This window comes from Nyctereutes procyonoides, unplaced genomic scaffold (assembly GCF_905146905.1).
Source record: "Nyctereutes procyonoides isolate TBG_1078 unplaced genomic scaffold, NYPRO_anot_genome, whole genome shotgun sequence".
Taxonomy (NCBI): Eukaryota; Metazoa; Chordata; class Mammalia; order Carnivora; family Canidae; genus Nyctereutes; species Nyctereutes procyonoides.
This window is the reverse complement of record NW_026575024.1, coordinates 28,399,953-28,517,163: the sequence shown is the minus strand read 5'-3', so window position 1 is coordinate 28,517,163 and position 117,211 is coordinate 28,399,953. Positions and strand designations below refer to the sequence as shown.

The 117,211-nt window shown below is 41.5% G+C and overlaps 3 protein-coding genes across 3 annotated transcripts; all 3 read left to right on the top strand.

Moving 5' to 3' along the window:
• Nucleotides 1–13,288: 13,288 nt before the first annotated feature.
• On the top strand, nucleotides 13,289–34,390 carry LOC129522412 (signal-regulatory protein beta-1-like). Its single transcript, XM_055344657.1, has 5 exons — nucleotides 13,289–13,400; nucleotides 23,538–23,891; nucleotides 26,333–26,653; nucleotides 27,246–27,575; nucleotides 34,260–34,390. The coding sequence occupies exons 1-5, from the start codon at nucleotides 13,331–13,333 to the stop codon at nucleotides 34,388–34,390; spliced, it is 1,206 nt and encodes a 401-aa protein (XP_055200632.1). The 5' UTR covers nucleotides 13,289–13,330.
• A 4,671-nt stretch (nucleotides 34,391–39,061) lies between these two features.
• Nucleotides 39,062–89,272, top strand: LOC129522404 (tyrosine-protein phosphatase non-receptor type substrate 1-like). The gene is given in 5 exon segments (XM_055344644.1): nucleotides 39,062–39,134; nucleotides 42,482–42,829; nucleotides 44,679–45,029; nucleotides 88,952–89,009; nucleotides 89,011–89,272. Coding segments are annotated over 5 exon segments (1,092 nt in total).
• Nucleotides 89,273–109,390: 20,118 nt separating this feature from the next.
• On the top strand, nucleotides 109,391–116,299 carry LOC129495595 (signal-regulatory protein beta-1-like). The gene is made up of 4 exons (XM_055303252.1): nucleotides 109,391–109,650; nucleotides 114,254–114,547; nucleotides 115,309–115,420; nucleotides 115,751–116,299. The coding sequence occupies exons 1-4, from the start codon at nucleotides 109,464–109,466 to the stop codon at nucleotides 115,779–115,781; spliced, it is 624 nt and encodes a 207-aa protein (XP_055159227.1). The 5' UTR covers nucleotides 109,391–109,463; the 3' UTR covers nucleotides 115,782–116,299.
• The last annotated feature ends 912 nt before the right edge of the window (nucleotides 116,300–117,211 follow it).

The following is a 117,211-nucleotide window of genomic DNA, read 5'->3' as shown; positions in this document are numbered from 1 at the left end:
CCTGTGGTTGGCCCTGGGCAGATGACCCATCTTCAAGGAACCCTCAGGCTCTCACAGCGAATTTCTTATAGTAACTGATTACTTTCCTGGACTGTGTCAGTTTCCCCTAGAGTGACAGTGTCCCAGTCTCCATTCTCTTCAGACTTGGTGTCTATTATCTGCTACATGCAGAAATTCTAACCACAGAGTGTTCATCTCACCTGGATAGAAAACTGTCATATCTTCAAGGGGAGCTGAGCAACTCACATCCAAGCAGAATAGCAATGGGAACTACACCATTAGAAAAGCTTACATTAAAAAAAAAAGAAAAGAAAAGAAAAGAAGAGAAAAGAAAAGAAAAGCTTACATTTGGTGAATGTGTCGGCACAGGAGTCCAAAAGAGTGCTCACTGTAAGGTGCAACATGAGGTAACACTTTCCCATCCAGGCCAACCTCACAGTCCACACACCCCATGGCACATACAAGCCCATTGGAAACCCAGGTAAGCTCATCTCTACTGCTTTGAGCTACTGTGTCACCCTTATATCCTAGGTGGAGTGAGGTATTAAACTCACAGAGAGCCATTTGCTGCCCCATTCTGCCTATTGGTACTCAGGTCCAGAGATGCCTGTCCTTATGTTCGTGGCTTTCCTTCTGGGCTTCAAGGTGCTTCAACTTTCATGGTCATCTACATCTACAGGTGGCAGACCCTATCACAGGTGAGTTTGAGGCAGGCCTATATAGGAAGAGAGGTCATGGTCACCATCATGGGCTGACCAGAGGAGTCCAAAGTGAGCCCGCTATTTCACACAGCACATACCAGGGGGATCTAGCCTCAAGGTAAGGTTGGAAACATTCTTGTTTTCTTTAAATGTCTGTTGGAAATCTCAGAGGCTTCCAGTTGTCATGCATCCTACAGTGCCCTGGGGTTTGAAGGTTTTGAATGAAGTCCCTTGGAATCCTGGGTGTGGGTCCAAGGTGTGGAGGTAGGATGAAGGTCTAAGCTTTGAGCTCCAATTTCCAAATGGTGCCCCCATATACTGCTATATATGTCAAATTTCATAGAATTTATTTTTGGAATGAATAAGGAAAGTAATGCTAAACTCTACTAATGGAGCCCATCAAGAGACTGGAAGGCTCTAAATAGTGGCAAAGAGGAACATGAGTGTGGAAAAGTTCAAAACTCAGACAGAGGGGTTGGAGTGTAGTGAGTAGGGGACTTTTTTCTGATCAACACCATAAATCCAGGCACATAGAGTGCTTGCCACACAGTAGGTGCTCAATAAGTATTTGGGGAATTAATACAAGAATGAATGAATGAATGAATTTTTTCCCAATTGCTCCTGTATGCTCTACAATATATTGCCTCCCACCCTGTCCAAGAGGCTCACATTGGGGGAAAAGCTGCTGCCCTCACTTCTACTTTGAACATGCTCCCTTCCTCATACCCCGTGATGCTCCTTCTTTCTGAGCTCCAGAGCTGAGTCAAGGAACGGACTTTGGTCTGAGGGACCTGGGAATGTTTGTACCCTGATGCATTGAGTTTCAAACTGGCCCTGCCTCTGCCCAAAAGAGAATCAAGTGGGTCAAGAAAACAAGATTTCCATTCTGCTCCTGATCAAGAACAACCCTTAATTTTCATAGCACATTTTATCTTTATTTTATTTTTAAATGTTAATTCCAGTGTACTTAACATAGAGTTATATTCGTTCAGGTGTACAATATAGAATATAACAATTCTTTTTTTAAATATTTTATTTATTCATTCATGAGAGACATAGGCAGAGGGAGAAGCAGGCTCCATGCAGGGAGCCCAATATGGGACTCAATCCCAGGACCCCAGGATCACGACCTGAGCTGAAGGCAGACGCTCAACCACTGAGCCACCAGGCATCCCGAATATAACGATTCCATACATTACTCAGTGCTCATCCTGACAAATGTACTCTTTTTTTTATAAATTAATTTTTATTGGTGTTCAATTTACCAACATACAGAATAACACCCAGTGCTCATCCCGTCAAGTGTACCCCTCCGTGCCCGTCACCCATTCACCCCCACCCCCCACCCTCCTCCCCCTCCACCACCCCTAGTTCATTTCCCAGAGTTAGAAGTCTTTATGTTCTGTCTCCCTTTCTGATATTTCTCACACATTTCTCCTCCCTTCCCTTATATTCCCTTTCACTATTATTCATATTCCCCAAATGAATGAGAACATACACTGTTTGTCCTTCTCCGGTTACTGTGGCCAAGTTCAAAAAGGGTGTTGCCTGAGTTCTCCTCTGGGATTTTGATGGAATCTTGTCTCACATTTAGATCTTTCATCTATTTTGAGTTTATCTTTGTGTATGGTGCAAGAGAGTGGTCCAGTTTCATTCTTCTGCATGTGGATGTCCAATTTTCCCAGCACCATTTATTGAAGAGACTGTCTTTCTTCCAGTGGATCGTCTTTCCTCCTTTATCGTATATTAGTTGAGCATAAAGTTCAGGGTCCACTTCTGGGTTCTCTGTTCTGTTCCATTGATCTATATGTCTGTTTTTGTGCCAGTACCACACTGTCTTGATGAACACAGCTTTGTAGTACAACCTGAAATCTGGCATTGTGATGCCCCCAGATATGGTTTTCTTTTTTAAAATTCCCCTGGCTGTTTGGGGTCTTTTCTGATTCCACACAAATCTTAAAATAATTTGTTCTAACTCTCTGAAGAAAGTCCATGGTATTTTGATAGGGATTGCATTAAACGTGTAAATTGTCTTGGGTAACATTGACATTTTCACAATATTAATTCTGCCAATCCATGAGCATGGAATATTTTTCCATCTCTTTGTGTCTTCCTCAATTTCTTTCAGAAGTGTTCTGTAGTTTTTAGGGTATATTTTGAGAACTATTTGAATGGTAAATGGTTCTCCAACCTTTTATTTTCAGGTTGTAGGTGTCCTTCTGTCTAAAATGAGTCTCTTGTAGACAGCAAATAGATGTGTCCTGCTTTTTTATCCAGTCTGAAACTCTGCGCTTTTTGATGGGGTCATTAAGCCCATTCACATTCAGAGTTACTTGAACTTCTTCTTAAAGGGGAGTTTTAAGAGTCCCCCTTAAAATTTCTTGCAGAGCTGGTTTGGAGGTCACATATTCTTTCAGTTCCTGCCTGTCTTGGAAGCTCTTTATCTCTCCTTCCATTTTGAATGAGAGCCTTGCTGGATAAAGTATTCTTGGTTGCATGTTCTTCTCATTTAGGACCCTGAATATATCCTGCCAGCCCTTTCTGGCCTGCCAGGTCTCTGTGGAGAGGTCTGCTGTTACCCTAATATTCCTCCCCATGAAAGTCAGGGACTTCTTGTCTCTTGCTGCTTTAAGGATCTTCTCTTTATCTTTGGAATTTGCAAGCTTCACTATTAAATGTCGAGGTGTTGAACGGTTTTTATTGATTTTAGGGGGGGATCTCTCTATTTCCTGGATCTGAATGCCTGTTTCCCTTCCCAGATTGGGAAAGTTTTCAGCTAGGATTTGTTCAAATACATATTCTGGCCCTCTGGCCCTTTCGGCGCCCTCGGGAACCCCAATTAAACGTAGGTTTTTCTTCCTTAGACTGTCATTTATTTGCCTTAATCTGTTTTCATGGTCCCTTAATTGATTGTCTCTTTTTTCCTCAGTTTCCCTCTTTGCCATTAACTTGTCTTCTATGTCACTCACTCGTTCTTCCACCTCGTTAACCCTCGTCGTTAGGACTTCTAGTTTGGATTGCATCTCATTCAATTGATTTTTAATTTCTGCCTGATTGGATCTAAATTCTGCAGTCATGAAGTCTCGTGAGTCCTTAATGCTTTTTTCTAGAGCCACCAGTAGCTGTAGAATAGTGCTTCTGAATTGGCTTTCTGACATTGAAGTGTAATCCAGATTTTGTAACTCTGTGGGAGAGAGGCCTGTTTCTTTCTTTTGAGGTGAGGTTTTCCTTCTAGTCATTTTGCTCAGTGCAGAGTGGCCAAAAACAAGTTGTATTGGAACACGGGGGAGTATCACTGGTCCGTCCAGCTGGTCTTCTGGGGGAGGGGCCTGCTGTGCTGATTTTCAGGTGTTAGCACTTGGGGGAGCTGCTCTGCCCCTGCCTGCTGCAGGGCTCAGCGGGGGTTGTTTACCCCGTGGGGCCCCAGGAGGAACAGCCGCAGTTGCTATGGCAGCTCTGGAAGCCTGGATTCAGCCTCTGCAGGAACTACGGGGCTCGGGGCTCTCGGTTCTCCGTCTGCAGGGCCTGGAGGCTCCGGGGCGGGGCCGCTGATCTGCTCAGCTCGGGGCAGGAGCGTCCTCGCTGTCCTGGGCCCTCCCGGCCTCTGCCTGTCCCGGGGGAGGCCGGATCCTGGGCTGTGTCCCGGCGCCCTGTGCTCCGGGGCCTGCGCTGGTGGATTCGCGCTCTCGCCCCGCAGCTCCCTCCCTGGAGCCGCTCCCGAGCCCCTCCGAGCTGCTCCGATTGGTCCCGCCGTGCGCGCTGCAGCCCTTAGGGAGCTCGGGGCACTCTCCTGCGCTCGCAGGTGTCTGTTAGTGTCCCCGGGAGCCCGAGGGCATCCCCGCCCTCCTGGGTCCTGCTCCAACTCCCTGCGAGCCCCTTTCCGCCCGCCCGGGAAGGTTGGTGCAGCTCCTGCTCCTCCGGGACGGGGCTCTCCTGTCCTGGGGACACTCGCCCCGGCCTCAGCCCGGCTCCTCGCGGGGCCCCTCCCCCTCGGAGGCCTTTTGTTCCTTTATTTCTCTTTCCCCGTCTTCCTACCTTGATAGAAGCGCGGACTCTTCTCACTGTAGCGTTCCAGCTGGTCTCTCTTTACATCTCAGGCCGAATTCGTAGATTTTCAGGATGATTTGAAGGTTATCTAGGTATTTTGGTGGGGACAGGTGATTTGGGGACCCTGCTCTTCCGCCATCTTGCCCCTCCCCTGACAAATGTACTCTTAATTCCTTCACCAATCATCCACCCCTGCACCCACCTCTCCTCTGGTGACCATCAGTTTGTTCTCTATAGTTGAGTCTCTTTTTTTTATTTGACTCTTCCTTTTTCCTTCATTTGTTTTGTTTCTTCAATTCCACATATAAGTGAAACCAGATGCTATTTGTCCTTCTCTGAGTGACTTATTTTGTTGTGTTATACTCTCTAGCTCCATCCATTGTTGTTGCAAATGGCAAGATTTCATTTCTTTTATGACTGAATATATTCATATATATACACACGTCTTCTTTATCCATTCATCTACTGATGAATACTTGGCCTGCTTCCATAATCTGGATGAGCACATTTTACTTTTATACAGAGCTTCCCCCAGTATGATTTTATTTTGACATCTACATATGTTGAAATCTCTACATGAAATAAGCATTTTTTGGTTCTGAAATATTCAAGAAATATATTTTTAAAAATCCTTGGTCCTACCATCCTATCTTGCAAAATACTAACATTTTGCCATTATGGTCTTCTGTTTCTTTTAAAAATACTGTCCTGAGTTCAGAGTTTATCATTCTCAAAGTTGATTTTATAATTTTACAACATATTAGAAATCTCTAACCAATTCATATTTTATATAAATGCTGTTATACTGTATACAACATTCTGGAACTTTTACTTTTATGCTCAACAGAGTGCATGGGATTTGTTCATGCTGATATGCAGAGTTCCATTTTATTAATTTTCCATGACTCTATAGTTCTCTATATAAGCATATGCTACAACTTAGGGATTCTTCTCAGGATGGTATGAAAGCTCTATTTGGTGTTTGGGTAATACAACTTTGCTTTGCAATGAGCATTTTTCTGTCTGTTTCCTTGGGCACATATGGTAGAGTCCCTCTAGTTCCTCTGCTGTTGTCCATGGAGCAGGAGTGTTAGTATTGTTTGGGAGCGTTTGTAATACTAAAAAAAAAAAAAAAAAAAAAAAAAAAGGCACTTTTAATTTTTGATGAAGTTTTGCTCTTTCCATATGTCTTTGACCTAGCTTTTTTTCCCCTAATGTGTGTGTGTGTGTGTGTGTGTGTGTGTGTGTGTTATAATTGGTAGGGATCTTATTTTTTTCTTCCTTTGGGATAAATTATCCAGCACTCACTGATAAGCACAGCAGCCTTTGCCTTTTAGCAAACCACTCCATAAATATATGGTTCTTTTTATGAGATCTTATTGCCATCGAGCTGCTTGTCTGTCTCTGTCAAAACTACCCTATCCTATATAAGTCATGGGGATGAAAGTATAGCACAGGGGAATACAGTCAACAATATTGGAATAATGTTGTATGGTGATAGCTGGTAACTACTCTTACTATGCTGTGACCATTGCATAATGCATAGAATTCTTGAATTACTATGCTGTGGACCTAAAACTATTATAGTACTGCATATCGGCTCTAATAATAAAATTTAAATAAATATTTTAAAAATAAAATTTGCCCTGGCATAAAAAAAAGAGAAATAGATCCATACATAATATGTACTTGGCTAAGAGATTTTTGAAAAAGTTGCCAGAGAAATTCAGTGTGGAAAGGATTGTCTTCTCAACAAATGGTGTTAAACAATTAGATACTCATGTGTAAAGAAGAAGCAGAAGCAAAAGCAGAAGAATAATCTTGACTGTTTCCTTATAACATACACAAAATTTAATATTGTTTTAAAATCAAGCTACCTTATAGCAATATTACTACACATTTTATAGCAAAATACTAAGAACAAATATGAGATGGATCATAGACCTAAATTCAAAACCTAAAGCTATAAAGCTTCTAAAAGAAATCATAGGATTTACCCCAAAGATACAGATACAGTGAAACGCCGGGACACCTACACCCCAATGTTTATAGCAGCAATGTCCACAGTAGCCAAACTGTGGACAGAGCCTCGGTGTCCATCGAAAGATGAATGGATAAAGAAGCTGTGGTCTATGTATACAATGGAATATTACTCAGCCATTAGAAATGACAAATACCCACCATTTGCTTCGACGTGGATGGAACTGGAGGGTATTATGCTGAGTGAAGTAAGACAATTGGAGAAGGACAAACATTATACGGTCTCATTTATATGGGGAATATAAAAAATAGTGAAAGGGAATAAAAGGGAAAGGAGAAAAAATGAGTGGGAAATATCAGAGAGGGAGACAGAACATGAGAGACTCCTAACTCTAGGAAACGAACTAGGGGTGGTGGAAGGGGAGGTGGGCGGGGGGGGTGACTGGGTGACGGGCACTGAGGGGGGCACTTGATGGGATGAGCGCTGGGTGTTATGCTATATGTTGGCAAATTGAACTCCAATTAAAAAAAAAGGAAAAAAAAAACTAAACCTTTATAGTCTTTGGTTCCCAGAGACTTTTTTTTAATTTTTATTATTAATTTTTTGTTAACATATACTGTATTTAGTTTCAGACATAGAATTTAGTGATTCATCAGTTGCATACAACACCCAGTGCTCATTACTTCACGTGCCCTCCTTAATGCTCATCACCCAGTTATCCCATCCCCCCATCCACCTCCCCTCCAGCAACTTTGTTTCCTAGAGTTAAGAGTCTCTTATGCCTTGCCTCCTTCTCTGTTTTCATCTTATTTTATTTTTTCCTTCCCTTCCCCTACGTCCATGTGTTTTGTTTCTTAAATGCCATATATAACAATCACATTTTTTTTATAAATTAATTTTTATTGGTGTTCAATTTACCAACATACAGAATAACACCCAGTGCTCATCCCGTCAAGTGTACCCCTCAGTGCCCGTCACCCATTCACCCCCACCCCCCGCCCTCCTCCCCCTCCACCACCCCTAGTTCATTTCCCAGAGTTAGAAGTCTTTATGTTCTGTCTCCCTTTCTGATATTTCTCACACATTTCTTCTCCCTTCCCTTATATTCCCTTTCACTATTATTCATATTCCCCAAATGAATGAGAACATACACTGTTTGTCCTTCTCCGGTTACTGTGGCCAAGTTCAAAAAGGGTGTTGCCTGAGTTCTCCTCTGGGATTTTGATGGGATCTTGTCTCACATTTAGATCTTTCATCTATTTTGAGTTTATCTTTGTGTATGGTGCAAGAGAGTGGTCCAGTTTCATTCTTCTGCATGTGGATGTCCAATTTTCCCAGCACCATTTATTGAAGAGACTGTCTTTCTTCCAGTGGATCGTCTTTCCTCCTTTATCGTATATTAGTTGACCATAAAGTTCAGGGTCCACTTCTGGGTTCTCTGTTCTGTTCCATTGATCTATATGTTTGTTTTTGTGCCAGTACCACACTGTCTTGATGAACACAGCTTTGTAGTACAACCTGAAATCTGGCATTGTGATGCCCCCAGATATGGTTTTCTTTTTTAAAATTCCCCTGGCTGTTTGGGGTCTTTTCTGATTCCACACAAATCTTAAAATAATTTGTTCTAAGTCTCTGAAGAAAGTCCATGGTATTTTGATAGGGATTGCATTATACGTGTAAATTGCCCTGGGTAACATTGACATTTTCACAATATTAATTCTGCCAATCCATGAGCATGGAATATTTTTCCATCTCTTTGTGTCTTCCTCAATTTCTTTCAGAAGTGTTCTATAGTTTTTAGGGTATATTTTGAGAACCATTTGAATGGTAAATGGTTCTCCAACCTTTTATTTTCAGGTTGTAGGTGTCCTTCTGTCTAAAATGAGTCTCTTGTAGACAGCAAATAGATGGGTCCTGCTTTTTTATCCAGTCTGAAACCCTGCGCCTTTTGATGGGGTCATTAAGGCCATTCACGTTCAGAGTTACTATTGACAGATAAGAGTTTAGTGTCATCATGATATCTATTTAGTCCTTGTTTTTGTGGATTGTTCCACTGAACTTCTTCTTAAAGGGGAGTTTTAAGAGTCCCCCTTAAAATTTCTTGCAGAGCTGGTTTGGAGGTCACATATTCTTTCAGTTCCTGCCTGTCTTGGAAGCTCTTTATCTCTCCTTCCATTTTGAATGAGAGCCTTGCTGGATAAAGTATTCTTGGTTGCATGTTCTTCTCATTTAGGACCCTGAATATATCCTGCCAGCCCTTTCTGGCCTGCCAGGTCTCTGTGGAGAGGTCTGCTGTTACCCTAATATTCCTCCCCATGAAAGTCAGGGACTTCTTGTCTCTTGCTGCTTTAAGGATCTTCTCTTTATCTTTGGAATTTGCAAGCTTCACTATTAAATGTCGAGGTGTTGAACGGTTTTTATTGATTTTAGGGGGGGATCTCTCTATTTCCTGGATCTGAATGCCTGTTTCCCTTCCCAGATTGGGAAAGTTTTCAGCTAGGATTTGTTCAAATACATATTCTGGCCCTCTGGCCCTTTCGGCGCCCTCGGGAACCCCAATTAAACGTAGGTTTTTCTTCCTTAGACTGTCATTTATTTGCCTTAATCTGTTTTCATGGTCCCTTAATTGATTGTCTCTTTTTTCCTCAGTTTCCCTCTTTGCCATTAACTTGTCTTCTATGTCACTCACTCGTTCTTCCACCTCGTTAACCCTCGTCGTTAGGACTTCTAGTTTGGATTGCATCTCATTCAATTGATTTTTAATTTCTGCCTGATTGGATCTAAATTCTGCAGTCATGAAGTCTCGTGAGTCCTTAATGCTTTTTTCTAGAGCCACCAGTAGCTGTAGAATAGTGCTTCTGAATTGGCTTTCTGACATTGAAGTGTAATCCAGATTTTGTAACTCTGTGGGAGAGAGGGCTGTTTCTGATTCTTTCTTTTGAGGTGAGGTTTTCCTTCTAGTCATTTTGCTCAGTGCAGAGTGGCCAAAAACAAGTTGTATTGGAACACGGGGGAGTATCACTGGTCCGTCCAGCTGGTCTTCTGGGGGAGGGGCCTGCTGTGCTGATTTTCAGGTGTTAGCACTTGGGGGAGCTGCTCTGCCCCTGCCTGCTGCCGGGCTCAGCGGGGGTTGTTTACCCCGTGGGGCCCCAGGAGGATCAGCCGCAGTTGCTATGGCAACTCTGGAAGCCTGGATTTAGCCTCCGCAGGAACTACGGGGCTCGGGCTCTCGGTTCTCCGTCTACAGGGCCTGGAGGCTCCGGGGCGGGGCCGCTGATCTGCTCGGCTTGGGGCAGGAGCGTCCTTGCTGTCCTGGGCCCTCCCGGCCTCTGCCTGTCCCAGGGGGAGGCCGGATCCTGGGCTGTGTCCCGGCGCCCTGTGCTCCGGGGCCTGCGCTGTTGGATTCGCGCTCCCGCCCCGCAGCCCCCTCCGCGGAGCCACCGCCCGAGCCCTCCGAGCTGCTCCTGCTCCGGTCCCGCTGTGCGCGCTGCAGCCCTTAGGGAACTCGGAGCACTCCCCTGCGCTCGCAGGTGTCTGTTAGTGTCCCAGGGAGCCCGAGGGCATCCCCGCTCTCCTGGGTCCTGCTCTAACTCCCTGCGAGCCCCTTTCCGCCAGTCCGGGAAGGTTGGTGCAGCTCCTGCTCCTCCGGGACGGGGCTCTCCTGTCCTGGGGACACTCGCCCCGGCCTCAGCCCGGCTCCTCGCGGGGCCCCTCCCCCTCGGAGGCCTTTTGTTCCTTTATTTCTTTTTCCCCGTCTTCCTACCTTGATAGAAGCGCAGACTCTTCTCACTGTAGCGTTCCAGCTGGTCTCTCTTTACATCTCAGGCCGAATTCGTAGATTTTCAGGATGGTTTGAAGGTTATCTAGGTAATTTGGTGGGGACAGGTGATTTGGGGACCCTGCTCTTCCGCCATCTTGCCCCTCCCCCCACAATCACATTTTTTATGCGCATAAAAGATTTGACCAGATGCTCCACCAAAGAACATATATGAGAAGTAATGAGTTTCGCTGATGTAAAATGTATTTTTTTTAACTGCACTGTCTTAATTAGAACAGCTTTATAATAAGTTTCAATACCTCTTTTGGGCAAACTTTCCCACCTCACCCTGTTGCTCAGAACTGCCATGGCATCTCCTCAGCCCAGATGTATCAACTTTCATTAAAAACCGTTTTTGTGGGGTAGCCCTGGTGGCTCAGCGGTTTAGCCCTGCCTTTGGCCCAGGGCCTGATCCTGGAGACCCCAGATCAGGTCCCGCGTCGGGCTCCCTGCGTGGAGCCTGTTTCTCCCTCTGCCTGTGTCTCTGCCTCTCTCTATCTCTCTCTCATGAATAAATAAATAAAATCTTTTAAAAAACCCCACAAAAACAAAAAACAAAAAAACCACTTCTGTGGAGCACCTGGGTAACTCAGCAATTGAGTGTCTGCTTTCCGCTTAGGTCATGATCCCAGGGTCCTGGGATCGAGTTCCGCATCAAGTTCCCCCCAGGGAGCCTGCTTCTTCTTCCTCTGCCTATGTCTCTGCCTCTGTGTGTGTGTGTCTCGTGAATAACTAAATAAAATCTTTAAAATAAATAAATAAATAAATATCACTTTTACAATTATGATTCAATTGCATTGACTTTGTATATTCATGTGAGCAATTTAGGTTTCTCTTTGATGACTTTCAATTCACCAGTTTACAGGGATTTTTAGTCCTGTGATGGTCTTATGTATACTTACTTAGAGCTATCTAAGTTCTAGTTTATGAAAACTTTAAAAATTATTATAATGTTTGCAGTGGGTTTGGGACTGCTGTATATGAATGTAAATGAGTTTTGAGCATAGAACTTATCCAAGCTTATCATACTCATAATAATGCTCATAGTGTGAACATTCTCTTACGTGTAACTCTCATAACATCAGTCGATTCACCTAGATTCGTTTTTACCATCATTAAACTTACATATATGCACAAGGTTTAAGAAGCCAATAGTTCCATACATTCTACACATGAAAACTGGAGTCTCCCTACCTCCCAGTATTTGCCACCTCTCAGGGGCAACAATTTCCCCTCTTTCACTTGATTATTTTTAACTGATTCTTCTAGATGTTACAGCCAGATTTCATATAGCATCTTATATTGTCACTTCTTGATCTCACCCATAGGAAATGTTCAATGACTTCTCACTCTAGATGATGGGTATACAATGCTCTGTTACTATTAACCTCACACCACATGTGCACATCTCTACCCCATCAACATAATCTTTTAATTTTGGATAACATCATAGTCAGTGTCCACATTATAATAACATTGTGTTTTATAGCTTGATCTTGTAACATGCCCAGCTTTTGTTTGTGTCCATCTGCTCATGTGTACTTTGTATAACCACCACCATATTCGGGGTACAGAACAATTCTATGACCGCAGAGGTTACCCTTGTGCTACCTTTTCTTAGGGACAGTCAGCCCCATCACATCAAACTCCCAGCACATGCCAATCTTTTCTGTATAATGTCAAGAATATTGTGTCAGTGGAGTCACACAGTATGTGACATTATGAGACTGATTTTGTTCATGCAACATAATGCCTTTGGAAACTTATAAGCTGTGCACATGTAAATACATTATTACTTTTTATTGCTGAGTAATATTTTCTGGTAGGAATGCGCCACAGTTGATTTAGTCATTGACTTATCATTAGATATTTTGCATGTTTCCAGTATTTTCCATTACAAAGAAAGCTGCTCTAAACATTTATGCAGAGACTGTGTGAAGCCATGGTCTTCATATCTCTCAGATAAATGCCTGGGAGCGTGATTTCTGGGACATAGAAACCACTTCCTCTCCTGAAAGAATGGAGGAAATGATGCTTTTTGTTGGAGGCAACGCATACAACTTCTTTTTTTAAAAAAGATTTTATTTATTTTTAAGTAATCTCTACACCAAACTTGGGGCCCATAACACCCAAGATCAAGAGCCCCTGCTCTACCGATGAGCCAGCCAGGTGCCTCAAGCACATATAATTTCCATGGTCCACACTGTACTGTACATTGGGGTGAAATTTTACCAGTTCCATCAATAAAGGGTTGGAATAGGGAGTCATTTCTGGAGCAGACTTCATTTTATCCGAAGTTCTTTAGGCCCTGTCAAACCTATTTCTTCCTCCAGCTGAGCAGCTCTTGGTGGAGAGTGGTACAGAATGAGGCCACAAGTCAGCCACTCCCAAGTGTCCTGGGCTCAGGAGTTTGGGACACAGCCACCAACCACAGATCCTTCTTGGCCTGGGGCTCCCAATTGGAGGATCACCCTGAAGACCTCAAGATGGAGGGAGGGGCCCAGTGCAAAGGGCAGATGACCCAGGAGGGCAGGAAGCATCATTTCTGCTGGGCCTGTCCACTCTCTCTGAAACATAAGAAGAGGCCCTCCTCACCATGTGAGGTCTTCTCTGCATGACTTTTGTTTCACAATCCAGAAGCAGAATGCTCCCTCACAGCCATGTCGCTGCATCAGATGCTTCCTCTTACATCACAAGAGGGGCGGGCTTTTCCTCTCCATAGAACAGAGGCCTGTTCTCCCCAGCACACACATTTGTATAGAGCAGAGTCCTCAGGCCTCCACAATGTCAGCTCCTGCCTCCGGACTCAGCTCTCCTACTTACCTGCTGCTGGCTCTGCTGTTGGGACTCACAGGTGAGCATTGCCTTAGGGGAAACTCCTCATTCTCTGCTCCCTCAATCTCCCCTACCCTTGGACATTTAGGGCCTCCAGGTGTGCTACCCAGGCCTGCCACAAAAGGCCAAGGATTGGGTGTCATCTGAGAGCATGAAATAAGGGCTAAGAGCATTCCCTCCATGGATCCATCACCTGTAGCTAGTTACCAGAGGCATCCAAGATTCATTCAGCAGCAACAACAATTTTGCATGTATTATATGACCTAATCTTCATGACGTCCCTGCCTGATAGCTCAGACTGTACTCCTAATTGCAGATGAGGAAACTAAGGCAGAAAGAGCAGTGGGCCCAATGTCACCTATGAAGTCAGCAGCGCAGCTAAGATTCATGTCCAGGCCACCCAGCTCCACAGATCATTCTGTTAACCATATCCTGCTGCTTGGCTCCTCAGTGGAGGTTAACTGCAGATACGTTAGAAAACAGAGAGGCAAACAGAAGAAGAGCCATCACTTATCACACTCAGAGGTCTCAGAATTCCACTTGTACTGTGTGTACTCCCAAACTTTCATTAATGATGTGTTAGGTGTTATATATGTGTCAATTTTTTTTACTGAACTTTAACATGTATTACAATTTCATTTAATCCTCAAAGTAGGGCAGCCCCGGTGGCACAGCGGTTTAGTGCCGCCTGCAGCCCAGGGCGTGATCCTGGAGACCCTGGATCGAGTCCCATATCAGGCTCTCTGTATGATGCCTGCTTCTCTCTCTGCCTGTGTCTCTGCCTCTCTCTCTCTCTCTCTCTCTCTCTCTGTTTCTATGAATAAATAAATAAAATCTAAAAAAAAATCCTCAAAGTACTCTATATATTAGCTTGCTTAGCCATACTTTTTAAAAAGAAATTATTTATGGAGACTGGGTCACTCAGTCCTTTAAGTGTCTGCCTTCGGCTCAGGTCATGATCCCAGGGTCCTAGGATGGAACCCCGTGATGGACTCCTTGCTCAGCAAGAGAGTCTGTTTCCACCTCTCCCTCTGTCCCTCCCTACCACTTATTCTCAGAGTCTCTCTCTCTCTCTTGCTCTCTCTCAAATAAATAAATAAAAAGAGAGAGCAAGAGCCAGATAAATCATAGAGCGAGAGGAAAGGGGAGAACTGACTCACCACTGAGCAGAGAGCTCAACGTGGGGGTAGATCCCAAAACCCTGAGATCATGATCTAAGCCAAAGGCAGACACTTAACCAAATGAACCACCCATGCGCCCCTAGGCGTCACTTTATATATGTTTGAGAACACACTTATGTGTATGTATGTATGCATATGAGTGGGCATGAGGAAAAGTACATACCCCAGGTGTGCACACACACAGGATTCTTGAAAACACTATCTGTATTTTTCTCTTCACATCAAGTCCGGTCTACACAAGATGCACATTGAACAGATGCTTGGTTCCCTGTCTCTCAACTATTCACCCTCTTTTTTCCTTCTCCTAATGCACGGCTCTCCCTCCACCAAGCTCTTAAGCAAATTTCTCTCTTGGTAAAATGAATAGAAATTTGGACATTACTATCTTGGAAATCTTCCATGCTGGATTGGGGATGGGAGGAAAAGGGGGATATAAAATGCAGAGACTCCTCATATGATCTGCAACTATAATTATACCCATGTCTACATTCTGATCCCAGTCATCTAGTGCCTGATGATGCCTCCATACCTCAGGAAATCTCATAAGTCATAACTTTCCAATTTCTTGAACACTCACCATGTGCTACCCATACCTGAAAATGCATGTCTGTTATGTCATGTGATCTTTGTATCCAACTTAGACTTTTTCATCACCCCTACCTTATAGATAAGAAAAGGAGACCCAGAAAGGTCCAAGGTCTTTCAGTGGTAAATGATAAGGCTAGGATTTGAGCTCAGGCAGTCTGATTCTAGGTCTCATGGATCTAACCATTGCTCTTCTCAAACTCTGTGGCCCCACTTCCATCCCATGAGATTTCTACAGAACTGCCAATGGTTGTAGGGAAGAGTGGGGTGGGGGAAGAGCATTTGTGGTTTGTTTCTCTCAGCTTTTTTGCTTCCTGGGTATATGCAAGTAGCTTCCCCCAAGGCAACTGTGTGGGAATCTCAGCTTCTGATATAATTTTCAGAGAAATTCTCCATTGAAAATAGACTTTAAGGTCTCAGGAGGGGGTCACACTGGGCAATTCACATATTACAGAAATATCTCCTATATACCTACTTGGTGGCTAGAACTATTACATGAACTTAGGTCACACTGTGGATAAAAGAGACAAAGTAGTTGCCTTCATGCTAGATCCTAGTGAAGGAAAAAACAGGAAACAATAGACATAAATCAATAGATGACAGAATACAGAAAGTAATGAGCATTAAGAAAAAAGCATGATGGTGCAAGTGAATAAGGCAATGAGAGAATCTTCCAGGATGGGTGTATTTAAACAGGTAGCCTGAATGGGTATCAGTGAGAAGGGAGATTTGAGCAAAGATTATAAGAAGGTGGGGGAATGAGCCATGTGATTTCCTTGGAGAAGAGCCTTCCTGAACAGCATGAGAACAACAACAACATGAACAACATGAACATGAACATGAACATGAACAACAACATGTAAGTAGAATTCTCTAACTTTGTTCAAGGATTTGGGCTTTTATTCTGAGTGAAATGGTTGCCATTGCAATGTGTTTTGTTTTTTGTAGTAAGCGTTTTTATTTCTTTTTTTAAAATTAGTTTCAGCATTAGAATTTAGTGATTTACCAGTTGCATATAACACCAAGTGCTCGTTCCATCAAGTGCCCTCCTTAATGCACATCATGCAATTATCCCTTCCCCCCAACCACCTTCCCTCCAGCAACCTTCAATTTGTTTCCTAGAGTTCACCCTCTCTTATGGTTTGTCTCCCTCTCAATTTTCATCTTATTTTTTTTCCTTCCCTTCCCCTATGTTCATCTATTTTGATTCTTAAATTCCACCTATGAGTGAAATCATATGGAATTTGTCTTTCTTGGACTGACTTACTTTGCTTTCACATCGCAAGGTTTTGAAGACAGAAATGACATGATCAACATGAGTTTTAAATTATTTTAGCATTTGACTGATAATAGAGTACCACAGAACATAGATAGAAGCAACTAGAGCATTGGAGCTCATTGCACTCATGCACACAACGAAAAGAGGTTTCATGAAGACAGCAGACGGCAGAGAAAGGGGAAAGAGGTCAGATTATGGGTACATGCAGAGGGGAGCCAACAGGATTTCCTGATGCATGGAATTTGGGGTGGGAAAGAAAGGCTCCAAGGGCTTGGGACCTGAGCATCTGGGAGAATAATGTGTCTCAGTTAAGATGTACAAGGATGTGGGGGACTGAGGAGTTCAGTCTGAGATGTGTTAACTGTGAGAGGTTTTGTTTGTTTGTTTTTGAGAGGTTTACTTCTATCTAAGAAAAATGTTGAGTGGCTGTTTGGACATACAAATTGGAGTTCAGGGGCAAGGCCTGGGCCACAGATGAAACATGAGGATTATTGATACATAGATGGCAGAGTTTTCACCTTTTCCTGGCTCCTCTTAACCTTCTGATTCCTCTTACTTCTTGCCTGCCATATTCCCTCCGTTTCTCCCTCCATGATGCATTACTATTACTTATCATTTTTATCTTAGAAGTTCAGCTTTCTCACCTCAATCTTCTGCAGTTTCAGAAACCAAACCATCTGATGTTCTTGGCATATCCAAGATCTCCTTAGAGGCATTTTTGGTAGCAAATAGTACTAAGTGCATGGTTTTTAAAACTCACACTCTGCAAAGGTGAACCACAAATTTTCTCGCTGAGGAATAGCTAAGAAATAGAAAAGAACACTGGGTGTATGTGTGGTGCCACAACAGCCTGCTCCTCTGATTTATATCCCTGTCTGGTCTTCAGAATACTTGAAGTAAAAAGGAGTGATTTTGTATTTCTCGATGTCTCCAGAGACTGACTAGTCACTGAGGCAGGTAAATCCAACTGCAAAGTCTTGCACTCGCAGTTAAATGATTGCCTGAAGGTGATTCATGTTCCTTCAATGCATAACTTAATTGTCCAGACATAGAACCCCCTACAATTCTTTTCAGAACACGAATTTGAATCTTCTTGTTATTCTTACTTGATGGCTCCCATGGTTCTATCTCTCCCTTCAAGGGCAGGTTTCTCAAATCTACTAGCCTCTTTTTTCTTGAGTCATTTAGTACAATCGATGGACTCTACATGGGGTGATCCCTTTGTTTGAATACATATATCTTATTGAGCTAAAATTTAGATAACATGAAATCTTGTGTTTCAACCATTTTCAGTGGCATTAAGTACATTCACAATATTGTGAAACCAGCACAGCTGTACATTTCAGGAATGGTTTCAATACCTTAAGCAGACACTATGCACCCATTAAACATGAATTCTCCATTCTTTTTCTCCCATAGCCACTGACAACCTCTATTCTACTTTTTTGTGTCTGTGAGCTTGTTTTTTCTAGGTACTTCATATAAGTGGAATCATATATTTGTCCTTTTGTATCTGCCTTATTTCACTTCAAGTACTTTTTAGATTCATCCATATTCTAGAACATACTAGACTGTCATTGTTTATAAAGGCTGAATAAAGGTCCATTGTATATATCTACATACAACATTTTATTTACCTATTCATCTACTCATGAAAATGAATTTTGTCTGCTACCTTTCAGTTATCATCAATAATGCTGCTATAAACATTGATGTACAATTATCTCAGTACCTTCTTGTAATTTGGGGAAGGGGGTATTTACCTAAGAATGGAGTTGTTGGATCATACGGTAAATTATATATACTTAAACTTTATTTTTTTTCTTATTTTTTTAATAAATTTTTTATTGGTGTTCAATTTACCAACATACAGAATAACACCCAGTGCTCATCCTGTCAAGTGTCCCCCTCAGTGCCCGTCACCCACTCATCCCCACCCCCCACCCTCCTCCCCTTCCACCACCCCTAGTTCATTTCCCAGAGTTAGGAGTCTTTATGTTCTGTCTCCATTTCTGATATTTCCCACACATTTCTTCTCCCTTCCCTTATATTCCCTTTCACTATTATTTATATTCCCCAAATGAATGAGAACATACACTGTTTGTCCTTCTCCGATTGACTTACTTCACTCAGCATAATACCCTCCAGTTCCATCCACGTTGAAGCAAATGGTGGGTATTTGTCGTTTCTAATGGGTCAGTAATATTCCATTGTATACATAGACCACACCTTCTTTATCCATTCATCTTTCGATGGGAACTGAGGCTCCTTCCACATTTTGGCTATTGTGGACATTGCTGCTAGAAACATCGGGGTGCAGGTGTCCCGGCGTTTCATTGCATCTGAATCTCTGGGGTAAATCCCTAACAGTGCAATTGCTGGGTCGTAGGGCAGATCTATTTTTAACTCTTTGAGGAACCTCCACACAGTTTTCAGAGTGGCTGCACCAGTTCACATTCCCACCAACAGTGTAAGAGGGTTCCCTTTTCTCCGCATCCTCTCCAACATTTGTTGTTTCCTGCCTTGTTAATTTTCCCCATTCTCACTGGTGTGAGGTGGTATCTCACTGTGGTTTTGATTTCTATTTCCCTGATGGCAAGTGATGCCGAGCATTTTCTCATGTGCGTGTTGGCCATGTCTATGTCTTCCTCTGTGAGGTTTCTCTTCATGTCTTTTGCCCATTTCATGATTGGATTGTTTGTTTCTTTGGTGTTGAGTTTAATAAGTTCTTTATAGATTTTGGAAACTAGCCCTTTATCTGATATGTCATTTGCAAATATCTTCTCCCATTCTGTAGGTTGTCTTTTAGTTTTGTGGACTGTATCCTTTGCTGTGCAAAAGCTTCTTATCTTGATGAAGTCCCAATAGTTCATTTTTGCTTTTGTTTCTTTGCCTTCGTGGATGTATCTTGCAAGAAGTTACTGTGGCCGAGTTCAAAAAGGGTGTTGCCTGTGTTCTCCTCTAGGATTTTGATGGAATCTTGTCTCACATTTAGATCTTTCATCCATTTTGAGTTTATCTTTGTGTATGGTGAAAGAGAGTGGTCTAGTTTCATTCTTCTGCATGTGGATGTCCAATTTTCCCAGCACCATTTATTGAAGAGACTGTCTTTCTTCCAGTGGATCATCTTTCCTCCTTTATCAAATATTAGTTGACCATAAAGTTCAGGGTCCACTTCTGGGTTCTCTATTCTGTTCCATTGATCTATGTGTCTGTTTTTGTGCCAGTACCACACTGTCTTGATGACCACAGCTTTGTAGTACAACCTGAAATCTGGCATTGTGATGCCCCCAGATATGGTTTTCTTTTTTAAAATTCCCCTGGCTATTCGGGGTCTTTTCTGATTCCACACAAATCTTAAAATAATTTGTTCTAACTCTCTGAAGAAAGTCCATGGTATTTTGATAGGGATTGCATTAAACGTGTAAATTGCCCTGGGTAACATTGACATTTTCACAATATTAATTCTGCCAATCCATGAGCATGGAATATTTTTCCATCTCTTTGTGTCTTCCTCAATTTCTTTCAGAAGTGCTCTATAGTTTTCAGGGTATAGATCCTTTACCTCTTTGGTTAGGTTTATTCCTAGGTATCTTATGCTTTTGGGTGCAATTGTAAATGGGATTGACTCCTTAATTTCTCTTTCTTCAGTCTCATTGTTAGTGTATAGAAATGCCACTGATTTCTGGGCATTGATTTTGTATCCTGCCACGCTACCAAATTGCTGTATGAGTTCTAGCAATCTTGGGGTGGAGGCTTTTGGGTTTTCTATGTAGAGTATCATGTCATCGGCGAAGAGGGAGAGTTTGACTACTTCTTTGCCAATTTGAATGCCTTTAATGTCTTTTTGTTGTCTGATTGCTGAGGCTAGGACTTCTAATACTGTGTTGAATAGCAGTGGTGAGAGTGGACATCCCTGTCTCGTTCCTGATCTTAGGGGAAAGGCTCCCAGTGCTTCCCCATTGAGAATGATATTTGCTGTGGGCTTTTCGTAGATGGCTTTTAAGATGTTGAGGAATGTTCCCTACACTGTGAAGAGTTTTGATCAGGAATGGATGCTGTATTTTGTCAAATGCTTTCTCTGCATCTAATGAGAGGATCATATGGTTCTTGGTTTTTCTCTTGCTGATATGATGAATCACATTGATTGCTGTACGAGTGTTGAACCAGCCTTGTGTCCCGGGGATAAATCCTACTTGGTCATGGTGAATAATTTTCTTAATGTGTTATTGGATCCTATTGGCTAGTATCTTGTTGAGAATTTTTGCATCCATGTTCATCAGCGATATTGGCCTGTAATTCTCCTTTTTGGTGGGGTCTTTGTCTGGTTTTGGATTTAAGGTGACGCTGGCCTCATAGAACCAATTTGGAAGTACTCCATCTCTTTCTATCTTTCCAAACAGCTTTAGTAGAATAGGTATGATTTCTTCTTTAAACGTTTGATAGAATTCCCCTGGGAAGCCATCTGGCCCTGGACTCTTGTGTCTTGGGAGGTTTTTGATGACTGCTTCAATTTCCTCCCTGGTTATTGGCCTGTTCAGGTTTTCTATTTCTTCCTGTTCCAGTTTCGGTAGTTTGTGGCTTTCCAGGAATGCGTCCATTTCTTCTAGATTGCCTAATTTATTGGTGTAGAGCTGTTCATATACTTAAACTTTAAAGAAAACATTACTGTTTCCACAGTGGCTGCATCATTTTATATTCCTACCAATGGTGTACAAGAATTTCAAATTCTCTACAACTTATGGAACACTTATTTTCTGATATTTTTGTATTATATTTTGTTTTGCTTTGTTTTGATTTTGATAAAAGCCATTCATTTGAAGGAATGAAGGGTATCTCACTGTGGTTTTGAATTTCATTTTTTCTAATGACTAGTGAAGTTCAACATCTTTTCATGTAAACATTCTCACCATTTGAATATCTTCTTTGGACAAATGTCTTTTCCAGTTCTTCGTCCATTTTTAAATTGGGCTTTTTGTTATTTTGTTGTTGAATTATAGGAGTTCCTTATATATGCCGATTATTAATCCTTTATGAGACATACACTTTGCAAATATTTTCTCCCATTCTGTGAGTTGTCTTTTCACTTTTGATATTGTCCTCTGCTGCAAAAATTCTTAAATTTTGGTGAAGCCCCATTTATGTGTTTTTTTTTTATTTTGTTATGTATGCTTTTGGTGTCATGTCCAAGAAATCATTGCCAAATCCAATATCATGAGTTTTACTTACAGTTTTTTCTCAGAATTTTATAGTTAAGTTTTTACATTTAGATCCCTTCATCCAACTCGAGTTCATTTACTTATACAGATAGGGTGAGGGTTCAACTTCATTCTTTATATATGGATACCCAGTTTTCCCAGAATCTTATGTAGAAAAGATTATTCTTTTTTTGGGGGGGGGGTTAGTCAGTCTAGCTAAAGTTTTGTCAACTATGTTGGTCTTTCTGAAGAACTACTCCAGGGCTTCCTAATTTTCTCTGTTGCTTTCTATTCACATTGTAGTTATCTCTACACTAGTCCTTTTAGTTTCCTTTATTCTGCCAGCTTTTGGGTTTGGGGTTTATTTTTCTCATATTTTTCTGATTTATTAAGATGATAGTTGTTAATAAATTTGTGATCTTTCCTTTCTTTAAGTGTAGACATTACAATTATAAATTTCGGGGATCCCTGGGTGGCGCAGCGGTTTGGCGCCTGCCTTTGGCCCAGGGCGCGATCCTGGAGACCCGGGATCGAATCCCACGTCGGGCTCCCAGTGCATGGAGCCTGCTTCTCCCTCTGCCTATGTCTCTACCTCTCTCTCTCTCCCTGTGACTATCATAAATAAATAAAATAAAAAAAATTAAAAAAAAATTTACAATTATAAATTTCCCTCTAGTGCTGATTTCACTGCAAACTGGCATGTTCTCTTTCCATTTTCATTCATGTAAAGGTATTCTGTAATTTCCCCTGTGATTCCTTCTTGGCCCTTTTGATTTTTTTAAGAGTGTGTTGTTTTATTTCAATATATTTAAGAAATCCAATTTCTTCTTCTCCGTCCAGGAGATGAGTGTGGTCAACACAACAATGGTCCTCAAAAGACATTCATATCCTAATACCCAAAACTTGTGAATAGTTTTAAACAGCAAAAGAAATTTTGCAGGAATGATTAACTTAAGACTCTTGACATGAGGCAATTATCCTAATTCATCAAAGTGGCCCTGGTATATTCACAAGGGTCCTTTTAAGAAGGAGGCAGGAAAGTCAACATTAGAGAAGGACAAGAGACAATAAAGGCAAAATTTAGAGTGATAGGAAAGATGGAAACAATAAGTAAAGAACGTAGGCAGCTTCTAGAATTTGGAAAAGCAAGGAACAGCCCTCCAGAAGAAATGCAACCTGGCTAACCCTTGATGTTAGTCCAGCCACACCAATTTTGGACTCTAGATCTCCAGAATTATAAAATACCACATATATGCAGTTTCCAGGCACTATCTTTTTAATAATTTGTACAGCAGCATTTGGAAACTAATATAACATGATTGCACTATGGGGGGGGGAATCCTAGAGATTTGAAACACTGTTTTGTTTCTCATTTAAATTACCTGTTCCTTGTGTATTGGAAGCTGTACCACCACTGCCACTCAAGTATACGGACTAATGAAGGGACCCCAGCATGTGGATGTGCATGTGGAAGAGGAAGCTGATCCATAGAGGTTCTTGAAGTTAAATGCACAGCCCAGAAGATATATCCATCCCTTCAGCTCACACACAGTGGTCTAAGGAGGTATTATGGTCCCACTGAGTGCAAGGGACCAGAAAGTGCAATACTCCATGTGGCTGGAAATGGACAACCAGAAATATTTGGTGAAACATGATGCTTTCAGTGAGTGATGAGGCACTCAGACGTGCTGTGTGCCACATCACTGAGTCTCTCTGTCCCTTAGTTTCTTCATTTGTGATAGGGTCTCACCTTATAGGCTCATTGTGAGGGTCACATGCCATGTATGTGCAATGCGCTGAGTCAAGGCCTGCTCACGGGGTGCACTCAATCAATGAGCTGCTATGAATAAACCCTTGAGGAAACATGCAGGATCACATAAGGATGGATAAATACTGCTTTGTTTCCCCTCCAGATGTGGCAGGTGAGGTGGAGCTACAGGTGATCCAGCCTGAGAAGTCAGTGTCTGTTGCAGCTGGACAGACTGCCACTCTGTACTGCACCCTGACCTCTATGCTCCCCACTGGGACGGTTAAGTGGTTCAGGGGGACAGGGCCAGGCCGACAATTAATCTTCAGCTTCAAAGGAGGCCACTTTCCCCGAATAACAAATCTTTCAGATGTCACAAAGAGAAACAACATGGACTTTTCCATCCGCATCAATAACATCACTCCAACAGACACGGGAACCTACTATTGTGTAAAGTGCCAGAAAGGAAACCCCGATGTGGAGTTCAAGTCTGGACCAGGCACTCAGGTCACTGTGAGTGGTGAGTATGGCATGACATCCTTCCTCCCCTGGTTGTGACAAGTCAATAAGAATGTCCTCCCTCCATTGTCTGAGTAACAGCTAAGAATCAGGTGTTGTAGTGGGTGCCCCTGATTTCAGCCCCTTCCACAGATCAGAGAAGTTGAGGTCTAGAGATGTTATGCTATTTGCTCAAAGTGCCCCACTGGGAAAACAGTGGGAAACTCTAGAATCCCAGGCTGAGGGCTCCACAGCTCTTACCTTTTCCAATCCTGACCAGCCCTCTGGTTCCAGGGATAAGGGAATGAAAGTCTGAGTGACTTGTCTAGTCACCAGGTCTGACCTCAACCCTGGCTCCAGAGAGAACTCCCCTCAATATATTACTGTTCTCTTTACTCAGCACTTATTGAGCACCTGCTGTGTGCAGGCTCTGCTCTGGGTGCTGGGGAAGCAGCAGGGAACAAAACAGGCAAGAGCTTCTCTCTCATGAAGCTTAAGTTCCCTTCCCTTCTGGTGAGGACATATGCACCCAGGGCAGAGACGTGGGTCAATGTCTTTGTTACAGCTTCAGAAAAATCAGTGAGAAGAGGCACAGGCTCACTGTTTACTCTGACAGCCCAGGTTGGAGAAGATGCCAGATTTTGGGCCTTTGCATGAGTCTGTCCAGAAAATCCTCAGCCGTTTACTGACTGACTATACAACAGCAGCTGAGTCTCCCCACAGCCTCTGAACATAGGCAGGGAACGTGGTTTTATCCTGATGGTGCAGGTATTACAGAAGTTCCCAGTGGTATATCCCTTGCCAGGCACCACAGTTAGTACATGGCTCCACCGCCAGGCAAATTTGTGCTTCTGAGGCACTCCTTCCTCTTCCCCAATCTGCCCAGATGGTGTTGCCCTAGATGGGAATGGATGGAGACAGTGGGGCCATCTCAGCCCCTTTTACAGGTGAGGACACTGAGGCTCAGGAAACCTAACCTGAGCAGGCAGAGGAGACAAGATTTAACCCAAGTAGCCTGACTCACAGCCTTGTTCTTTGCACAATCACTGTGCTGGTCAGAGTGGGAGAAAATTCTAACTTTTCTCCTGAAAATCTTGTATTGTTCTCTTTTTCAGCAGCAGGAATTTTTTTTCCCGCCCCTCAGCATTAGGAATTTTAAAACAATATGAGAGGTAGCTTTGCACCCCCAGATCAGACAGATACACTTACATCTCATGAATTGTTAACCCTGTTGCTTGAGGACATGGTTTATCGCACCCAAGAGCATCAGGAGTCTTTCCCATTGTGTAATGTTGTTCCTTCACTGAGAAGCCTGGGACAGTAGCTTAGACAGAGCAGAGGAGCCACTACAATCCCAGCAATACTGGGCATCCCATTCATGGCTCTGCAGACTGGGATGATTGGGAGACACATCCTGGAGGGTGTCTGGGGCCCCATGAGCAAAAGAGTTCATATTCTAGACTCAGCTATAGGGACCCCACATCTTTCCTCTGTTGCTGGAGGGTCAGCAGGTCTGGACACCAAGAGGGACTCTCATCATAACTGCTTACAGGGGAGAATGTCAGAAGGACAAGGAAGGTAGAGGTCACTGTTGGGCTGGGAAGTTAGGACACTTACTCTGTTGTGGACAAGAAGACTGGAGGTCATAGGAAGTCCCCCCAGGAATGCAGGGGTAGGAGTAATCACTTTGTAGCTGGATCAAAGTAGTTTGGCTCCTTGGTGAGGTATAGACAGACTAGCCCAGGGGAGTTCCCTTAAAAAGTTGCCTTTATTTGTACAGATAAGGAGATCACAGGGAGTGATTTCCAAGGCCATGACCCCAAACGTCAAGCAGGCTCCATTTATTAGGGTTTGAGATCAATATTCAGAGAGGGATTTAACATTATAATGAAGCTGACTTAACTGTCAGCCACATTCTGATTTTTCTGTTCCTTTCATCTGCATCTCCATGTTAAATTCCAAACAACTACATCATTGCCTCACTTGCCCCTCACTGCAACCCCAGGGAAAGAGAAATGCCTGCTGTCCCATTTCACAGATGGGGGAGCTGCGCTGTGCCATGTCCACACCTCTGGTCAGCCAGCCAGCCTGGTTCTATCATCCATGGGGTCCTGCTCCACCCCTGCTTCCCCTGTAAGGAAGGAGGTTTCCAGGGAGGCAGCGAGAAACCCTGGATACCAAGAGTGAGAGCCATCAGAAATGTCCTTCCTGTGCCCAGATTGCTGGGAAGTCACCTGGCAGAGGAGAGAAGGGACTCTGAACTCAGGCCTGGAACTGCACCTGAGCCCCTGGGCCCAACTCACAGTTCAGCTCTGGAAACATGTGTCCTCCTCTGTGTGATGAGGAGATGACACCGCCCTCCTCACACTATCAGGAGGGCTGAGGCTTCTCCACAGTGTCATACGTGTGGTTAGTGCTGTGGACTACCGTCATGCTTACTGTTCATTGATGCTCCTCTTGTAGCCAAACCCTCTCCCCCCGTGGTGTCTGGCCCCACGGCCAGGGCCACGCCTCAGCAGACAGTTTGCTTCACCTGCAAGTCTCACGGCTTCTCCCCCAGAAGCATCACCCTGAGATGGTTCAAAAACGGGAATGAACTGACAGCCTCTCAGACCACTGTGTACCCAGAGGAAGACAACGCTTCCTACAGCATCTCTAGCACAACCAAGCTGGTGCTGGCCTCGGGAGACGTTCGCTCCCAAGTCATCTGCGAGGTGGCCCACGTGACCCTACAGGGGGGCCCTCCTCTTCGTGGGACTGCCAACTTGTCTGAGGTCCTCCAAGGTAGATCCCCTTCATCCCCAGTCCAATCCCAGGTCTGGCCCTCAAGCCTAGGAGCCTGCCGCTCCCCCACTCTGCTCCAGGCCTTCCATTGCCTGGAGTCTGACGCCTGACAGACCCTCCCAGTCACCCTGCACCTAGATGTACACTCACCTCCCCTGTTTCCATGGCAGCAGCCTGGTAAACACCTACCATGTGCCAAGCACTATGCTAGGCAGTCTGATTTGCTTTACCATAGTGCTTCCAATTATTGAGCACCTGCTGTAATCCAAGCCACCGCATGCTTAGTGATTTCATTTGTTTTGCTACAGTTACTCTGTTTTAACTGTATGCCAGGGGCTTGCAGTGTGTCTTGATTTCACTCATTCTTGCCCAATAGGAGCTATCGGTCCTTGAGCTCCTACTGTGTGCCAGGCACTGTACTTAGGGATGTCATTCATACGCAAAGACTGCCCTCAGTCTTTGAGCACCAGCTGCGTGCCTGGCAGTTTTCTGGGTGATTCCCTTGCTGTGTGGTGGGAGCTAAGTACTCAAGCCCCTCCCCTGTGATGTGTCTGTTCCATAAGGTCAGAGCTTCTGCTCTGTGCTGTTTCAGTTCCGCCCACCTTGGTGGTTGCCCAGAAATTCGTGGCAGGGGATCAGGTGAATGTCACTTGTGAAGCCAAGAAGTTCTACCCACAGCATCTGCAGGTGACTTGGTTGGAAAATGGAAACATGTCCCAAACAGAAACAGTCTCGAGCTTCATAGAGAACAAGGATGGGACCTTTAACTGGATGAGCTGGCTCCTGGTAAATTTATCTGTCCACACCGATGAAGTGGTGCTCACTTGTAAGGTGCAGCATGATGGGCAGCGGGCAGTTGCCAAAAGCTGTATACTGGAGACCTCTGCCCACCAAAAGGACCAATGCAGAGATAAAAACGTTGGTGAGACTCAATGCCAGGTGACCTGGTATTTAAATTTTATCTTTTCTTTTTTTATGTGAAACTTAACAATTCATGCTTAGACTATTCCAGAAGTCTATAAATACAAAGTAAAATGTGCACTGTGTTCCCTTCCCCCAAAGCCCACATGCCAAGAATGACCACAGGTAAGAGTTTGGTACATATCTTTATAGATCTTTTGATATAAACACACATTAGAGAAAGAAAGAAGAGGAGGAGGGAGATGATCCTGTTGTTAGTGTCCTACCTCCTGCTCCCTCACCTGACAAGGATTATGTCAGGACACAGGCCAGCCACCCCCTCTTCCTGCTCTTTCTTACCTGGGTCTGGTCTCTATCCCATCTAGACCTTTTCATCTTCAACCCAGCAAACATCTCTTAAAACTAGAAGTATTCAGAAGTTGCATCATTTTGTCCACTACTGGATGCACATCTAGTTGCAAATAGAGTCCATAATTGTGTGCTCATGTGATTGATGACATTAGTTTTTCTACAAAACCAACACCATTACATAATATGAAAAATTAACAATAATTCCCTAATAGCATCTAAAATGGAGTATATATTCAGACTTTCCAAAATGTTTACTGTAACTTCATTTTGTACACCTACCTTGCTTTTAATTCATCTGTTAATGCTTCAAAGAATATTCCTGTGAAGCACCTGGGCCTCCACAATTCTTTTGCTGATTTGAAAAGAATCTGAATACCTAGAGCTACTCGAATTCATTTCATATTGGATGGTCATGGCAGGCTGTGCTCTTGAGGAATTTGGTCCATTTTTCTCTGAGTTATCATATTTCTGCCCATACATTGCTCATAATATTACCTTGTTATCCTTTACACATCTGTAGGGTCTGTAGTGATTTCTTATTTCATTCCTAATATTAGAAATGTGTCATTTCTCATTGTGTTCATTGTCAGAATTGCTAGAAAGTTTTCAATTTTATCAGTCTTTTCAAAGAATGTACTTTTGTTTCAATGATTTTCTATATTGATTCTGTTTTCTATTTTATTGCTTTTCTCCTCTTTCTTACCCCCTTTTGCTTGATTTCTGTTTAATTTGCTCCTTCTCATTTTTTGAAATGAGAACTAAGATTATTGATACTAGACTTTACTTTGTCCAAATGGCACACCTGAGTTTCCTTCTGTGCCCAGGGAGTCAAGAGTGTGGAGACAGGATACTTAGTGTTGTGTTCTTCCTCCAGTCTGCAAGCACCTAGCCTGCCTGCCTTGCTCTTCCACCTTTCAGAACCCTTCTATGCTTGGACCTCATGTGATTTCCAGAGATCAGGCTTGTACTGAACAAGGAAAGAGAAGTTCATCTTCTCTGAGGGGCTTAGGTTTAGTTTTCAGTCTTTGTCTTGCACAGAGCTAAGACCAAGGATGTTATTCTGGTGCTTCCAGTGTCCCTGAACTAGCAAGCTTGCTAGTGTGCTAAGCCTGTAAATAGATTATAGGATTGTCTGGGTTGGCATACTGGAGCCAAGTGCAAGATGCCTATGTGACCCTGCTGTACAAAGATGCTACCTCCCCTGGGCATCCCAAGTCTCTGACCACTGCCATCATGGGTCCAGTGGGTCTGGTGTAAAGATGCACATCTTTGGGGCAGTCCGGGTGGTTCAGTGGTTTAGTGCCTCCTTGAGCCCAGGATGTGATCCTGGAGACCAGAGATCGAGTACCACAACAGGCTCCCTACATGGAGCCTGCTTCTCCCTCTGCCTATGTCTCTGCCTCTCTCTGTGTGTCTCTCATGAATAAATAAATAAAAACATTTTAAAAATATGCACATCTTTTTTGTTCATGTTATGGTATTTTACAATACTTTTACCTGAAAAGAATTCCCTTCTCTCAGCATAGCATGACCGAGTATGTTACTGTAGCTTGAGGCTAGATGGTTTGTTTGGACAGTGGGAGAGAGGTTCTGAGTCCTCTGATCTTTCTTCTTCTTTCAGGACCCCATGTGTGCCTCCCACATTTTCCTTTATCCCTTCACCACTCAATTTTGAAACTGCACCTCTTCCTTCTTTTTTGCCTTTCCCCCAAAAAATATGCATTTTAAATCATGCCTGTCTCTTTTATTCACATCTATCCTTTTTAAATGTCCCTGCCTCCTTGTATTAGGTTCCTATTGCTACTGTAATAATTAGCACACATTTAGTGGCTTAAAACAACACACATTCATTATCTTCCATTTCTAGAGGTTGTAAAGTCTAAAATGGGGTGGGGGGGGAGGCAGGACTCCGTTCCTTCTGGGGGCTCTAGGGAAGAGTCTGTGTCCTTAGTGTTCCAACTCTTAGAAACAGCCTTACTCCTCTGCCAAGGCCCCTGCATGCACTGACCTCTTCTGTGGTCATCACACCACCTGCTCCCACTCTCCTACCTCCCTCCTTCACTTGGTAGAGTCCCTGCAATTAAGTTTTCTTTACCTCCCATAGTCCAAGATAATGACTCACTCAAGACTCTAGCTAATTACCATGTAGTCTCTCTTGCAGTATAAGGTACCATATTCACAGACTCTAGGAGTTCTGAGCCAACCCTCTTGAGTCAGGCATATTTTGAACCCCTTTATATGATCTGTGTCCATATCTGCAGAACATATTTCCAATATTTTCTAATTTAAGCTGGATTTAGCATTGCTGGCGAGATTTCCAAATAACTCTCAGGCTCCTTGACTGTCTACTCTTGTCTGTTTCTCCTGCCCTTTCCTGTGGCTGGTGAAGGTAAGAGGGCAATGACTTAAGGTATTGTGCATTTGAATTTCACAAATTTTTCTCTATTGTCTCCTGGAGATTTTGCAGTTTGCGCATTGCTCCTCAATGACTACTGAAAGCAGTTTTCCATAGAATTTAGTGTTTTTTTCTCTATTGTCTCCTGGAGATTTTGCAGTTTGCGCATTGCTCCTCAATGACTACTGAAAGCAGTTTTCCATAGAATTTAGTGTTTTTTTTCTCTATTGTCTCCTGGAGATTTTGCAGTTTGCGCATTGCTCCTCAATGACTACTGAAAGCAGTTTTCCATAGAATTTACTGTTTTTTTATTGGGTTTTGTGTGTGTGTGTGTGTGTGTGTGTGTGTGGCGGGTGTGGGGGGACGTGGGGGGTGGTTGAGAGGCCATATTTGGACACAAATAGCTATGCTTCTGCCTTGTCCTCAGCAGCTCACAAGTGCCCTGAGGGCTTTGAATGCTTTAGCCCTAATGTTCCTATCCCACATCTCAGTATCTATTCCCATATTTCCACATCATGGCTCTATTCTGGCAGAGCAGGTGCACTGTAACTGAGAGTTCAATCCTCTCTACAGTACTGATGCTTATGAGTATGTCAGACCCAATTATGTACTCAAGCTTTTTCTACCCTCCAGCTCTAAGAGGCAATAGTCTACAGTGTTGCCCAGAAGTCCTCTGATGTTTACACATAACCTTTCATGTGTGATCAGTTGGTCTTCAGGTTGTACTGTCTTTCTGCGAAGGATTGATGCCCAGCAATAGCCATTCCACCTGTAGTTCTTATAATTACCAACGCATTTCCAGAATACCAGGGTACTCCCCTGTTCTGCTTACACTGTCCCAGGACAACACAGTGAGGTTTCAGCAGTGACAATAGCAGGGCTAGCTGGGACTTACCTTTCTACCTTCCACAAGAGCTGGGGGCTTCTTGGCCAGCCAACTGATAGAGACCCAAGTTCAAATCTGCACATTAGAGAGGGCTTTTCAGATCCCTCCCAGACAAACTCCACATGTCAGGTGCCCTGGGAAGCAGACTATAAGATGCTATTAGAAAGGGAAATTCTCTATGGAGTGCTCCCTGATCCACATGCATGAGAAAGAGGAGGCAGAACTGGCAAAGGGAGATGTTGAACACAGTGCAGCACAACAAACATGGCTTTGGACAGATTGCTGGCTAACTGTATGCTCTTTGTGAGTTGTTTTAAATGTAATGAAAGACCTAAACCTCTATACTCCCACTTCTACCAGTCCTCTAATGCGGGCTGCCCTCTAGAAGCAGGTGCAAAGTGGGCAATGCAATTCTTTCACAGAGAAAGCCCAGAGGGCCACCCAGCTGAGGCCTGCCATCCTACAACAACCCAGGGGCAAATATGGTGAGGTCTCTGCTCCTTCCTTTAAGATTATCCCATATATTTCAAAAAAATATTTAAATTTCTTTATGTAAGTAAAAAGCAAAATCTGGTCATCGTAAAACAAATCTTTTTTTTTTGTATATTTTTTTATTGGCGTTCGATTTGCTAACATATAGCATAACACCCAGTGCTCATCCCATCAAGTGCCCCCCTCAGTGCCCATCACCCAGTCCCCCCATCCCCCCACCCACCTCCCTTTCCACTACCCTTTCGTTCATTTCCCAGAGTTAGCAGTCTCTCATGTTCTGTCTCCCTCACTGATATTTCACACTCACTTTCTCTCCTTTCCCCTTTATTCCCTTTCACTACTTTTTATATTCCCCAAATGAATGAGACCATATAATGTTTGTCCTTCTCCAATTGACTTACTTCACTCAGCATAATACCCTCCAGTTCCATCCATGTCGAAGCAAATGGTGGGTATTTGTCGTTTCTAATGGCTAAGTAATATTCCATTGTATACATAAACCACAGCTTCTTTATCCATTCATCTTTTGATGGACACCGAGGCTCCTTCCACAGTTTGGCTATTGTGGACATTGCTGCTATAAACATCGGGGTGCAGGTGTCCTGGCGTTTCACTGCATCTGTATCTTTGGGGTAAATCCCCAGCAGTGCAATTGCTGGGTCGTAGGGCAGATCTATTTTTAACTTTTTGAGGAACCTCCACACAGTTTTCCAGAGTGGCTGTTCACATTCCCACCAACAGTGCAGGAGGATTCCCCTTTCTCCACATCCTCTCCAACATTTGTTGTTTCCTGTCTTGTTAATTTTCCCCATTCTCACTGGTGTGAGGTGGCATCTCGTTGTGGTTTTGATTTGTATTTCCCTGATGGCCAGTGATGCAGAGCATTTTCTCATGTGCTTGTTGGCCGTGTCTGTCTTCTTTGATGAAATTTCTGTTCATGTCTTTTGCCCATTTCATGATTGGATTGTTTGTTTCTTTGCTGCTGAGTTTAATAAGTTCTTTATAGATCTTGGATACTAACCCTTTACCTGATATGCCATTTACAAATATCTTCTCCCATTCTGTGGTTGTCTTTTAGTTTTGTTGACTGTTTTTTTTTTCTTGCTGTGCAGAAGCTTTTTATCTTGATTAAGTCTCAATAATTCATATTTGCTTTTGTTTCCCTTGCTTTCATAGATGTATCTTGCAAGAAGTTGCTGTGGCCAAGTTCAAAAAGGGTGTTGCCTGTGTTCTCTTACAGGATTTTTTTCTTTTTTCTTGTTTTTTTTTTTTTTTTTTAGATTTTATTTATTCAGAGACACACACACACAGATTGAGAGAGAGAGAAGAGAGAGAGGGAGAGACAAGGGCAGAGGGAGAAGTAGGCTCCATGGAAGGAGCCCGACATGGGACTTGATCCCAGGTCTCCAGGATCAGGCCCTGGGCTGAAGGGAGACGCTCAGCCACTGAGCCACCCAGGGATCCCTCTTCTCTAGGATTTTGATGGAATTTTTTTTTTAAGATTTTATTTATTTATTCATGACAGACACAGAGAGAAAGAGAGAGAGATAGAGAGGCAGAGACACAGGCAGAGGGAGAAGCAGGCTCCATGCAGGGAGCCCGATGTGGGACCCGATCCCGGGGCCTCAGGATCACACCCTGGGCTGAAGGCAAGTGCTAAACCACTGGGCCACTGGGGCTGCCCAATTTTGATGGATTTTTGTCTCACATTTAGATCTTTCATCCATTTTGAGTTTATCTTTGTGTATGGTGTAAGAGAATGGTCTAGTTTCATTCTTCTGCACGTGGCTGTCCAATTTTCCCAGCACCAAAGGCAACAAATCTTAAGCTAGGCTTCCAGATCCAACTTTCTGTGCTCAACAGAAAAATGTCAACTGATGTTGGCACTAGCGTCGAGATGGGCAGGATGGGTTTTGAACACCTCCCCCCAAATATTAGACCCCATTTCCTTGCCTCTCCAGGATATTATCCAAGAGCAGGTCTGATGAGGTCAGGCGACCATGAAGCCTCCCTCAGCACTTGAGTGCATGGATTCATCAAGCCCCATGCATGGAGCAAAGCAGGAAGCCTTGCACCTTTCTCACCATGACACCTGTCCTCACTCCACTCAAGGTCAGGCTGACATTTATTTCCATGATCCTAAGAGTTTGGACTTATTTTGGCCCAAAGACAAAGTCTGAGTCATCCTGTAGGACAGCAGTGAGGGACTCCCTGGGTTTGAATCCACTCATCTTATGACCCTCTCTAAATTATGAGCCTGTTCCTTCACCAGAAAGAGGATATAGGATCGGGCCCATAGGTCCTGGGGAACAAGTAAACCATGTGTGCATGTTACTAGGCACTCATTCTCCCTACCTCTTCCCTCAAGAAGGCAGCCTGAGAAAAGATTAACAAAATGGGGAACTTCTTATCCCAAATTCTGCCTGAGTCTGACTGCAGGGAAGATTCATGACCTTTAGAGAATTGATGAAGCCAGTCACCTCAGATGGAGTAAGTGGAGGCTCGAGGGAATGGACTCCTGGGTGCCCCATCTAATGTGTCTCTGGTCCATTCATTTTCAGACCCAAAGCTATCTCCTCTACTTCTGGTGATTGTCTTCCTGGGCCCCAAGCTGCTGCTGCTCATCACTGTCTCTGCCACTTATGCCCACAGGAAGCAAGGGCTTGACTATGAGTTTGTAAATAAAACTTGAACCATGTGTTGGGAGACTAATGTTATTTAACTGATCTGTGGCAACTGACATCAGCACCATGCAAAGTGAAAACTGCCTATGTGTGTTTGTCTCGTCCTCAAATAGGATGTTGACTCTGACAGAGAAAGGACTATCTGTGTCCTCAGTTGCCAGAACAATGACTGCCATGTGTTAGGTCATCACATTATTTAAAATAAATTGTCGACTACTTCTTTGAAAACATGTTTCTATTAAATATCGATTTTAAAATAAAATTTCTTCATTCCATCACGTGGTGCATGTATCTAAAACCATTTTGCTAAATAATACTCTTTTAGGAGCTTAAAAATTCTCATAAACCATATCAGAAAACCATATTATCCAGAGTGTAAGCAAGTGGAATTTAAAAAAAATAAATAAATCACTGATTGGAGTATGTCAAACAAGCACAAGAATAACCTGGAAGAGCCCTCAATGGCCAAACTACAACATTTTGAGCAACAAAGAAGTAAAATAGTGTCTGGCTCTTCCATGCCCTAAATGTTCTTGTCCTCACAAAATTGAGTTTTGGAATTCTCAAGCCCACATCATGGTGTTAGAAGGTGGGGGCCCCTGGAAGGTGAGCAGGTCATGAGTGCTCCACCCTCATGAGTGGGATTAGCCCTTAAAAAAGAAACCCCCTGAGAGCTCCCTAGCCCCCCTTCTACCGTGTGAGGACACAATCAGAAATCCATATAGGACCCTCTCCCAACCAGATAGGCCGCCTGATATTGGACTCCAGCCTCCACAACAGTAAGCAAGAATTTATTTATAAGCAACCCGGGCGGGATATTTTGTTATAGCTGCCTGAGTTGGCTAAGACTGGTTATAGCTTCACACATAAAATAAATATCTTTGAGCCCATATTGATGTAAATAAATAATTGAATAAATAATTGAAAAGAAAAAATGGCCTGTGCAAGAAACTCTGAAATTATTTAAACAGATACTTTACCCTAAGGAAGGGAAACTTAACTGCCCACTCCTGACATCCAGGCTACTTGAGGTGACTCCCTTCCAAAGAGGACAGAATGGGAGGACATATGACAAACATAGCTCAGCCAGGTAATCACAAGTTTGCCAATAGTCATGGATCATGGCCATAGTGTGCACACTGATATAATGTCATGAAAACAGCACTTTTTCTCTTCCTCCCCAAACCCATCACCCCAGTCTGCTTATGAGAAGAGCATCTGACAAATTGAAAAGAGAAACATTCTATGATATACCTGAGTAGCACTCCTCAAAACTGACAGGCCATCAGCCACAAGGAAAGTCAGAGAAGTTGTCACAGCTGAGAGGAGCCTAAAAAGACATGACAAGTAAATATAATGTGGTACGGAATTCTGGAAGACAAAGGGACATGCAGGTAAAAACTAAGGAAATATTTTCTAGACTGAATGTTTGTGTCTCTCCCAAGTTCACATGTTGAAATCTATTCACTAGTGTAATGGGATTTGGAGGTGGGATCATCGATGGATAATGAGGTTGTGAGGGTTGTGAGGGTCCTCATGATAAGAGGCCAGCTCATCCCCACCCCCATTCACCAGGTGAAAATACAAATAGTTGGCAGTCTGCAATCACAAAGAGGATTCTCTTCACAACCCAACTATCCTGGCATGCTGATCTCAGACTTCCAGCCTCCAGGACTGTGAGAAATAAGTTCCTGTTCAAGGCATCCAGTTTGTGATGTTTGTTATAGCAGCCAAAGCTACAACAAAATCTGAATAAACCATGCCCTTTGGTTAATAATAATGTACCAATATGGGTTCATTAATTATCACAGATGCACCAAATTACTGTAAGAGGCTAATAAGAGGAGAAATTGTGTGCAGCTGTATATTGGAACTCTGTACTATTGTCACAATTTTTTTCTAAATGTAAAACTGTTCCAAAAAATTAAGTATATTTTTTAAAATGTCAACATTTTGTCCTCAGCTGGATCTCTGCCTCTTACACCCCCTTCGGGGACAATGCAAAGATGTATGTGGTGACGAGACATTTGTGTTTCTATACTGAGGTTTCAACTCACTTCACAAGTCTGAGGTTCCCTTCTCCTCCTTCCTCTGTCCTCTGACAGAGCTCACTCCAGAGCCAGGCACTCAGAGATCCCAGAAGAAACTGTTTCTCAGTTCCCCATGATATTCATCCTTAATGTTTCCAACTAGTAAAGCGCAAGTTGGTTAGACCAAGTGAGGCGAGAGAACTCTGGGTTCCTGGGTGCAGTGGGGTAGGTTTATTTACTTATTTAAATTTTGTTAGATAAATAAATAAATATAAAAATAAATTTTGTTAGTTAACATACAGTGCAATATTAGTTTCTGGAGTAGAATTCAGTGATACTGGGGGCAGTTAATCCCTGTCATGTGCCCAAGGAACTGAGGTAGAAGGGGCTCTGCAGAGTGGATGCTGTGATGAACCAGGCTTCAGGAGATGGCCCTCAGCTGTCAGCCCTCTTTGGGATGGCCTCCTGAAAAGAGCCTCTATGCCCAAGGTTATGTCTGGGAACTTGCCATATCCAGTGGCTCATCAACATGAAAACGTAAAGGAACAGCCCTCTCACCCCAGCTCAGGACAACTTTAAAGGAACATCCTAGCACCAGAGGTCCATGGAAGATCAGCTGAAGTTTTCTTTGGGACTTCATTGTAACTCAACTTCTTCTAAACAGTTCTGCTCCCCTCTACCATTGGATCCTGAAGTACTCCTTAAAAATAACCTGCTTGTTAATATTTATCTCAGCCCCTATTTCCCAGGGAACCTGATGTGGAAGAGAGGCTGTGGTGGGTACCAGAAAAGATTGGGATCCCTTTGTCTGTGGGGACCAAGCCAGTCATGGAAGGATGAATTGTTTACACTATCATATACCATATACCACATACCATATACAATAAATCACATACTATATGCCATACACCATATATCATCATACAGCAAACAGTCTTAATATAAGGAGCAATGAGAATCCACAGAATTCTTTATACAGAAAAAAGGAATGCACTCAGATCTGTGTTGTAAAAGACCACTCTGGATGAAGTAGAAGGTAGATCTACAGCAGGCAAAAGATTTGAGGATAGCCTATTAAGAAGTATTAGTTATCATTCTAGCAGGAGATGACAATGAACATAGAGACATAGACTTAAGAAGTATTTAGGAGGTAAAATGAACAGGGTCTGGTACAGAGCAGACATGATTTGACAAGAGAGGGTGTAGAACATGGGCCCCTTCTCAGTTTGACCAAGTGGATAGAGGATGTGCCACACACTGAACAGAGTATAAGGGGAGAAGAGAATGTCCGAGTTTTGAATATTTGAGCTATACAAATGAAAATTTCAAGGACAAAGGATATATAGGTCAGCCATCAAGAAGTAGACTCAGGATTGGAACCTAACTTGCATCTGGTTGCAAAGCCAGTGCTCCTGATCAGGGCACTAAAATCCCAGGCTCTGTAGAGTATAGGATCCAATGGAAGGTATGAGGTCTGCTGGAGGTGGAAGGGTAGGATGCTGGAACCTGGAGGAAAGATCCTGTCCAGCCCTCAGCAGGGGCCATGGATGGCCTTCCAGCATGAAATTCATCATTCCAGAACAATGTGATAAGATGGTGACATCACAAGAGGAGAGGAGTCTTGTCATCTCCTACAGGCAGTTTGGGCTTACTATGGACTCTCCTCTTGTTGTAACACCTCTCCTGGCCTTAACATCCTATTGATCTCTGAGAGGAGGCAGGGATCACAAGGAAGCAACAGGAAAATCACCCTAGAGTCAGTGCCTGACAGTAGACTTGTGGACATCAGAGGGTCACCAGCTGAGTGTGGACTGAGAGTCTCACCACAACCTTTGTGCTTGGGTAGAGTCTTTTGCAGAGGTGAGAAAAAAAGAAGCCGAAATTCTGGTTTCTCTCTCTTTCCAAGAGCATTTCTTATGTCCTTCCACTTCCTTCCTCCTGAGCTAGCCCCAACTCAGCATAGACAGCAGAGGCAGCCCTCACCTTTCAAATGTATTTCTAGGTGCATTGCTTTCCATCCTGCAAAGTAGTCCCCCAGCCCCACCTTCCCTGTAGTCCCTTCTATCCTCTAAGACACAAATCATCACCATCTCCTAAGCTCCAATCTCTTTCCCACACCATATCTCTGGGCCTCTAAATTGGCAGAGGTGGTGATCCCTGGGTAGCGCAGGGGTTTGGTGCCTGCCTTTGGCCCAGGGCGCGATCCTGGAGACCCGGGATCGAATCCCACATCGGGCTCCCGGTGCATGGAGCCTGCTTCTCCCTCTGCCTGTGTCTCTGCCTCTCTCTCTCTCTCTCTCTCTCTGACTATCATAAATAAATAAAACTTAAAAAAAATTAAATTGGCAGAGGTGCAAGGGTGAAGAGACCTCAGATGAGAGGAGGCTCAGGAAAGAGCACAAGCCTATAAATGTCATGCTCTTAACTATAGAAAACCAATCATTTCTAGCAGCTACTTATCAGTAGCTTGTGATCACCTTCTCTGTCCATTTGATAATCTCAAAGAAAAAGTGATAAGTCCTGCGGTCTTTCTTCTCATCACAATCCCCTTCCTCTGACCTCATGGAGGCAGGGAGTGTCTTCTCTCCTCAGAGCACAGAGTCCTGGGACCTGCTAGAACAACACTCAGAGAAGGACCAGGCCACCACAATGCCTGTACTTGCCTCCCAAACCTGCCCACTTCTGCCATCCCTGCTGCTGACTCTGCTGCTGAGATTCACAGGTGAGTTGTGTCTCAGATATGTGTGGTAGAGACCCCTATACTTGTTTACTTTTTCTCCTCATCTGTTTCCCTAGAATTTCCTGGGGAGGGGGGAGGTTCTCTATCACAGCCAGAATTTATAGAACTATATTGGAATGGCTTCCAGCTCACAAAATTTCCCAATGGCCAAGTCTGTTCCAGACCCTTTTGTTTGGGAATGGACACCCCTAATGGTCAAAGGGTTGAGAGCTCTCATCTCCTAGCCCCTAGAAACAAAGAACCTACCTTTCAAATGTATTACCACCACACAGGTGCAGTTCTCAACAAAGAAAAACATGTTGGAGAACATGAAATTATGAAGCAAGAAAAGAATCCACAATGTTTCCACCCTAAGATAGTCACTATTAAAAATTTGCAGAAGTTTGTGTGATCATGGAATATTGCTGGGAAGTGGTCACTAGAGGTCTCTCTGGGTCAGTGATGGAAGCTGAACCCTGCAGGCTTGCTGAAACCCTGCTTGCTGAAAAAGCTGAACAAATGTATCTCTTCCCCAAGGCTATTGGTCCATCTTAGCAGAGGCTTTGAGTTCCAATTGCCAGAGTAGATGAAAGAGGAGGGGTTCAAATCAGATGAAAGAGAAAGCCAAGGCTCTTATCTGATATAAGAAAGGAAGAAGAAACCTTGGGTGTTTTAGGAAAGAGTAAAATATATGAAACACCCAGGCCCACTGTAAAATATTAACAAATATTTAAATGGGAATTAATACCAAGTTCATAAATCTCTTCCAGAAAATAGAAGAGGAGGAAACACTTCCCTACTTATTTTATGAGGCCATTATTATTTTGATAGCAAAACCAGATAGACTGTACATAAAAAAGAACTACAGACCAATATCCCTCATGAATCTAAATGCAAGAAATCCTCAACAAAAGGTTGGCAAGTGAAATTTCACAATGTATAAAGTTATATACCATGACGAAGAAGGATTTATTCCAGGCATGCAAAGCTGTTTTAATATTTGAAAATTAATTACTGTAACCCATCACATCAACAAGTTAAAGAAGAAAAATGGCATTATCATATCAGTTGATGCAGAAAAAAAGCATTTGGCAAATCTAACACCCATTCACAATACAAACTCTTAGCAAACTAGAAATAGTGGAGAACTTCCTCAATTTCATGAAGAACATCTACAAAAATTCCTACAGCTATCATTATACTTAATGGTGAAAGACTAAATTTTTTTTTTGTAAGATAAGGACTGAGGCAGGATGCCCCTACTCTAAACTTTTATTCAGCACTGTTCTGGAACTTGTAGGAGAGAGGGACAGGAAGAAAGGAATGGAGGGGAAGGGACAGAAGGGGAAAGGAAAGGAAAGGAAAGGAAAGGAAAGGAAAGGAAAGGAAAGGAAAGGAAAGGAAAGGAAAGGAAAGGAAACTGACTGAAAAGGAGAAATAAAACTTCCTTATTTGCAGATGACATGATTGTCTACATAGAAAATCCCAAAGAATCTACAAAAAAAAAAAAAAGCCTTCTTAGAGTTAATAAGCACATTCAGCAAGGATACAAGATCAACACACAAAAATCAATTGTGTTTCTATATACCAAAAACACACAGGACAATTTACATCATCACCCCCCAAAAAAGAGAAATAGGTATAAATCTCATATTATGTGTAAAAGATCTATATAAAGAAAGCTAGAAAACTGGTTGAAGCAATCAAAAAAGAACTAAATAGAGATACATCCCATATCATGGATGGGAAGACTCAATATTTTCAGGATATCCATTCTTCCCAACTTGATCTAAGGATTAAATACAATCCCAATCAATATGAGCCAATTATTCGATGAATATTGATTAACTGAATCTAAAGTTTATATGGAGAAGTTAAAGATCCAGAATAGCCAACTCAATGTTGGAGAAGAACAAAGTCAGAGGACTCACAACATTTGACTACAAGACTTACTAGAAAGGCACAGTAATCAAAACAGTGGCATTGGTGTGAGAAGAGACAGATCAATGCAACAGAATAGTCCAGAAATAGACCGACATAAATACAGCCAACTGATCATTAGGAATGGAGCAAATATAGTCTTTTCAACAAATGTTGCTGGAGCAATTGGACGTCTGGAAATCTATGTGCAAAAAGAAAAATTGATTCTAGACACAGACCTAACAGCCTTCATAAAAATAACTCACATATAAAACACAAAACTATAAAATGCCTACAAGATATCATAGAAGAAAATCTAGTTGACCTTTGATATGGTCATGATATGACTTTTATATATTGACTTCTTATTTTTTAAAGCAGTTTTAGGTTCACTCCAGAACTGAGCAGAAGGTGCAGAGATTTCCCATAGGACTCCCCACCTCCACACATCACAGCTGCTGCCATTATCAATATCCTCCACCAGTGGTATATTTATTACAAATGATTAACCTACACTGATATGTCATTAACATCCAAAGTCCACAGTTCACATTATGGTTCACTCTTGGTTTTGTATGGGTTTGGACAAAGGTATAGTGATATCCACCTTTATAGCATTATACAGAGTAGTTTTGCTGCCCTAAAAGTCCTCTGCATTCTAAAGTCCTCTGTTTCCACCCTAACCCCTGGCAATCACTTATATATTTACCATCCCATAGTTTTGCATTTTCCAGAATGTCATATAGTTAGCATCATGCAGTATGCAGGCTTTTCCTTTTGATAATTAATAAGCATTTAAGTTCTTTCATACCTTTGCAGGCCTTGAAAGCTCATTTCCTTTAGCAGTGGATAATATTCCACAATCTGCATGTATCACAATTTATTTATCCATTCACCTACTGAAGGTCATCTTGGTTGCTTTCATATTTGGCAATCATAACTAAAGCTGCTATAAACTGTGAGGGGGAATCTGTTCCAGGCCTCTCTCTTAGCTTCTGGTAGCCTCAGACCACAATCTTCAGATTCTAAATGGCCTTCTTCCTGCATCTTCACATCATCTTCCTTCCCTCTGTGCATGACAGCTAAGCTAAACTGTGCCTGAACTCCTGGTCCACAGGAACTATGAAATAATATGTGTTTCCTTAAACTAAGTTTGTGATAATTTGTTATTCAGCACGTTCCCTTGTTTGTATAGCACCTACTATGCTCCAGGCCATTCTCCTATTGTGATGCAGAAGAAAGGTACCTTTCCTCTTTCTGTACGTTGGTCGCCTTTCTCTCATCCCATATGGCAACTCAGTTTGTAATTTTCATATTTTGGCAAGAGTACATGTTGCTAAAAGAGTATGTATGTTGATGTAGAACCAGAACCTCAGAACATCTTGGGCCAAGACAAATAACATGGGAAATGATGCAAAATTTCTTTCCAGGAGCTTCAGATCAAGAGTTCCAGGTGACCCAGCCTGAGAGTTCAATTTCAGTCAGAGCTGGAGAGATCTTAACACTGGGCTGCAACGTGTCTGCTCACTCCCCAGCAGGGCCTGTCTTGTGGTTCAGGGAGAATGGGCAAGAACGACGATTAATCTACAATTTCAATGGAAGCCAATTTCCCCGAGTAACCCAAGTAGAAGACACAGAGTTCAACCAAACAGACTATTCCATCCGCATCCATAATGTGTCACCCAAAGATGTGGGCACCTATTACTGTGTGAAGCTAACAATAGGCCACCCTGACATGTCGTATGTATCAGGTCCAGGCACCTATGTGTCTGTGAATGGTGAGTATAGTCTGACAAACTCCATCCCTTTGGTTTGTAAAAATAAATTTTTAAAAATCTGAAACATGTATAAATCATCATACACACTAGATTCTGTTCCCTTTCAATCACAAACCACCTTTAAGTTAAGATTCTGCAGACGGCCCTACTGATTAACCATTCTTCAGTCCTGTGCCTGATATTGAATCAAGCCATGTTGACAGGCCATGCCCTTCCCTGACAGCCAACTCCACCAAACCAGTGACATATGACAAGGGGAACCCTCACATAAAAAGACACCAAATAGACAAAATGCAACTACAGGTATGCACTTGGTGATCCAAAAAGTGAGAAAAGTGAGACCTAGATGGCTGACTGGCTTTTCTAAGGTCTGGGGGACAATCCTGGCATGAAAGTTATCCATTGAGTCTCTTCTAACTTATGCTCTGAGAACCAATTTTCATTCACTAACCCTTGTAGCCACATCTTATCTCACAGATTTAGGACAAAATCTTAACATGTACTCCCCTAAGTTTGATAATACCTCCTGAGCCAAAACAAAGGGATCCACAGGTTCGCAGAACCTCTACCAGCCTGCACCATTCCACTCACCCATTTCTAACTGGAATGTAATGGGCCCTGGTGGCAGGTCCCTGAGGGCCACCACAATGCAGGCAGGGACCCCATTCCCCACAAAGGAAGCCAGTGAGTGGGTGTGGTCTCCTATTATGGTTTCTGGGGGCCAGAAGACCAGAAAGAGGGATCTCGGATATCACTCATCCCCAGATCTTGTTTGGAAAAGCTGTCCTGGAGGGGTTGAGTCACTCTTCTGGCATTTGATCTTTCCCTGGTCTGCCCTAGTCTACCCCCGCTCTGCTCTCCTCCTCTTCTCTGAGGACAACCAGTGCTTCCTGGTTCTTGCCACTCTCTGAATTCATTTCATCAAATACAGTGAGATCATGTGTCCATCTGTTCTGCTGGGAAAACCAGGAATGTTCTCTTCAAGTCCAGCCACATTCCATGCCACCCAATGGCCATGGGAAATTTACATATTTCCCTCAAGCTGAGATGTGAGAGTGTAGGCAGCTTACTTACCTGCCATTTTCTCCCAGAGTTCCCTTGTTGCTCCAACCCACACCTTAGCCATCATCTGTGGTTTTGACGGTTTGCCAACCTGAAAGGAGAGAGATTACCAGGACCTGACTAATATGGGGGAGTGATGCTGGTGGTAGCAAATGTTGGGGGTCAGTTGTGGGCCCTCCAAAATTAACAAGGTCCCTTGAGGTTCTACTCTTTTTTTGTGGAGAAGAGGAAACTGTCTCTTCCCTCTTGACAGATAAGCAGAGGAAACATACTCTGCCTGCATGAACTTAGTAGTCCCAAATGGCTCCCGATTCTTTAGGCTTGCTGTCTCATGACTTACCCTTTCTCCACACCTCTCAGAATTAATATCTCCATAAGTTCAGTGGCTGCTCACCCTTCAGAAAAGAGATGAATGTCAATCTGAGGTTGGCAGAGGGCACTTGGACCCATCTCCAAGTGCACTGTGTGATTTGGGGCATTTAGATAGGGGAGAGACTAGTGTGTCTCTCCATGAATTCATAATCCCAGCCCTCTCCTTCCCTGTCCTCTTCTTCCCTTGGTTCAGAGCTGAGACATGGACCCGGGAGGAAATACATCTGATCCACTGTACTGACTCCCCTCAGTCAGGTCAGGAGCTTCCACCACCTGCAGAGGCCTCTCTAAATTCAGTGTGTGTATGCTCACACATGTCATTAAATGAAGTCTACCCATGATCTGGATCCAAGTTCTTCAGTCCTGCCTGGGTCAAAGGATGGGAAATGGGAAATGATTTTGTATTTCTTTGCAGGAACCACACATGAGATATTCCAGGTGCAACAATCTGAGATGACACAGACTGTATCAATTGGAGAGACAGTCACCTTGAGTTGCAGTGTACCAGATTCATTCCCAAAAGGACCTGTCTTATGGTTCAAGGGATCTGGGCCAAGCCGGGAATTAATCTACAATTTCAAAGAAGGTCTCTTTCCCAGAGTAAAAGAAATTGGACACATCACCAAAGCTGGCAACACAGACTTTTCCATCCGCATCAGTGATATCTCTCTTGCCGATGCCGGCACTTACTACTGCGTGAAGTTCAAAGAGGGGAAACCTGATAGAGAGTTCCAGTCAGGTCCGGGCACTGAGGTGTTTGTGACTAGTTGAGTTTGTGTCCTCCACCTCCTATCATGAGCTATCATCTCAGTTAACCAATCCTTCATTTGTTGAATTATTAGATAATGCTAAATATTATTGTAGGTGCATTAAACATATGATATGTCATTCTCTCAGCAACCTGTGAGTTAAGTGTTTAACATGAGGAGAAACAGACTCAGAAAGGTCAATTGAGTAATGAGGGATATTTTGGTTGACATCCCAATATTCTCCTAACAGCTAGACTAAACTAAGATAATTTCATGACTCCTTACTAGTGATTAGCTCAAATAAGAGACTGGCTTAAGCCAATTTGTGTCCATAATGAAAAGGACAGACTTGCAGAGAAATCCGGGAAACTAATGCAATTCTCTCTCCTATTGGCTAGGAACAAGCAATCATTTTGCCCCAGGTGATCCAGAGAGCCATCTTATGACCATGAGGGGAACCAAGTTGAGGAAAAATCTACTCTAGTGAAGTGCAAAGATGTAAAGAATGTGGGTTGACAACATTGCACGGCAATATTGTTCCTGGTTCCAACCCCACTTCTGGACCTTCAGTAATGGGAGAGAAAACATCTCCTTGTTAAGCCAGTTTGCTTAAAGTCAGCACTGTCCTAAGGGTTGCCAGGTGATAAAGTTCCCACATCCACAGAGCACTGATGTACTATTTCAAATCATTTTTTTTCTGTTCCAAAAGCCTTACTTTTTTATTTTGTCTATTTTGTTATAATCTCTGAACTCTGAACAATATCCATCTTGAAAACTGATTAAATTGGTGATACAACAATACTACTATTTGTTGGGCATCTACTGTGTACTAAGCATCTACTTTTCCCATATTATTATATTTACCTGCATAGCAACTTGAGTATAAGAATGATTGTCCTTGTATGAATGAGGAAACTTAGACTCAAGGCGATTCAGAGATACAGATAATAGGAGAAAGAGGTAAAGGGTCTGGGCTCTCTCCAGAATGCTCTACATATTAGTGAAGAACCTTTCTTTACAAGGGATAAGAACCCAAAATATTTGTTTAATGTGATCCTGTAGCTGAGAAGGATTCTAGGTTTCTCAAAGCATCCAATGCAGAACTTTAGGACTTAGGACTCAGTGCCACTGAGACTCTTACTCTTTGGAATTCTCTCATCTTTATTCCTCTCTGCCTGGCTTTGTCTATCTTGCTGCACATAGATCTTATTCATATAATGGAAGAGATTAAGTATAGAAAATGTTAATATCCATTACCTCATCTTAGAGTCCCAGGGAATCATTTGAAATTTCCTTTCCTATGCCTTTCATTTACTCTTTATTACAAGGGAGAGGAGGAGCTAGGTAGGGAATCCATCAACCCAATGAAATAGATGTTCAATAGACTAAAAACAACATTACGTCCATCTCAAGGTCCAATCCTTCATGTAACATAGGAGAAAGTTTAGATCCAGAGATTGGGCTTGCCTAAAATTATGCAGACAATGGATACCAGAACTCAAATCTCTTACTCCCATAATCCTGGGGTTTATGGCTTTGTCTTCTTCCTAATAAGAAGACTATAGTTAGAATTGGAGGTGTGGATATGCATGAAGATGATTTCGAGGAAAAATATTGTGAAAGAGTTCAATCTCCCTGTTAAAAGCCGAAGAGTCAGAAATGTATTAGATTTACACCATTTCTACATAATAAATAAAAGGCATATATACATATAGTTTTAAAATATTGAGCTAAGTATATTTGCTATGGTTGCTGTAACAAACTTTGTCACAAACTTTGGTGTTTAAAACAGGAATAGTCCTATGTGGATGGTATGACAGTGTGAGAAGTTCCATGCATCTACTCCCAGATACTGGTGAGAAAATTTTTTTAAGTCATTTAGGGTAGTGACAGCAGTAAAATGACAGACTACAAAGTCTCCAAACCCTCTCCAATGGAGACAACCAAATAACAACAATCTGTGGATTGTTTGAATGCCTTTGTAAGAATGCTAGAAACCAACTAAGAAGCAGCAGCAACCAGGCCAATGGAAAACCAGGAAAGGATTTCAATGAAAGTTATGGGAACTTTTGCAGAGTTTGTATACTTGTACACCACCCCCAACCTGGTGTAGTGGCACCATTAGGAGGAAATTTCCCATATCTGCTCCACCCTCAGAATGAAAATAGAACAGACCATGTGTCAAACAATCTGGATTGTCTGAGGGATGCCTGAGGGTATGGATTCTGTGTCTTCTCATTCAGAACACTAATAGGAACAGCAGAACAGTTTAGAAGTGACAGAGACCATTGAAGTGGCTCAGCTACAGACATTTTGCTGTTCCACAAGAAGACACCGGGGGAATAAGATTGTGATCTCCTGAGAAGAAGAAAGGCAAGCTGCTTAGAGAATTTGAGATAGCTAAAAAAAAAAAAACCCACAAAGACAGTATCTTCAACAAATGGTGTTGGGAAGACTGGACAGTGACATGCAGAAGAATGAAACTGGACCACTTTCTTACACCATACAGAAAAATTTTAAATGGTAGAAGGAACTAAATGTGAGACAGGAAACCATCAAAATCCTAAAGGAGAAAACAGGCAGCAACCTCTTTGTCCTCAGCTGCAGCAACTTCTTTCTAGACACGTCTCTGGAGGCAAGGGAAACAAAGGCAAAAATGAGCTATTGGGACCTTATTAAGATAAAAAGCTTCTGCACCGCAAAGGAAACAATTAACAAAACTAAAAGCAACCAATAGAATGGGAGAAGATATTTGCAAATGACATATCGGATAAAGGACTAGTATCCAGCATCTATAAAGAACTCATGAGAATCAACACTTAAAAAACAAATTATCCTTAAGAAATGGGCAGAGGACATAAACAGACATTTCTCCAAAGAAGACATACAAACAGCCAACAGACAAATTAAAAAATGCTCAACATCATTCATCATCAAGGAAATACAAATCAAAACCACAATGAGATACCACCTCACACCAGTCAGAATGGCTAAAACTAACTCAGGAAACAACATGTTGGCAAGGATGCCAAGACAGTTTGCACTCTTGGTGGGAATCCAAACTGTTACAGCCATTCTGGAAAAGTTAAGAGTTTCCTCAAAAAGTTAGAACTACCCCATGATCTAGCAGTTGCATTACTAGGTATTTATCCAAAGGATTAAAAATGCTTATCCAAAGGGGCACATGTACCCCCAAAGTTTATAGCAGCATTATCAATAATAGCCAAATTATGGAAAGAGCCCAAATGTCCACTGACTGATGAATGGATATAGAAGATGTGATTGATATATATTAGAATATTACCCAGCCATCAAAAAGATATCTTGCCATTTGTAATAACAGGGTGGAACTAGAGGGTTTTCTGCTAAGTGAAATCAGTAAGAGAAAGATAAGTATCATATAGTTTCACTTATATGTGGGATTTAAGAAACAAAGCAGAGAAACATAGGGGAAGGGAGGGGAAAATAAGATAAAAATATAGAGGGAAGCAAACCATAAGAAACTCTTAACTATAGAGCACAAACTGAGGGTGCTGAGTGGAAGTGGGTGGGAGGATGGACTAAATAGGTGGTGGGCATTTAGGAGGGCACTTGTTGAGATGAGCAGTGAGTGTTATATATAAGTCACGAATCATTAAATTTTACTCCTGAAGCTAATACTAAACTATTATTATTAGTTAACTAACTTGAATTTAAAATATTTTGTGTGCAACTGAAATTGAGTTGTTATCAGCTTAAAATGGACTGTTATAACTTTAGGGTTTTGCAATGGTAACCACAAAGAAAATACCTATAGATATAGACAAAGCAACATGAGAAAGGAATCAAAACATGTCACTACAAAAATATCAGTAAAAAACAAAAGAAGGCAGTAAGAGAGGAAAGAAAGAGTAAGAATGGTACAAGACATACAGGAAACAATTAACAAAATATCTACAGTAAATCCTTCCCCATTAGTAAATCTTTAAATGTAAATGGATTAAACTCCCCAACAAAAAGATATAGATTGGCTAAAATAGATTTTAAAAGGGGACACCTGGGTGGCTAAAGTCACTCGACTGAGTTGAACATCTGTCTGACTGTTGATCTCAGCTCGTCTTTTTTTTTATATAAATTAATTTTTATTGGTGTTCAATCTACCAACATACAGAATAACACCCAGTGCTCATCCCGTCAAGTGTACCCCTCAGTGCCCGTCACCCATTCACCCCCACCCCCCGCCCTCCTCCCCCTCCACCACCCCTAGTTCATTTCCCAGAGTTAGAAGTCTTTATGTTCTGTCTCCCTTTCTGATATTTCTCACACATTTCTCCTCCCTTCCCTTATATTCCCTTTCACTATTATTCATATTCCCCAAATGAATGAGAACATACACTGTTTGTCCTTCTCCGGTTACTGTGGCCAAGTTCAAAAAGGGTGTTGCCTGAGTTCTCCTCTGGGATTTTGATGGAATCTTGTCTCACATTTAGATCTTTCATCTATTTTGAGTTTATCTTTGTGTATGGTGCAAGAGAGTGGTCCAGTTTCATTCTTCTGCATGTGGATGTCCAATTTTCCCAGCACCATTTATTGAAGAGAGTGTCTTTCTTCCAGTGGATCGTCTTTCCTCCTTTATCGTATATTAGTTGAGCATAAAGTTCAGGGTCCACTTCTGGGTTCTCTGTTCTGTTCCATTGATCTATATGTCTGTTTTTGTGCCAGTACCACACTGTCTTGATGAACACAGCTTTGTAGTACAACCTGAAATCTGGCATTGTGATGCCCCCAGATATGGTTTTCTTTTTTAAAATTCCCCTGGCTGTTTGGGGTCTTTTCTGATTACACACAAATCTTAAAATAATTTTTTCTAAGTCTCTGAAGAAAGTCCATGGTATTTTGATAGGGATTGCTTTATACGTGTAAATTGCCCTGGGCAACATTGACATTTTCACAATATTAATTCTGCCAATCCATGAGCATGGAATATTTTTCCATCTCTTTGTGTCTTCCTCAATTTCTTTCAGAAGTGTTCTATAGTTTTTAGGGTATATTTTGAGAACTATTTGAATGGTAAATGGTTCTCCAACCTTTTATTTTCAGGTTGTAGGTGTCCTTCTGTCTAAAATGAGTCTCTTGTAGACAGCAAATAGATGGGTCCTGCTTTTTTATCCAGTCTGAAACCCTGCGCCTTTTGATGGGGTCACTAAGCCCATTCACGTTCAGAGTTACTATTGACAGATATGAGTTTAGTGTCATCATGATATCTATTTAGTCCTTGTTTTTGTGGATTGTTCCACTGAACTTCTTCTTAAAGGGGAGTTTTAAGAGTCCCCCTTAAAATTTCTTGCAGAGCTGGTTTGGAGGTCACATATTCTTTCAGTTCCTGCCTGTCTTGGAAGCTCTTTATCTCTCCTTCCATTTTGAATGAGAGCCTTGCTGGATAAAGTATTCTTGGTTGCATGTTCTTCTCATTTAGGACCCTGAATATATCCTGCCAGCCCTTTCTGGCCTGCCAGGTCTCTGTGGAGAGGTCTGCTGTTACCCTAATATTCCTCCCCATGAAAGTCAGGGACTTCTTGTCTCTTGCTGCTTTAAGGATCTTCTCTTTATCTTTGGAATTTGCAAGCTTCACTATTAAATGTCGAGGTGTTGAACGGTTTTTATTGATTTTAGGGGGGAATCTCTCTATTTCCTGGATCTGAATGCCTGTTTCCCTTCCCAGATTGGGAAAGTTTTCAGCTAGGATTTGTTCAAATACATATTCTGGCCCTCTGTCCCTTTCAGCGCCCTCGGGAACCCCAATTAAACGTAGGTTTTTCTTCCTTAGACTGTCGTTTATTTCCCTTAATCTGTCTTCATGGTCCCTTAATTGATTGTCTCTTTTTTCCTCAGTTTCCCTCTTTGCCATTAACCTGTCTTCTATGTCACTCACTCGTTCTTCCACATCGTTAACCCTCGTCGTTAGGACTTCTAGTTTGGATTGCATCTCATTCAATTGATTTTTAATTTCTGCCTGATTGGATCTAAATTCTGCAGTCATGAAGTCTCGTGAATCCTTAATGCTTTTTTCTAGAGCCACCAGTAGCTGTAGAATAGTGCTTCTGAATTGGCTTTCTGACATTGAAGTGTAATCCAGATTTTGTAACTCTGTGGGAGCGAGGGCTGTTTCTGATTCTTTCTTTTGAGGTGAGGTTTCCCTTCTAGTCATTTTGCTCAGTGCAGAGTGGCCAGAAACAAGTTGTATTGGAACACGGGGGAGTATCACTGGTCCGTCCAGCTGGTCTTCTGGGGGAGGGGCCTGCTGTGCTGATTTTCAGGTGTTATCACTTGGGGGAGCTGCTCTGCCCCTGCCTGCTGCAGGGCTCAGCGGGGGTTGTTTACCCCGTGGGGCCCCAGGAGGAACAGCCGCAGTTGCTATGGCAACTCTGGAAGCCTGGATTCAGCCTCTGCAGGAACTACGGGGCTCTCGGTCTGCAGGGCCTGGAGGCTCCGGGGCGGGGCCGCTGATCTGCTCAGCTCCGGGCAGGAGCGTCCTCGCTGTCCTGGGCCCTCCCGGCCTCTGCCTGTCCCGGGGGAGGCCGGATCCTGGGCTGTGTCCCGGCGCCCTGTGCTCCGGGGCCTGCGCTGTTGGATTTGCGCTCCCGCCCCGCAGCTCCCTCCCTGGAGCCGCTCCCGAGCCCCTCCGAGCTGCTCCGGTCGGTCCCGCCGTGCGCGCTGCAGCCCTTAGGGAGCTCGGCGCACTCTCCTGCGCTCGCAGGTGTCTGTTAGTGTCCCAGGGAGCCTGAGGGCATCCCCGCTCTCCTGGGTCCTGCTCTAACTCCCTGCGAGACCCTTGCCGCCCGCCCGGGAAGGTTGGTGCAGCTCCTGCTCCTCCGGGACGGGGCTCTCCTGTCCTGGGGACACTCGCCCCGGCCTCAGCCCGGCTCCTCGAGGGGCCCCTCCCCCTCGGAGGCCTTTCGTGTCTTTATTTCTTTTTCCCCGTCTTCCTTCCTTGATAGAAGCGCGGACTCTTCTCACTGTAGCATTCCAGCTGGTCTCTCTTTACATCTCAGGCCGAATTCGTAGATTTTCAGGATGGTTTGAAGGTTATCTAGGTAATTTGGTGGGGACAGGCGATTTGGGGACCCTGCTCTTCCGCCATCTTGCCCCTCCACCCTCAGCTCAAGTCTTGATCTCAGGGTTGTGTGTTCAAGCCCTGCATTGGGAAGCCTAAAATAAATAAATAAATAAATAAATAAATAAATAAATAAATAAATAACTCCAACTATATACTGTTTATAAGAGACTCACTTTACATTTAAGAGCACACATAGGCTAAAAGTGAAAGAAAGGAAAAAGATGCTCCATGCAAATGGTAACCAAAAGAGATTAGATGTGGCTATTCTAGTATCAGATAAAACAGACTTTTTATGAAAATCTGGTAGAACAGACAAAGCAGACATTACATAATAAAAGGGTTGGTTCAACCAAAAGTATATAAAAATATTTATGCACCACACATCAGATCTCTAAATTTTTAAAACAAATATCAGCAGAATTGAAGGGAGAAATAGGTAGAAACACAGTAACAGGAGATTTCAATACCTCACTTTCAATAATGCATGGACAATCAGAAGATTAATTAAGAAACAGAGGAATTGAACACTATAAACAAACTGAATTTAACAGACATATATAGAACATTCCACCCAACAGCAGCAGAATATACATTCTTCTCAAGTGTACTTGGAACATTCTCCAAGATAGACCATATGTTAGGCCATAGAACAAGTCTTCACAAATTTTAAAATATAGAAATTATAGAAAGCATTTTTTTCTGATTACAATGAAATGTAGAGATCAATAGCAAAAGAAAAAGAGGAAAATAAAAAATATGTAGAAATTAACGCAATCTTAAATAACCAAGAGTCAAAGAAGAAATCACTAAGTAAATTAGTAAATACCTTAAGACAAATAAAAACAGGGGCACCTGGTTGCCTCAGTTGGTTGAGCATCTGACCCTTGATTTTGGTTCAGGTCATGATCTCAGAGTCCTGGAATTGAGCCCTGAGTTAGGCTTCATGCTCAGCAGGGAGTCTGCTTGAAGATTCTCTCTCTCTCTCTCTCTCTCTCTCTCTCTCTCTATCTCTCTCCTCTCCCTCCTCTCACTCATTCACTCTCTTACTCTCCAATAAACAAATAAGTAAAAAGACAAAAACAAAAATACAACATAACAAAACAGGGGACACAGTGAAGGCAGTTCTAAGAGGGAAGTTTATGGGGGTAAATGTATACATCAAAAAACAAGGTATTATGCTAAGTGAAGTAAGTCAATTGGAGAAGGACAATCATTATATGGTTTCACTCATACGGGGAATATAAAAAATAGTGAAAGAGATTATAGGGGAAAGGAGAGAAAATGAGTGGGAAAAATCAGAGAGGGTGACAAAACATGAGAGACTTCTAACTCTGCGAAGCAAACAAGGGGTAGTGGAAAGGGAGGTGGGTGGGAGGGTGGAGTGACTGGGTGATGGGCACTGAGGGGGGCACTTGACGGGATGAGCACTGGGTGTTACACTATATGTTGGCAAACCGAACTCCAAAAAAATACAAAAAGAAGAAAGAAGAAGAAGAAGAAGAAGAAGAAGAAGAAGAAGAAGAAGAAGAAAGAAGATCTCAAAAGCCTAACTTTCATCTTAAAAAATTAGAAAAACAAACTAAACACAAAGCAAACAGGAGAAATTCAAAAATTAGAGCAGAAGTGGGCAGCCTGGGTGGCTCAGGGCAGCCTGGGTGGCTCAGCAGTTTAGCACCACCTTCAGCCCAGGGCCTGATCCTGGAGACCCGGGATCGAATCCCACATCAGGCTCTGTGCATGGAGCCTGCTTCTCCCTCTGCCTCTCTCTCTCTATGTCTCTCATGCATAAATAAATAAAATCTTTAAAAAAAATTAGAGCAGAAGTAAACAATTTTTAAAATCCAGTGAAACTGAGAGTTGGTTTTTTTAAACCAACTGAGAGTTGATTTTTTTTAAAGACCAACAAAACTGAGAAATCTTTTGCTAGGTTAAAAAAAGAAGAATATTCAACTAAAATTAGAAATGTAAGAGGGGACACTGCAACTAATGCACAGAAGTAAAATGGATTATAAGGGAATGCTGTAAACAATGATACGTCAATAAATTGGATAACCTAGAACAAATAAAAACCTAGAGTAAATTACTAGAAATACAAGACTTACCAATACTGAATCATGAAGAAATAGAAAGTCTGAACAGACCAATAACTAGTAAGGATATTGAATTGGTTATCATAAACTACCCAACAAAGAATAGCCCAGGACTATATAACTTCACTGGAAAATTCTACCAAATATATAAAGAAGATTAAGCATCAATTCTCCTCAAACTCTTCCAAAGAATTAAAGAAGAGGAAACACTTCCAAACTTGTTTTATGAAGCCAGCATTACTCTGATACTGAAGTTAAAGACACTACAAGAAAAGAAAACTACAGACTGTATTCCTGATAATAATTGATGTGAGAGATCTTCAGTGAAATACTAGCAAACCAGGGGCTCCTGGGTTGCTCAGTTGGTTAAGTATCTGACTCTTGATTTTGGCTCAGGTCTTGATCACAGGGTCATGAGTTCAAGCCCTACATTGGGATCCACAATGGGTGTTGAGCCTTTTTAGAAAAAACATTAGCAAACCAAATTCAACCACATATTAAAAGGATTATACCCTCATGACCTACTGGGATTTATTCCCAGAACGTAAGGATGGTTTAACATATGAAAATCAATGTAATACACCACATTAACAGAATGAAGGCAAAAAAACACAGTCATCTCAATTGTGACAGAAAAGCATTTGACAAAATTCAGTAGCCATCATTAAAAAAAAAAAAACAGGAATAGAAAGAAACTACCTCAACAGAGTAAATACTGTATATGGAAAGCTCACAGCTAACATCATACTTAATGGTGAAAGACTAAAAGCTTTTCCTCTAAGATTAGGAGTAAGCACCACTCTATTCAACATAGTATTAAAAGTCTTAGAGGAATTAGGCAAGAAAAAGAAATAAAAGGCATTCTAATTAGAAAGGAAGAAGTAAAAGTATTTCTATCCACAGTTGATGTGATTTTATGGAAAACACTAAAGATTACATGTACACACTATTATGACTAATAAAATAAATCAGCAAAGTTACAGGGATAAAAAAATCAGCATATAAAAATCATTTTGTTTCTATTCAATGAATCATCCTAAAAGGGAATTTTTAAAAACAATTCCATTTATAATGGCAGCAAAAAGAATGAAATACTCAGGAATAAATCTAACCAAGATGGTGAAAGATTTGTATACTGAAAACTACAAAACAATGCTAAAAGAAATTAAATAAGGCATAAATAAATGGAATGACGTCCTATGATCATGGATTAGTAATACTCAATATTGTGAGTATGTCAATACTACCGAAAGCAATCTGCGGATACAATGCAATCTCTATCAAAATCCCAATGACAATTTTTTTTCAGAAATAGAAAAATCCATCTTAATATTCATAGCAAATCTCAAGGAACCCCAAATAGTCAAATAATATTGAAAAAGAAGAGCAAAGTTGTATGTCTTACATTTCCTGATTTCAAACCTTTGTATGAAGAAACAGTAATCAAAACACTGTGTGATACCAACACAGACATATAAATCAATAAAATAAAATAGCCAAAAATAAACCCTCATGTATCAATCAAATGATTTTCAACAAGGATACCAAGAGCACTCATTTGGGAGAGGACAATCTCTTCAAAAAATAGGGTTGGGTAACCTGAATATCCACCTGCAAAAGAATGATATTGAACCTTTATCTTACACCAAACATATATAAAATTTAGTCAAAAATGGATTAACTAAGTTAAATTTAAGACCCAAAGCTACAATACTCCTACAAGAAAACAAGAAGGAAAATCTTCGTGATGTTGGCTATGGCAATAATTTCTTGGATATGACACCAAAAACACAGGCAATAAAAGCAAAAACAGACAAATGGAACCACATCAAACTTAAAAATTTTTATGTATCTGAGGACACAATCAAGTAAGAGTAAAAAGGCCACCTGTAGAATAGAAGAAAATATTTGCAAATCATGTGTCTGATAAGCAGTAATATCCAGAAACTATAATGAATTCCTACAAACCAACAAAAATTAATGAACCTAATTAAAAAGTGGGAAAAGAAATTGAACAAATATTTCTCCTTCCAATTATCACATGAAAAAGTTGCTTAACTTCACTAATGATTAGAGAAATGTAAATCAAAACTACAAAGAGATATCACCTCACATCCATTTAGGATTTGATACAGTTAAAAAAAAAAAGGATATAGTGATGAGGCTGTGGAAAAATTGAAACTCGTGTGCATGGAGGATTGCATAATGGTGTAGGCTCTATGGAAAACAGCATGAGAGTTCCCTGAAAGGTTAAAAACACAACTATCATATGTTCCAGTAATCTTACTTTTGGATTTACATCCGAAAGAATTGAAATCAAGGTCTCAAAGAGATATCAATACACCCTGTTCATTGCAGCACTATTTCAAAAGTCATGAAATATAAACTACTCAAATATCCATCAACAGATGAAAGATAAACAAAATGTTCTGTTTGTATACGAGGGAATATTATCCAGCCTTAAAAAGGAAGGAAATCCTACCACAGGCTAAACATGGGGGGGTAAACGTTGAGAACACAATACTAAATGAAATAAGCCAATCACAAAAAGACAAATACTCTATGATTCCACTTATGTGAGGTATTTACCTACAGTAATAAAATTCATAGAAACCAAGTAGAAAGCTTACCACAGCCGGGAAGAGCATGGAGGAAGGGAGTTGTCTGTGGGTACAAAGTTTCAGTTTTGCAAGAAGAGTTCTGAATACGTTGCATAATTATGTGAATGACAACACTAGACTGTGTTCTTAAAACTAGTTAAGATGGTGAATTTTGTGTTGTTCTTACCACAATAAAAACAAAATAAAATATATTTTTTAAGCATTTGACAGAAGACTTTGCAAGCTGGTGGAATTGGTGATAAACTGACAATAAGTTGTCTGGATTTTTCAAAGAACTAATTTATTTTGATCCAGAATTGGTCAATTCTGGATTACAATCCAGTATTACAAACTTTTCCAAGTATCACCCACCAAACTTTACAAGTATCACCCACTTTTACAAAACTATGCATATGCGGTAGAATCTAGATACAAGAATTACTACCTAAAAAATACAGCAGACACCTCAGTATAAGACTTATTAAAGTATCTGAGCATGTACATTCTGTATGTCAATTCAGAGTAATTTATTTAAATGATTAGTTTTCTTTACTTCTGTTTTTTTCTTTGGCCAAAAATATCTCGAACAAGCCTAATAGTCAGTAGATGCTCAACAAATATCTGCTATTAACAATGATAGAGGGGCACCTGGGTGGCTCAGTCAGTTAAGCCTTCAGCTCAGGTTGTGATCCTGGGGTCCTGGGTTCAAGCCCCACATTGGACTCCCTGCTCAGCGAGGAGTCTGCTTGCTCTTCTCCCTCTGCCTCTCCTCCTGCTTGTTCTCTCTCTCACTCTCACTCTCAAATGATTAAAAAAAATCTTTCTAAAAATTATAGGAAAAAGAGGAAGAAAATTCTGTCACCTGCTACAACATGGATAAAACTCGAGGATATTATGCTAGATGAAATGAGCTAATCATAAGAAGACAAATACTGTGGTTATATTGATATGAGGTATCGAGACTAGCCAAACATGGACATCTTTGATTTTGGTTCAGGTCATGATCCTGGAGTCCTGAGATGGAGCCCTGTGTTGGGCTCCCTGCTCAGCAGGCAGCCTGCCTCTCCCTCTGCACTGACACCCACCCCCACCCTGCTCAAGATCTCTGTCTTGATCTTGCTCACTCTCTCAAATAAATAAATAAAACTTTAAAAAAAAGAATAGTCAAACTCATAAAGACAGAAAACTTAATCATGGTTAAAAGGGGCTAGAGGGGGGAACCTGGGAGCTCCGTGGTTGAGCATCTGCCTTCAGCTCAGGTCGTGATCCTGGGGTCCTGGGATTGAGTCCCACATCTGGCTCCCCATAGGAAACCTGTTCCTCTCTCTGCCTATGTCTCTCCCTCTCTCTGTGTGTCTCTCATGAATAAATAAATAAAATCCTTTCAAAAAATAAAATAAAAATAAAATGGGCTACAGGGAGAGAAAAATGGGAGTTTTTAACGGCTATAGAGTTTCAATTTTGCAACATAAAAAAGTTCTGGAGATCTATTTACAATAATGCAAATATAGTGGACTGTACTGAACTGTCCACTTAAAAATGGTTAAGATGACTTTAAAAATACACAATGAAAAAGGACAGAGAGATTCAATTTCATTGAGTTTGCAGAACTGGCTCTATGACCGTTTTTATATCTAATTAGTAAGTGTGTGAGCAACAGAATTCAGACATCTCTCTCACTCACTGTAATATATGACTTAGTGGCAAAGTTTCAAGGGAAGAACTCTAGAAGCTTTTCCTGTCTCAACTATTGGAGACTACCACTGTCTATCTAAAAGAACCTAATGATTGTGCATGACCAAATTGGACTAGGTTATTTTGAAATAATAGTACAGATTTTTTTTCTTCTGGCAACCTTAAGTTTTATTAATTATAAATAAACAGAAGCAACTATTACGCTCATTTTATAACAGGATTAAAAGCTTTAATGTCAAAGACATGTAATAAAAAACAATCCTTTAAGTGAAATACATTTAGAATTTTGGCACAGTTTTACTGAGATATGATTGACATATCACATTGTTTTCATTTAAGATGTACAATGTAATGGTGTGATAGAGAGAGATGTATATATTACAGAGAGAGATTATATATAACATATGTATTTCAAAATGATTACCGTAAGTTTAATGACCATCTATCACCTATCACCTCCCACAGTCACAAATTTTTTGTTTTATATATTTTTTTATTGGAGTTTGATTTGCCAACAATAGTATAACACCCAGTGCTCATCCCGTCTAGTGCCCCCTCAGTGCCCATCACCCAGTCACCCCATCCTCCTATCCCCCCATCCACTTCCCCTTCCACTACCTTTTGTTCATTTCCCAGAGTTAGGAGTATAACATGTTCTGTCACCCTCTCTGATTCTTCCCACTCATTTTCTCTCCTTTCCCCTATAATCCCTTTCACTATTTTTTATATTCCCCATTAAAAACTTTTAAGATTTACTTTCTTACCAACTTTCAAATATACACTACAGTATTGCTAACTATAGTGACCATGCTGTACATTGTAACTACAGAACTTAGTTATCTCATAAGTGGAAGTTTGTACCTTTTGACCCCCTTGCCTCCCATCTTTAGTAATCACCAATCTGTTTTCTGTATCTATGAGTTTGGTTTTTTTTTAGATTCCACAAACAAGGAAGATCATACAGTATTTGTCTTTGTTTGTCTGACTTAGCATAATGACCTCCAGATCCACCCACGTTGTTGCAAATGGAAGATTTTCCTTCTTTTTTATGGCTGATTAACATCCCATTATATATATTGTTATGTATATATCACATTTTTGTATCCATTCACCCAATAAGGGACACTTAACGTTGTTTTCATAACTTAGCTATTATAAATAATGCTACAGTGAACACACTGTGCAGACACCTCTTCAGGACATGGTTTCATTTTCTTTGGTATAGGACCATATATAGGTACTGGAGTGTACAGTAGCATTACATAGGATACACGATAAGATGTATATGGTGCTGGATTATATGACAGATGTATTTTTAACTCTTTGAGGACCCTCCATACATTTTCCATAGTGGCTGCACCAATTTACATTCCCACAAATTATGCACAAGGAATCCTTTTCTCCATATCCTTACCAACACTTGTTATCTCTTGTCTTTTGACAAAGACAATGTCTTTGACAGCCATTCTAACAGGTGTAAAGTGGTATCTCATTGCAATTCTGATTTGCATTTCCCTGGTTATTAGTGATGTTGGATATCTTTTCATGTACCTGTTGGCCATTTATAGGTCTACTTTGAGAAAAAATGTCCATTCAGTTGCTCTGCCAATTTTTTAATTATATTGTTTGGGAGTCTTTTTGTTGTTATTTTTGGGGTTTTTTGCTATTGAGTTATAGGAGTTCCTTTTATATTTTAGATATTAACCCCTTACGAGATACATGATTTGCAAATATTTTTTCCCATTGATAGGTTACCTTTCCATTCTGTTGATGGTTTCCTTTGTTGTGCAAAGCTTCTCCATTTGATTCAGTCCCACTAGTCTATTTTTACTTTTATTGTCTTTGTTTTAGTATCAAATCCAACAAAACTCTGCTAAGACTGATGTGAAGGAGTTTCTTCCCTGTGGTTTTTTTCTAGTTTTATGGCTTTAGGTCTTATGTTCAAGTGTTTAATCTATTTTGAGTTGATTTTTATGTATGGTGTAAGAGAATAGTTCAGTTTTGTTATGTGTGTGTGTGTGTGTGTGAGTGTGTGTGTGTGTGTTTAAGTAGACTCCTTGCTCACCTTGGAGCCCAATTCAGGGCTTGAGCTCATGACCCTGAGATCAAGAGTTGAATGCTCAACTAATGGAGTCACCCAGGTGCCCTAAGAATACTTCAGTTTTATTCTTTTGCATTTAGCTATTTCTCCCAACAGCAATTATTGACAGGACTATTCTTTCCCTGTTGTATATTATTGTCCCCTTTGTCAAAATGTAATTGATTATATGTGCATTAGTTTATTTATGGGCTCTCTATTCTATTCCATTAACCTATGTGTCTGTTTTTTTATTTTATTTTTATTTTTTCAATGCATTAAAGTATTTAATGCTATGTTAAGGGCATTTTTTAAATTTTTTAATTTTTATTTTTTTTAATTTATTTTTTATTGGTGTTCAATTTGCCAACATATAGAATAACACCCAGTGCTCATCCCATCAAGTGCCCCCCTCAGTGTCCATCATCCTGTCACCCCCACTCCCTGCCCACCTCCCTTTCTACCACCCCTAGTTCGTTACCCAGACTTAGGAGTCTCTCATGTTCTGTCTCCCTCTCTGATATTTCCCACTCATTTTTTCTCCTTTCCCCTTTATTCCCTTTCACTATTTTTTATATTCCCCAAATGAATGAGACCATATAATGTTTGTCCTTCTCCGAATGACTTATTTCACTCAGCAAAATACCCTCCAGTTCCATCCACGTCGAAGCAAATGGTGGGTATTCGTCGTTTCTAATGGCTGAGTAATATTCCATTGTATACATAAACCACAGCTTCTTTATCCATTCATCTTTCGGTGGACACTGAGGCTCCTTCCACAGTTTGGCTATTGTGGACATTGCTGCTAGAAACATCGGGGTGCAGGTGTCCCAGCGTTTCATTGCATCTCTATCTTTGGGGTAAATCCCTAACAGTGCAATTGCTGGGTCATAGGGCAGATCTATTTTTAACTCTTTGAGGAACCTCCACACAGTTTTCCAGAGTGGCTGCACCAGTTCACATTCTCACCAACAGTGCAAGAGGGTTCCCCTTTCTCCATATCCTCTCCAACATTTGTGGTTTCCTGCCTTGTTAATTTTCCCCATTCTCACTGGTGTGAGGTGGTATCTCATTGTGGTTTTAATTTGTATTTCCCTGATGGCAAGTGATGCAGAGCATTTTCTCATGTGCATGTTGGCCATGTCTGTGTCTTCCTCTGTGAGATTTCTCTTCATGTCTTTTGCCCATTTCATGATTGGATTGTTTGTTTCTTTGCTGTTGAGTTTATTTATTTATTTTTTATAAATTTATTTTTTAATTGGTGTTCAATTTGCCAACATATAGAATAACACCCAGTGCTTATCCCATCAAGTGCCCCCCTCAGTGCCCGTCACCCATTCACCCCACCCCTCACCCACCTCCCTTTCTACCACCCCTATTTCGTTTCCCAGAGTTAGGAGTCTCTCATGTTCTGTCTCCCTTTCTGATATTTCCCACTCATTTTTTCTCCTTTCCCCTTTATTGCTGTTGAGTTTAATGAGTTCTTTATAGATCTTGGATATTAGCCCTTTATCTGATATGTCATTTACAAATATCTTCTCCCATTCTGTGGTTGTTTTTTAGTTTTGTTGACTGTTTCTTTTGCTGTGCAAAAGCTTCTTATCTTGATGAAGTCCCAATAGTTCATTTTTGTTTTTGTTTCTCTTGCCTTCATGAATGTATCTTGCAAGAAGTTACTGTGGCCAAGTTCAAAAAGGCTGTTGCCTGTGTGTGTGTTTTTTTTTTAAGATTTTATTTATCTATTCATGAGAGACACAGAGAGAGAGGCAGAGACATAAGCAGAGGGAGAAGCAGATTCCCTTCAGGGAGCCTGATGTGAGACTCGATCCCAGAACCACAGGATCATGTCCTGAGCTGAAGGCAGACTCTCAAGCAGAGCCACCCAGGTGTCCCTATGTGTCTGCTTTTATACCAATACCATACTGTTTTGATTACTATAGCTTTCTAATACAGTTTGAAATCAGGAAGCATGATGCCTCCAACTTTATTCTTCTTTCTCAAGATTGCTTTAACTATTTGAGGTCTTTTGTGGTTCTATACAAATTTTAGGACTGTTGCTCTATTTTGTGAAAAATGTCATTGGAATATTGACAGGGATTACCTTGAATCTATAGATTGACTTGGGTAATATAGATATTTTAATAATAGTAATTCTTCCAATCCATGAGCACAGACTATCTTTCCATTTATATATGTCTTCTTCTATTCCTTTCATCAATATCTTACAGATTTCAACATATAAATTTTTCAGCTTTTTGGTTAAATTTATTCCTAGGTATCTTATTCTTCTTGATAAAATTGTGAATGAGATTGTTTTCTTGTTTTTAGCATCCTTGCATTTTTTTAATAATAAATTTATTTTTATTGGTGTTCAATTTGCCAACATACAGAATAACACCCAGTGCTCATCCCATCAAGTGCCCCCCCTCAGTGCCCGTCACCCATTCACCCCCACCCCCCACCCTCCTCCCCTTCCACCACCCCCAGTTCGCTTCCCAGAGTTAGGAGTCTTCATGTTCTGTCTCCTTTTCTGACATTTCCCACCCATTTCTTCTTCCTTCCCTTCTATTCCCTTTCACTATTCTTTTTTTTTTTAAGATTTTATTTATTTATTCATGAGCGAGAGAGAGACAGAGACACAGGCAGAGGGAGAAGCAGGCTCTATGCAGGAAGCCCAATGTGGGACTTGATCCCAGGACTCCAGGATCACGCCCTGGGCCGAAGGCAAGCGCCAAACAACTGGGCCACCCAGGGATCCCCAGATTGTTTTCTTAATTCCTCTTTCTGTTGATTATTAGTAACATAACAGATTTTTGTATATTGATTTAGTGTCCTGAAACTTTACAAAACTAATTTATTAGTTCTAATAGTTTTTTGGTAGTCTTTAGGATTTCCTATATACAATATCATGTCATCTGTAAACAGTGACAATTTTACTTCTTCCTTTCCAATTTGGGTGTCTTTTACTTATTTTTCTTACCTGATTGCTCTCACTCATATTTCTAATACTATGTTGAATAAAAGTGATGAGATCAAACATCCTTGTCTTATTTCTAATCTTACAGGAAAGCTTACATCACTGTTGAGTGTGATGTTAGCTGTGCCTTGTTATATATCGCTTTCATTATGCTGAGGTACACTCCCTCTATACCCACTTTATCGAGAGTAAATGGCTGTTAAGCTTTCTTTCTAACATGTAGCTTAGATCCAAAGTTTTTTAAATATTTTTTCTCAGAATAATCAATCCATTGTTGAAAGTGACATATTGAAGTTCCCCACTGTTACTGTATTGCTATCTATTTCTCCCATTAGATCTGTTCGTTAGATTTGTTAATTTTGCTTTCTATATTTGAATGCTCTTATGTTGGTTGCATAAATATTTACAAATGACATCAATTCTCGTTGGGTTGACCCTTTATCATTATATAATGATCTTCTTTCTTTCTTATTATAGTCAATCTTTGGCTTAATATCTATTTTGTCTAACATAAGTATAGCTACCCCTGCTTTCTTTTGTTTCCATTTACATGGATTTTTTTTAAATCCCTTCATTTTCAGTCTGTGTGTACTCTTAAAGCTGGAGCAAGTCTCTTGTAGGAAGCATTGAGTTGGTTTTGTTTTATATCCATTCACCCACTCTGTCTTTTGATTAGATAATTTAGTCCCTTAGATCCTCATAACCTTTAAGATTTTTCACAAACTTTCAATAGACAGTTGAGGAAGCACATGGAAAATTTAAAAAAAAAAAATACTCCTAGGGGATCCCTGGGTGGCTCAGCGGTTTAGCGCCTGCCTTCATCCCAGGGCGTGATCCTGGAGTCCCGGGATCGAGTCCCACATTGGGCTCCCTGCATGGGGCCTGCTTCTCCCTCTGCCTGTGTCTCTGCCTCTCTCTCTCTCTTTCTCTCTGTCTCTCATGAATAAATAAATAAAATCTTAAAAAAAAAGATACTCCTAAATTTTCCTTCCCATGAAATATTAAGTTAAATAATGGGATTTTTTAAAAGATTTTATTTATTCATGAGAAACAGAGAGGCAGAGACACAGGAAGAGGGAGAAACAGGCTCCATGCAGGGAGCCCGACGTGGGACTCGATCCTGGGTCTCCAGGATCATGCCCTGGGCTGAAGGCGACGATAAACCGCTGAGCCACCCAGGCTGCCCAAATAATGGGAATTTTTAAGAGATTAACAAATTAAGAAACATTCTTTGTTATAAAGTTAAACTTAAAATATTTTTATTTTGCACTAATTATAGGAAAAGAGGGTAAGCCTGAAGGAAGAGTAGTTGAATAAGTCTAAATATATATATTTAGGTAGATAGATATTCCATATATCTATCCATATGTATAAGAGAGATTCTTTTTTTTTAAAGATTTTTTACTTATTTATTCATGAGAGACAGAAAGAGAGAGAGCGACACAGATACAGGCAGAGGGAGAAGCAGGCTCCATGCAGGGAGCCTGATGTGGGACTCAATCCCCGGGTCTCCAGGATCAGGCCCTGGGCTGAAGGCGGCGCTAAACCGCTGAGCCACCTGGGCTACCCTATAAGAGAGGTTCTATCTTAAAACTAATATAAATAGATCTTACTTGAGTATATAATTTGTTGGAGAAATATTGCTTCACACGGCAATATGTTTTTATTTGAAATTTCATGCATTGCTCAAATTCATATATTGCTGATTTTTCACTTTAGAATTTTTCTGTCTTCACTTTGGGGACAGGGACTGAGCATGACTGCTTGAAAGGGGAATCAGCTAATAGCCAAAACATTAATAGATGTCTTTTCTCATTTATATATTTGATTAATATTTAATACATAAATGCCTGGACTTTTTATTTTAACTTATCTATTGATTTTAAGAAAAGTATCCTTTATTTTTTTATTTTTTATTTTATTTTTATCCATCAGAAAAAGTATCTTTTAATTTGAACACATCCATTCAAATAGTTTTCATCCAAATAAGATATAAAAAAGGAAAATGAACTGCACAGGAAATGATTTCCAAGGAATCACTTTCTTCACACTAAGGAAATTAATAACCCCAAGGGCCCCTGCCCTAGAAATCCCTCCATTGAGGTTCTCTGACTCAAGCAATATGAGGGATGAAGGTGTCTATTTTGCCTTTCATGCCTAAAATCAACTCCTATCTGCTGACTCTGAGAGCCAAAGTCTTAACTTTTGGCTGAGTCATAAAAGAGTCTCAGCAGTGGGAAACTGTGTCCCAGATGTACTTTATCTCCTCATCAAAGGGGGAGTCATTCCACTTTCTGAAGTCTCTCCAGCCTACACTTACCTTCCATTATGGACTAGAGTGTGACTAGGCTTATAAGCAGGGACCTAAGTGGCCACACAAACCAATCTGGGACCACATTTCCCACACTGGACATAAGTGAATGGGTATGGTCTCCTATCACAACTTTAAGCTGTATTTGGGAGATACCAGAGCAAAAGGATCAATCTTGTTTATCACCCTCCCTTAGACCTTGCTTTTTGGAACCCAGGCAAAGGGAGCTAAGTTCCACTCCACATTCCCCAATATTCGGGGAGGTCTGAACTGAGATGTCTAAACCCAACAATGCAGTCCTCTCTGTTCTCTCAGCAAACCTCCCTCTACCCCTCCTATCTCCCAGCTCCTGGTGGCCTCAAGCATCTCTTAGGTAACCAATGGCATTCTCCCCATCTGCTCCTCCTCTTTCCTCTGTGTATATCTATTTCTCTGTCAGTTTCACCTTTTGTGAGAACATCAGGCATGTTCAAGTAGGACCAGTCTTAATGACCTCATTTTATTCCTCAGGTCAATTTCTTGGGTCTTCAAAATGACTTGATATTTATTTAGCTGTGTTTGAGGGATGAAGTAAGCATAGCGCCCCCCCTACTACTCCACCATCTTACTCCTCCCCCTCCTAATGACTTCATTTAACTTGATTACCTCTGTGAAGACTATTTCCACTTAAGGTCCCATCCTGAGGCACTGGAGATGAAAACTTCAATATTTTTTGGGGGGGGGGGCTACACAATTCAGTCTGTAATGATCCTGCCATGAAATTTTAATAACTCAGGTATATGTACTTTCATTTATGTACTATATGTATGTGTGCATGTGCACATGCTTTATACATGGTAAGAGTACATATAAAGCTTGCTTTTTTCATTCAGTGCAGGGTTAAGATTCACAAAATGCAAAATTTAAGGTAAAAATTAAGACACAACACTATTAAAATTTGCTTTAATGTAAAATTGTATTTGCTGAGTGTGGTGCACAGACCACATAGGGTAACCCTCAATAACTCTATATGTATGTAAATGGTAAATACAGTATGACATACCCCTGGGTTTATAAAGATCAACTTCTAAAAATCTGCAACATGCACCAAATCATTATTGCACATTAGATACTGTGCCTCTTCATCCGCAAACAACACTGTAGGCTAGGATTCTGCAGACAGCCCTGCTGATTAACCATTCTGCAGTCCTGTGCCTAATACTGAATCAAGCCATGTTGACAGGCCATGCCCTTCCCTGATAGCCAACTCCACCAAACCAGTGACATATGGCAAGGGGAACCCTCACATAAAAAGACACCAGGTAGACAAAATGCAACTACAGGTGTGCACTTGAAGATCCAAAAAGTGAGAAAACTGAGATCTAGATGGGCTGACTGGCTTTTCTAAGGTCTGAGGGACAATCCTGGCATGAAAGTTATCCATTGAGACTCTTTCTAACCTATGCCCTGAGAACCAATTTTCACTCACTAACCCTTGTAGCCACATCTTATCTCACAGATTCAGGACAAAATATTTTTTAAATTTTATTTATTTACTCATGAGAGACACAGAGAGAGGCAGAGACATAGCCACAGGGGGCCTGATGCAGGACTCGATCCCAGGACCCTGGGATCACAACCTGAGCCAAAGGCAGACATTCACCAAGGAGTCAACCAGGTGTCCCAGATTCAGGACAATATCTTAACACAGGGTAGAGTTTGCCCCCTAAGCCCAAAACCTCCTGAGCCAAAACAAAGGGATCCACAGGCTAGCAGAACCTCTACCAGCATGCATCATTCCACTTACCCTTTTCTTTTTTTTTTTTTTAATTTTTATTTATTTACGATAGTCACAGAGAGACAGAGAGAGAGAGAGAGAGAGAGGCAGAGACACAGGCAGATGGAGAAGCAGGCTCCATGCACCGGGAGCCCGACGTGGGATTCGATCCTAGGTCTCCAGGATCGCGCCCTGGGCAAAAGGCAGGCGCTAAACCGCTGCGCCACCCAGGGATCCCCACTCACCCTTTTCTAACTGGAATGTAATGGGCCCTGGTAGCAGGTCCCTGAGGGCCACCACAATGCAGGCAGGGACCCCATTCCCCACACAGGAAGCCAGTGAGTGGGTGTGGTCTCCTATTATGACTTCTGGGGAGCCAGGAGATCAGAAGGAGGGATCTCGGGTATCACCCACTCCCAGATCTTGTTTGGAAAAGCTGTCCTGGAGGGGTTGAGCCATTCTTCTGGCACTTGATCTTTCCCTGGTCTGCCCTAGTCTACCCCCAGCTCTGTTCTTCTCCTCTTCTCTGAGGACAACCAGTGCTTCCTGGTTCTTGCTACTCTCTGAATTCATTTCATCAAATACAGTGAGATCATGTGTCCATCTGTTCTGCTGGGAAAACCAGTAATGTTCTCTTCAAGTCCAGCCACATTCCATGCCACCCAATGGCCATGGGAAATTTACATATTTCCCTCAAGCTGAGATGTGAGAGTGTAGGCAGCTTACTTACCTGCCATTCTCTCCCAGAGTTCTCTTGTTGCTCCAACCCACACCTTAGCCCATCTGTGGTTTTGACGGTTTGCCAACCTGAAAGGAGAGAGATTACCAGGACCTGACTAATATGGGGGAGTGATGCTGGTGGTAGCAAATGTTGGGGGTCAGTTGTGGGCCCTCCAAAATTAACAAGGTCCCTTGAGGTTCTACTCTTTTTTGTGGAGAAGAGGAAACTGTCTGTCTCTTCCCTCTTGACAGATAAGCAAAGGAAACATACTCTGCCTGCATGAACTTAGTAGTCCTAAATGGCTCCCGATTCTTTAGGCTTGCTGTCTCATGACTTACCCTTTCTCCACACCTCTCAGCATTAATATCTCCATAAGTTCAGTGGCTGCTCACCCTTCAGGAAAGTGATGAATGTCAATCCGAGGTTGGCAGAGGGCACTTGGACCCATCTCCAAGTGCACTGTGTGATTTGGGGCATTTAGATAGGGGAGAGACTAGTGTCTCTCCCCATGAATTCATAATCCCAGCGCTCTCCTTCCCTGTCCTCGTCTTCCCTTGGCTCAGAGCTGAGACATGGACCCGGGGAGGTGATACATCTGATCCACTGTACTGACTCCCCTCAGTCAGATCTGGAGCTTCCACCACCTGCAGAGGCCTCTCTAAACTCAGTGTGTGTGTGCTCACACATGTCATTAAAAAAAGTAATGAATGAGAGGAGAACACAGGCAACACCCTTTTTGAACTTGGCCACAGCAACTTCTTGCAAGATACATCCATGAAGGCTAGGTAAACAAAAGCAGAAATGAATTACTGGGACTTCATCAAGATAAAAAGCTTCTGCACAGCAAAAGAAACAGTCAACAAAACTAAAAGACAACCTACAGAATGGGAGAAGATATTTGCAAATGACATATCAGATAAAGGGCTAGTATCCAAGATCTATAAAGAACTTATTAAACTCAACACCAAAGAAACAAACAATTCAATCATGAAATGGGCAAAAGACATGAACAGAAATTTCACAGAGGAAGACATAGACATGGCCAACAAGCACATGAGAAAATGCTCCATATCACTGGACATCAGGGAAATACAAATCAAAACCACAATGAGATACCACCTCATCCCAGTGAGAATGGGGAAAATTAAAAGACAGGAAATAACAAATGTTGGAGAGGATGTGGAGAAAGGGGAACCCTCTTGCACTGTTAGTGGGAATGTGAACTGGTGCAGCCACTCTGGAAAACTGTGTGGAGGTTCCTCAAAGAGTTAAAAATAGATCTGCTCTACGACCCCCAATGCAATTGCTGGGGATTTACCCCAAAGATACAGATGCAGTGAAACGCTGGGACACCTGCACCCTGATGTTTATAGCAGCAGTGACCACAATAGCCAAACTGTGGAAGGAGCCTCGGTGTCCATCGAAAGATGAATGGATAAAGAAGATGTGGTCTATGTATATGATGGAATATTACTCAGCCATTAGAAACCACAAATACCCACCATTTGCTTCAATGTGGATGGACCTGGAGGGTATTATGCTGAGTGAAATAAGTCAGTCGGAAAAGGACAAACATTATATGGTCTCATTAATTTGGAGAATATAAAAATTAGTTAAAGGAAATAAAGGGAAAGGAGAGAAAATGAGTGAAAATATCAATGAGGGTGACAAAACATGAGAGACACCTAACTCTGGGAAATGAACAAGGGGTAGTGGAAGGGGAGGTGGGCGGGGGGTTGGTGTGACCGGGTGATGGGCACCGAGGGGGGCACTTGGCAGGATGAGCACTGGGTGTTATGGTATGTGTTGGCAAATTGAACTCCATTAAAAAAAATTTTTAAGAGCATTCAGAAGCTATTTTAGCTAATAAAAATAAATAAATTTATTCAATAACTAAAAAAAAAGTAATGAATGAAGTCCACTCATGATCTGGATCCAAGTTCTTCAGTCCTGCCTGGGTCAAAGGATGGGAAATGGGAAATGATTTTGTATTTCTTTGCAGGAACCACATCTGACATATTCCAAGTGCAACAATCTGAGATGACACAAACTGTATCAATTGGAGAGACAGTCACCTTGAGTTGCAGTGTACCAGATTCATTCCCAAAAGGACCTGTCTTATGGTTCAAGGGATCTGGGCCAAGCCGGGAATTAATGTACAGTTTCAATGGAGGTCACTTTCCCAGAGTAAAAGAAATTGGACACATCACCAAAGCTGGCAACACAGACTTTTCCATCCGCATCAGTGAAATCTCTCTTGCAGATGCTGGCACTTACTACTGCATGAAGTTCAAGGAAGGAAAACCTGACAGAGAGTTCCAGTCAGGTCCAGGCACCCAGGTGTCTGTTATTGGTAAGTATGTTTCCTCTACCCCTTGTTTTATGATATATTATCTCAGTTATAATATCCTTCATTCATTGAACAATTGCAATATGCCTAATATTCTTAAGTATTATATACATTTGACATTGTTTAATTCTCTCAGCAACTGATTAGTTAAGTATTTTACAGGAAGGGACACTGAGACTCAGAAAGATTAATGGAGTGGTGAGGATTATTTCCATTTACTTCTTTTTTATAAAAAGATTATTTACTTATTTATTTGAGAATGAGAGAGATAGCACACATAAGCAGAGGGGAGCAGCAGAGGGAGAGGGAGAAGCAGATTCCCCACTGAGCAGTGAGCCTCACACAGGGCTTGATCCCAGGACCTTGAGATCATGACCAGAGCTAAAGGCAGTTGCTTAATCGACTGAGCCACCCAGGCACAATCTTTTTTTTTTTTTTTAGATTTTATTTTTAAGTAATCTCTACACCCTATGTATGGCTCAAACGTGCCACCCCAAGATCAACAGTTGAATGCAGTACTGACCAAGCCAGCCAGGCATCTCAATGGTTGCTTCTTAACTATCAACCCACCCCCAATAGCTAGAGTAAATCAATTAAGGTAATGTCAGTAGTTGACATGACTTAGCCAATATTTGAATCTATAAGACAAAAGAACAGACTTGCAGAGAAATCTGGGGAATTGATTAATTCTCTCTCCTACTGGATGAGAACGAGCAATTATGTTGCCCGTGAGCTCAAAGGAGACATTATCTCATCATGAAAGGAATCCATTGAAAACTCTGCTCTAGAGGAGTACAGAGATGTAGAGAGTATGAGTTGACAGCATTGTGTGTCCATTTTGTCCTGATCCAATTCCACCTCTGGACCCTCCCCTCCCCCATTCTGGGAGAGAAACATATTGTTAAATCAGTTAGCTTAAAGTCAGCACTGTCCTAAGAAATGCCAAGTGATAAAGGTCCCACATCCACAGATTGTTGAAATATAATTGCATCAATTTTTCTACTCCCAAACCTTAATTTTTCTTAGTGTTTGTTACTTGCATGACCCTCTAAACTCTGAGCAATACCCAACATAAGAAATTACCTAATTGGTAATATTATAACACTACCATTTATTGGGCATCTGACATATCAAAATATTTTCCCCATATTATTATATTTATCTACTTAGCAAATTGAGTATAAGGATGCTTGTCCTTGTTGTAAAGATGAGGAAACTAAAATTCAAGCAGATCTGGGGGTACAGATAGTAGGGGAAAGAAATGAGGTTGGTCTGGGCTTCTACAGCATGCTCTACATATTAGTGAAGAATCTTTGTTTACAAGGGATAAGAACATAACACATTAATTTAAACCAAAAGTAGAAGTTGAGTGATCCTGTAATTGAGAAGGATTCTAGATTCCTCCAAGACACAACTTTAGGAATCAAGAACTAGAAGTCAGGACTTAAGGTTCAGTATCACCAGTACTCTTATTGCCTAAAACTCTCATCTCTATTCATCTTTCCCTGGCTTTGTTCTCATCTGGTTCAAATGGCCCTTCTCTGTATGATGAGGAAAATAAATAAAGAAAATTTAATATTCATCCCCCAAGCTTAGCAGCCAGGATGGAAAGAGAGCATCTTTCTCCCAGCCTTCATAAATAAATCCCAGGGAATCATTTGAAATTGCCTTTCCTACATCAGTGCCCAACATTTCACTGACTTTTATCGCAAGGGAGAAGAGGTACTGGGTAGGGAACCCATCACCCAGTGAAAAAAAACACTAAATAGACGAAAACAATACAAGACACCACAAGGTCCAAATGCTGCATGTAACATAGGAGGAAGTTCAGAACCAGAGATTTGGCTTGCCTAAAGTTACATAGGCAATGGACTAGAACTTAGAACATCTAGTCTCAGAATCCTTTGGGTTTATACCTTTACCTCCTCCCTAAATAACATTCTAGGGATGCCTAGTTGAATTGGTGATTGAGCATCTCCCTTTGGCTCAGGTCATGATCCCGGGGTCCTGGGATCAAGTCCCACATCAGCCTTCCCACAGGGAAGCTGCTTCCCACGGGGAGCCTGCTTCTCCTTCTGTCTATGTCTCTGCCTCTCTCTGTGTGCATGTCATGAATGAATGAATGAATGAATGAATGAATAATAAATAAATAAATAAAATATTTTTAAGAACTAACATTCTAGTCAGAGTGGAGCTGTGAGAGTGCCTCGAAGTGTTTAGAGGGGGAATATTATGAGTAAATGCAATAGCTCTATTAAACATTCAGAGTCAGAAATGGACTAAATTTATGCCATCTCTACATAATAAATAAAAACACAGGGGGACCTGGGTGGTTCATTCAGTTAAGCGTCTGCCTTGGCTCAGGTCATGACCCCAGCCAGCCCTGCATCAGGCTCCTTGCTCAGTGGGGAGTATGCTTCTCCCTCTCCTTTCCCCTACTTGTGTTCTCTCTCTCTCTCAAATAAATAAATAAAATCGTTTTTAAAATTAAAAATAAATAAAATAAGACACATTTGTACTTTTTTTTTAATTATACTGACCTATGTATTACTCTCCTGTAGTTGGTGTAACTACTTAACACAAAATAAATGGTTTAAAGAACAGAAATAGACCCATTCCATGAAGACTGCTAAATAATTTTTTTAAAAAGTTTAAATTTGGGCAGCCCCAGTGGCTCAGTGGTTTAGCGCCGCCTTCAGCCGGGGGTGTGATCCTGGAAACCCGGGATCAAGTCCCATGTCAGGCTCCTGCATGGAGCCTGCTTCTCCCTCTGCCTGTGTCTCTGCCTCTCTCTGTGTGTGTGTGTGTGCCTCTCATGAATAAATAAATAAAATCTTTTAAAAAGTTTAAAGTCTCTGGAATTGGCAGTAATGGTGTAATATAAATGAGGAAACATTTATTTTATTGGTATTAATTTAATATCAATCTGAAGCTGATTCTGATGAGTCAGCATGTATATCATAAGCTCTAGAATGACCACTAAGGAAATGACTCATACTAAATTTTTTAATAAGATGCACAATTGGAAAATATTTACTTAATGCCAAAGAAATAAGTGAAGGAGAAAGAGAGGAACAAAAAAGATATGAGAAATATAGGAACCAAAAAGTAAAATTGCAGGCATAAACCTAACTATATCAAAACTGTTAAATGTGAATGGATTAAATATTCTAGTCAAAAGGCAGAGATGGTCATGTTGGATTTTTTTTTTTAAGCGAAAGAGAGAAAGGGGTGCCTGAGTGGCTCAGTCAGTTAAGCATCTGCCTTCAGCTCAGGTCATGGTCCTGGAATCTCAGGATCAAGCCCCAAGTTGGGCTCCCTGCTGGTCAGAAAGTCTGCTTCTCCCTCTCCCCCTGCTCCTTCTCTCTGTCTCTCTGTCTCTGTCTCTGTCTCTCTCTCTCTCAAATAAATAAATAAAATTTTAAAAATAAATAAATAGAGAGAGAAAGCATGTGTGTGAGTGGGGGGATGGGAGGAAGGTGCAGGGACAGAGGGAAAGAGAGGATCTTAAGCAGACTCCACACCCAGGGTGGAGCCCAAAGCAGGGCTTAGTCTCATTGACCTGAGATCAGGACTTGCGCTAAAGTCACGAGTCAGCTGCTTAACCAACTAAGCCACCCAGGTGCCCCTTGTGCTGCACTTTTAAAAAAAGATCCAAACGTTCAATAAACCCTCTTGCTAATTGCAAAAAATAAAAAATAAAAAATAAAAAAAAATAAAAATAAAAATAAAAAAAGATCCAACCATATGCTGTTTACAGGAGATATACTTTAGATTCAGTGATACAAACAGATTGAAAGTAAAAGGAAGCAAAAGATATATCATGCAAAAGGCAATCACAAGAAAGCAAAAGTATCTATATTAATATCAGAGAATATAGACATTAAAACAAAAAAATGTTATTTGAGGTTAAAAGGGTCACGATGAAAGTTTCAATCCATCAGCGAGATAAGACCATTATAAACTTATATGTACATAGCAACAGAGCACCAAAATATGTAAAGTAAAAATTAACAGAAATAAAGGGAGAAATAGATAATTCAACAATAATATTTAGAGATTTCAATATTCCACTTTGGGTAATATATAGAACAATTATGCAGAAAACAAACAAGTAAATAGAGGAGTTGAACAGTAATAAAAAGCAACTAGCCCCAGCAAGCATCTAAAGAACACTTCACCCAACATCAGCAGAATACCCATTCTTCTCAAATGCACATGGAACATTCTCTATGATATACCATCCAATAATACATAAAACAAAACTCAGTAAATTTAAGACAACAGAAATAATACGAACTATATTCTCCAACCACAATAGAATGCAATTAGAAATGAATTTTAAGAAGAAATATGAAAAACTAACAAATATGTGGAAACTAGTACATTCCTAAATCATCAGAGTCAAAAAAGAAATCAAAAAGGAAATTATGAAATCTTTTGTGATGATGAAAATGAAAAAATATGCAAAAACTTATAGAACACAGCTAACAAATTGCTTAGAGGGAAATTTATAGCTGTAAACACCTGTTATTTAACAAGATGGTCTCAGATCTATAATGCAACCTTCCACTTAAGACACTTGAAAAAGAGCAGCAAGTTAAACCTGAAGAAAAGAGAAGGAAGAAAATGGTAAGAATTGCAATGGAAATTAATGAAATAAAGAATGGAAAAATAAAGTCAATAAAAACTAAATTGGCTCTTTAAAAATATCAACAAAATTGGCAAACGTTTAGCTAGACTGACCAGAAAAAATAAAGAAGACAAATTACTAGAATCAAATGAAATAAGGGACATTACTACTGACCTTACAGAAATTAAAAAGGATATAAAGAAATACTGTGAGCTATTGTGTACTGGTTAACTAGATAACTTTGATGAATGGACAACTACCAAAATTGACTCATGAAGAAATAGAGTATTTGAACTACCTATGACAAGTAAACAGGTTATATTAGTGATTGCATAAGTCTCCTGATATCAAAGCCAGGCAAGGACATCACAAAGAAAAAAACACAGGCAAAGATACCTCATGAATATAAACATGAAAATCCTCAACAAAATACTAACAAAGTGAATCCAGTAACACATAAAAAGCATCATACACCATACCCCATACACCACAAGTGGGACTTAACCCATTCATGCAAGTTCATTTGAATATCCAAAAATCAATTAATGTATGTTATCAATAGGATAAAAAGAAAACCACATGCTCCTCCCAAGAGACACATAAAAAACATTGACAAAATTTAAAACTCTTTCATTATAAAAATACTTAACAAAGTAGAAATATAAGGTAACTTCCCCAACCCAGTAAAAGGCAAACACTCATAACCCATAGATGACCTCATATTTCATGGTGAAAGGCTAGATGCTTTCCCCATTAGTTAGATCAAGAACAAGACAAGGATCACTATTTTCATCAATTCTATTCAACATTGTACTAAAGGCTCCAGCCCGGGTAAGTAGGTAAAAAAGACATCCAAATTAGAAGTAAAATTATCTCTATTCACAAATAACATGATCTTCTATTTAGAAAATTTCTAAGAATCCACAAAAAGAGCAATCAAAACTACTAAATGAGTTCAACAAGTTTGAGGATACAAGGTCAATACACAAAAACCAATTGTATTTCAATATTTAAGATCAACAATCTGAAAATAAAATTAAGAAAATATCTCTGTTTACAATAAAATTAAAAAGGAAAAATATTTAGGAACAAATTTAACCAAAAAGGTGCAGTTGTGAACTCTGAAAAATATCAAACATTATTGACTAGATTTCAGATCTAAGCAAGTGGATCATCTGAAAAATTGCCAACCACAATAGCTCTCAGTAGCTATTAGGACAGGCAGATGAAACATCAGTAAGGATACAAAAGATTGGATCAGTATAATTAACAAATTTGAGCTAATTGACATATACAGAGCACTACACCCAACAACTGGGAAATATATATTCTTTTTAAGTGCATGTAGAACATTAACCAAAATTACTTATGCACTGGTTCATGAAGCGAGTCTCAACACATTTCAAAATATCGATATTTTCTGGTCAGAGTGGAATTAAACTAAAAATGAATTACAAAAGTGATCATCAGAAAATTTCCATGTATTAGATATTTGAAGAGATAATCAGAACAAACCATCTAAAGAAATTACAGTGGAAATTAGAAAATACTCTGAATTAAATAATAATGAAATCTTAAACTTAAGGCATGCAGCTACCACTGTACTTAGAGGAAATATATAGTTCTAAATGTCTAAATTAGGAAAGACAAGACTAAAAACTAGTAATCAAAGCATCCATCTTGAGAATTTAACAAAACAAAGGTTTTAATTTCAATGTGGTCAAATTTGTCAATCTTTTCCTTCATTGGTTATAGCTTTTAGTGCTTGTCTAAGACATCTTTCCTTACCTTCAAAGATACACCCTTATATACCTCATTTAAGCCTTATGGTTGTGCCCTTCACATTTAGGCTGTAATACACATTTCTGATATGACATAGGAGTACAATTTTGTTTTTTTCCATATCAATACCTAATTGTCCCACCTTGGTTTCTAGGGGAAAAGATTCCTTGTGTCCAGTGCTCTGTGGTGCAAACTTGTTAAAAATCAAGCTTCCATATATGAGTTGGTCTGATCAGAGGCTTCGTAATTTGTTCCAATGTTTGTTGTTGTTGTGGATAATAAGATAATAACCACTATCTTGACAACTACAGCTCTATTTTAAGTTTTACATGCTAAAACAAGTAATTCCATCCTATTCTATTCTTCGTTATGCTTGGCCTTTTTCATTTACATGAAAAATTTAGTATATCTTTGTTAAGTTCAGCACATGCACACATCTTTTAGAATTTTAATTAGGATAGCATTGACTAACAATTAGTAATTGAAATGTTAATATCTTGTCATATGTCTAAATATACATCTCTTTACAATATCATACATATCTTTACACTACCATCTTTCCATCAATGAGCATGATATACCTTTTCATTCATTAAGGTCTTCTATAATGTCATTCAATAAAGTTTTGTTGTTTTTCCTGTAGACACAGCACAGGGTGGGTGAGAGGGTGTTGGTGCAGAGGGATGCAACTTTTTGAAGAAAAATAAATTAGATACTAGCAGAGCTATTAGCCACTCACCCACTGACAGCTTGTATCACTTACTCAGTACTACATTAAACAGTGTATTGGAAGATAGATTAACTAATAGCTCCAAGCCTTCTAACATTTTATTTTTTTCTTTTTTTTAATTTAAATTCAATTAGCCAACATATAAATACATTATTAGTTTCAGATGTGGTGTTCAATAATTAATCAGTTGCATATAACACCTAGTGCTCAACCCATCATGTACCCTCTGTAATACTCATCACCCAATTACCCCATTTCCTCACCCACCTCCCCTCTAGTAATCCTTAGTTTGTTCCCCAGACTTAAGAGTCTCTCATGATGTCTCCCTCTCTGATTTCTTCCCATTCAGTTTTCCCTCTCTTCCCATATGATCCTCTGTACTGTTTCTTATGAGTAAAACCGTAGGATAATTGTCTTTCTCCAATTGATTTATTTCACTCAGCTTAATACCCTCCAGTTCCACCCACATCAGTGTAAATGATAAGTATTTGTCCTTTCTGATGGCTGAGTAATATTCCATTCTATATATATATATATATATATATATATATATATATATATATACACACACACACACACACACACCCCACATCTTCTTTATCCATTCATCTGTCGATGAACATCTTGGCTCTTTCCACAGTTTGGCTATTGTGGACATTGGTGCTAGGAACATTGCGGTACAGGTGTCCCTTCAGATCACTACATTTGTATCTTTATTTTTTTAAGATTTATTTATTTATTTATTTATTTATTTATTTATTTATTTGAGAGAGAGAGAGAGAGGCAGAGACACAGGAGGAGGGAGAAATAGGCTCCATGCCGGGAGCCCAACGCAGGACTCGATCCCAGGACTCCAGGATTGCGCCCTGGGCCAAAGGCAGGTGCTAAACCGCTGAGCCACCCAGGGATCCCCTACATTTGTATCTTTAGGGTAAATATCTAGTAGTGCAATTGCTGAGTCATGGGGTAGATCTATTTTTACTTCTTGAGGAACCCCCATACTGTTTCCCAGAGTGACTATACCAGTTTGCATTCCACCAACAGTGTAAAAGGGTTCCCTTTCTACACATCCTTGCCAATATCTGTTGTTTCCTGTCTTTTAAATTTTAGCCATTCTGACTGCTGTGAGGTGGCATCTTATTGTGGTGTGGTTTTTTTTAAGATTTTATTTATTCATTCATGAGCAATACAGAGAGACAGAGAGAAGCAGGCTCCCTCTGGGGAGCCTGCTGTGGGATTAGATCCCAGGACCCCAGGATCACAACCTAAGCTGAAGGCAGATGCTCAACCACTGAGCCACCCAGATGCCCTCACTGTGGTTTTGATTTGTATTTCCCTGGTACCAAGTGATGTGGAGCATTTTCTCATGTGTCTGCTGGCCATTTGTATATCTTCTTTGGAGAAATGTCTGTTCAAGTCTTCTGCCCATTTCTTGATGGTATTATTTGTTCTTTGGTAGTTGGGTTTGATAAGTTCTTTATAGATCTTGGATACTAGCCCTGTATCTGATATGTCATTTGCAAATATCTTCTCCCATTCTGGAGAAGTTGCCTTTTTGTTTTACTGACTGTTTCCCTTGCTGTGCAGAAGCTTTTTATCTTGATGAAGTCCCAATAGTTCATTTTTGCTTTTCTTTCCCTTGCCTCTGGAGATGTGTATAGCAAGAAGTTGCTGTGGCCAAGGTCAAAGAAGTTGTTCCCTGTGTTCTTCTCTAGGATTTCGATGGATTCCTGTCTCACTTTTAGTTCTTTCTTCCACTTTGAGTTTATCTTTGGTATGGTATAAGAGAACGGTCCAATTTCATTCTTCTACATGTGACTGTCAAATTTTCCCAGGACCATTCATTAAAAAGATTGTCCTTTTCCCACTGGATATTTTTTCCTGCTTTGTCACAGATTGGTTGACCATTGAGTTGAGGGTCCATTTCTGGGTTCTCTGTTCTGTTCTATTGATCTATGAAACTGTTTTTGTGCCAGTACCATACTGTCTTAATGATTACAGCTTTGTAATATAGCTTGAGGTTAGGCATTAAAATGCCACCAGGTTTGGTTTTGGCAATTGGGTGTCTTTTCTGGTTCCATACAAATTTTAGGATTATTTGTTCCAGCTCTGTGAAAAAAATGTTGATAGTATTTTGAAAGGGATTGCATTGAATGTGTAGATTGTTCTAGGTAGCAGAGACATTTTAACAATATTTATTCTTCCTGTAAATGAGACTGATTCCTTAATTTCTCTTTCTTCTGTCTCATTGTTAATGTATAGAAATGCAACTGATTTCTGTGCATTGATTCTGCCACACTGCTGAATTCCTGTATGAGCTCTAGCAATTTTAGGGTGGAGTCTTTTGTGTTCTTCACATAAAATATCATGTCATCAGGGGGTGGGGCAAGATGGCGGAGGAGTAGTCCCCAGCTCACCTGGCCCCACCAACTTACCTAGATAAGTTTGAAATCATCCTGAAAACCTATGAATTCGACCTGAGATTTAAAGAGAGAACAGATGGAACGCTACAGAGAGAAAGGTTTTCGCTTCTAACAAGGTAGGAAGGCGAAAAAAAAGAAAAAAGAATCAAGTGGGGGAGGGGCCCGGCAAGGAGCCAGGCTAAGGCCCGACAGCAAAAGCCTCCAGGACAGGAAAGCCCAGCCCCGCAGAAGCAGGAACTTTAACAATCCGCACCAGATTCTTCCCTGATGGAAAGGTGCTCAGCAGAGAAATCGAGCAGGATTGCAGGAGGAGCAATGGAGCCTCCAGTTTCCTGGAGTCACTAATACAGGAAGTGCACCCTGGGGAAAGTGTGCCACACACCGCTGGCCGATCTCGGTAAAGGGCTGGAGCGCCTCAGGAGAAGCTCAGGCAACAACTCCGGGCAGAGGGGGCTGCGCCCTGCTGCCTTCAGGAGCCAGCTCGAGGAGCGGGATCCAGCAGCACAAGCCCCAGATCCCAGGGTGCCGAGGGGACACAGCCCAGGATCCTGCGCTCCCCCGGGGACGGACGGAGCTGAGGAGGGCACAGGACAGCGAGGACTCTCCTGCCACTGGGTGCCCCCAAGCTGTGCAGATCAGCACCCCCGCTGCCCAGGCAGCATCCTGGCCAGCACAGACTGGGAGACTGCAGTAGTTACTGTGGGAGCTGACTCCAGAGCTGGAGAGCTGGCCGCTGCCAGTGTGGTTGTTCCTCCTTGTGTCACCGTGTGCCTGGGAGGAGTGGGGCCACCAGGTGACAAAGGCCTCAGAGGATAAACAGCTCCCGATGAGCCCGAAACTGGCGGGGGGGCGGGGCAGCTCCCCCAGGTGCACACACCTGAGAATCAGCACAGCAGGCCCCTCCCCGAGAAGACCAGCTGGAAGAACAAGGGAAGAGCAAGTTCTTGACAGCAGTGCTGGAAAGCTCCAGAGGAAGTCGAGGGCCTTACAGTATATAGAACCAAAGGAATCATCTAGGGTGGAATTTACTTAGATCGCAGTTGATATTCTTGATGCAGCCCACTTATACAGTCACTCTGAACTGAGCAAAATGACTAGAAAGAACTCACCACAAAAGAAAGAATCAGAAACAGTACTTTCTCCCACAGAGTTACAGAATTTGGATTACAATTCAATGTCAGAAAGCCAATTCAGAAACACAATTATAAAGCTACTGGTGTCTCTGGAGCTACCTTTATAAAGCTCATAAAGGACTCAAGAGACTTCATGACTGCAGAATTTAGATCTAATCAGGCCAAAATTAAAAATCAATTAAATGAGATGCAATCCAAACTGGAGGTCCTAATGACAAGGGTTAATGAGGTAGAAGAGAGAGTGAGTGACATAGAAGACAAGTTGAAGGCAAGGAAGAAAGCTGAGGGGAAAAAAAAGAGAAAAACAAAAGACCATGAGGAAAAGTTAAAGGAAAAAAAATGATAGCCTCAGAAGGAAAAATCTACGTATAATTGGAGATCCAGAGGGCACCGAGAGGGACAGAGGGACAGAAAGCATATTTGAACAAATCATAGCTGAGAACTTCCCTAATTTGGGGAGGGAAATAGGCATTCAGATGCAGGAGATAGAGAGGCCACCCCCAAAAATCAATAAAAATCATTCAACACCTCCACATTTAATAGTGAAGCTTGCAAATTCCAAAGATAAAGAAAAAAATCCTTAAAGCAGCAAGAGACAAGAGATCCCTAACTTATATGGGGAGAAATATTAGATTAACAGCAGACCTCTGCATAGAGACCTGGCAGGCCAGAAAGGGCTGGCAGGATATATTCAGGGTCCTAAATGAGAAGAACATGCAGCCAAGAATACTTTATCCAGCAAGGCTCTCATTCAGAATAGAAGGAGAGATAAAAAGCTTACAAGAAAAAAAAAAAAAGCTTACAAGATAGGCAGAAACTGAAAAAATATGTGGCCACCAAACCAGCTGTGCAAGAAATGTTAAGGGGGGCTCTGTAAAAGAAAGAGGAAGCCCACAGAATTATCCACAAAAACAGGGACTGAATAGGTATTACGATTACACCAAATTCATATCTTTCAATAGTAACTCTGAACATGAATCTGCTTAACAACCCCATCAAAAGGCGCAGAGTTTCAGACTGGATAAAAAAAGCAAGACCCATCTACTTGTTGTCTATAAGACACTCATTTTAGACCTAAGGACACCTACAGCCTGACATTGAAAGGTTGGAGAACCGTTTACCATTCAACTTTTCTTCCTCAAAAGAAAGCAGGGGTAGCCATCTTCATAGCAGATAAATTAAAGTTTATCCCAAAGACTGTAGTAAAAGATGAAGAGGGACATTATATCTACTTAAAGGGTCTATCCAACAAGAAGACCTAACAATCATGAATATTTATGCACCTAATGTGGGAGCTGCCAAGTATATCAATCAATTAATAACCAAAGTTAAGACATACTTAGATAATAATACACTAATTCTGAGAGACTTCATAGTGGCACTTTCTGCAAGTGACAGATATTCTAAGCACAACATCTCCAAAGAAACAAGAGCTTTAAATGATACACTGGACCAGATGGATTTCACAGATATATACAGAACTTTACATCCAAACGCAACTGAATACACATTCTTCTCAAGTCCACATGGAACTATGGAACTTTCTCCAGAATAGGCCACATACTGGGTCACAAATCAGGTCTCAACCGATACCAAAAGATTGGGATTGTCCCCTACTTATTTTCAGACCATAATGCTTTGAAACTTGAACTCAATCACAAGAAGAAATTTGGAAGACACTCAAACACGTATAGGATAATCAGGAAAATAGAGAAGAATTTAAAAGATTCATGGAAACTAATGAGAATGAAGATACAACCGTTCAAAATGTTTGGGATGCAGCAAAAGCAGTCCCGAGAGGGAAATACATCACAATACAAGACAAGCATCCCTCAAAAAACTGGAAAGAACTCAAATACACAAGCTAACCTTGCACCTAAAGGAACTGGAGAAAGAACAGCAAGTAAAACCTACACCAAGCAAAAGCAGAGAGTTAATAAAGATCTGAGCAGAGGATAGTCTTTCCTCCTTTATTGAATATTAGTTGACCATAAAGCTGAGGGTACACTTCTGGGTACTCTCTTCTGTCCCATTGATCTATGTGTCTGTTTTTGTGCCAGTACCACACTGTCTTGATGACCACAGCTTTGTAGTACAACCTGAAATCTGGCATTGTGATGCCCCCAGATATGGTTTTCTTTTTTAAAATTTCCCTGGCTATTCGGGGTCTTTTCTGATTCCACACAAATCTTACTATTATTTGTTCTAACTCTCTGAAGAAAGTCCATTTTATTTTGATAGGGATTGTATTAAACGTGTAAATTGCCCTGGGTAACATTGACATTTTCACAATATTAATTCTGCCAATCCATGAGCATGGAATATTTTTCCATCTCTTTGTGTCTTCCTCAATTTCTTTCAGAAGTGTTCTATAGTTTTTAGGGTATAGATCCTTTACCTCTTTGGTTAGGTTTATTCCTAGGTACCTTATGCTATAGATGGTGCTGGGAAAATTGGACATCCACATGCAGAAGAATGAAACTAGACCACTCTCTTTCACCATACACAAAGATAAACTCGAAATGGATGAAAGATCTAAATGTGAGACAAGATTCCATCAAAATCCTAGAGGAGAACACAGGCAACACCCTTTTTGAACTCGGCCACAGTAACTTCTTGCAAGATACATCCACGAAGGCAAAAGAAACAAAAGCAAAAATGAACTATTGGGACTTCATCAAGATAAGAAGCTTTTGCACAGCAAAGGATACAGTCAACAAAACTAAAAGACAACCTACAGAATGGGAGAAGATATTTGCAAATGACATATCAGATAAAGGGCTAGTTTCTAAGATCTATAAAGAACTTATTAAACTCAACACCAAAGAAACAAACAATCCAATCATGAAATGGGCAAAAGACATGAACAGAAATTTCACAGAGGAAGACATAGACATGGCCAACATGCACATGAGAAAATGCTCTGCATCACTTGCCATCAGGGAAATACAAATTAAAACCACAATGAGATACCACCTCACACCAGTGAGAATGGGGAAAATTAACAAGGCAGGCAACCACAAATGTTGGAGAGGATGCAGAGAAAAGGGAACCCTTTTGCACTGTTGGCGGGAATGTGAACTGGTGCAGCCACTCTGGAAAACTGTGTGGAGGTTCCTCAAAGAGTTAAAAATAGACCTGCCCTACGACCCAGCAATTGCACTGCTGGGGATTTACCCCAAAGATTCAGATGCAATGAAACTCCGGGACACCTGCACCCCGATGTTTCTAGCAGCAATGTCCACAGTAGCCACACTGTGGAAGGAGCCTCGGTGTCCATCAAAAGATGAATGGATAAAGAAGCTGTGGTCTATGTGTACAATGGAATATTACTGACCCATTAGAAATGACGAATACCCACCATTTGCTTCAACGTGGATGGAACTGGAGGGTATTATGCTGAGTGAAGTAAGTCAATCGGAGAAGGACAAACAGTGTATGTTCTCATTCATTTGGGGAATATGAATAATAGTGAAAGGGAATATAAGGGAAGGGAGAAGAAATGTGTGGGAAATAGCAGAAAGGGAGACAGAACATAAAGACTCCTAACTCTGGGAAACAAACTAGGGGTGGTGGAAGGGGAGGAGGGCACTGAGGGGAGCACTTGACAGGATGAGCACTAGGTGTTATTCTGTATGTTGGTAAATTGAACACCAATACAAAATAAATTTATTATAAAAAACAATTTGCATATAGAAATAAAGTCTGCTAAAAATTTTTTTTAAAAAGTGATAGAGAAACCTCCAGATAAGAAAATCCAAAAGAGGAGAGTGTATTTAAAGTTTACTCCAGCTATAATTCAGGGAGCATCACATGGCATACATCTGAGTCTATTCCCAAGATACTCTGTTGTACTTATCTCTATTTTATAGATCTGTGGGATCTCAGGCACTAGGAAGTCATCTGGGTTTGGATCAATCACATAGAAGTGAACAAATGAATAGAAGTAAGAATATTGATCTTAGAGTATCAAGACTGATGCTACCATTACTATCTTTATTCAGATGATAAATTCTTGTGAATGCAATGTTAGGTGACTTGAAGAGGTAGTACATAGGAAAATGAATTGTCAAAAGAACATACCACCTTGGGGTGCCTGAGTGGCTCAGTCAGTTAAGCATCTGCCTTCAGCTCAAGTTCTGATCCCAGGGTTCTGGGATCAAGCCTGAGTATGGCTCTCTGTTCAGTGGAAAGCCTGCTTCTCCCTCTCCTTCTGCCCCTCTCCAGCCCACCCCGCTCGTTCTCTCTCTCTCTCTCTCTCTCAAATGAATCAATAATTAAAAAAAAAAGAACATACTGACTGCCAGGACGCCTGGGCACCTCAAGAGTTGATCGTCTGCCTTCGTCTCAAGACATGATCCCAGGATACCAGGATCAAGTTCTGCATCTGGCTCCCTGTGGGGAGTCTACTTCTCCCTCTGCCTATGTCTCTGCCTCTCTCTCTGTCTCTCATAAATAAATAAATAAATAAATAAATAAATAAATAAATAAATAAATAAATAAATAAATAAAATTTTAAAGAAGAACATACTGCCTTGATATAGGTTTTTTTTTTATAAATTAATTTTTATTGGTGTTCAATTTACCAACATACAGAATAACACCCAGTGCTCATCCCGTCAGGTGTCCCCCTCCGTGCCCGTCACCCATTCACCCCCACCCCCCGCCCTCCTCCCCTTCCACCACCCCTAGTTCATTTCCCAGAGTTAGAAGTCTTTATGTTCTGTCTCCCTTTCTGATATCTCCCACACATTTCTTCTCCCTTCCCTTATATTCCCCTTCACTATTATTCATATTCCCCAAATGAATGAGAACATACACTGTTTGTCCTTCTCCGATTGACTTACTTCACTCAGCATAATACCCTCCAGTTCCATCCATGTTGAAGCAAATGGTGGGTATTTGTCGTTTCTAATGGCTGAGTAATATTCCATTGTATACATAAACCACATCTTCTTTATCCATTCATCTTTCGATGGGCACCGAGGCTCCTTCCACAGTTTGGCTATTGTGGACATGGCTGCTAGAAACATCAGGGTGCAGGTGTCCCGGCGTTTCATTGCATCTGAATCTTTGGGGTAAATCCCTAACAGTGCAATTGCTGGGTCGTAGGGCAGGTCTATTTTTAATTCTTTGAGGAACCTCCACACAGTTTTCCAGAGTGGCTGCACCAGTTCACATTCCCTCCAACAGTGTAAGAGGGTTCCCTTTTCTCCGCATCCTCTCCAACATTTGTTGTTTCCTGCCTTGTTAATTTTTCCCATTCTCACTGGTGTGAAGTGGTATCTCATTGTGGTTTTGATTTGTATTTCCCTGATGGCAAGTGATGCGGAGCATTTTCTCATGTGCATGTTGGCCATGTCTATGTCTTCCTCTGTGAGGTTTCTCTTCATGTCTTTTGCCCATTTCATGATTGGATTGTTTGTTTCTTTGCTGTTGAGTTTAATAAGTTCTTTATAGATTTTGGAAACTAGCCCTTTATCTGATATGTTATTTGCAAATATCTTCTCCCATTCTGTAGGTTGTCTTTTAGTTTTGTTGACTGTATCCTTTGCTGTGCAAAAGCTTCTTATCTTGATGAAGTCCCAATAGTTCATTTTTGCTTTTGTTTCTTTTGCTTTCGTGGATGTATCTTGCAAGAAGTTACTGTGGCCAAGTTCAAAAAGGGTGTTGCCTGTGTTCTCTTCTAGGATTTTGATGGAGTCTTGTCTCACATTTAAATCTTTCATCCATTTTGAGTTTATCTTTGTGTATGGTGCAAGAGAGTGCTCTAGAAAAGCTTGTGTAAGATTGAAATTATGTCAGTCAAATGTTTTGCCGATATTGTCTGTGAAATCGTCCAGATCTAAAGTTTTCATTATAGGGAGAATTTTTTAAATTACTAATTCATTATCTTTAATGATTTGGGGACTCTTCATGTCCTATTCTCATTCAGTTTTTTTTTTTTAAGATTTTGTTTACTAGAGAGAGAGTGCACAAGCTGGGAGAAGGGCAGAGGGAGAGGGAAAGAGAGAATCCTCAAGTCAACTTCCCACTGATCATGAAACCCAAAGCAGGGCTTGATCCCAGGACCTAAGATTATGACCTGAGCCAAAATCAAGAGTCAGACTCGACTGACAAGCAATCTAGCACCTTTTATTCAATTTTGATAAGTTACATTTTCTAGGTAGTTTCCATTTCTAAATTTTACATCTAATATTGGCAAAGCTGTTCATGATATTCTCTTTTTATCATTTTAATATCTGCATGATCTATAGGAATGCCCCCTTTACACTCCTGGTATTGACTGCATTCCACACTCTCCCTTTTTCTCTTCCTTCCTCTCTCTCCATTACCTCATCTTTCTCTCTCCCTTTCTTATCCTCACCAGAAGATTGTAACTTTCAGAGAAATAACTTTTGATTTTGTCAAATATCTTTCTTTCATGCTTGTTTTCTGTTACATTAACTTCTTACATTTGTTTTTTTTCCCTCTTTCTTGTTTATTGCTTGCCTTTAAATTTTGTTTATGGTGTTTCTTATCATATATAATTTTTATCATTGTTACACTTACCTTTATAAACCTTTAAAGTTGGGGCACCTGGGTGGTTCAGTGGTTAAGCATCTGCCTTTGGCTCAGGTCATGATACCGGGGTCCTGGAATTGAGTTCTGCATCAGGCTCCCTGTGGGAGGCCTCCTTTCCCCTTTGGCTGTATTTCTGTCTCTGTGTGTGTGTGTGTCTCTCATGAATAAGTAAATACAATAGTTTTAAAAAATAAATAAAAACAAAAATAAACCTTTAACGTTGACTTTACAAATCTGTGGGGCTTTTTAAGGATCTTATCTTAAAGCTTTTTCTCATCCCAAAGACATCAAGTTTCAGATGTAAGAATTTAATCTGTTGGGATCTCTGTGTTCAACAAGAACTATAAAAAGATAACTTCCCCCAACATCACATGTTGCCTGGCTCACTTTTGTCACTGATCCCCAAACTCCCATGTATATGTGGGTTTTCCAATCCATTAGTCTTTTAGTCAACAGATTGACTTGTATTTTCTGTTTACATTACATTTTTTTCTTCCTTCCCAATTATTACATATTCAATTACTTCTTCTTGTCTCACTGCATTGGCCAGAATCACCGGTACATTGTTGAACAGATACAGTGAAAGTAAGTGTCCTGTCGCTCAATCTAAAGGACATTTTTGTAAAGTTCCACATTAGAGATTATATTCTGTTCTAGGATTTTGCTAGTTACATATCGTTAAAAAACTTTATTAAATGAGAATGAGTAACAGGACTGATGAATACCAAAAGTAAGAAAGATATAGCAACATGGCTCTGAACAGAGAAATAATGTGGCCTGAGAAAAGCGTACAAGCTATGTGATCAGAGAACCCTGCATCCTAGTCATGGTTCTGCCAATTTTTAGGATGTTCCTTGCTTCTATTAGCCTCCATTTCCTTGTTTATAGAATGTACATTATCATACCTAATCACAGAGTTGTCAGAATTTAAAGTATATAAAGCACATATAATATTGCCTGGCTTACCAACATTAACTGTGTATTATTCTTTCTTCTTGTAGTCCTGCCCTCTCTGCCTGTGGTAATAGGCCCCTTGGAGAGGGCTCTAATTGGGCAAACTGAATTTCAGCTGCATGTCCTATGGCTTCTTTCCCAAAGATATCACCCTGAAGTGGTTCAAAAATGGGAAGGAAATCTCATCCCTCCAGACCCACATTGTCCAGGTGAAGAACAGCAATACCTACAAAATCTCCAGTACTACTGAGGTGGTCCTCACTCTACAGGACTTCTACTCTTATGTCACCTGCGATGTGAATCATCTAAGCCTACATTATCCTCTTCAAAAGAATGCTGATTTGTCTGAGACTATACTAGATAGATGACATCACAGGTGACCAGGCTTTGACCTAGCTTTGGAGAACAGTTCTCCCAAGATTTACTTTGGTAAACAGGTCTAAATAATAATAATATCTTTTTAGCTATTAAGCACCTACTATGTGTAAGGGATTGCCACATGCTAGGTAGGTGCTAAGTAAATGGCCACCGAGTAATAAGCAAGGTGCATATGATTGTTTCACAGAGTCTGAGCCTTTGTCCTATACTATTTCAGTTCTATCCAACATGTCTATTTTTGAACATCTCATCCCAAAGAACAAGATAAATGTCATCTGCAAGGCAAAGAAGTTCTACCCCGAGGGCATACAGCTGATCTGGCTGAAGAATGGAAATATCTCCCAGATAGATAAGACCCTGACCCCCAGCATGAGTAGTGATGGACTATATACTGTGTAGAGCTGGATCTTGGTGGATGGAACTAACCACCAAGAGGACACAGTGCTCACTTGCCAGGTAGAACAAGATGGGCTACAGGAGGCCACTGCAAAAATGACATTTTTGGTTTCTACTCATCTGGGTAAGTCTGAGAAATAGCCAATGGCAAGACCTACATGACTTACTGAAGAAGGCACCATGACCTTTACTTAAAATTTTCTTTTCTAAATCTTGAAATTTTAAATTATAAAAGTAAAACATGCTCCTTCTCTCCCTCTCTCTCTCTCTCTCACACACACACACACCCAAACAATCCAAAAATTATATAAATAAATAAATATATAAACAATATCTAAATATCTGTTAGAAATGAAGTGCACCCAATCCAACTCCCCAGGGAGGTCTCCTATTTATGATGTGCTAACCTCCTTTTAGGTCTCATTTATCCACAAAGTGGATTTCAGGAGCTCGGTGGTGGGAGGCCTGGTAATAGCTGAGATCCCTAAGCCAGGGAGTCTATGTTCCCTTGAATGACCTCTTCATTTTTTTTCAAGAATGGCTTCTTGCCAGGGGGCGTTTTAGTATTTCCTCATATTCTGTTGAGCCCAAATCCCAAGCTGAGCACTGGAGCCTTGAAACTCTCTCAACAGAAACACATCTATACTCCATTCACTACCAGTGTAGATAAACACTGCTGTGCCTAGTATGTTCTTATGCTCCTAGTTCCTCCCTGGAAGTCTGGGTATCCTGTCCTTTCTTGATCTACAGAGGCAACAATGATCAGCATAGTATTTTACAGACATGATTTGGACTTCTCACTGCTTTGTGAGCCTGAAAAGATATCTAAAATTTCTGAGCCTGAGTTTTCTCACCGACCCAGAGAGAATAATACCCATGCCATAAGACTAGGCTGAGGAGCAAATAAGGTCGTGCAAGATAGTTAAATGACTAAGGCTGCCCCTGCTTTCTTCTAGATAAGGCCCATCCCAGCCATGTGAGATGTATGTGTGTTTGCCTGGCTGAGCTGCTGTTTTGGGCTTCTGTGCCAGCCAGAGCACAGTGCAGGACAAAGGGTTGTCATCAATTATGGGAAAGTGAAGACCCAGGAGCATGGACTCCCATGATGACTTTTGCTGCCCACCCTTCCTTTTGTGGCCTGCCTCCTATGTCACAAGGTGCTGCTGGTGATGGAGGTCTCAACCTCCATTCTGCAGGAAGCAGAGGGCTTGATTGAAAGTTGAGAGGAGGCTCGAGGAAAGAAGACAAAGTGGTGAGAGGAGGCTCAGGGAGAGAAGACAAGATAGTGGCCATAGCCTGGCCTAAGTGCAGGCGGAGGTCAGGAGTCGTCAGTCTAAGAAGGGCCCTCTAGGTCACATGGGGCCAAGGTGTATCTGGAGGTAAGAGAGGGACACAGAACTCTCACCTCCCCAGGAATTTCCTGGAACCCCCTTAGGATTTCCATCTCAGCTGTGATGATGGGAGAAACAAGGCTGGATCGATGGTTTGCAAAAGATGTCTGAGGAACAGTACAGGGTACTAGGACCCAGGGAGAGGGCAGTGTCTGATTTCACAGGACTGAATATCAATGCCCCCCACCAATTCCTCTCTGGGCAGGGCATAGATGCTGGCACAAGTAGACACTTGGAAAACCTGCACTCCCTGACCAAACAGACACATGGATGTGCTTTCCACAGCTGTTCCCTTTCTGGCACTGTGGGAACTTCAGTCTCTGTTGCCCCTCTCCCCTCCAGAGGAACTCAGCCTGAGAGGAGTCTGAGAGGTCTGAGGAGCTCCACACGCCTCCACTCATTGGGCCACCTGCCCTCCCTATGCCTGTCCAGACCACAGCCCCCAGGGAGGGGTCTCAGGACAAGACCTGGGGCAGCTGAACAGGAGACCTTTGGTGAGGGCCAGGAGGCTCATCTTACCTCCCTTGGGAGGGAGTACAAGCAGTCTTGAGTCCCATTCTCCTGAGTTCTCCTGAGCTCTGCTCATTTCCCTCTCAGCCCAGCTCCAACTTCTCCACCTCGGCGGGAAGGGGGGTTAAATCTGTCTAAAGGGAAGAAACATTTGATAGCATGCCGCGTTCCTCCTAACCCTGCTTTTAAAGTATAAATGCTCTAGCATGCTAAGTTAGTTTTCTATTGCTGCATAAAAAAAAATTACCTCACAACTCAGGCCTAAAAAACAAACATTTTCTCACAGTTTCTCTGGGTCAGGAATTTGAGTGCAAGCTTAAATGGGTCCTCTGGCTCAAGTGAAGTCAGGTGTCAGTCACAGACACTGTCAACTCAAGACTTGACTGGGTGGTGGTAGGAGGGTGCTTCCAAGCTGACTTCCTGTCGACAGGACTCACACTCTTACTGGCTGCTGATGAAAGACTGATCCATTGTCTCATGGATCTCCCTATAGGGCAGCTTACACCATGACAGCTGATTTTCCTTAGAGTAAAAGAGAGAGGCGATAAGCAAGACAAGAGTCACAGACTCTTTGAGATCCGATTTTTGGAGATGACATCCCATCACTTTTGCTGTATTCTGTTCATTTAGAACTGAGTTGCTAGGAGCAGCCTGCACTCAAGGGAAAGAGATTGCACATAGTTATGAATTCCAGGAGGCAGGGATCATTGGGAGCCATTTTAGAAACTGTCCACCAGGCTCTTATATCCTTAAGTTTGGACATATAACTGACCTTCTATTTTAACATGGGTCTAATTTATTTGCTGTTTCATTTTCCATAAGATTCAGGTGACTTAAAAGTTCGTTTCTCATACTGTGCATCAAAATTAAAATTTGAACAATTAAAAAAAAAAGAAACTGTCCACCACATAGGTCAAAAATCTTGAAATGATCGTTGTTCTTCTTTTCCCTCATACCTCATATCCAAGTCACACTCTATGTCTTATTATCTCTATGTTCAAAACAACCCCAGAATCTGGTCACTCCCCACCACCTCCAAGGTACCACCTTGGTCCATGTCTGTGTCAGTACTCACCTGGATTATTGCTAATAATCTCCCAACTCTGGTCTCCCTGCTCCCAGCCACGCACATCTCAGCCTCTTCCCCTCAGAGCAGTGAGGGATCCCATGACTCTTCAAACCCACCAGTGCCTGCCAATCTCAAGGAAAGCCAAGAGGAATCCATGATGGCCTACCAGCCCCTGTCTGAGTTGTCCAACCCATCTCCCATCACATTCCCACTTACACACCGGGCTCTGGCTGCACTGGACCCTAGATCTTCACAGTCCTCCTCAGGAACTTTGCCTTTGCTCTCCTCTCTTCATGGAACACTCTACTCCAGGTATCTTCATGGCCACTCCTGCACTTCTTTCAAATCTCTCCCAAACATCATGTTATTTTTTAAAGACTCTGACTGCCCTAGGAGCACTTGGCTGGCTCAGTCGGTGGAGCAAGCAACCCTTGATCTTGTAGTTGTTTGAACCCCACACTGGGTGCAGAAATTACTTAAAAATAAGATCTTTAAAATAATAATAATTTAAAAATAAAAGACTCTAACTGTCGTATATAAACCATCTTCTTGCAAGCCGAGCATCCCCTTCCCCAATACCCAGGCGTATACTTCATGTAGCACTCTTAAAATCAGACATTCTATGTATTCACTTAATGGTTACCATGTGACCCACTTACATGCACAGGAGCTCCTTGGGGGCAAGGGTATTGCCTTTGTTCTTTCTCACTGTTATATCCCCAGTGCCTAGAGCAGCTGCTAGACCCAACAGGATGCTCAAATAAAGATTTGTTGTGAATGACTGGGTGCTTCCTTAAGAGCTTTGGTTACCTTTAGGGGGTGCTTGCCTGGCTGAGTCAGAAAAGGATGTGACTCTTGGTCTCGGAGTCATGAGTTCCAGCCCCATGTTGGGGGTAGAGTTTACATAATTAAAAAAAATTTTTTTCAAGAACTTTGGTGACTTTTTTCAACATAAAATGGTTGGAAATACAAAACTATTCTCCAGAAGTCACTCGTTTCTCACATTCAAAAGCCTTAGCTCTACTCAAGTCTACTGCCTTGGCTTTGAGCTTAAGAGATCCAACCAGGGGATCCCTGGGTGGCGCAGCGGTTTGGCGCCTGCCTTTGGCCCAGGGCGTGATCCTGGAGACCCGGGATCGAATCCCACGTCGGGCTCCCGGTGCATGGAGCCTGCTTCTCCCTCTGCCTGTGTCTCTGCCTCTCTCTCTCTCTCTCTCTCTGTGACTATCATAAATAAATAAAAATTAATAAAAAAAATTTAAAAAAAAAAAGAGATCCAACCAGGAACTCAACCACCTCTTTGTTCTCACCCATGCCACCCTCACCCTAATAATGCCTGAGTTGCAAGGGCTAATCCTAATGGGAGCTTGGGGCAATGGTCTGTGTATATGTTGCATGGAAATGTTTGATGAGGATCTTCGGTGTTAATATCCCCAAACTTATCCCACCCCACAGACATAAGGCTTACCCCCTTTTGTTTCTGTGATACCTACCAGGAGAGCCAGGCACTAAATAGAACCAAGAAGTCTGCCACTTTGTTCCCTGCTAATATCCACTCAGGGGAGCTCCCAATACTAAGAGGAGAGCCCAGCCCTCACCAAGTGGGATCAAGAATGAAGTAGCTGTGAAGCCACCACTATGGTTTACTTAGTGAGTTTCAGGCTCCAAGGGTTTCCAGGGATAGAGGAGCCAAAAAAGGAACAAGGGGAGGAGAAAGCAGCTCTAAGATGCCAGAGAGGGTCCAGATCCTGTGGCTCTACTGCTTCCAGGAAGAACCAGACCAGAGACCAACACCTGGGGTTACCACACACACACACTTACCATGAGTCCACCATTCCCTCTGGAATTTAAAAACACTTTTGAGCATTCTCAGTGAGAGGTGGAGCAGACCCACCCCCTGCTCTCTTTGAGGCATATGCTCTAGTGGGCAAGGCAAACAGTGAAAATGAGTACATGATTACAAATTCTGATAGGTAATTAAGAGTGCTCTGGGCTTATTTATAATGAAGAGGAGAAGTGGGTGGACATCCTCAGTACATGGAAGAAAGAGAGGAGTATGGTGCCTGAGTCACTGTGAAAGTTGAGCCCAAACATGGGGGAAGAGCTAGGTGAGGCTGGCAGAGCAATTAGAGCAGTCAAGCACATGAGGAGAATCCCATGTGTCCATAAGCACCCTAAAAAGCCACTTAAAGAGAGTGACAGGATCAGATGTATCATTTTAAAGTAGCACTGTGGGGGCACCTGGGTGGCTCAGTGGTTGAGCTCAGGTCATGATCCCAGGGTCCTGGGATTGAGTCCAGCATCGGGCTCCCTGCAGGAAGCCTGCATCTCCCTCTGCCTGTGTCTCTGCCTCTCTCTGTGTGTGTCTCTCATGAATAAATAAATGAAATCCTTTAAATAAAAAATTTTAAAAAGTAGCACTCTGGTTCCAGTGTGATTAGAAGACCGCATGCGACAGACAGGAGAACAAAGAGGGAGGTGAACTGACCGGCTAGCTAAGCAGATGTGACAGCAGGGAGACAGTCACAGAAGGATTTAAGATGTATTTAGATGAAAGGATGTGGGGACAGTGAAAGGAGTCATCAAAAAATGACACCAACATCTCTGGCTGAACTAACGGGCTCACTGGAGGTGTCAGATGCTGAAAAGGGGACACAGACAGAGAGCCTGATGGGGAAGTGAGTGATGAAAATGGTTTGCAGGTGCTAAGCAGACAGTATGACACAGGCATGTACATGAGTTGGTCACAGTCATGCAGGGACCATATGGGCCCAGGATTCTAACCAAAGCCCCTCAACTTGTCTCCTAAAGTCATGTTCAATGGTCACTGCCAGCAAGGAGCACCAAGCCCAGTAAAGGAGGTAGACACTAATGAGTGCGGATGGGGAACAAGGTTGCCAAGGGTAGCATTGGAGTCACTATTGCTGTGTAACAAAACATCTCAAAACATAGGGGTAGTAAACAATAATTTTATTATGATCAGTGGTACTGTGGGTCAGAATATCAGACAGGACACAAGAATCGCTTGTCTCCTCTGTATATGTCTGGGGCCTTAGCCAGGAACACTCAGCTAGGAGTGACAACTTCTAGGGTCTGGAATCACCCAGAAGCTTCTTCATTTACATGTCTAATGATTGACGCTGGCTACTAGCTGGACCCTAGCTGGGCTTTCAGCTAGAACTCCTACCTCCGTCCTTGCAGCATGGTCCTTGTATGCGTGCTAGTGTGGGCTTCCTCCTAGCCTGGTGACAAGATTCCAAAAAGAAGCATCCAAGAGAGCAGAGGAGAAGTCCAGGGAAGTTTTATGGTCTGGTCTTGGAAGTCACCTCACATCACCTGTGTTGTCATCACAAGCCTGCCCAGATTCAGGGGGAAGAAATATTTACCCCCTTCTCAATGGGAGGTGTGTCAAAGAGCATGATGAAGGGGATATTGCTGCAGTCAGTTCTGGAAAATACAATCTGTCACCACTGAAAAGAGGAAGTGGGTTGGAAGAATGGAGCTAAAGGGAACACTCTGGCCAGGGCCTTGTCAAGGATCCCCCAGTCAAGCTCTCTCAGGAAGTAAAAAAAAAAAAAAAAAAAAAAAAGCTAGAATAACAATAGCATCTCAAGGGAAGAAGAAGCTTGTCCTGTGACAAAACAATCTAATAACCATCTCTGACTTCCTCTTTGGTTCTGCCAACATACAGTCAGCTGCTGGGATGGAAGCAAGGGTCAAGAATAGTGGGGAAACTAAGTCACAGAAGGCAGTATCTAATGTGGGCCCCATAGAAGGCTCTGGACACAATCTTGTGTGCTGGCTGTTGCTGGTCAAAAGAAAAGAGGGGGTGCATTTTTTTAAATAATAAATTTATTTTTTATTGGTGTTCAATTTGCCAACATACAGAATAACACCCAGTGCTCATCCCGTCAAGTGCATTTTTGATGTGGGGTTTCTCCTCCTCATGCCCCAGAGCTGGACAAATAGAAGAGGCACCCCTTCTCCTCCTGGGCATGGGGTGTGTTGCTGTCCTTCAGAATGGACATGCTAAAGTCCCTTCACCACACAGGCCTCCTCCACCCTCTAAAACAGAAGTCATCCTCCCCCTCCAAAGACCTAATTCTTTGTTCACCCAAAGGTCTTTCCCCTGTAGGTGTTCTCTCAAAGCCCATCAGACATGGCTCATTTTTACCACTGACCTCTCTGGAGCAGGGAAAGAGGGCCCCACTCCCTGGAAGCCCTATTCCCCAGAGCCTTCCTCCTGGACAGCTGGGCAGTTCATCTGGACCATTCTCGAAGACCCAACACACCCTCTACTCTGGCAGACCCATGTACCTTCATGCTCCTGGACAAGGAAAAGCCAGCAGGGCCTCTGACATGGAGTGAGGGGGCAAAGGGACACAGCCCTGACACTAACAGGGTCTGCCACAACTTCTCCAAGCATCTTGGGAGCCTTCTATCTATAATTTCGTAGCCTAGCCTGCTTCCTCTTTCACAGTCTAGAAGCAGAAATTGTCAAAATCCTACAGCACATTCTTCCAATCACAGTCACTTCCTCTTTTGTGAGTGAGACAAGACTTCCCCTCTCATCGCAGAGCGAAGTCCCAGGCCTCTCCAGCACAACATTCACACAGAATAGGCTCCCTGCCACCACGATGCCTGCACCTGCCTCTCCACCCCGCCTGCCTCTGCCACCCCTGCTGCTGCCCCTGCTGCTGGGCCTCACAGGTGAGTGCCACCCTTAGGGACCGCTGGGCAGGGTGCTCACCTGAGTGCAGCCGCAGTGGTACCTGTTTCCCATTGGCAATGGGGAGGACACTGCCACTTCCTTTTTTGCTTTTTTTTTTTAAACATTTTATATTTATTTGACAGATTGAGGGAGCACAAGCTGGGGAGCAGCAGAGGAAGAGGGAGAAGCAGGCTCCCCACTGAATAGGGAGCCTGATGTGGGGCTTGATCCCAAAACCCTGAGATCATGACCTGAGCTGAAGGCAGACGCTTAACTGACTGAGCCCCCCAGGCGCCCCTGCCACTTCCTCTTGAAGACATTTCTCTGAATGTTTTCTTTTACAACAAGGACCTCCCAAACAAATCCCCCCAGAAGGCTTATTACTTGGAGGTGTCATTTCCTTTCCCAGTCAGGTCCAGACAGCATTTACCCCACCAGGCATTTCTCGGTGACGAGGTTTCCCAGCCCTGTCTCACTTCTAAAACTCCTATCACCCTGTGAAGGCTCCATGACCACCTGTGGCTTGATCTGCAGGACCTGGTGCCATCCTGAGAGAGGAGGCAGAGGTGCAGCATCTGACTCCTGCTGAAAACCCTAGAACCTGGGAGTCAGAGCCACCCTCATTTAAGATAGAGAGGATCATAGATAGGTAGATCAATGGATCACAATTGCTCCACATGCCATGCAGAGGGATTAGGAAATTGGGAAGTGGGGAGCACCTGGATGGCTCAATGGTTGAGTGTCTGCCTTCAGCTCAGGTCATGATCCCGGGATCCTGGGATCAAGTCTCTCATCGGCTCCCTGTGGGGCGCCTGCTTCTCCCTCTGCCTATGTCTCTGCCTCTCTCTGTGTGTCTCTCATGAATAAATAAATAAAATCTTAAAAAAAGAAAAGAAAAGAAAACTGAGAAGTGGTACTTTGTAGACATTAAGTATCCCCCAAATCTCAACATCCTAAAATTATATTCTTAATATGGGAATTAATCATGCCTGTTGGCTCCCTTCTTGCCAGACCTAATCCCAGAAGCCTGCAGACAGGTGAAGTGCCCCTTCTCCCCCACAGCAGGTTGACACCTCAGTGGAAAAGCTGTCCAGGAAAGTGGTTAAAAGCACAGATACTTTTTGAAACAGATCCAAGTTCACCACTTATACCCGGACTTCGGACAAGTTACAAACTTCTCTGTGCATCCATTTTCTTGTGTGGAAACAGGGATAAATAATAATGCCTTTCTCACAGAGTAGTGGCGGGAGCTGAAGGAGTCAGTTCTGTATGTGAGTGCTTAGAGTGATGTCTGGTACACAGAAGGGTCTGTGGAAACTCGCTGTCAAATCCTTCTAGGGTTTAATGAAGGCAAATATGAACACATAAAATGACAGTCCTGTTGATTCTGGCCATTATAGCACTCACTCCGTGCCCTTGACAACCCATGTCTTCATTTAAAATTCACAGCACTAATGGGGAAAGGCTTGACCCATCCTGCTTGACAGAGGAAACTACCGAAGCCCAAGGATGGAGGGGAAGGAGGGAGGGGCTTCCCCCAAACAGCAGCAGGTTTGTGAGTCCTGGGATCTGGCCTCGAGCCCACATCAGCCTGACTGCAGGTCCACAGTCTCCAGGCCCTAAGCACAGTCCTGAGTGTTTTTCAAAGGTTCCCAATTTCAGTCTCACAACAAAGTTGTAAGAGAAGTCCCCTGGGCCAGGCTGGGGACAGTGGAGCTAAATTCTTTTTCCCTCCAGGAGTGGCAGGTGAGGTGGAGCTGCAGGTGATCCAGCCTGAGAAGTCAGTGTCACTCCCACCTGGAGAGACCCTCACTCTACGCTGCACCGTGACTTCCCTGATCCCCATTGGGACGGTTAGGTGGTTCAGGGGGACAGAGTCAGGCCGAGAGTTAATCTTCAGCTTCAGAGGAGGCCATTTCCCCCGAGTAACAAATATTACAGATGCCACAAAGAGAAACAACGTGGACTTTTCCATCCGCATCAGTAACATCACCCCAGCAGATGCCGGTACCTACTACTGTGTGAAGTTCCAGAAAGGAAACCCCGAAGTGGAGTTGAAGTCTGGACCAGGCACCAGAGTGTTCTACATGGTAAGTCCAGATTCCTGAGAACCCAGCCCCTTGTTCTAAGACAAATCACAAACTCCAGCCTCTCCCTTTGTTAACCCTTGTGTCAAAGTTGAGGACAGAAGATGGGGATAGTAAGAAATCACAGCACAGGAGCAGAGTGAAACATAAACCCAGGGCTCCTAGCAGTAGAATCCTACCCTTTAAAATCTTACATTTTCAGGATCCCTGGGTGGCGCAGCAGTTTGGCGCCTGCCTTTGGCCCAGGGCGCTATCCTGGAGACCCGGGATTGAGTCCCACGTTGGGCTCCTGGTGCATGGAGCCTGCTTCTCCCTCTGCCTGTGTCTCTGCCTCTCTCTCTCACTGTGTGCCTATCATAAATAAATAAAAATTAAAAATAAAATAAAATAAATAAATAAAATCTTACATTTTCAAAAGCCACAAATTAGAGTGGAAAGCAGAGTGAGTAAAACTATAGACACCAGGGCCAAATGGTCTGGATTCAACTTTTAACTGCCATTTTCAAGCTGTATGACTTTATTGACTTTCTTAAATTCTCTGTGCCTCCATTTCCTCATCTGTACGATAGGGATAATAATAGCACCTCATAGATATGTTATGAATAGTACAAACATAAATGAGTTTATAAACGTAGAACACTTAGAAAAACACCTGTAACATAAGTATTGTGTTAGTGTATATCATCATTATTTGGGATATTAAAACCACTTAAAAGCATAATCTTAAAGGCATGGAAACATGGATTCACAGAAACAAAGAATGAAAGAATTATTGAAGCAGAAAATCATAAAAATAGTATTTGGGGATATGGACTATGTAATCCTTATACTTCTTAACTTTTGCTCTTGTTTTTTTAAGACCTGTATATTTTTGGATTTGATCCAGGTGGATAGAATGGTGGCTCAAGACAAAGTTCACAAGACTCTAAGCAGCATCCATACAGGGAAGCCTGGGAAGCAGAGCAGTTAGTTTAGGCCTGTTTTACTAATGACTTAATGATTGTGTTGTTTACTCTGTTAAAAATTAGTGTGATAACTTACTCTAACAAAACAGAATAGAAACATGCATCAACAGAATTTTTTTTCATCAACAGAATTTTTTAATTACAACTTTACCACCTCAGGGCCATGGAGAAGCAAAGGGAATTAGCAGGCAGTCTTTTGAGACAAAGAGAAGGTCACATGATTTTTAAAAATTGAAAATAAAAAGCAACTTGTATGCAAACCATTTGAATGAGATCAGCATGAGATGTATATAGGGAACATTAGATGCTAGAAGACGAAGAGTGGTGCCTTCAAAATACTTAAGGAAAATGATGTCCAACTTAAAATTCTAGAGCCAGCCAATCTGTTGAATTTGTGACATCACCAAGAGCTACCTTTCAATGTATCCTTTCTGTTTTACCAAGATAAAAGGTAAACAAAGAAAAGTAAGAACGGGAACCAGAAATAGAGGACTGGAGTCCCCAAGATAAGAGATGTGAAAAGAGGCATAGGAATAGCCAGTAGGCCATTGTAGAACAGGAGGACTGAGGGCTTTAAGAGGGACATCTCAAAAAGACTGAATTGCTAGAACATTAGTCTTCAAACTCATGCCCACTACTTTTTTTTTATAAATTTATTTTTTATTGGTGTTCAATTTGCCAACATACAGAATAACACCCAGTGCTCATCCTGTCAAGTGCCCCCCTCAGTGCCCATCACCCAGTCACCCCCAACCCCTGCCCACCTCCCCTTCCACCATCCCTAGTTCGTTTCCCAGAGTTAGGAGTCTTTCAAATTCTGTCTCCCTTTCTGATATTTCCCACACATTTCTTCTCCCTTCCCTTATATTCCCTTTCACTATTATTTATATTCCCCAAATGAATGAGACCATATAATGTTTGTCCTTCTTCGATTGACTTACTTCACTCAGCATAATACCCTCCAGTTCCATCCACGTTGAAGCAAATGGTGGGTATTTGTCGTTTCTAATGGCTGAGTAACATTCCATTGTATACATAGACCACAGATTCTTTATCCATTCATCTTTCGATGGACACCGAGGCTCCTTCCACAGTTTGGCTATTGTGGACATTGCTGCTATAAATCGGGGTGCTGGTGTCCCAGCATGTCACTGCATCTGTATCTTTGGGGTAAATCCCCAGCAGTGCAATTGCTGGGTCGTAGATGCCCAACACTTCTAATATCATTTAAGATTAAAGTATTAGCCAATGCTTTCAGAAAGAAGAAAACAGTAGAAAGCATACAAATTATAAAGGAAGTAGAAAAACTATCTCTCTTTGTAGATGATATGGATTCTGGAAAATTTAGTGGACTCAATATTAAGCTATTACAAACTATAAGATACTTTAGTAATATGGCAAGTTATAAAATCAATAAACAGAAATAAATAGACTTCATATAAGCAAACAAAAAACCAGTTAGAAGATATAATAAAACAGATGATCACATATACAATATCAAATTTAATACTTTGGGCACCTTCTACCAAAACAGTTATTTACTTGCCCACAAAAAAATCTGGGCAAATTATATGAAATAATGGTTGACAGGATATTGGACAACAGGCAACAAAGGACAGTGATCCATGAGAGATGAGAGCCAAATGATGTGGAACCCAAGTTTGCCCTCCAGCTTACTCTCTGAGAAAGCTTCCATGCCATCATGCAGTAAGAGAAAACTCAAATGGAGCACGGAGGTCTCTTTGAGTTGACAGAGGGAACTAGAAGTCAAAGGAGGGCAAAGTGGCTGGAGTTTTCAGAGGAGAGCACTGAAGATGAGAAAGATACACAGAGAGAGAATCCCAAAGATCTTGAGTATTTGACAGAAGAGTATGTCCATGAGGACATTCATGTTCATGAGTATATGTACATAGCCTCAAGGGAAAATATCCCTGGAGCTCACACAAGGCTATTCCTTGTACTTATTCCCACCAACCTGAGTGAAAAACTTCATAATTTATGGGGGCGTCTGGCACAGTATACAGGAGAAAACAGGTATAATCTCAGATTTCAACACTCCTCTTTCAATAACTGGCAAAACAAGAAGGCAGAAAAATCACTAAATTTGTAGAAGCTTTGAACAGCATTATAAAACAACTTAAGCCAACTGATGTTTATAGAACACCTGAGCCCCAAACAGCAGAATACACATTCTTTTTGACTGCAAAGGTAACATTTACCAAGATGCACCATATCCTGGTCCATAAATTGTCTCAGTAAGTTTAAAATGAGTCAAGTCATACAAAATGTTTTCTCACTGAGATTATATTGATAATAACAAGATAATCTCTGGAAAATCCCCAGACATTTGGAAACAAAGTGATACACTTCTGAATAACATGTTATGAAAGAAAAAAATAAAAGGAAAATGAGAGCATTCTAAACTGAATGAACATAAAAGTACAACATACCAAATTTGTGGATGCAGCCAAAATAGTGTTTAGGGGGAAATTTATAGCACTAAATGGACAGAAGAAAAGTTTCAACTCAGTGACCTTAGAAATTAGAACAAGAAGAATGAATGAAACCCAAAGTAACCAGAAGAAAGGCAATAATAAAGAACAGAGCATAAATCAGAAGTAGAAAATGGAAAACTAGGAGAAAAATCAATAAAACCAAAAGCGGTTCTTGAAGAAAATCAGTAAAATTTATAAACTCCTAGCCACACAGTCAGCCAAGAAAAAAGAGAGAGGACGCAAATTACCAATATCAAGACTGAGAGATGGGATGCTAGGCTGGCTTAGTCAGAAGAGTAACTGTTGATCTCAGGGTCATGAGTTTGAGCCCAACCTTGGGTGTAGAAATTACTATAGATAAATAAATAAACAAACAAACAAACAAACGTAAAAAAAAAGAGAATGAGAGAGTTAACGTCCCTACAGACTCCACAGATATTAAAAATATTATAAGGAAACTTTATGGAAAATCTTATACCTATAAACTCAACAACTTAGATTAAATGGACAAATTCTTTAGAAGACACAGACTACCAAAGTTCACTCAAGAAGTCAGTAGCCTGATTTTTGAATTTGTGGTTTCAAAACCTTCTCACAACAACAGTCCAGGCTCAGATGACTTCACTGAGGAACTCGATCAAACATTTAAGAAAGAAATACAAACAATTCTACACAAATTATTCCTGAAAATTGGAAAGAGAATGATGCTTCCCAATCAATCTTTAAAACCAGCATTACTGTGATACTAAAACCAGATAAAGAAAACTTGAGATCAATATATCTCATGAATGTATAATTATTATAAAGCTACAAAAATCATACAGTGTAGTATTGGCATCAAGGTAGATAAGTAGATAGGGGTGCCTGGCTGGTTCAATCAGAAGAGCATGCAACTCTTGATCTTAGGGTCATGAGTTTGAGCCCCACATTGGGTGTAAAGATTACTAAAAATAAACTTTTAAAAAAATTGACAAATAGATCAATGAAAAAGAACAGATTCATATAATAATATAGTCAATTGATTTCTTTAAAAAAAAAAGTAAAGGCAACTTCATGAGGAAAGAAGTCCTCAACAATAGTGGTGATTCAATTGGAACATTAGTAAGCAAACCAATGGAACAGAATTAAAAAATCCAGAACAGTTCCTCCTACCACATACCAAAATTAATTCCACATGGGTCAGATATTTAAATAATGAAACTGTGCAAGTATGAGAATCATGTCTGGATTCTTTTGTAATCTGGAAGTGAGGAAAACCTTCCCAACTGTAATTCAAAATGCAGAGACAAAAAGAGGAAAAAATGACAATTTGATCATATTGTACAAAAAGAAACTTGTTTATGGAGTGGGGGTGTGTGCATATACTATTTTGCAACTTATAACACAGACATAGAATCACCCCTAATGTATATAAAGAGCTTCTAAAATTTTACAACAAGCAACTTTATAGAATTATGGGCAATACATATGAGAAGACAATTTATAGAAAGTGAAATAGAAACATCTCCTAAATATATGAGTATGTTCAATCACTCTCATATGAAAGGATATGCAATTTAAAACTACATTGGGACACAACTTTTCACCTATCTGGTTGGCCCAAAATTCAAAATTGTGACAATAAACTCTGTTGGAGGAGCTGTGGGGAAACTGATACTTCCTTATATTGTAGGTAGAAATTCAAAATTATGTAAGTCATAAGGAGGTGGATTTGGCAATATTCAGCAAAACTACATATTAGATATACTTATTACATTCTTATACATTACCCTGTGACCTAACCATCCCACTTCTAGAAATGTATCCCAAAAATATACTAACATAAGTATAATGTTTTATGGTTAGGCTCTTGGTTACAACACTATGTATAAGAATAAAAGACAACCTGCTAAATAAATTATGGTAGAGTCACACAATGCAGTACTACAACTTTAAAAAGCCCTGAGAAGAAGTCAGCACTTTGCTTCAGCATGACCCACAGGATATCATTAGACAGGAAAAGTAATGTGAAGAATAGTGTGTGGAGCACACTATCTTTTATGTTAAGAAGAGTGGGAAATACAAGCATATCCATATTTGATCGTATTCTTTTAAAAGAGGAAAAATCAAAATGTACTTTTAAACATTTACCTATAGGGGAGGAAGGCAGTAGGGTAGAAGGGACAGGAATGAAAGTTAGACTTCTCTGACTGTACTTTGAGGTTTTGATTTTATAAACTGCGCATTTTAAATAATTAATAAAATTTTAAATTTTCCGAATATCTAGATTACTAAATCTAAAATTTAACTAATTAATCTAATTCTATATTGATGGCTTAACCAGATAAAGAGAAGTTATTTCAAGAGACTTTAAAACATAGGGCTTTAGGGGCATCTAGGTGGCTCAGTAGTTGAGTGTCTGCCTTTGGCTCAGGTTGTGATTCCCAGGTCCTGGGATTGAGCCCCACATTGGGCTCCCCACAGGGAGGCTGCTTCTCCCTCTGCCTATGTCTCTGCCTCTCTGTGTGTGTCTCTCATTAAAAACAAACATAGGGTTTTAGCTTGGACTCACCAAGCAGATCCTTAGACAAATATATGAGTGCAAGGAACCCCAGTAAGGGAGCGGTAAAATCAGTTAGTGAAGGCTGTGTCATCAAGCTTACCACTACTGTGGATAAATGAAGCTTAACCAGATGAAAACCTATGGGAAATGATACAGAACATGTCTCAGATGTATCCCTCTTGAAAGGAAAGGTGTTTGGACTGATTATATACCAATTCCCTCTCAGGCATTGATTGAGAGCTGTTCTCAGTGGATGTTAGATGCCCCATGCTTCATATGCACGGACAACCTTCCATATAATCAATCTTCTGAAAAAGTTTTCAGGAGGAAACATGCATAGACAGGCATGTGGAAGTAGTCTTGAATGCACTGAGGTGGTCAAGCTCCAGGAATTGGGGCATACCTTGGAGAGTGTGTATTACATACAATATGTATCTATATCTCCAATGAAACATATCCTAAGAACAAAGAGAACCAAGAGGAAATCCAAAACTCTATTCAATAATTTGGTAATAATATCTGATGTTGGTATTTATAAGTATTATATATGTGTTGAAGGATAAAGCAAATAAATAACTGTGTTGAAGTCCTTAGGAACTGGAATTTTCAGGATAGAGACAGATGCCAGGCAGAAATAGAGAAGTTAGGCTTAAAAATTGCATTCTTAAAATGGGATTATAACTATCAGTATTAACCTGTTTAATTGTTTCCCTCCTTAAAAAATACTTACTTCATAGCCCTGTCCTCCAAAAGGACCTGGAAGCAGTGACAACCTAGTAGTAATGAGCATCACTAGTACATAGATTATGGTCTCTAGCACTTTCACAAAAAACACCCAGGGCTATATAGGGCAATGACTGATTCCAGATCTTGGACAGAAAATGTGCAAAATGAGCATGGAGTATTTTGTTGTGTGAAAAGCAAGTAAACTATCAATGTCTACTGAAATTATTTAAAAAGACTCAGGAACTAACTTAAAGGAAGCTCCCATTGGCAAAGATGAGATGATTTGAGCATTAAAAAGAATGAAAATCACAGTAGATTGACATCCATCAAAAATGTTTAAAAATTATGATTTTATAATGATACAAAAATAAAAGAAACTTCATTACTCACCTTTGGGGGTTACTAAGGCACCAACTCATTTTTCCAAAATCCAAAAGACAGTAAGCAAAGGCATTTTCCTTGCCTTTCCTATATGGACTATATGTCAGAATAACCAAAAATAGTTGAATGAAAAAAATAATTTCAACTGATACCAACAGAAGGAATGGTAGCAATAGTCAGCCACCAGTGCGTAACTCCTGGTGGAATGATGGATCAAGACAATAATTACCTACATTTGTTAAAGACATTAGGCTAAAGGCTGGTAGAGAATTTCATCACAGACAGATCAATCTGACAACACCCAAAGCCACTAATCAATCTGCACACTATAAAAAGAGGCAGCGGGGCCCCTGGGTGGCTCAGTGGCTGAGTGTCTGCCTTTGGCTCAGGTCGTGATCCCTGGGTCCTGGGATCGAGTCCCACATTGGGCTTCTCATGGGGAGCCTGCTTCTCCTTCTGCCTATGTCTCTGCCTCTCTCTGTGTTTCTCATGAATAAATGAATAAAATCTTTTAAAAAATAAAATAAAAATAAAAGATACAGCCAGATATTACATACCTCTTAATTAACCACCTACAAGTTGTTCTTGCCAAAATTGTGAACCGGGATCTAACCAACTAGCCCCTTTAGATCCAACTGCAGGCAAAATATGGGAGAGAGAGGATTGTTTCAAATGATACAACTGAAGGGGCTCTTGGGTGGCTCAGTCAGTTAAGCATCTGCCTTTGGCTCAGGTCATGGTCCCAGGGTCCTGGGATTGAGCCCTACCTACATCAGGCTCCCTGCTCAACTGAGAGTTTGCTTCTCCCTCTGCATCTGCCACTCCCCCTGCTTGTGCTCTCTCACACTGTCTCTCTGTCAAATAAATAAAATCTTTTTTTAAAAATATGATACCACAGAAATATATGCCAGAATGTGGAAAATTCTGCAGGTTTTTCCTGCAGGCTTGGGTTTTTCAACAAATAAATATTAAGAAAAATAAGAGGAGGAGCTCCTGGCTGGCTCAGTCAGTAGAGCATGCGACTCTTGATCTCAGGGTCCTGAGTTAAGCCCCACATTGGACATGGAGCCTACTTTAAAAAAAAAAAAGACATAGCAACAAAATGTAACATGTGATCTTGTTTACGTCCTGATTCAAACAAATCAATCATAAAATGATATTTGTGATAAAAGCAGGAAAATTTGAATGCTGGAAAGTATTAGATAATAATAAGAGAATTACTATAAAATTTTAAGTATGATAATGGATTTTGATTATGTTTAAAAAATAACTCCTTTTTTTTTTTAGAGAGAGAGAGAGAGAGCATGAGTGGCAAGCAGAAGGGGCAGAGGGAGAGAGAGAATCTAAAGATCTTAAGATGGCTCTATGCCCAGCACGGAGCCTGACTCATCTCATGACCCTGAGATCGTGACCTGGGCCAAAATCAAGGATCAGAGGCTTACCCAACTGAGCCACTCAGTCAGCCCTTATACTTTGTGTTTTAATAAAGGGTTTTTTTTTAAAACCCAAGCCTGTATAATCTCTGAAAAGTCCTTGTACACTCTCAGGTATTCATGTACCCTAAACGGAAGTTCACTACACTACTTAGCAATATCAAACATACTGGGAGGACTTATACTTATCTGGCAGAAAGTTTAGGGATGAATTTGTCATAGATTCATTAAAACTAAGCAAATAAAAAGTATAGGACAATTAGGGGCACCTGGATGGCTCAGTCAGAAGAGCATGCGACTCTTGATCTCAGGGTCATGAGTTCAAGCCCCATATTGGATGTAGAGATGACTTCAATAAATAAAAACTATTAAAAAAAGAAAGATATAAAAACTGGGTTTGGGGGGAAGTTGTGCAAGAAAGGAAATGTAATAATGATGTATTACATGGCCCAGTTGTGAACAATACTTCTTTGGTCATAAAATATAAATGCTGAATACTGATAAGACAAAAGATTTTGATGTGTCTATTATAGGAAGATGTAAGGGAAGGAAGTGTGACTGTTTGGTGGAGGGAGATATATGAGAGTTAAACCATCATCTTCCATAGTAGTAGGTCTATTCATAATATATAAAACTGAAAAAAAAGACAAATAATGGTATAAGCATCTTATTTAGAAACACAGAGAGGGGGCACCTGGATGGCTTAGTTGGTTAAGCATCTGACTCTTCATTCCAGCTTGGGTCATGATCTGAGGTTCATGGGACTGAACACTGTGTCAGGCTCCATGGTAAGTGTGGAGCCTGCTTGAGATTCTCTCTCTCCTTCTCCCTCTTGCCCCTCCCTGCTCACACTCATATTCTCTCTCTCTCTCTCTCTCTCTCTCTCTCAATAAAAGGGAAAAAGAAAAAGAAAGAAAGAAAGAAAGAAACCAAAGAATCAGCTAAAATACTTAAAAGTGGTTGGTCTGTACATTTTTTTCCTAGGAGAGGAGGCAAGGGATCTGATGTTTTTAATTCTATACCTTATATGACTTTTTAAACAATGTACTTTGAGAAGGAGGGGAGGGAAGGAAGTTGGGGAATGACAATTTCTGATTTGCATTTTAACACTATTGCCATGGTCTGATGTTGAGTGCAGACAGCAGGGTTGAGAAGCAGTCAGTGAGGCCAGTTGGCAAACTGTTAATGGTAAGAAGTGTCATAATAAAAATTACGCAGAGGAGAAGACTGGAGGTGAGAGTTTGGGGTGAGTGGAGCTGGGTGAACCCTAAGGGCGGGTATTGAACTAAAGAGTAACCTGCCATCTTTATTTCTCTCTCTTCTCTCTCAACTTTGCCTCAATCAAAGCTAAGCCCTCTTTTCCAGAGGTTTCTGGCCCCTCCAACAGGACCAGCACAGGCCAGATAGTGAATTTCACCTGCACGTCAACTGGCTTCTTTCCCGAAAACATACACCTGAAATGGTTTGAAAATAGCATGGAGCTTCCCGCCTTTCAGACCTTGGTCTTCCTGCTTGGAGATGCTGCGTCCTACACTCTCATCAGCATAGCCATGGTGACCCTTGACTTGTCCTCACTCCACTCCCAGCTCACCTGCCAAGTGTCTCACAGTACATTGCAGAGCCCCCTCAGTAGGCACGTGAACATCTCTAAATTCCTCCAAGGTAAGGATCCCCCCACCCACCCAAATGGCCAACCCTTGCTGACCACTACAGGTTCCGTTTGGAGCACTTCACCTGCCTCCTCCCATTTATTCTTCATCAAACCTCTTGTAAGATAGGTATGAGGTTCCCTATCTTATAGGACCATCCTCTTCTTACAAGATGCCATGGTTAGGTACTTCTCTTTCAGAGCTCCCTTTGCTCTCTTATATTTGGGAGGTGGAAGTTCATTCATTCATTCAACAAGTGTTTACTGAGCATCTGCTATGTGGCAGCATTATTCTAGGTGCTGAGGATTCATGGTAAACAGAACAGACCTAATTCTGCTCTACCAAGTTCACAGTCACATAAGCCCCATCAACAAGATGCAAAAACTATACAGTTCTAACTTTTTTCTAAGATTTACTTATTAGAGAGAGGAGAAGCAGAGGGAGTAGGAGAGAGAAAATACCAAGCAGACTCTCTGCCAAGCCCAGAGTCCGATGAGGGGCTCGATCTCACAACCCTGAGATCATGACCTGAGCCAAAATCAAGAGTTGGATGCTTAACCAACTGAACCACCCAGGTGCCCCATATAGTTCTAACTTATAATATGTGCTATGAGAGAAAAGAACTGAGTATTAAGATAAATGAAAACAGGAAAAGTGTAGTTTACTAAGGAAATGCCTTTTTGGAGGAGCCACGGCAAAAAGATGAAAGGGAGTCCTCCAAGGAAAAGATGGAATGTTCCAGGCAGAGAAAACAGGGTGTGTAAAGGCCTTGTAATGTGGGCTGGAAGCGAGACATGCCAGAGCAGAGTGGAGGAAGAGATCCATGTGATCAGAGCTTAGGGAACCAGGGTGTGTGGAGAAGGAAGAGGCTGGAGAGAGAAGCAGAGACAAGACACACAGCGCTTCAAGCCACAGCAAGGAAGTTTCCCCCTATTGCATTGTCCCTGCGAATTCCTAACACTATGGTGTAAACCACCACACCACCATCGCTTTGCTGCCAGTCGTTGGATTTGAAACCCACCCTGACATCAGGGGAGAGGACAACGCAGGAAGGAAATCACCCTCCCTGGCCTTCACAAGGGTGTCTGCAAGGGATCTGCGCTCTCCTCAGTCACCACCCCACAGCAACCTCAGAGTGCAGAGACCCCACTCACCTCCTGTAGATGGGCACATCCCTTTCAGGGCTCTGGAGCCCCAGTGCTCCTTCTCTGTCTACTCCAGCCAGAGCAAAGCAAAGAGAAAACCCATTAACAGCATCACGGTCTCCACAGCAACCCTCCTCCTCACTGGAGACCATGTTTAGTACCAAGGTAAAGAGTTTAGCTCCTCATTTCAGAAATGCCTCCCTCCCTAAGTAGTAGTTTGCCCTTACATAGCCAAAAGATACCAAAGAATAAATAAATAAATAAATAAATAAATAAATAAATAAATAAATAAAGATACCAGAGAGTTCCAGCCTGGAAATGGAATTCTAGCCTCCACCTAGAGCATCCCAAAGAAGCTAGGTGTCCCTGCTTCACGCAGATGATGAAATCAAGTTGCAGGGAAGTAAAATGACTTGTCCAAGGTCACGTGGCTTTTAAGTTCATGAGATGGAATTTGAACTCAGTAATACGCCTCTTGGATGACCATGTCAGACCTCCCACACAACACAGAGATACCAGAGCAAGGCAGGGTCCCCCTTCCCCAAGAAAGGTGCTTTCATCATGGTCAGTACAAGATGGGCATTGTGCTGCTGTCTGCACTCTCTCCAAACCCCTGGTTCCCTGTCCTTCCCTATGTCAATGAAGAGACACCCCATCAACCCAACCATCTAAGCCAGAGACCTGTTTTACCAAATCTATCACAAGTTCTACCAAATAGACTTCTCACATCTCTCTGACCTCATCCATTTTACTGCCACTGCCCAGATTCATCCCCAAGTTCAAGTCAACATCATCCCTTACCTGGTCACCATAGCCCCTTCTCTCATATCTACCATTACCCTTGACAGTGCAGCCCCCAAGTTCCCAGCAGTCAAACACATTTTATAAAGGAGGCAGGTCTTGCCCCTTCTTTGCTTAAAACCCTTTGCTGGCTCACCACTGCTCTTACAAAAATAAAACAAAATAAAATCCTTATCAGCATGTTCAACAAAAATCTTTAAACATTTTTTTCATATACCCCGAGATAATTGTGAAGAACTATGTAGTTCCTTATATATTTTAAGGTAACATCTAAAATAGTTCATCGCAAGATGCCTGGGTGGTTCACTCAGTTAAGCATCTGCCTTTGGCTCAAGTTATAATCCCAGGGTCCTGGGATGGAGTCTCACATTGGTTCCCTGCTCAGTTGGGGAGCCTGCTTCTCCCTCCCCCCCGCCCATGTTTTCTCTTTCTCTCTCTCTCTCTTTCCCTCTCTCTCTCTCTCTTAAATGAATAAAATCTTAGAAAATAAAATAAAATAAATTGTTCATCACAGACTTAAATCGTTGCAAGGGCCAGAACCCCTGGGAGATTTATTTTTTTTTAAAAAAAAAGGATTTTATTTATTCATGATAGATAGAGAGAGAGAGAGGCAGAGATACAGGCAAAGGGAGAAGCAGGCTCCATACCGGGAGCCCGATGTGGGACTCAATCCCGGGACTCCAGGGTCACGCCCTGGGCTGAAGGCAGGCACTAAACCACTGAACCACCCAGGGATCCCCCTCCCCTGGGATATTTCAAATGTTACATCTCTCTGAAATGTTCAATGGAAAAGTAAAGTCATATTGCTTTGATTTCCACCATCATCCATTACAATAGACATAAACAAGCTCTTCTTGAATAATCAGAAATTTTATAATTTTCTTTTTACTTCCTAAATTTGTATTTCCATTCTAATTCCTGGGGAGAACTTTATCCTACTGTAAATATATTCTATATTTGAAAGTCCTTATTGACCACATCATCATACATATCATAGAGAACTATGAGAAAACATAGAACTACCACAAATATATATGTATTGAATATTCTATATAATAAATTGTATATATAACTTGTTATATAGAAAATTCAATATATATATAAATTGAATTTTTAAAATTGTTTCTTATGACCATAGGCTCTAAGTGTTAAAAAAATTCTTTTGGATTGAATCGCACAATCGATCAAAACAAATCTGACAAATTTTGACAAACAATCATCAAAATAACCACTAAAATGTTATCGGAGATGCAGCTCAGTGAGCAAGATGGGGGAGGTTATGATGCTTTGATTAAAGTAGGCATTCTAGCCAGCAAGATTTTGAACTGTCCTTTTATTTTGTGTCCCAGAGTGTCACCCAAGGTCACTGCACCAGAGGTAGATTTGGGATGTGTGGCAGGAAGGTCTTCCCTCTGCAACATTGGGAGAAGGACTGAGGAGCAGGAGCAAGAGGCAGGAGTAGGCATTCTCAGGCAGATCAATTTCAGGAAAGAGTCATGTGAGGGCTCAGGAGCTGGAAATTAATTGTCTTAAACTAAAAATGTATGGGCTCCTTAGGATGTTGTTATGTGCTCCCAGGAGCAAGTGTGTAGAACCAGTAAGTGCAAATAGTCTTCATGGCCAGTGGCTATGAATTTGGCTTCATCTCGCTCATGCTCACCCTCACTCATTCTGATCATCTTTCTGCCCTTGGACACGCTAGGCTTCACCTCAGGACCTCTGCCCATGCCCTTCCCTCTACCTGAGAGGCACTTCCCTACATGTGGCCTCTCCCAGAGCCTTCCTTCCTCTGGCCCTCCACCAGTCCCTTTGCCTAATGTTCCAGTTAACAGGACTGCATAACAAATTATTCCCAAACATATTCCAATGCTCTAAACTTACTCCAAATCTCCCAAATTATTATGCTCACATATTCTGTAGGGCAAGAATTTGGAGAGGGCCTGGCAGAGATGGCTTATCTCTGCTTCATGATGTCTGGGACCTCACCTCAATGATTCCAGGGCTGAGATCATCTCAAAACTGCTTCGCTAACATGCCTGACCATTGGTGCTGGCTATTGGCTTGGGGCTCTGTTCTTTTTGACATTGGCCTCTCCTGATCATCTTTCCATGTGGGTTAGTTTGAGCATCCTTGTAGCTCCAAAAGTGAATGTCCCAAGAGTCCCAAGTGGAAGTCACACCAACTTTGATAACCGACCTTTGGAAATTACGGTGTCAGCTCTGCTATACTCTTCATCAGGCAGTCACAAAGTCCCACCCAGGTTCCAGGGCAGAAGTAGACTCCCTTTCCAATGGGGAATGGCAAGGTTCTGGAAGAAATGTGGGGACTTGCTGTGGCCATTTTTGGAAAACACAATCTGCCACATGCAGTTAACTCCTATTCATCTCTCTTATTTCTGCTGAAAGGTCACTTCTTTCAGAAACTCTTCCCTAATATGCCCCATCTCCAGACCAGGTCAGGTGATCCTGTGTAGGTTCTCAGAACCTGTATGAGGATCATGTCCCTGCTTTTCTCCTTCTATGTCCTACACAGAAGAGCAGGAGCTCTGTGAGGCAGGGATAGTCTTGCTCGCTGCTGTATCCCAAGAACCAGGGTTGGAAAGCTAAGGATGCTCCTTGAGCATCTTTTGCTTGAGGGAAGGAAGGAACAAAGGAAGGGCTGTTGTTTCAGTTATACCCACAGTGACTATATCAGCACATCAGGTTCCAAGCCTTCAGCTGTCCATACTCACTTGCCACATCCAAAGGTTCTACCCTGAAGTCATACAAAGCACCTGGCTAGAGATGAACAGAGGCCTTAAGGCCTGTGAGGCTTCCGTGCTCACCAAGAACCCAGATGGCACATTCAACCAAGACAGTCATGTTCTGGTCTACACCTCTGAGGACAAAGCACAGTTCACCTGCCAAGTGTGGCAAGAGGCCCAGCCACCGGTCCAGGCCAGCATGCAACTGAGTGAGTTCAGAGGTGAGCCAGCATGTTGGGGTGAGTAGTGGGGGGAATAACCAAGCAGTGAAAGGTCCAGACCTGGAAACCAACAGGCCAGGTTCATATGATGGCTCTGCCATGTCTGTCATGCGTGACTTTGAGGAAGTCACTTCACCTTCCTGTAACTCAGTTCCTTCATCTATAAAATGGGACAGGGCAGCCCAGGTGGCTCAGTGGTTTAGCGCTGCCTCCAGCCCAGGGTGTGATCCTGGAGACCCAGGATCAAGTCCCATGTCGGGCTTCCTGCATGGAGCCTGCTTTTCCCTTTGCCTGTGTCTCTGACTCTCTTTGCATGTCTCTCATGAATAAATAAATAACAATCTTCTTTAATAAATGGGACAGCAATTAGAGCAACCTCAGCTGAGGGTGCTGTTTGGTCCCAGAGGTTGGTGCCTGCTTTCATCACCCAGCTGGATCTTGACTGCACACTTCTGGCACCAGTTCTTCCAGTGAATAGCTAAATTCATCTGAACTATCTTCCCCCATTTTCACCCACCCTGTCCAAAGCCATTGGGATTCAACAATTACCAAGCACCTATTAGGGTGCTCTCATTTGATACCGAGACATCCTGGGGTACGTGTTATCATCCCCATTTTAAAGATTATGAAATGAGGCTTAGAGAGATGAGGGGATTCCTTCTCCGGCTGAGTCTTGAGACTGGAGTCTGAGGAGAGGCTAGGCCTGCCTAAGGGTTGAGAGGTGAGAGCCGGAAGCCAGGTTCATCCCCATATCTTTCCAGAAGCCAGAGCATTCAGCGCCCCCTCTGGGACCCTCATCCTGCTTGGCTGGAAGTTGTTTTCCTTCACTGCACTTTGCGCCATCTGTGTCCTCAAGAGGAGATTCCCTTCCAGGTAAGGGGGACCTCAGAGAGAGGTTGGGTTTCCAGGGTCGGGGATACTCCAGGCCAACAGGGGGCACTGTGAGAAAAAGCCATTTCATACCGACCTTGAAGGTATGTGGAATCCAGAGTGTCTCTAAGAACTGTGCCCCAATCCTTTCAATCTTCCCCTCTGCCCCTCACAGTTCCAGGCTGAAGATGCACAAAGATGCAGGCTTCCCTGTTCTGGGCAGGGGTAGCACCCCAGGAAGGATACTTAATATGGAAACCACACTCTTGAGGTGATCTATGATGAGAAGCCTGAGAACAAGGGCTTTGCCCCAGCTCCCCGCTTCCCCTGCAGGTCACAGGTACCACAAGGCCCTCCACAGTGACACAGGAGCCTCAGTCCCTCCTGTTTTATTTAGAAGAACTGATCCAGGAACAGCACTTGCCATGAAGCCTGCAGCCACTACCAAAGCTTCTCCTGTCCCACCAGCCTCCTGAGACCTGTCTAGCACCGGCTGTCCCTCCCTGTCTCCTGCAGCCCACAGAAAGGATGAGAGCCTGGACTGGGAAGGGATGAGAGGTAGTCTTTCACATCCTATGGACAGCAGTTTCTCTGGGGATTCTGGGCATGAAGTCCATGACCCTGAGCAAGAAACCCAGAAGAGGCAAATTAAGCTCCTACCCAGGGAGGCACACAAACCTGCAATTCTGAAGGCCCCTCCCAGACTCCTCAAGGAAAGCCTGTTGTGCATGAGACCTTTACAGCTCCATCATTAAAATGTTATAAGAAACATCTATGGCCAATAAACATATAAAGAGATGTCCAATCTCATTAGTAATCAGGAAAAACCAAAGCAAAACCACCCTGAGACACCACTTGGTCCCTACATAGAAAAAATAAAGAAGCCATTGACTCTTTCTCATGTTGCTGATGGGTATGTCAAGTGGCACAGCTGCTTTTGGAAAACAGTTTGGAAAATTTGAACTTGAACATTCACATACTCCATAACCTGCTATACAAGTGGATAAACTATAGCTGCATACAATAATGGGGATAAATCTTAGCAAAAACAATATTAGGAGTGAATAAGACCTAAAAGATTTCATACAGCATGATACTATGTTTCTAAAGCTAAAAACGGCTAACAAATGGTTTTTAGGGATACATATAAATATTATAAACCCATATTTTTTCAAAATAGATGAACTCAAGATTTTTATAAAGATTTTATTTATTTACTCATGAAAGACAGAGAAAGAGATAGAGAGAGAGAGAGGGAGAGAATGGCAGAGACACTGGCAGAGGGAGAAGCAGGATCCATGCAGGGAGACCAATGTGGGACTTGATCCCAGGACTCCAGGATCATGCCCTGGGCCGAAGGCAGACACTAAACCACTGACCCACCCAGGCATCCCTGAACTCAAGATTTTAAATGGTAGCCTGAGGTAGGGGGAGGGAAAAGGATGAAAAGGGTGGGTATGTATAGGTAGTTGGAAGTTAATATCACGATTCTAGCTTCCATTCTGAGTGGTAGCTTCATGAATGTGTATATCATTATAAATTTAAAAATAGAATAACAGTGTAAGTTGATAAATAGATATGTCAGTAGATAGGTAGATGGACTGATTATTGGAAGGAAGGGATGGAGGAAGAGACAGTAAATGGATGGATAGATGGGTAAGTAGATTAATAAAAGAGGGTCATGCATGGATCAATGGTGAGTGTGTCATGAAGTTAGAATTATGATAGGTATAATTCTATGTACTTAAGATCCAAAGGAAAAATAAATGGAAAGACAATACCTAAAGAGCCCCC

Coding starts and splice junctions, on each gene's coding strand:
- LOC129522412 (XM_055344657.1), top strand. CDS start 13,331: ATGTCAGCTCCTGCCTCCGGACTCAGCTCTCCTACTTACCTGCTGCTG. Junction 13,401..23,537: donor TCTGCTGTTGGGACTCACAG/GTGAGCATTGCC, acceptor TTTCCCCTCCAG/ATGTGGCAGGTGAGGTGGAG. Junction 26,654..27,245: donor CTTGTCTGAGGTCCTCCAAG/GTAGATCCCCTT, acceptor GTGCTGTTTCAG/TTCCGCCCACCTTGGTGGTT.
- LOC129495595 (XM_055303252.1), top strand. CDS start 109,464: ATGGAGCTTCCCGCCTTTCAGACCTTGGTCTTCCTGCTTGGAGATGCT. Junction 109,651..114,253: donor CATCTCTAAATTCCTCCAAG/GTAAGGATCCCC, acceptor CTGTTGTTTCAG/TTATACCCACAGTGACTATA. Junction 115,421..115,750: donor AAGAGGAGATTCCCTTCCAG/GTAAGGGGGACC, acceptor CTTCCCCTGCAG/GTCACAGGTACCACAAGGCC.